This window comes from Myxocyprinus asiaticus, chromosome 38 (assembly GCF_019703515.2).
Source record: "Myxocyprinus asiaticus isolate MX2 ecotype Aquarium Trade chromosome 38, UBuf_Myxa_2, whole genome shotgun sequence".
Lineage (NCBI taxonomy): Eukaryota > Metazoa > Chordata > Actinopteri > Cypriniformes > Catostomidae > Myxocyprinus > Myxocyprinus asiaticus.
The window spans coordinates 42,048,126-42,192,304 of NC_059381.1; the positions used below are offsets into that span (position 1 = coordinate 42,048,126).

The window sequence follows — 144,179 nt, forward strand, 5'->3', positions numbered from 1 at the left end:
CTTAAAATGGTGGAGATGATTGTGAACTTTAGGAGGAACACCCCAACACTGACCCCCCTCACCATTTTAAACAGCACTGCCATTACATTCCCTTGCTTCTGTATATAACAAATTTGTATTTGTATATTGTACATACGTGTGTGTGTATATGTATATGTATATATATATATATATATATAAATTTCAATATATACTTTCTATTCATTTTTTATTTTAATTTTATTTTTTTATATATATATTTTATTATTATCTCTGTCTTGTTGCTGTATTGTTTGTACACTGGAAGCTCCTGTCACCAAGACAAATTCCTTGTATGTGTAAGCATACTTGGCAATAAAGCTGATTCTGATTCTTATTAAAAATCAAAGATGGCGCTAGCATGAATAAGGTTTTGCTCCTTTGCTCCCCTAATGTAACCGTTCTACCTCTGGGCCTGTGATTTCCCTTATGATTTCCTCTCTTAAGGCATAAGCCTTATGCCTTAGTTTCTGCCTTTCAGTATTGTACTGTACATGCCATTTTGGATGTAAGATTTTGTATTTAAATTTAAATAATTTTATATATATATATATATATATATATATATATATATATATATATATATATATATATATATATATAAACAATGAAAAAAGAAAACAAATGCTGTTGCCACTTTAAATGTACTTGAGCACTAAAACGTACAAAACTGTTTAATTTTGGAGTGGGTTGCTTTATTTTAATGGATTCAACCAAATTTCTTTGGTCAAACTACAATAAAAACTAAGTCACTGATTTAATGGTTGTTTTAAATGAGCCATTTTGGAACTTCTACGAGACTGACCTGTTGAATTAGACATATCCCCTCTTTCCAAAACTCCTCCCTCCAAACAGGGGCGCAACTACCCATTTTCGAGGATGTATGGGATACCTACATTGGCACCCCCCTCAGACTCCCGGACTCAATTGCACCCCCTTGGTGTGCTTCCAGCGCCCCCTTAATATGGTGCCCCAATGCATTGCATACCGTATATGGTTTTTGCGCCTCCAAAGATAGTGTTGAGACCGTCACCGAACAGAAGAGCAGCAGTGCGTCTTACAGTTATCAAACACAACTAGGGCCAAACTTGGGCTGCAGCCCCAAACAGTGTATATGAGAACTGCGGAGTGAAAGCAGAGTGGAGTGGGAGTTTGATTTTGCCTGGAGGCAAATTACATTGCCTTTTTATTTTTAAGTCTGAGCGTCAGACTGTTTTCTCTCCCTCGAAAGCTGTTCTGATATCGCTCCATTATGAGCGGTATGTCAACCTAATTGAACGGTCAGAAATAATGATGGATTTATTATAAGAAAGAGACCAATCACAAATTCGCACTGAAAATGACAGATGGTGAGGATGAACGTGTGCGGGGAAGTAATTACCACAAGCAAAGATTCATTGTGGAAGTTAAAAAGACGTGACCTGTTGGAAACGCTTAGGGTATTTGTGGTGTTGTTTACCCGCTGTGTTTTCCTTTTGCAAGGATGCTGCTGCAACCCTTACTTTTGCTCTAACATCAGAATATCTTTCCCAGGTTGCCAATCTGCAAGTTAATTCATAAAGTCTCAGACCATGTGAGATCTAACAAAGGTAGTGCATTTCTATATTCTGATAAAAGGCCATCAAACCAGATAGAGGACACTTATTATCTAGAACCTTCTCAGGAGTGTCAGCTATACCACTGTAAGCTGTAGCTGCTTGACAAAATCTTTCAGTATACTCACTCACACTCTCAGATTTCCTCTGTACACAATTAGTGACTTTTGACCAGTCCAACTTTGGCCCAATAATGTTCTTTAGTATTCTCAGAACTCCCTCTCGCAAGTCATCTTTACTGGCATGCTAAAACTCAGATGTATCAACAGCAGTTTCAAAATCATTGAACTCTGACTGTGTCGAGATTTGTGACATTAGCAGGGCGATTTCAACTAGAGACATGTCATAGAGCTGCAATTTTCTGGATAGCACTCTCCTAAACCCAGAAAAATGTCCATGTGCTGATGGCAAACTTTGAGCAAGTCTCTCTATTTTCTCAGGACCTAAAGCTCTATTTACTGTTTGTATTTGCACTATGGGAGTTGCAAATGGAACACTGTTACCCTTGTCTACTCTAATTTGATCATTTCTTCTTGCTCCACACACTTCAACAGCACTAACTGTTTTATCAATCAATCCAGCAGTGTCATTAATAGACACATCATCACCCTTATGTCTAAACAGAGACTGTAAGTCAGGATAAATATTATCTGACTGCAGATGTTTTCTCACATCACCTTTAGTTGAGGATTCGTTATGGCCCAACTTCTTAGATTGTGAGGGCATTGTAGCACACAGTTCTTTATTTTGCTCTTCTAATTCTGCAATACGCTGAGTCTGCTCTACAGCTATAGCTTAACAAAATTCATGATGACAACAGATAATGCCTTTTATGTTTCCCCTCCCGAATACAAGCACCAAGTACTTTTTGCATTCTTCTATGGACCATACTTTATCTGGATGAATACCAAATTTCTGTCAAATTCTGTCTGACTGACTCTGTCACTATTGAGTCCATGTGGTCTTAGGGAGGCATACATTGTATTTTATAGGTATTCATGGGGCAGTACTTCCATGTGGTTACAAAGCATTCAGGTGAAACCAAAGCATCCAATGGGTGAAGACTCTGAATTCTACTAGCCCTAATCCAATTAACATAACAGAATAATTCAAATGTTTTGAGAGGTTCACACCTAGGCATTAGGGGCAGTGGTTGTTCAGCAGTTAAGGCTCTGGGTTGCTGATCAGAAGGTCAGGGGTTCAAGCCCCAGCACTGCCAAGATGCCACTGTTGGGCCCTTGACCCTATCTGTTCCAGGGGCACTGTAACATGGCTGACCCTGCACTCTGACACCAGCTTGGCTGGGATATGTGGGAAAAAAAAGAATTTCACTGTATATGTGCAAATGTGTGATGTATAAACATTAATTAAATTTAATTTTATAATATAAAAAATAAACTAGACTCAGAAAGTGATTGAATCAAAACCAGTGGTCACCAACCCGGAGCACGCGCCCTCACAGCTCTCCCCTCACAGACACGTGCTGCACTCTTCTATCGCCCTTCACGGGGTCGCGCCTACTCTCTGTTCCATTTGAAACTCTCACTGAAACTTTCTGAGCAGCTTTCAGAGTCTTTCAAGCACCTTGTGTCTGATATCTCCTCCGGATGGCCATTATCTCACGAGCAAATGACAGCTCACAATAGCGCTCGTCACGAGTCAAACGGGCTCAAACCTTTTGATACAGCTGCCAACTCGCTGCCTCTACATGGTCTGAAATTAAGAGGAGCTTAAAGGAAAAAATGGCATTAAAAACCTCCTGAAATTTAAAATGTGGGGACAAAAAATGCCCTCCACAAAAAGGAGGTAGATCCTTTTCCTATTTGGCTAATATGGAAAAGTCTCCCTAACACTGTTCAGGATGCAGACACACTCACTCAGTTTAAGTCTAGACTAAAGACTCATCTATTTAGCCAGACATACACCTAATTTATCCATCAACTCACAATTAGGCTGCTTTAGTTAGGTCTGCCCGAACAATAAACATTAATCTTAATCTATAGCTCTGCAATAAATTTAATGGCATCTACGCTAATATTATTCTATTCGTTTCCCTGTCTCAACCTCGGGATTCATAGCCAGCCAGATCCAGCTCATTTCCTGCTTGGTATCGGACTCCACTGCTATGTGTCACTGAGTGATAACGACAAAATGCAGCCGGTGCTAGCCAGACATTACTTCAGTCTATTACGATGGACTTCAGAGGAAGAACTGATGCCAACTCCAACCATAAGACATGAGATACTTCATATGCCACTGCCTGAACCTTGGATTTAGGATAGACCTCACCGAAATTTGAACTGTGATGCACCTCATTGATCTCTGCCTGATTCACCTTGGTCTAATGATGGATTACACTCTTGAAATGGAATACATAGACTATCATTTAATTGCCAACAAATGCCTTCATCTGCCAACTAACAAAGGTCAATGCATCTATATGAACTTCTGCAGTTAATCCAGGATGAACTTCAAAGACATTAGTCATTAATCTTACAGTTCATAAGAAATATTTTTTTTAAACACTGGACCTTAACACTTACTTAGTTTACTAATCTAAAACAAAGACTTGCACTGTACATAAATAACTAATATTTTCATTATATTCATGTTGTTTAGGCAGAGGGGAACTGGCCCCTACAGTGAGCCTGGTTTCTCCCAAGGTTATTTTTCTCCTTGGAATAGTACTGGAATAGTTTGCCTATTCACATTAGATCCAGTGGTATAATTGAGTATTTTAAATCTCAGTTGAAGGCTCATATTTTCTCTATTGCCTTTAACTGTGTCTAGATGCTTTGTATTTAGACTTGGGTTTATGTTCTATATTGTCCATGAGTGTATTTTAAATCTTTCTTTTTTATTAATGTAAAGCACTTTGGTCAACATGTGTTGTTTTTAAATGTGCTATAGAAATAAATGTGATTGATTGATTGATTGATTGATTGATTGATTGATTGATTAACCAATATCTTATGAAGTTTTGTGTTCCTTGCCACAGTTGCCTTTAGCCAGCTCATTGGAGGTCTAAATACAATTATTATTTTATTATTTATTTTTATTTAAAAAATTACAATCATATTTAATCAAACTACACAATGATGACTCTAAGATTTTATAGATATTGCAGTTTCGTTTTCTGTTAATGCATGATTTTCTGTAAAGCTGCTTTGAAACAATGTGTGTTGTGAAAAGCACTATACAAATAAATATGACGACTTGAATATGGAATACTTTACTAGCTATGTTCAGCTCTGAAATATTTTATTGGCATATTGTACTCTTGTACTATTATTGTATTCCAAGTATTTAATGTTTTTTCTTTCAAGTTACTTTTGGTGGAATAAACAATCTTAAGTAGTTTGTCTTTCTTTTACTTGCTTAAGACACATTAGGGGAAGTATTTAAAAAATACTATAAATGCATTTTAAAAAAATGCAGAATTTAATCATTAATCAAATTTCATTGTGAATCGAATTGAATCTTTTGAATTTGCAAAAATGGTTTCTGAATCGATTCAAAAACTTGTGAATTGATTTGATTCGCTTTCAACCCAAAGATTCACACCCCTATCACCAACCAAATAATGGGACTGAAACATCAAGAACAATCACAGACAAAAAGGGGCTAGACCTAGTTTGCATGGGAAACATGTCTTCATTCACATACACTCTGTCAGGCAGACAAACAGGATGCGGCCACTGGTAGACGATCTCACAGAATCACGATACTAAATACCTTGAAAGCCCAATACAATGTGCATCACTTTAGTTTTTCATGTGATGTTATATGAAAGGCAAGACCACCTGATCTTATAGTTTCACTTAAATTTGCAATACCACAGGCCAAAACCATGACAAAGAAAATAAAACTAAAGGTGGGTTATGTCTCCACTCTCTCTCGCTCTCTCTCTCTCTCTATGTCTGTCTGTCTGAGTTGTCAGGTAAGTGTTTAAAATGAAATAGGGGGTGTGGGTGAATGACATATAGGGGATGGTAGTGCTACAAAGAATTATTATCCATTACTCAAACTGACCGAGTTTCTCGATAACATTGCAACTAACACTTTTATGGTCATAGCGTTGTTCCTTATTTCGGGATGGAGTAACGCTTGTTTCCCCCACCAGTGCGTAGATTGCTCATTATTCCATTATCCGTTCTTCATACAAGTTCTTCAATACGGGAGCTGTCTGGTCCAAAGATGCTGACCTAAGCCCAGAACTTTGTCAGTATGTCAAGGAGTTTATTTTCTTAACATTAATATACACTATATGGACAAAAGTATTGGGACACCCCACTTAATCATTGAATTCAGGTGTTTCATTCAGTCCCATTGCCACAGGTATATAAAATCAAACACCTAGCCATGCAGTCTGCCTTTACAAACATTTGTGAAAGAATGGGTCGTTCTAAAGAGCTCGAGCGTGGTACTGTAATAGGATGCCACCGTTGCAACAAGTCAGTTCGTGAAATTTCTTCCCTCCTAGATATTCCACGATCAACTGTAAGTGGTATTATTGCAAAGTGGAAGCATTTAGGAACCACAGCAACTCAGCCACGAAGTGGCAGACCACATAAAGTTACAGAGCAGGGTTGCCGAGTGCTGAGGCGCATAGTGCGTAAAAGTCGCCAACGCTCTGCTGACTCAATAACTGCAGAGTTCCAAACCTCCTCTGGCATTAACATCAGCACAAAAACTGTGCGCCGGGAGCTTCATGGCATGGGTTTCCATGGTCAAGCAGCTGTATGCAAGCCTTACATCACCAAGCACAATGCCAAGCATCGGATGGAGTGGTGTAAAGCACGCCGCCACTGGACTCGAATCACGCTTCTCTATCTGGCAGTCTGATGGACGAGTCTAGGTTTGGCGAATGCCAGGAGAACCTTTCCTGCCTGACTGCATTGTGCCAACTGTAAAGTTTGGTGGAGGAGGGATAATGCTATGGGGCTGTTTTTCTGGGGTTGGCCTAGGCCCCTTAGTTCCACTGAAGGGAAATGTTAATGCCTCAGCTTACCAAGACATTTTGGAAAATTCTATGCTTCCAGCTTTATGGAAACAGTTTGGGGAAGGCCCTTTTCTGTTCCAGCATGACTGTGCCCCAGTGCACAAAGCAAGGTCCACAAAGGCATGGCTGGATGAGTTTGGTGTGGAAAAAACTTGACTGGCCCGCACAGAGCCCTGACCTCAACCCATATCAAACACCTATGGGATGGACTAGAACGGAGATTACGAGCCAGGCCCTCTCGTCCAACGTCAGTGTCTGACTTCACAAATGGTCTTCTGGAAGAATGGGCAAAAATTCCAACAGACACACCCCAAAATCTTGTAGAAAGCCTTCCCAGAAGAGTGGAAGCTGTTATAGCTGCAAAGGGGGGACCAACTCGACATTAATGCCTATGGATTTAGAATAGGATGTCATAAAAGCTCCTGTAGGTGTAATGTGTAGGTGTCCCAATACTTTTGTCCATATAGTGTAGTATGGAAACACTGCCATAAATGGAGATAGTATGTAATCTTGTCAAGGCGCAAAATGTATTAAATATTAATGGGTTTCAGATATAGCCAGCACACGTATACATCTCTGAGACATCTGTTTTTCATCTTTTCATCTGGTAAGCATCACAATCTAATCTACTAAACATCAGATTTACAAACATTCTGAATCATAAATGTCTCAAAAACATGTGCTAAATGTCTTATTGACATCCGAGACATACTTATTGATACAGACGTTTTATAGATGTATTGCAGATGAGCAAACAATGTTAACAAATATGTCTTCCAGATGTAAACACAGGGTTATGAATTGTGAAAGATGTTACTTATGCGAGAAAGATAGTGGCACATTATGGATTTACAAGTGGTCCAAGGCTCTCTTGGTGATTTACCAAAATTTTTACGTGCCATGGTCTTTTTTTTCTTTTTTTTTATCAATTATGTCTATTTTTTAATATTTTCCTAATAATTATAAAGAGGTATGCCACTCCATTCATGTATGTACATTTAATAATAGTGAGGTGCAGGATATGAAAAACCCAGAGTGAAGTTCAAGAGGAGCGATTACAGAATGCTTTGAGCGGAAGGGGAAATCCAATCCACTCACATACACTTCTTCTGTACTTTCTGTTTGTAGGGTCTGAAGCACTTAGTGCTACTCCCATATGGTTCTCCCTTTTTTATTCCTGAAATTGTAGCACAATATTTTATGCTATAGGTCGGGCCCCAACAATGAATCCAGCCCAGGGGCCGCCATCCCCCCGAAGTCCGGCCCTAAAAAAAGTAGCAAAATAGCGCCCTCAGCTGACAACTGTTATGAATCTGAATATGACATTAAATCTGAATGTTCGAGATATATCCAGCTGCAGACCGTTGCTTCAGAGCAGCAGCGCCAGAACCACAGCCACAGAATGGAAGTGAGGGGCGGAGCATATGTTCTTAACGGAGTCGTGCCACCTACTGTTTTAGAGCGTAATTTTCTTTTATTATATGCGAAACGTCATACTTTTAAATAAGGCCACTTTTCAGTTCGTACATGTATAAGTTATAATGATACAGTAAGGTACAGTACAATAAGCATTTTAAAACATTAATCTTGTGTAATATTATTGTATAATGTTATCCGTTCCATTGTATTATGTGAGTATTATTTCCTGTTCGTGATGTTAGAAATAATGCTTAAATTTAACTTATGGGCATTTAATATGAAACATACTTTAATCACAACATTCAAAATAAAAGTTTATTCCAAAGCCAAGAACATGTGCAGCATGCACTTTTCTATATGAAAACTAAAACATTTCAATAAAAATATAACTACAATACAACTAGATATTATTATAAAAAAATAAAAACAAACCGCAACATAATTTTAAAAGAAACAATCAAACTTTATACAACAAATAATTAAATCAAAATTCCTCAAATGAACAATTCACTCATAGGCCCATTTTGTCATGACATTCCTGCAAAAATTACTCCATGTCATCCCTGAACACAAAATGAAATGTAAAGGGCTCTTTGGAAGCTTCTGATTTTTCCAGGAGATTGTTGAGGGCCTTTTCCTTGTCCTCTTCATCCATTGTAAGGAAAAGAGGCTCTTCCACTGGGCCCCTGAGCAGACGTCTGTTGGAATGGAGCCATTTCATAGCTTCTGTCATGTATCGGATTACTGGGAGCTCCTTCATTAGAGAACGTTAAAGAATGTAATTTTAATATTTATTAAAAATGTAATATTTGCAAAGATATATACACTGATATATATGTGTGTCTATATTTGAGACATACCTCATTGCTGCCAAGCGAGCTTGTTCTCCACTTTGAAGGGTTTCTCTACTGTAACATACATTTCTTGGTTAATTTAGAATTGGTCGGAAGGGGGTGCAGATGTAATGGTGGGCTGGAGGCAATGTCCAGTATCTACCTTTCAGAGAAAATCCCAAAGTTCTTCAAAAGAATAAGAGTCCACCATATCCGTATGTTTGGAACATCGCACTGGAAGACAAAAATATAGAGAAACTTGAACTGTAATTACTTACAGATGTAAAATCAAAGGGTGCTCCCAAAACAAGATGTAGAGCATACTGAAAAACAACAAAAATCAAGAAAATTCTCTGTGTAAATGTCATAAATAAAAAATTGCTTCTTTGTACCTTCTTTAACTACTACTTAAGAAGCACACCAATCATTGGTTTATTTACAGTTGAGCTCAAAAGTTTGCATACCCTGGCAGAAATTGTGAAATTTTGCCATTGATTTTGAAAATATGACTGATCATGCAAAAAAAAAAAAAACTGTCTTTTATTTAAGGATAGTGATCATATGAAGCCATTTATTATCACAAAGTTGTTTGGCTCCTTTTTAAATCATAATGGTAACAGAAATCACCTAAGTGGCCCTGATCAAAAAAGTGTACATACCCTTGAATGTTTGGCCTCCTTGAAACAACCACACCGTCTTTTTCCAGAGCAGCCTGTATTTCTCCTGAGGTTACCTGTGGGTTTTTATTTGTATCCTGAACAATTCTTCTGGCAGTTGTGGCTGAAATCTTTCTTGGTCTACCTGACCTTGGCTTTGTATCAAGAGATCCCTGAATTTTCCACTTCTTAATAAGTGATTGAACAGTACTGACTGGCATTTTCAAGGCTTTGGATATATTTTTATATCCTTTTCCATCTTTATAAAGTTCCATTACCTTGTTACGCAGGTCTTTTGACAGTTCTTTTCTGCTCCCCATGGCTCAGTATCTAGCCTGCTCAGTGCATCCACGTGAGAGCTAACAAACTCATTGACTATTTATACACAGACACTGATTGCAATTTAAAAAGCCACAGGTGTGGGAAATTAACCTTTAATTGCCATTTAAACCTGTGTGTGTCACCTTGTGTGTCTGTAACAAGGCCAAACATTCAAGGGTATGTAAACTTTTGATCAGGGCCATTTGGGTGATTTCTGTTATCATTATGATTTAAAAAGGAGCCAAACAACTATGTGATGATAAATGGCTTCATATGATCACTATCCTTAAATAAAAGATTTTTTTTTAATTTAATACAGCACAACTGTATATCAAAACATAATTTGTCTCACCATCAACATGAAGACTCCACAGTCCACACCACCAATTTGTTGGGGGACATCCTAAAAAAAGGAGAAGCATGAGGTTAAATGTAAGGGTTTGACACTTGTCCCAACTTTAGCAGACTTCTTTATAACCAATCTTGTTTTTCAGTAGCATCCATGTGCCAGGAGCAATTTTGGCTGTCATCTTACTGCAATAAAAATACACAAATAATAAAAAAAGATTTCTTAATATGCAAAGTTACATTGTGCGGCACAAACAGTTTGAAGCTCTGAATCCATGCAAAATCACAGCAGTCACCAGTATTTGGGTCTTTCTTGTAACAACTGTCACAGCATGCAAAATCAGAACATCATGCAAGTAACCATTAACCAAGCTTCTTAAACTCTTGAACGACACACCCTGAATGGCAAAGCTTGAATGCAATATTACGCAATATTAATATTTTTACACTGGTAAAATATTATGCTATAATATATTGTGACTACGTATATTAAACAAATAACTCAAGATATTCATCCCTCCATGGACAACTGCCTTGTTGAAGTGACTTTGAAGATGACTTTTTAATTTGACCAGTTTGGCTGGCTTAAAAACACACTGGCTGAGCAAAAAGGGCAGTGGTGGGGGCCTGGGTAGCTCAGTGGTACAATACGCTGGCTACTACCCCTAGAGCTCGCTAGTTCGAATCCCAGGGTGTGCTGAGTGACTCCAGCCAGGTCTCCTAAGCAACCAAATTGACCCGGTTGCTAGGGAGGGTAGAATCACATGGGGTAACCTCCTTGTGGTCGCTATAATGTGGTTCGTTCTCGTTGGGGCACGTGGTGAGTTGAGTGCAGATGCCGCGGTGGATGGCATGAAGCCTCCACACGCGCTATGTCTCCATGGCAACGCGCTCAACAAGCCACGTGATAGGATGTGCGGATTGATGGTCTCAGACACGGAGGAAACTGGGATTTGTCCTCCGCCATCCAGACTGAGGCGAATCATTACGCGACCATGAGGACTTAAAAGCACATTGGGAATTGGGCATTCCAAATTTAAAAAAAAAAAAAAAAAAGGGCAGTGGTAATTGCTGCAACACTTGTTGCACTGTTGCAGCTGAGGTAATGCGTCTCCTCTCTGAATCATTATATGTCTCTACAAGAGATTACAAAAAGCACCACACAATTATCTCAACTTTGACAAATGTGATTATAAAACTCAATGGTAAGGTAACATTAACTCACAAACAATGCATATAACAGAAGAAATTGGAAGAAACTATTTATAAATAATAAATGTCTTCAAAACTTCATCGCAAGGCCCATTTACAACACGCAATCCGAAAAGTAACCGAACAGTCCGCAGAAAAAATGTTCTGTGCAATAAAGCATGACAACAAATTCAAGCTTCAATAAGATGATAAAGCCATGCACAGGTTCAGTATGTAGCAGATAAACGCTTAATTTAATATATACGATAATTATTCACCACATAATGGCAAAAACATTACAAACAACTCACCGTGCTCTCCGCCATGCTTATCTCATTGTCAATAACTCTGCCCCTCACTTCCGTTCCATGGCTGCGGTTCTGGCGCTGCTGTTCTGAAACTGCTGGTGCTGCAGGTCTGCAGCTGGATACTATTGGAATGTTCCGCTAAATCCACTATCGCTCCATCCGAAAATGTAGGCAAATGACTTGCTGCCTAATCAGTTAATGGCTTAACTGACAGCATTTTTGAATGAATGGAACTCTCAGGCAAACTGTAAACATACCATATTTTCATCCTACCTCATTATACAGCCTCCAAAGGCAGCATTTTCCAGTTTTCAGGTGCAACATACGAGAAAGCGAAAAATGATTGACTGGCAGAAAGCACATCAAAAGTCTTCTGACTGGCTGATTAAAGAATGTGTCCGCGGACCACAGTCACAGTTATGTTTGCTGTTGTTTACACAGTCTAGTTCTGTCACAGAGACCAGTAGGATATATCTTAGGACACTTACAGTAATTTTTCAGTGATATATTTCAGGGTGAAGGAACATTTAGTGCATAAAATTCAATAATAAAAAAAAAAAATGGCTAACAGCACCTCAAACAATGAGCGGAAAACTCCCAAACAACATGTAGCCTATCACGGGATTCAACGAGATATGTCAATCTGCAGAGCCGCAGAGCCATATGTCACAACAGTCTCAGACCGGAAGTTAGGGGCAGAGCTAATGGAGCCACAGCAGTTTCCAGACTGATGCTTGCGCCACCTACAGTTTTGAAGCGTAATTTCTTACATTTGTTTTCTTTATTAGATTTCAAACGTGCTATTTTCACATCGATTACAATTTTATGACTTTCATAAACATTTAATGGTAACACTTTTTTAATAAGGTTCCATTTTGTTAATATTAGATTATGCAGTATCATGAATGAACAATGAACAGTATTTTTAACCATTATTTATTAATCTTGGTAATGTAAATGGATAACACACAATTGTTCTATTTTAGTTCATAGTGCATGAACTATGTTAACATATACAGCTTTTAATTTTTACAATATTTTAGTAAATGTTAAAAACAACATTTACCAAGATTAACAAATGCTGAAAAGGTAATTGCTCAATGGTATTCATGTTAACAATTGGAACCTTATTAGGGCTCAAGCACTGAAAGTGCAGAGGCCCTGTTGTTCATCTAAGGATTATTATTATTAGGGCCCATGCACTGGAGTTGCAGAGGTGCTAAAGCCCTTTTGTTTTTAGAATGTTTTTTTCACAATTATTATTATTAGGGTCTGAGCACCAGAGGTGCTAAAGCCCTATTGTTTTTGGAATGTTTTTTCACAATTATTATTAGGGCCCAAGCACTGAAAGTGCAAGGCCCTATTGTTCTTCTAAGGATTATTTTTATCAGGGCCCAAGCACTGAAAGTGCGGAGACCCTATTGTTCTTATTATTATTATTATGGCCAAAGCACTGAAAGTGCAGAGGCCCTATTATTCTTCTAAGGATTATTATTATTATTATTATTCATTTCAGGTTTTTGGTACTTTTGGGATACATAACATGCGTGAAAACTCTTGAAAGTTTGCACACACATCAGAGTTGTTGGCCACTATGGCTTGGGGGGGCTATGAAGTGCCACCTTGAAGATGGGCATGTTCGGGGTGCTCTGTAGCACATCCCTTTTGAGCTACAGTCACCAAACTTTGTACACATATAGATCTCATCAAGCCAGACAACTTTCACGCTGACAGTCTTAAGCTCTGCCCAAGAGGAAGTTGGCCATTATGGATTGTTTGAATCAAATGCATGCTCTGCAATTTGAAATGCTCCTCCTAGGGATTTCATGTTACAGGTACCAAATGTGGGCGATATCATGCCAAGACACTGACGATGCTAAATTGCAAACTGATTTTTTATATATCGAACAGTGTTGCCATGGCAATAAATTAAGGACAAAAATGTGAAACTTCCTTAGAAGTTCCTTATAACTTCTGTGTGCATTGTATGATTTTGATGAAAATTCAGCTGTATGTTTTGTAATGGGGGCTGATCATATTTATGCAGCTATTATGGGTCACAGGTATAGCACCACCAACTGACAGCAGGAAGGCAATTTTAACAGACTTTGAAATAGCTCTCGTGTTTATGTGAATTGTTTCAAAATAAATTTGAATAATATCAAGACACTGCTAATACAAAACTGTAAAGGGATATTTTTGATATCTTAAATACGGTTCCATTGCAATTTATTGTGAGTGAGTTTTTAAAGTGAAATAAAAAGCTATAGAAATTAAATTTATTTTAATGAAAATGTAATGCACAAAATTCTTTTTTATATAAAAATAAAAATATTAACTGAAATGTAAAAATACTAGAAATTCAAAGCCATAAATCCAACCCAGTTATGAGTGACAATTATCTCTAATCAAATGCAGTACCACAAATGTCCACTACAGGGCAGCCAAACTTCATATATGAAGTATGTGTAACTACAGTTAACTTCAGTTAACTATATTTCTAATTTTATGTGTTAAACATCTCCAGTTCTTGAGTTGGAGTTTCTATTTCATCTGATCGGTGTATGTTTTGATTGCAGAGCCGGTGCTGGAATGTGTTTTGAATTTTATGATAAATGTTCATTGTGGCTGTTATCAGTGTTGTTTAGTGTCAGTTTTTTCTGCAGCTCACGTTCTTTTCCAGGAAATAGAAAAGAGAAATTTCCCCCATTGTGATTGCCATCTTGGCCGTATTGTTTTTGTGTATGTAGAGTCTGTTTTGTCTTTATCTCTCTTTAATCACTCTCAGGTGTGGGGTATCCAGGTGAGCTGTTTGTTAATGGGGAGCACCGGCACGCAGCGCGTTTCCTTCCTATATAAACCGAGTGTTCCATGGCTGGGTTGCGCGATGGGTGTTTGTGAGCTGTGCCATACTTGGTCACCGATGCCCTCATGCAGATTCCCGCTGCTGGAGCGGAGAGTTTGTGGTTGTCGCTGTCTGAACTTCGGAGTTCGCTAATTTTTTTTCAAATACAGAACGGTCAATAAATGGGTCTGTTTCCGCTACTCTTGTCCCCCCGCATCTCTTATAGCATTTTATTTTTAAAGTCCATCCACTGACATACAGATACAACCTTGGTTTATTACAATAAAAACTTTATATTTGGGTGAATAAGAAAACAGAACCTCTAAAAACTAGATGCAAAAAATAACCACTAGACCAATTCTTGATTAAATTGCTGATCTAGGTGTTCATCTACAGATTAACAGAATCCAAGACTGATAGTGGCAGATGTAGAGATAAAATTATCATATAATGTGAAATATCTGAGCGACTGAATAGGTCATTAAGAACGACAGTCACGACACAACACAGACACAGATGACAGGTTGAACCCAGTAGAGGGAGCTTTATTGAAGATGGTAACTTTTCAGGTAAATCAACAGTTGGAGGAATTGGTAACTTAGCATGTAATGACAGTGTTCATGTTTCCATGGGGGTTGAGTATTTATAGAGGGAATGTGATTGCATGATGGATTGGGATCAGGTGTGAGTGATTAGTAGTCCAAGGAGAGAGAACGGAGTGTGGGATGCCAGGGGGAGTCTGAGAGTTTATTTTATATTTAGAACTAACTTTGTGTTAATGTTCCCTTTCAAATGGTTTATTCCAGCTGTTACAAAGTTGATAGGCCTACAGGATTTTATTAGCAGAATAACATTGGATATGCATGCACTCTCCATCCATGGGTTCACTTAAAACAATTTTCCTGCATAATGTGAAGTTTATTCCAGACTGCCAGTTTGTCAAGCTAAGAAACATTTAGAATTTGTTGATGTGTTTAATAGACAATGTATTGGTACTCTGGAGATTTTTTTTTATGTTGGCAGATCAGTAGCAAAACTGTTACTATGTGGTTCCTGTGGAAATGCAGTTATATCGCAAATTCATGGATATTTATAATTTGATTGTGACTCCAATTAATGAACTAGAACTTGTTGCAATGAAGCTTGGTACCTTAATCCATAAGAACTACACATGGGCACTTGCTTTAGTGTTGCCACCCCTCATAGTATATAGTACATAATACAAATATATGAACTCTAATTGTATTTGTTCATATATGGCCATATACCAGATTTAAATTTCAGATAATGTAAATATTGCAACAGGCCTAATTACTGAATCCTCATTTGTGTTTTTAGTTTACAGATTTATTGTACATCTATTTTAACCTTAGATAAGTTTTCTTGCATTACCTAACTGAACCGTAATTTGATGACCAAACTTTATAATTGTAACTGATTACATTGTGACAACAAGAAAAGTGAAATTTCTATATTCGTAGCCACAACATTACTTTGGAATGGTGCCAGTCTGTCATTACGATGTTGTTGCAACATCAAGGAACAGTAGTTCTTTGTTGGTTACCAGTTGGTATTTTTGCTTTTAATGATTATTCTATGGGTGGACATGCAGTAATGTAACCTAATTTATGTCCTTATTTTCCCAACATAATTTAAAGGTGTAACACTTAAAGATGGGAAAGGAGGAAGCTGGGACCGGCTTGATAAACACATAAACATTTAATAACACTTTTCAGTGTCCAAAGAAACAAAAACACACACTGCTTTTCAGCCAGCTGCGCCAAATCCTAAAGACACGCGGACAAGTTTCGTACATCTCTCTCCAGTCTGCCGCTGTCTCTTCTCCTTAAATACTCCCTCGCTGGAACTCTGCCCAGACGCCGCTCGGCTCCACCCTGCTCACCACAAAAAGCTATTTAAACAGTTGCTCATGAATAACAAATGCAGACTAAAAGTTCATGTATTTCATTTTTTTTTAAAGAGAACAGAGAAAAAAAATGCAACAATAAAAGAAACTGAGACCAATTGCCACATAATTGCAACAAAATTACAAGGTTAAATGATTTCTGCTCATATTTAACTTTACCTAGACCAACTTAACACCTAATGCATTGAATTACATTTGTTAATTTAATTTAAAGCAATTTTAGGGATATATATATCCCTAAAATTGCTGAATTATATATATATATATATATATATATATATATATATATATATATATATATATATATATATATATATATATATATGGTAAATGACTTCATTAAAATATAATCTTCAGATCTACATATTTTTTCAATAAATAATTATATTAAATTATAGCAAAAATGTAAAATTAATCAGTTAGCAATAAAAGAAAATACTGTGTGTGTGTGTATATATATATATATATATATATATATATATATATATATATATATATATATATATATCATTATATATTCAACAACACTCAACAGCCTTGCTTTTCAGCAGTCACTCACAGATCCGTGCGTCTGTCTCTCCCCATCTGCTGCTGTCTTCTCTCCTTAAATACTCCCGCCGCTCCTCCCTGGAACTTAAGTCATTAAGTGATAGTGGGGAACTCTTGCTACGTGTACGCAATCTAATCAATATTTCCGCAAAAGCTGAGTCTTTTTGTCTAACAATGATTGTTAATTCTGTTCCACAAACCAATGGAGCATTTTGCACATACAGTGGTTTTCCTCTCACAGGTGGCAATTGGAAAAAATCTCCCACAGCATTTATACTAACTTTACCAAATGGAGAGTAGTCACCTGTCTGATTTATTTGCCTAAGCCTACCATGGACATAGGCTAGTAGGCTGTGGTTTACCATAGAAATTTCATCTATAATCAGTATATGCAAGTCACTAAATACCACACGCATTGAATTTATTTTTCTTCACCTAAAGGTGTGTAAGGCAATTTTACATCTGTCCCGATTGAAAATTTACTATGGATGGTCTTGGCACCCAAGTTGAAAGCAGCAATTCCAGTAGGTGCTGTCAATAGAACAGAAACTTTGTCTGGTGCAGTTGCAATTTGGGATAATAATCTGGTTGCTTCATAATGAATAGCTCTGATTAAATGTGACTTTCCTGTTCCTGTAACAAACACATGGAAAGGCTCTGGCTTTTTATCTCTAGCTTTCTCTAAGCACCACTGTCTTACTTGACAGAAAATATATTTTTGTTTGGAGTTCAGAGACCTAAGTAGATTGAGAGCATCTGATCTACACAAGACATTCAAACTAGATTCAAATCGATTGCTGCTTTCATTTTGAATGGATATATCAGGAATTATATCAACATGCTCATCAAGTTCTTTTGATGAATCTCTAATTTCTTGTTGACATTCCAAGCGCTCTGACTCCTGCTCAGGACACATCTCAAATGTTTGTCAGTTTGCTCTGGCTACATTTTGCGAGGGCCCTATGTCCCCCTGTAACGGGGACCCCTCGTTAGGGCCCAAGCACTGAAAGTGTGAAGACCCTATTGTTCTTCTAAGGATTATTTTTATTTTTATTATTATTATTATTTTCAAGGTTTTCGGTACTTTTGGGGTACATAACATGTGTGAAAACTCTTGAAAGTTTGCACACACATCAGAGTCGCTGGCTATTAGGGCTTGTCAAAGTTGCCGTGGGGGTCATGCAGGGAGGGGCTCTGCAGCACCACCTAGAACATGGGCCTGTTTGGGGGGCTCTGTAGCACATCCCTTTTGAGCTACAGTCATCAACATTTTTACACATATAGATCTCATCAAGCTGGACAACTTTCATGCTGACAGTCATAAGCACTGCCCAAAAGGAAGTTGGCCATTATGGATTGTTTGAAAAATGCATGCTCAGGAATTTGATATACTCCTCCCAGGTATTTTGTTACAGGTACCAAATGTGGGCAACATCATGCCAAGACATTGACAATGCTAAATTGCGAAGGGATTTTTTATATATCGAACGTTGTTGCCATTGCGAAGCGATAAAATAATGTAAAAAAAAATGGAATAAGGAAATGTCTCATATATTCTGCATGCATGGCATGATTTTACATAAAAATTTAGCCAAATATTTGTCCTTGCAGGCTGATCACATTGATGTGGCTATTGTGGGTCATGGCCATAGCATAACCAACTGGCAGAAGGAAGTGTGTCACTTTTAACAGACTTTGAAATATCCCTATTATGTTAACCTGAATTGCTTCAAAAGATTTTAGACTAATGTCAAGACAGTGCGGATTTAAAATTCTGAAGGGATTCTTGATATCTTAAATACTGTTGCCATGGCAATGCATTAAATGTCATCATTCCTTTTTGTGCATATTCACATGTTTTGAGGTATTTGGTAAGCTTGGTTTTTAAAGTTTATTGTTAATAAACATATGTCTTAATTTTTATATAAATAAAATATAATACAAATATCAACTGAAATGTAAAAATAATAGAAAACTGTCATAATGTGTATATGTAATGAGTGGCAATTACAAGAAATGATCAATAGAGGGCATCCAAGCTCCATGAATGATTCCCAAAATGTGTCCTGTTTAGAAGGGATCCCTGTTTCGTACATTATGTATATAAAGTATGTGTAACTACGTTCTTCAGTTAATTATATTTCTGATTTCCTGTGTTAAACATCTCCAGTTCTTGAGATGGAGTTTGACTCATTTTATCTGTGTATGTTTTGATTGTCGATCCGGCGCTGGAATGTGTTATTTTGAATTTATGATAAATGTTTGTTTTGGCTGTAATCAATGTCGTTTAGTGTCAGCAGTTTTTTCTGCAGCTCACGCCCTTTTCCAGGAATAGCAAAGTGAAATATGTCCCCCATTGTGATTGCCTTCTCGGCCATATTGATTGTGTGTGTTGAGCGTGTGATTTGTCTTTATCTCTCTCTCTCTCTCTTAATCGCTTTCAGGTGTGGGGTAACCAGGTGATCTAATTGTTAATGTGCCGCACAGACATGCAGTGTGTTTTCTTCCTATATAAATTGAGTGTTTCATGGCTCTGTTGTGCCATGGGGGTTCGTGAGTTGTGCCATCTTGGTCACCGGTGCTCTCGCGCAAATTCCCGCTGTTGGAGTGGATTTTCACGCCATGTTTTATTTTTTTAAATCTACGCAGTGTTGATATGGCAACAAGTAAACAAATGAAGTTTCGTCTTACCAGCATGTGACAACTAACCCTGCGTTTGAGTTTGAGCTCTTTTCCAGTCGAATCCCATAGAAAAATGCAAACAAATGTGTCCCCACTCATTATATACATCAACTGAGGTGTGGATGCAATCTTTGTTAATAAAAATTTATATTTTTATATGGATGGATTAGAACCTTTAACCTCTTAATTAAAGGTGCTTGAATGTGTTTGTTTTTGCACTAAAATTACACGCAGCGCCACAAAAGAGCAAAACGTATGTGTCTTGACTCGAGACGTTTCACAGTTTAAGTTCTTTTTAACTTGACATGGCGTCTAAAAATACAAACAAGCCGTCAAAGACGTCTATCTCGCACACGTTTACATTGAAATCATTTTTAAAACAGTGCAGACAGATAGCTTAATGCGCTAACATGCGCTTAATGTGAACAGCCCCTCAGTGTAAGACTAGAACTCTGTAGAAAAGTTTGATCACACTTGCCTATTCTTTATTATTTGTTACTGCACATTTTCACTTCAAGTAAATTGGTAAGTGCTTTTTGTATTGTTATAGCAACATCAGGAGTTTTCTAAGTGTAAATTGGGCTGCTGAAGCATTCAGTGTCGATCAAGTTTTGAAAAGTAACAGTGTACCCTGACGAAACAAACTTTATTGCAAACAAATATTATTAGAGAGCTTTTTCTTTGTATTAGAGCTCCTTGGTTCTGGCTTTCGTGCGTGGACGTGTTTTTAAAATGTCAATTGGTATTATTAGTTGACTGCCACGTAATGTATGATGGGCATACGGTGTCTTATTCATTGTGAAACTGTGTTTTCTTAATGGCATGAATCGCACTGAAGGCCTAGACACGTTTTATTGCATTCTCTGAGGAGAAAATTGACACGAGGGAGAGAGAAAAACAAACAACAGTATGAGCCAGCACAAATGCCGGAACCGTGACAAATAGTTGTTTGTTGGTAACCAGTTGGTAATTTATGCTTTGAATAATTATTCTATGGGCGAACATGTAGTATTCTAAACTAATTTATGTCCTCATTTGCCCTAAATTAATTTAGAGGCTATTTAAACAGTTGTGCATATGAATAATGAATGCAGACTCAAAGTTAATGTACTTCATTTATTTTGACAGTACACAGAGAAAAAAAATGCAACAACAGAATTGTAACGAAATTACAAACCAAAATGACTTCTGTGCTCATATTAAAATCTATTTAACACTTAGTGCCATGAATTACGTTTGTTAATTTAATTTAAAGCCGGTTTATGGATAAATAAAAATGGTAAATAATATCATTACAATATAATCTTTAGATCTACATATTTTTTTCCAATAAAGAATTTAATATAATATTAAATTATAGCAAAAATGTTAAATTAATCAGTTAGCAAAAATAGATAGATTCTCTGAATGGTGATTCATGAGACTGTCACCACATTTAGACAACATTATGCCAAGACATCGAAGATGAAAAATTGCAAACAGATTTTTAAATATCGAACGGTGTTGCCATGGCAATTCACTAAATTAATGGCAAAAATTGTCTAATTTCTTCCGCGTGCATTGTGTGATTTAGATTAAAATGTAGTTGTATGTTTTTTCTTGGGGGCTAATCACATGGATGTGGCTATTGATGGTCACGGTCATAGCGCCACCAACTGGCAGCAGGAAGTGTGGCACTTACAACAGACTTTGAAAAAGTTCTCTTACCCAAATTGCTTAAATTGTTTAAACACTGCTGATGGAACATTTTGTGAAGTTGTAGTCAAACTGGAATGATGGCATATATCTATTACTCATTGTATGATTAGGATCCAAGTTTACATTAATGTTGAATTGTTGCTGTGTCCATCATGCATTGTTTTCCAAAAGCCACCGAGTGGAAATGGACCCATGGTGCTTGGGCCCGTCATCGCTGCTTGCAGCTATATTTATTTTTATTATTTTTATTATTACGCTTCTTTTCAAGGTTTATGGTACTTTTGGGGTACATAACATGCGTGAAAACTCTTTTGCACACACATCAGAGTCGCTTGGCAAAGTTGAGGGGGGGGTCATGCAGGAGGGGGCACTGCAGCACCACCTAGAACATGGGCCTTTTCGGGGGGCTCTGTAGCACATTTCTTTTGAGCTACAGTCACCAAACTTTGTACACATGTAGATCTCATCAAGCCGGACAACTTTCGTGCTGACAGGCGTAAACTCTGCCCAAAAGGAAGTTGGCCATTTTGGATTGTTTGTAAAATGCATGCTCTGGAATTTGATATACTTCTCAGAGGGATTTCATGTTACAGGTACCAAATGTGGGCAACATCATGCAAGACATTGACGATGCTAAATTGTGAAGGGATTTTTGATATATCGAACAGTGTTGCCATGGCGAAGCAATAAAATAATGTCAAAAAAAATGAAATAAGGAAATGTCAAAATTGAGCCAAATGTTTGTCCTTGCAGGCCGATCATATTGATGTGACTATTGTGGGTCACGGTCGTAGTGCCACAAACTGGTTGAAGGAAGTGTGTCACTTTTAACAGACTTTGAAATATCCCTATTATGTTAACCTGATTAGCTTTAAAAAAATTTGAATAATGTCAAGAAATTGAAAAGAAATTTAAAATTCTGAAGGGATTCTTGATATCTTAAATACTGTTGCCATGGCAATGCATTAAATGTCATCATTCCTTTTTGTGCATATTCACATGTTTTGAGGTATTTGGCATGCTTGGATTATAAAGTTTATTGATAATAAACATATTTCTTAATTTTATATAAATAAAATATAATAAAAATATCAACTGAAATGTAAAAATAATAAACCCAGGCTGTCTAACCCAGTGTGTTTTAATTACCACTCTTAGTGGCAATTACAAGAAATGTCCAATAGAGGGCATCCAAGCTCCATTGTTGAATGATTCGCAAAATAACACTGAGGAGATTTTTCCTGTTGTCTCTAAAAGGGATCCCTCTTTCGTACGTCATATGAAGTATGTGTAACTACGTTCTTCAGTTAATTATATGTCTCATTTCATGTGTTAAACATCTCCAGTTCTTGAGTTGGAGTTTCTGATCTGTGTATGTTTTGATTGCCGATCCGACACTGGAATGTGTTATTTTGAATTTATGATAAATGTTTGTTCTGGCTGTTATGAGTAGTTTAGTGTCAGCAGTTTTTTCTGCAGCTTGCGCTCTTTTCCTGGAAATAGAAAAGTGAAATATGTCCCCCATTGTGATTGTGTTCCCAGCTGTATTGTTTGTGTGTATGTAGAGCGCGTGTTTTGTCTTTATCTCGCTCTCTTAATCGCTCTCAGGTGTGGGGTAACCAGGTGATCTGATTGTTAATGTGCAGCGCCGGCACGCAGTGTGTGTCTTTGCACACACACATCACATCTGTGATTTTTTTTTTTTTTTTATCTACACAGTGTTGATATGGCAACAAGTAAACAAATGAAGTTTCGTCTCACCAGCATGTGCGGAAATGTTTAAACATAAATGCTCAAATATATGAACTCTAATTGTATTTGTTCATATATGGCCAGTGGCGATTTCACAGGGCCAGAAAAGCCTTTTCTGCTGCATAACATGCCTAATAAATTTTTTTTCATCCTTTCATTCTCGTTGACCTTTTTGCCAATGTATTTTCAATCGCTTTCCACTCATAATTCATCTACAAATGAATAACAAAAATTAAAAATGTATCCAATCAGAATTTATTCCTTGATGCTTACAAGCAAATGTGACAACTGTTTCACAAATCGCATGCCCGAAGCAGCGCGTGAGTTTGAGCTCCACCCCATCAGGCCTTCAGAATTCCACAGAATCCCTCAACAGTGCAAATGAATGAGCAACTAAAGTCAGACTGTCAGATTCATCAGCCAATCAGATTGATTTATTTGTTCTTGTGGGTGTGGTCTTTAGGATATGTTCTGGTCCACTTGCCCTCTGGCTCACCTTGAGTGACGCAATCACGCTTTAAGTGATGTAGGTAATTTGAAATCGAAGAGCGCGAGATCTTGCTGATGAGTCTGTCACTCACTGCTGGTATTGTCCTTGAGAAAGAGATCCTTATGGATTTACAAACCTGAGATGTTCTGCATGATCGTGCGTATTTAAATAGGAAAGGAGGGCTGCTTTTCACTTCAAGCAAATTGGTAAGTACTTTTTGCATTATTATAGCAACATCAGGAGTTTTCTAAGTGTAAATTAGGCTGCTGGAGCATTCAGTGTCGGATCAAGTTTTGAAAAGTAACCGTGTACCCTGACGAAACAATTTATTGCACAGGCTGCAGCTGTATTTGTACATATTTATTGTACGTATATTTTAAACTTATATACGTTTATTTCATTCTCTGAGGCAAAAAAATTACAATACAAAAATAATTAAGGGTCTTTCAATACCCACAGCTTTAAAGGTATATAATGGTAAGTTTTCACTGCAAAACAACCCCCAAAAATGTGGCTACTGAAAATGTAACATTTTAATTTAATTCTGCTCAAATGAATGAAATGACTTGAATAAAGATTAGTTCATTTTGCTGAATGAGACTCAAAGATCCATGTCAATATAATGATCCAATCTTCCCATCACTACTGGCGCTGTCTCTTCTCCTTAAATACTCCTGCCTTCCCTCGCTGGAACGTGAGGCCGGTCTGGCGCGCAGGTGGAAGTCATTCACCACTTATCTTCCCGGCCTCGCTCTGCCCAGACGTCACTCGGCTCCGCACTGCTCACCACAAAATGCTATTTAAACAGTTGCATATGAATAACGAATGCAGACTAAAAGTTCATGTACTTCATTCATTTTGAAAGAGAATAGAGAAAAAAAATGCAACAATAAAATAAACTGAGACCTATTGCCACATAATTGCAACAAAATTACAAGGCTAAATGACTTCTGTGCTCATTAAACTCTACCTAGACCAACTTAACACCTAATGCATTGAATTACATTTGTTAATTTAATTTAAAGCAATTTTAGAGATATATAAAAATGGTAAATGTCTTCATTACAATATAATCTTCAGATCTACATATTTTTTCAATAAATAATTATATTAAATTATAGCAAAAATGTAAAATTAATCAGTTAGCAATAAAATAAAAATTAACAATTAAAAATGAATATATATATATATATATATATATATATATATATATATATATATATATATATATATATATATATACACTGTGGTTGAGTGTGTGTGAGATATATATGGCAGACCTCTGCCTGTCCTATGGAGGGAGCGGGAGCCAGGTGAACAGTCCACATAAGACTGTAATGACACACCAAATGTACATCAAAACATAAACGTGCTTTTCTGCACAATAAACAAACACATTCAACAACACTCAACAGCCTTGCTTTTCAGCAGTCACTGTGGCACAGTCACACACAGCTCCATGCGTCTGTCTTCTCTCCTTAAATACTCCCTCCGCTCCTCCCGGGAACGCCTGTACAAACAGGTGGAAATCGTTTACCACTTATCTTTCCGGCCTTGCTCTGCCCTGACACTGCTCGGCCATGCCCTGCTTGCAACAATATATATAGATAGATAGTAGAGGTTCAAATTTCTCACGCTTCTGTTTGTATCATGGTTTTAGTGTCACTGTTTCGGTACGGTTCGGTATTTGTTATGTACAGAAAAAGAAATATTACTGCCAAACCCAAGATAAATATATTATATTTGGTAACAGACACTTCCAAGAGATTTGCCCTCACTACAAATCACTATGGTTTTACAGCAGTAAATGGTATTTGTAGTAAAATCATAGTAACCACAAAATTAACATAGTTACTGTCATGGTTACAATACTATAGTAAAATCAAAGTTACTATATGGAAATTACAGTTACTATTGTAAAACAATGGTTAATTGTATCAAAACTATGATTTCTGCCAAGAAAACAATGGTGACAGCAGTCATTGTTACTTCAGTCATGGCTACTACAGTATTACTGAATAAAACCATGGTTAATATTCGTTAGTGTCCTTAACTAACCAAAAATGCTCTAATTACTAACTCAACATTTAACTTAATACCTGCATTTATGCATCAACATAATGTGCATTTCATATTCAACTCAACATACATTCAGAAGTTGTACATCACTATAGAATGAATAACCGCGCTGTAAAAATGTATGCTAGAAGAGATGTCATAATGCAACATGAGTGTTTTAATCATACGTGGAAATCCCACATCTTCATCAACGGAGTAAGGGCGACATAACTTTGGCAATGAACACCCCGAGCACTTTAGTTTTTGTTTCATGTCTGTCCAAACTAGCAGTGAGTGCCTGTTTAAAGACGGAAGAGATTGTGTCTGTGTGCAGTTTCGGGCTCACCTGCGGCTCTGTGCGCACAGCATGCCATATACTCCCAGGTGATGTCAGCGTAAATAAATAATCAAACATCGATGTATTACCAGTATACGGCACTCGCATCAAGCAATGTCTGCAGACAGTGCCTGTTTTGTAAAGGCTTTTTGACCATCGCTGTTTTGATTGACCGCAAAATTAAAAAGTTCCCAGACAGGAGACTTGAATGACGCAGGGGCTCCTATCTTGTGGCTTGTTTTCCCAGCTTGCCATTTTCAAATTCACACTAATGTATGCAGAACTGTGAATCATCAACTGATTTAACAAACTTACAGTTAATAGGACAACTTCTCTCTGTAGAAAGTTAACCCACGTGAAACACAGGCGAATCTACAGAGCCATACAGGTGCATTAGTGGAGGTTACAACTGCGCATGCCTATTTGGCGCTTTATTTTCTTTGCCAAAGTGTATGATCCAGATGCGTTATTAAACTAGAGATGAACCACAGAGCAAATGCTTACCAAACCATGGGTGGTGAACTGTGCGGTTTGTTTTTTTACCGAGAACCGTTACACCCCTGATAGATAGATAGATAGGTAGATAGATAGATTCACATGTATATTATGTATAAATGTATTTTAACAAATAGCATCAAACATATTTACATACATAAAAGCTTATCCTGTATAGTAAACTTCCGTTAAAAAAAATTGGCATAATATTAGTGGACATTTCAGGTGAATAAAGCTGCTAAATCACAGATACAAAAATATTAACAGAATTTAAACTAGAAGGTAATAATGTTACTTAACCAATCTGATGTGGTTGTTGCATTTTCATCAGTGGACCCTCACAATGAAATGCATGCTGTTTTTCTTCAATCATTGGATTGGATCATAAGCAGAGAACATGAAACATAAGGACTGTTGCTCACGTCGCATGTTTTAAAAATACTCAAAAAAGTTGCGTTTTTAAGATTTAATTTGATACCAAGTTTGTGAACATTGATGGAGTTTTTGATATAAAACAAAGCATTTGTTGCCCACCTGTTGGCCAGTGACAGTTAACAGGTTTAAACTGGGCATGTAAGACGGCCTGTAGCACCCCCATTTTCACCTACAGTCACCAAAATTAGTACATATATAGTTCTCATCAAGCTGGACAACTTTCAGTTTGCCCAACAGGAAGTTATCCATTTTGGATTTTTGGAATATTGCATTTTCTGAACTTTTAAATACTCCTCCTAGGTGATTCATGAGACTGTCACCACATTTAGACAACATTATGCCACGATATTGAAGATGTTAAATTGTGAACAGATTTTGAAATATCGAATGGTGTTGCCATAGCAAGGCATTAAATTTAATTTCAAAAAATGGGAAACAGCAGTGTCTCACATCTTTTGTGTGCAATGTGTGATTTAGATCAAAATTGAGATGTATGTTGGGGCTAATCACATGGATTTGACTATTATGGGTTACGGACATAGCGCCACCACTGGGCAGCAGGAAGCGTGGCTCTTAAAAGAGACTTAAAATAGCTCTCTTATATTTACCCAAGTTGCTTCAAAATTGTCTAGAATAATGTCAAATGCTTAATGCATGTGTCCACCTTGCATTGTTTTCCGAAAGCCAACATGTAGAAATGGACTCATGGTGCTTGGGCCCGTCATTGCTGCTCGCAGCTATATTTATTATTCATATTATAAATTTTATTTTTAACTTATTCACCCATTTATAAGGCATGCATCATGCTTGAAAACTCAAGAAACTTGGCACACACATCAGACCTGCATAAAATCAAAATGTTATGTAGTGTTTAGGCTTGGGTGTGGTCGAGGAGATCTACAGCACCTCCAAACGCAGGCAATGGTTGGGATGAAGTTGCTCAGATGCACACAAGGTTTGGTATGGTTACTGCTCTCTTCATGTTAGACAAAGTTCACTTGGTTGTATTTGACTACAGTGGCATGCAAAAGATTGGGCACCCCTGATCAAAATTTCTGTTGCTGTGAATAGCTAAACGAGCAAAAGATGGCCTGATTTCCAAAAGGTTTAAAGTTAAAAATGACACATTTCTTTAATATTTTAAGCAATTATACTTTTCATATTCATCTTTTACAGTTTCAAAAATAACAAAAAAGGAAAAGGGCCCGAAGCAAAAGTTTGGGCACACTGCATGGTCAGTACTTTTTAACACCCCCTGGCAAGTATCACAGCTTGTAAAAGCTTTTTGTAGCCAGCTAAGTGTCTTTCAATTTTTGTTTTGGGGATTTTCACCCATTCTTCCTTACAAAAGGCTTCTAGTTCTGTGAGATTCTTGGGCTGTCTTGCATGCACTGCTCTTTTCCGGTCTATCCACAAATTTTCGATGATGTTTAGGTTGGGGGACTGTGAGGGCCATGGCAAAACCTTCAGCTTGCGCCTCTTGAGGTAGTCCATTGTGGATTTTGAGGTGTGTTTAGGATCATTATCCTGTTGTAGAAGCAATCCTCTTTTCATCTTCAGCTTTTTTACAGATGGTGTGATGTTTGCTTCCAGAATTTGCTGGTATTTAATTTAATCCATTCTTTCCTCTACCAGTGAAATGTTCCCCTGTGCCACTGGCATCAACACAAGCCCAAAGCATAATCGATCCACCCCCATGCTTAACAGTTGGAGAGGTGTTCTTTTCATGAAATTCTGCACCCTTTTTTCTCCAAACATACCTTTGCTCATTGCAGCCAAAAAGTTAAATTTGAACTTCATTAGTCTGCAGGACTTGTTTCCAAAATGCATCAGGCTTGTTTAGATGTTCATTTGCAAACTTTTGATGCTGAAATTTGTGGTGAGGATGTAGGAAAGGTTTTCTTCTCATGACACTTCCATGAAGGTCATATTTGTGCAGGTGTCGCTGCACAGTAGAACAGTGCACCACTACTCCAGAGTCTGCTAAATCTTCCTTAAGGTCTTTTGCAGTCAAACAGGGGTTTTGATTTGCATTTCTAGCAATCCTATGAGGAGTTCCTTCTGAAAGTTTTCTTGGTCTTCCAGACCTCAACTTGAACGCCACCATTCCTGTTAACTGCCATTTTCTTAATTACATTATGAACTGAGAAAACGGCTACCTGAAAACGCTTTGCTATCTTCTTATAGCCTTCTCCTGCTTTGTGGGCATCAATTATTTTAATTTTCAGAGTGCTAGGCAGCTGCTTAGAGGAGCCCATGGCTGCTGATTGTTGGGACAAGATTTGAGGAGTCAGAGTATATATAAAGAAATTTGCATCACCTGACCTTTCCAAATGATGATTGTGAACAAGCCATAGCCCTAACAAGTTAATTAAGGTCTGAGACCTTGGTAAAAGTTATCTGAGAGCTCAAATCTCTTGGGGTGCCCAGACTTTTGCATGGTGCTCCTTTCCCTTTTTTCACTCTAAAATTGTACAAAATAAAAATAATACACTAATATTGCTTAAAATGTTGAAAAGAATGTTTTAACTTTAACTTTATGCCTTTTGGAGGTCAGTTCATCTTCTACTCTATTAACTATTCACAGCAACAGAACCAGGGGTGCCCAAACTTTTGCATGCCACTGTATGCCCAACAGGAAGTCAGCCATGTTGGATGCAATGTGGGATTTTCACATTTTCCCACAGTGTTTTGAGGGGCTTATGATGGCTGAATTCTTATGAAAGTTTACACATATGTTTGTCTTAGGTCATCTTTTGATTTGATATTGCAATTCAGCATAGACGTGCCTCATCGGTTCCACAGCGCCCTCTAGTTCCTAAATGCTTATTACTTATTTTGAAACTTGACATACTCATGACTTGACTTTTATCATTTGTCTTGGGTGTGGCCAGTGGACTCCATAGTGCCCCCTAACATTTTGAATGAGTTTATTGCTGTGGTTGACACAGAGTTAGTCTGATATTCACAAGTTTTGGTGAGGACATTGTTCTCACCATGACAGACATATCTCCATTTGGCTTGTATTAGCTCCACCCAACAGGAAGTTGGCCATTTTGGTTTGTTTGTAAAATGCATGATCTGGAATTTCAAACACTCCTCCTAGTGGATTTACGTGACAGGCACCAAACATGGCCAACATCATACCAAGACATTGAAGATGCTAAATTGCGAATGTATTTTTGATATATCGAACGGTGTTGCCATGGCGAGGCGACACATTTATGGTGAAAAATGAGAAAGAGGAAGTGCTCATATCTTCGGCATGCATTGTGTGATTTAGATCAATATAGAGATTTATATTTGGTATTGGGGCTGATTACATGGATGTGACTATTGTGGGGCATGGTCATAGTGCCACCAACTGGCAGCAGGAAGTGTGGCACTTTTTACAGACTTTGGAATAGCACTCTCATTTTTACCTGAATTGCTTCAAACTTGTTTAAAATAATGTCAGGACAACATTGATGTGAAATTGGTAAGGATTTATTGATATCTTTTATAATGTTTCCATGGCAACACATTGACTGTTATTATTCCTTTCTTTATACACTATATTGCCAAAAGTATTCGCTCACCCATCCAAATAATTGAATTCAGGTGTTCCAATCACTTCCATGGCCACAGGTGTATAAAATGAAGCACCTAGGCATGCAGACTGCTTCTACAAACATTTGTGAAAGAATGGGCCGCTCTCAGGAGCTCAGTGAATTCCAATGTGGTACTGTGATAGGATGCCACCTGTGCAACAAGTCCAGTCGTGAAATTTCCTCGCTACTAAATATTCCACAGTCAACTGTCAGTGGTATTATAACAAAGTGGAAGCGATTGGGAATGACAGCAACTCAGCCACGAAGTGGTAGGCCATGTAAAATGACAGAGCGGGGTCAGCGGATGCTGAGGCGCATAGTGCGCAGAGGTCACCATCTTTCTGCAGAGTCAATCGCTACAGACCTCCAAAGTTCATGTGGCCTTCAGATTAGCTCAAGAACAGTGCGTAGAGAGCTTCATGGAATGGGTTTCCATGGCCGAGCAGCTGCATCCAAGCCATACATCACCAAGTGCAATGCAAAGCGTCAGATGCAGTGGTGTAAAGCACACCGCCACTGGACTCTAGAGCAGTGGAGATGCGTTCTCTGGAGTGATGAATCACGCTTCTCCAATCTGATGGACGAGTCTGGGTATGTCGGTTGCCAGGAGAACGGTACTTGTCTGACTGCATTGTGCCAACTGTGAAGTTTGGTGGAGGGGGGATTATGGTGTGGGGTTGTTTTTCAGGAGCTGGGCTTGGCCCCTTAGTTCCAGTGAAAGGAACTCTGAATGCTTCAGCATACCAAGAGATTTTGGACAATTCCATGCTCCCAACTTTGTGGGAACAGTTTGGGGATGGCCCCTTCCTGTTCCAACATGACTGCGCACCAGTGCACAAAGCAAGGTCCATAAAGACATGGATGAGTGAGATTGGTGTGGAAGAACTTGACTGGCCTGCACAGAGTCCTGACCTCAACCCGATAGAGCACCTTTGGGATGAATTAGAGCGAAGACTGCGAGCCAGGCCTTCTCGTCCAACATCAGTGTCTGACCTCACAAATGCGCTTCTGGAAGAATGGTCAAAAATTCCCATAAACACACTCCTAAACCTTGTGGAAAGCTTTCCCAGAAGAGTTGAAGCTGTTATAGCTGCAAAGGGTGGGCCGACGTCATATTAAACCCTATGGATTAAGAATGGGATGTCACTTAAGTTCATATGCGTCTAAAGGCAGATGAGCGAATACTTTTGGCAATATAGTGTATATTAGGTGTGTTTTGAGGCACTTGGAATGCTTAAATTTACATGACATTTGGCACACACATCAGAGTTGTTAACCATTAGGGCTGGTCAAATGTTCACATGGGGGGGTTGTCGGGGGGCTCTGTTTTGCCCCCTGTACAACGTGCATTTTGGGATGATCTGTAGCACACCTTTTTTCAGCTACAGTCTCTAAACTCGGCACATATATAGATCTCATCAAGCCGGACAAATTCGCGCTGAAAGTCTTAAGTTCCGCCCAACAGGAAGTCGGCCAGGAAGTGGGTATAACTTGGTCATGCTTGATCTGATCAGTTTCAAATTGTGCATGATTACCAATGGGCCATTCCTGATTACACCAACATGGCAGTTACGAGGCAGACGCTGTATTCAGTTGCACAGTTTCATATGTTATAGATACACGGTTATGTTTGTGAAAATGTACAATGAATTGCTTCATGTGTACTGAAATATACTGGCATAACTTGTGCAATGGTAGTATATTTAGATGTCATTTTCTTGTACACATCATCAATCAATGTTCCATTTTCAGTGGTAGGTTCTTTGACACACTAAACATAGCCTAGGTTTGCCATCAATGTAGACATTGTGTGTGTTGTCAATTCATCATGGTTCCAATCACCAATTCAAAAGATATTATCTGACGTATTGTTTAATGTATTGCAGAGTTTGGTAATATATTTTTGAAACAAAGATAAGTGATATTGTGGTGGCCTGTAAATAACAACTATGATTATATAGTTTGTTGAGTTGACATAGTATGCACTCTATGTTAACATTAGGAATGTCCAAAATATGGTAATCATTATTAGTTCTACAGTATATGCCAAAACCACCATGTTTTTGGTGTTGAACTGAGTTTACAGAGGGTTGTCTGTTCTGTAAGCAAAACAACGTGGAGCACTGTGAAAGTGGTAGCCTTCAATGCAAGTGGATTCACTTGATATGTTGAAATATTTGTGGTGAAATATTATAATGTTCAAACTGTGGCATTGTGTTGATACATTCTTGAATGTTGTTTTTGCAATAAATTGCTTTATCAGCAAAATCTTGAATGATCAACCCACTTAAAGTCTTGATTCGACTATCGATGCCTGTCCAGTTGCAAAAATCTTTTTTAGTGATATGACTGCTTATGACAGTTAATCCATGCACTTTATGTACAATGCAAGCACATGTAGGGTTCCAGACTAAGAAAATGACTTAGGAGCCATTGGCTCCTAAACTGAAACATTAAGGATCCAAATGGCTGTTTTTAGTCACCAAATCACAGAGTTGCTCGATATAGATTGCTGTTCAGAAACAAGATAGACAGCCAAAGAAAACTAAGACAGCTGATAACCCATTAATCGAAGGTTTAATAAACAGGATATATAGCTGAGAAGATAAGTTTGCATTCCCTTTTGTCTCATAAATGTTCACACCCCTTTCATAATTTATACAAATATAAGAGATAAAAAATTTTTTATTTAGTACTGCTCTTCAGAATCTACATTACAGATATTTACATATAGTATGCATATAGTAGTGTGTTGTCTTGAACTTCAATGAATGTTTTCACCTTGTGTAATAGTTGTGTGCAAATCCCTCAATTGTCGTAAGTGTCAAAAGCTTGATTTTATATATACACAGATCAGTCACAACATTAAAACCACCTTCCTAATACTGTGTAGGTCCCTAACCCTAACCCTGCCCCCAAAACTGCACCAACCTGCATCTCAGAATAGCATTCTGAAATGATATTCTTCTCACCACAATTGTACAGAGCTGTCATCTGAGTTACCGTATACTTTGTCAGTTCGAACCATAAATACAATAAACTTTAGAGACTGTTATGCGTGAAAATCCTAGGAGAGCAACAGTTACAGAAATATTCAAACCAGCCCATCTGGCATCAACAATCATGCTACGGTCCAAATCACTGAGATCACATTTTTTCACCATTCTGATGATTGATGTGAACATTAACTGAAGCTCCTGACCCGTATCTGCATGATTTTATGCACTGCACTACTGCCACACAATTGGCTGATTAGATAATCGCATGGATGATTGTTGGTGCCATACGGGCTGGTTTGAGTATTTCTGTAACTGCTGATTTCCTGGGATTTTCACATACAACAGTCTCTAGAATTTACTCTGAATGGTGCCAAAAACAAAAAACATCCAGTGAGCAGCAGTTCTGTGGATGGAAATGCCTTGTTGATGAGAGAGGTCAACAGAGAATGGGTTAGGCTTAGCGTAGACAAAGTCTACGGTAACTCAAATAACTGCTCTGTACATATAATCTCAGAATGCTATTCTGTGGTGCTGTTTTGGGGGCACGAGGGGGACCTACACAATATTAGGCAGGTGGTTTTAGTGTTGTGGCTGATCTGTGTGTGTGTATGTATGCATATATATAATATATATATATATATATATATATATATATATATATATATATATAAATTGTTTTTAAATATTGCCTTCGTCTTTCTGTACTGTTACCAGATGGCCCAGACACAGACAAAAAGAGTGCAAATTGAATGAAATCCCAGATGCAGTTAACTGTGCTACTCCAATCCCAATCAATAATTACCAGAAGGAAAAAAGTGGTACATAATACAGGACTGTGAGGGAATGAGGTCACTGGGACAGGAAGGTTCAGGTGTCAGGTGAGCTTTTAATCACAAACTTAACACAGTCACAACTGGCACAGTAACTTCTTCAGCTTCACAAACTATTTAGTGTTACAGGCTCCTAGTCACAGCCTCTTAATCATCCTCTTAATCATCACAAAGTCTTTATCACAACTCTGTAGTGTCACAAACTCAGTAACTTCACCGTGAGACTCTCGTGCCAAACTCTCTCTCCCTTCTGGCGGTGGCATGGCTGTTTATATGCCGCTCTCCCCAAGAGGAATTAGAGACAGGTTTACACATAATTTAGCTCAGGTGTAAACGCCCTTACTGCTCTCTCTCTCTCTGGACGGGCACTCGAACATGCCCCCGCTGCCACATATCCCCCCCCCCATTTCTGGAAAGGAAGTCGGCGACAGCCATCTGCGCTCCCGGTCTGTGGACCACCATGAACTTAAACGGCTGAAGAGCCGGATAGCAACGGGTGATCCGCGTGTTGGTATCTTTCATGTGGTGGAGCCATTGGAGTGGGGCATGATCTGAGCAGAGGGTGAAGGCCTGCCCCAGCAGGTAGTACCGGAGAGTGAGGACTGCCCACTTGATGGCAAGACACTACTTTTCTACAGTGCTGTACTTAGTCTCCCTCAGCGAGAGCTTGCGGCTAACATACAGCACCGGGCGCTCCTCCCCCTCCACCACCTGCGAGAGTACGGCCCCCAGCCCTCTGTCTGAAGCATCCATCTGCAAGACAAAAGGGTGAGAGAAATCGGGTGAATGTAAAAGCGGCCCCCTGCAAAGTGTGGCTTTAACCTGCGTGAACGACTGTTGACACAGCTCCGTCCACTGGACTGGGTCTGGAGCTCCCTTTTTAGTGAGATCAGTCAGTGGGCTGGTGATATCCGAATAATTAGGCATGAATCTCCTATAATAGCCAGCCAGCCCCAGGAACTGTCTCACCCCCTTTTTGGTCTTGGGCCTCGGGCGGGTTGTAATCGCCGCAGTCTTGTCAATTTGGGGACGCACCTGCCCATGGCCCAAGTGGAACCCCAGATACCGCACATCCACCCGCCCAATCGCGCACTTCTTGGGGTTTACTGTGAGTCCCGCTTGTCTCAGCGATCTCAGAACCTCCCTCAGATGCTGCATGTGCCGCTGCCAATCATCACTGTAAATGATGATGTCATCTAAATAGGCAGTGGCGTAAGCCGAATGCGGTCTGAGGATTCAGTCCATGAGAAGCTGAAATGTAGCCGGGGCTCCAAACAAACCGAATGGAAGCATCACAAATTGGTGTAATCCAAACGGTGTGGAGAAGGCTGTTTTTTCATGAAAAATTGGTGTCAAGGGGATCTGCCAATAACCCTTTGTCAAATCCAGTGTCGAATAAAATCAAGCAGTGCCCAACCGATCGAGCAACTCATCAACACGAGGCATTGGGTATGCGTCAAATTTAGACACCGCGTTGACTTTTCTATAATCCACACAGAACCGTACAGACCCGTCACTCTTAGGAACTCGAGTCCGTGACATAAAGGTTGTGCCCTGATCGGTGAGGATTTCTTTCGCAATCCCCACCCGGGAGATTATTTTGAAGTGTGCCTCTGCAACACTACGTGCTGAGATGCTGCGTAGAGGCACGGCTTCCGGATATCGCATTGCATAGTCCACTAGGACCAACACAAAGCAATGTCCACGTGCTGACCGCTCTAAAGGCCTGACGAGGTCCATTCCAATTCTCTCGAAGGGGACCTCGATCAGCGGAAGGGGGCGCAATGGCGCTTTTGGGGTAGCCGGTGGATTCACCAGCTGACATTCGGGGCACGCCGCACACAACCTGTGGACATCGCCGCCAATGCCCGGCCAATAAAAACGGGCTATTAGAGGGTTCAGTGTTTTCCTTTCCCCTAGATGACCCGCCATGGAATTATAGTGAGTCGCCTGGAGCACCATTTCCCGATGGCTCCGCAGTATTAAGAGCTGGGTTGTATTTTCCTTTGTTTGAGCATCCTGCTTCACTCTATACAACCGCTCACTTATAACTGCGAAATAAGGATATGAAAGTGCGACACCTGGCTGGAGTTGTTGACCATCGATCACTCTCACTTGGTCAAAGGCATGCTTGAGGGTTCCGTCTCACAACTGCTCCAAAGGGAAATCCCCTTCGGGAAATCCCCTGAGGACGGGAGGGGCTGCAGCCTCCCCCCCACATCATCATGATGTGGAGCAGACGAAGACAGCCCTGGCTCTGCCTCCCCTGCCTGAGCATCGCACATTTCACATCTCATCACTTTTGTGCAGGACCCATCACCAGGCATTGATCCCGGGAATGTGCCCCAGATCCCCGCAACCCCAGCAGACTGGCTCAGATGTCATGCCCACACATGCGTCAGCGGGCACTTCCACCTGAGGGGGAGAGCGACAGGGCACTGTAGAGGTAGGGGGCGTTGTCGACCTCCTCAGGTGAGGAACTGGCCTTGGTGGCGGAGCTCCCTGCCTCCACGGGGAAGGAATGTCTCCCTTCTTCCAGTGATGCCGGGCGGTGGCACTGGACCCACTCCGCTGTCCCCTGCAGCAGTCGATGAATCAGCTGTTCCAGTACCACCTGGTTGATCACTCCCCCAACGTCACGATTCCCCGCCAGCAGCCATTTCCGGCATGCGTCTCAGAGCCGTTGGGAAAAGGCAAACGGACGGTTGGTCTTCCACAGCTTCAAGGTCCGGAACAGTTGGCGATACTGTTCCGGGCTACGGCCCACCCACTGCAAGATGGACTTTTTGAGGTTGTCATAGGCCAGGAGATTAGCCGCCAGCAACTGTTGGGCCACAAGCTGGGCTTCCCCGGACAGTAGTGGGAGGAGCCTGGCCGCCCACTGGTCACGCGGCCAGGCCCAGATCACCGCGGTCCTCTCAAATAAATTAAGGAAGGCCTCGGCATCATCCTCCGTGCCCATCTTCAGGAGTGTGGGGGGAAGTAGTTGGCTGCAGTGGTCCGGGGTCGCCACTTGCTCTCTCTCCTGGCTGAGGAGGCTCCGGATCGTGAGCCAGTCTTCTGCTTGAGCTCACAGGATTTCAAAAAAACGTCGTTCCTGGTCTTGGCCTAGCTCAAGCAGGGATTGCTGGTTGGACTGATGCAGGCTGGCAAGGGACTGGAGGATCTCGGCCACCAGGGAGGACTCCATGGGGCATACTTCGATTCCTGGGTTTCGGCACCAGTGTGAGGGAATGAGGTCACTGGGACAGGAAGGTTCAGGTCTTAGGTGAGCTTTTAATCACAAACTTGGATAACACAGTCACAACTGGCACAGTAACTTCTTCAGCTTCACAAACTCTTTAGTGTTACAGGCTCCTAGTCAAGCCTCTTAATCATCACAAAGTCTTTTCACAACTCTGTAGTGTCACAAACTCAGTAGCTTCAACGTGAGACTCTCGTGCCAAACACTCTCTCCCTTCTGGCGGTGGCGTGGCTGTTTATATGCCGCTCTTCCCAAGCTCACTGGAATTAGAGACAGGTGTTAGACATAATTTAGCCCAGGTGTAAGCGCCCTTATCGCTTTCTCTCTCTCCGGACGGGCGCTTGACCATGCCCCCGCTGCCACAGGGACTTTTAATTATCAAGAAGCCCCAAATACACATGGGACTCTTATTTTGAAATGTCTGCACTCCCAGATGTAAGCTCACAGCTGATTCACGGAGAAAGTGAATCTGATTCAAACTGCTAACCTGTGCTCCTGAGTTCAAACCTTCAGTTCTTTTTGGGTGATTCATGAAAAAATCCGGTTTAAAAGAGTCATTTGCTCACGACTCTCTTGCGCTGGGTTTGTTGTTGCGTGCGGTGCAGTACGCTTGCACAACAGAATGGGTGAAAAGCGGCGCGAGACACACTGGCGAAACCGCACATGAGCGCACACACAACCCGACTGTCGCCAATGGCAACTAGAATTTAAATGATTGTCGCAATAAATTATTTTTGGTCGCATTTGAAACCATTTATTTGCAGTCTGGAGTCCTGACATGCCAACTTTAATGGGAACTGCTTACACAACACACCCTTGCTGTTAACTCGCTCTTCCTCTATAGTAATTGGAGTGGAATTCATGATGTTTCTACGTGGTGGTGTACACTTTCAAGTGGTATTCCCAACTTTATCATTACCAAACTGAACAAATACTACATTCACAATTGAATCGCATCTATGCTAATATTATTTTATTTGTTTCCCTGTCTCAACCTTGGGACTCCTATCCTGAGGTCACCAGAACTGGCCAGATCCAGCTCCGTTCCTGCTTGGTGTTGGACTCCACTGCTATGTGTTGCTGTGTGATGATGACTAATAGCAGCCAGTGCTAGCCAGACATCACTTCAGTCTATTATGATGGACTTCAGAGGATGAACTGATGCCAACTCCAACCATAGACATGGGATACTTCATATGCCATAGCCTGAACCATGGACTTAGGATAGACCTAACCGAAATTACTGGCCAGGTTGAGCTGCGATGCACCTAACTGATCTCTGCCTACATCACCTTGGTCTAATGATGGATTACACTCTTGAAATGGAATACATAGACTATCATTTAATTGTCAATAAAACCCTTCATCAGCCAACTAACAAGGAAAATTGCATCTATGTAAACTTCTGCAGTTATTCCAGGATGAACTTCAAAGACATTAGTCATTAATCTTCATACAAAATCTTTGTTATAAACACTGGCCCTTAACACTTACATAGTTTAATCATTTTAAACGATGACTTGCACTATACATAAGTAATATTGGCATTATATTCATGATGTTAGCCAGAGGGGAACTGGCCCCCACAGCGAGTCTGGTTTCTCCCAAGGTTATTTTTCTCCATTAACCAATATTTTATGGAGTTTTGTGTTCCTTGCCACAGTCGCCTTCGGCTTGCTCACTGGGGTTATAAATACAATTATTATTTAATTCCTTATTTTTAAACAATTAACAATCGTATTTTATCAAACTACACAATGATGACTCTAAGACATTATAGATATTACAGTTTTATCTTCTGTTAATGCCTGATCTTCTGTAAAGCTGCTTTGAAATGATGTGTTGTGAAAGGTGCTATACAAATAAAAATGACATGACTTGTTGTTTATATTAAGGGCCACTTACAGTACCACAGACACCATTTATAAGCCCATCAGTGATGTCAATATTTTTAATTCACATGATTCGCGCACCTTTACCTAATAGAAACGTATCCGGTAAACAGGAATTAAATACTGTGTCCCTTTTGAAGTTGCATTTGTTCAGTTGGCTGATTTTTCTAAAAATCCTGAGCTTCTACACAAATATGGTCTGAGCAATATGCAATTATCTGTTTGATGTTATGCTCTTCCACTTGCATATTTGTTGGGAAAATGTGTAAAGTGGAAAAGGTTTGCCCAGTTTCCCTATTTTTGAGCATATTTAAGTCATTAATTGATAGTTGGGAACGTGACAAAAGCTGAGTCTTTTTGTCTAACAATGATTGTTAATTCTGACAGTGCAAATGTGCTGTTCCACAAATCCAATGGAGCATTTTGCAAATACAACGGTTTTCCTCTCACAGGTGGCAATTGGAAAAAATCTCCCACAGCATTTATACTAACTTTACCAAATGGAGAGTAGTCACCTGTCTGCTTTAGTTGTCTAAGCCTACCATGGCTTTGGTAGGCTGTTGTTTTCCATAGAAATTTCATCTATAATCAGTATATGCAAGTCACTAAATACCACACACATTGTATTTATTTTTCTTCTCCTAAAGGTGTGTAAGGCAATTTTACATCTGTCCCAATTGAAAATGTACTATGGATGGTCTTGGCACCCAAGTTGTAAGCAGCAATTCCAATAGGTGCTGTTAATAGAACAGAAACTTTGTCTGGTACAGTTGCAATTTGGGATAATAATCTGGTCGCTTCATAATAGAAAGCTCTGATTAAATGTGACTTTCCTGTTCCTGCACCTCCAGTAACAAATCCAAGGAAAGGCTCTGGCTTTTTACATCTAACTTTCTCCAAGCACCACTGTCTTGATAGAAAATATATTTTTGTTTGGAGTTCAGAGACCTAAGTAGATTGAGAGCATCTGATCTACACAAGACATTCAAACTAGATTCAAATCGATTGCTGCTTTCATTTTGAATGGATAGATCAGGAATTATATCAATATGCTCATCAAGTTCTTTTGATGAATCTCTAATTTTTTGTTGACATTCCAAGCGCTCTGACTCCTGCTCAGGACACATCTCACACGTTTGCCAGTTTGCCCTGGCTACATTTTGCGAGGGCCCTACGTCCCCCTGTGACAGGGGGACCCCTCGTTATTATTAGGGCCTGAGCACCAAAGGTGCTAAAGCCCTATTGTTTTTGGAATGTTTTTTTCACAATTATTATTATTATTAATTTTATTTTTAACGCATTCACCCATTTATAAGGCATTCATCATGTAGGAAAACTCAAGAAACTTGGTATACACATCAGACCTGCATAAAATCAAAAAGTTATGTAGTGTTTAGGCTTGGGTGTGGTCGAGGAGCTCTACAGCGCCTCTAAATGCAGGCCATGGTTGGGATGAAGTTGCTCAGATGTGCACAAGACTTGGTATGGTTACTGCTCTCATCATGTTAGACAAAGTTCACTTGGTTGTATTTGACTCCGCCCAACAGGAAGTCAGCCATATTGGATGGAATGTGGGATTTTCACATTTTCCCGCGATGTTTTGAGGAGCTTACGATCTTATGAAAGTTTACACATACATTTGTCTTAGGACATCTTTTGATTTGATATTGCAATTCAGCATAGACGTGCCTCATCGGTTCCACAGCGCCCCCTAGTTCGTAAATGCTTAAATTTGGCATGCCCATCAAAGTTTGGCAAGATTTTAGAATTCTTTTTTCATTTGTCTTGGGTGTGGCTAGTGGACTCCATAGTGCCCCCTAACATTTTGAGTGAGTTTATCGCTGTGGTTGCCACAGAGTTTGTCTGATATTCACAAGTTTTGGTGAGGACATTGTTCTTACCACGAAAGACATATTTCCCATTGGCTTGTTTTAGCTCTGCCCAACAGGAAGTCGGCCATTTTGGTTTGTTTGAAAAATTCATGCTCTCGAATTCGAAACAGTCCTCCTAATGATTTCATGTTACAGGTACCAAATGTGCACGACATCATGCCAAGACATTGACGATGCTAAATTGCAAAAGGATTTTTGATATAGTGAATGGTGTTGCCATGGCGATGCAATAAAATAACGTAAAAAAAATTGGGAAGTGTCTCATATTTCTGTGTGCATAGTGTGATTTACATCAAAATTGAGCCAAATGTTTGTCCTTGTGGGCTGATCACATTGATGTGGCTATTGTGGGTCACAGTCATAGCACCACCAACTGGTGGAAAGAAGTGTGGCACTTTTAACAGACTATATATCTATGTCCCTCATTTCATCTGTTGTTATTTGCTCAATTGGAAACATTTTAGTCTCAGATCACACCCTGGTGAGTTTAGAGGTGTTGCCACATATGGAGAAAAGGAAATCACATAGTTAGCACTTTAATATATCCCTTTTGCAAAATCCTGAATTCCAACAAATGCTAAAGGCTGAAATCAATGTCTATGTGGAGCAACTGGTCCTCGGTATCCTCTGTGGACATGGCTTGGGAGGCACTTAAGGCAGTTCTTAGGGGTCGGATCATAGAGTATGCCTCATTCATCAAAAAATCCAAAGCACGAGAACTCGTGGAGTTGGGAGGGAATATTAAAAGTGCCAAGGCAGAGCTGAAGCACCGAATGTAGTCTAATGGCCTCAGAGAATTGACCTGATTGAAATAAAGATATAATACTATTTTGTCACGGAAGGTGGAATTTTGCCTATTCAGGGCAAGACAGTCATACTTTGAATTGGCTAGATATATTAAGCTGAGAGAATCTTTTTCTACCATTCCCTCAGTGAAATATGGTGGTGGTGAAATTTTTACCTCGGCCATTGAAATTAATAATGCTTTTAAAGAATTCTATCTTGATCTCTATAGTTCCACATCTTCGTCTACTGATGAAGATATTAGAAACTTTGTGGAACCATTAGAACTCCCTAAATTGACGAATTAACAAAAAAAATCTCTTGATTCTGAGATAACCTTAGAGGAGCTTGGCAAGGTAATTAAGGCCTTGCCTACAGGGCCAGACTAAATTTTTTAGATCTCATGCTACAGAATTGGCTCCACTTTTGTATGGAATCATTAAAGAATGGAAAGCTGCCGCCAACCATGACACAAGCCCGGATAAGTCTGATTCTTAAAAAGGACAAAGATCCAAGCGAGTGTAAGAGTTATCATCCTATTTCCCTGATCCAGCTAGACGAATAAATATTGCCAAAAATTCTTGCCAACCGAAGTTATGACATCCCTTATACATATAGATCAGGTGGGGTTTATTCAGGGCCACAGCTCTTCTGATAACATTAGGCGTTTCATTAATATTATGTGGTCAGTGATCTCACTTCATGCCGAAAATGCGTTTGATACGGTAGAATGGAATTATCTTTTTAAGATTTTGGAAATATACGGGTTCGGGAATACTTTTATTGGATGGATTAAGTTACTTTATAGACACCCGGTAGCGGCGGTACAAACACATGGATTAATTTCAGATTATTTTACTCTGGATAGGGGCACCCGGCAGGGTTGCCCTCTTTCCCCATTATTGTTCCATCTTGCCATGGAACCATTAGCAGCCACGATAAGAAAGGAATATGATTTTCCAGGGGTGGTGGCAGGAGGTGTGGCGCATAAGCTTTTGCTTTATGCAGATGATATTTTATTATTCATCTCTGACCCTATTAGATCTATGCCTTGCCGCCGTAGAATTATCAATTCCTTTTCTAAATTCTTGGGATACAGAGCCAATTGGTCTAAATCCGAAGCTTTGGCTCTGAGAGCGTACTTCCCAGTAACGGCTTTCCAGGCGGGTGCCTTCCAGTGGCCCAAACAGGGCATTAAGTATTTGGGCATTTTATTCCCATTTAATTTGTCTGATTATTTAGAGTTAATTTTGACCACTCAATAAAAAGGTTTTCGAGCGATGTGGGCAGGTGGGCTTCATTACATTTATCTATGATTGGGAAGGTTAATTTTATTAAAATGAATCATATTCCAAAATGTAACTACCTGTTAAAATCTCTCCCTGTAGATGTCCCCCTCTCTTATTTCAAGCAATTTGATAGCATAGCGAAGTCCTTCATGTGGAATGGTAAGCATCCTAGTTTACATTTTAATAAGTTACATAGGCAGATTGACAATGGTGGGCTAGGCCTACCCAAGATTTTGTTTTATTATTATGCATTCGGTCTCAGACATTTGGCTCATTGGTCACTTCCACCTGAGAGAGCCCCTCCCTTTTTATCAAACTAACAAGAGAAGTTAAGTTGCACCCTGTTATCTCGCATTTGCACTCAATATGAACAAAAGTGTCCAGAGTGTTTAATTCGGACATTTAGTCAAATGTGGCCTCGAGCATATGGATGAACCCAAAATTCCATATTAATAAGTCCCCTTTCTGCTGGTCATTGTGAGAGAGGTTAATACGCTTGATGACCTATATGAGAGTCGAGTGTTGAGATGCTTTAAAAATATGGTTCAACATTTTAGGATTCCCAGATCGCAGTTCTTTAGGCATTTACAGCTGCGCCATCTGCTCTGTAGTATTTTTGGAAGTAGCTTACACCCCACTAAAGCGGAAGATACTCTGGAAGTGGTGATTACTGCTCTTGGAAAAGGTCTTGCGGCATCAGTGTATTACTGGTATTGGAGGAGGGAGTGTGGACTAGGATTCTAAAAAACGTCAAGTCTACATCTAGAGATGCAAGGGTGCGTCTGATGCAATTTAAGATTTTACAACGAGTCTATTGGACCCCCCTCTAGATTGTATAGTCTTGGTCTTAAAGACACACCTACCTGCTGGCGATGCCAATCAGAAGACGGGGACATAACCCATGTTTTTTGGGATGTGTTAAGATCCAAGAATTTAGGTTGAGGGTTCAAAGATTTATATGCGACGTATTGAACACTCAATTTTCATTTTGCCCCAGACTCTGTATTTTGGGTAATGGAGAGGTCATTAGTATAGGGGATAAATACATAAGAAATTGGGTCCTAGCCAGTGTCATGGTCAGTGGACAGACCATTCTGAGGGGATGAAGGTTGGCTGGTGTGCCCTCATTTCGGGAGTGGTACACGGAGATGGGCAGGGTGGCGGAGATGTTGGATAGAAGGCTAGGCAACATGGTTTTGTTTGACAAGAAATGGGGCAGTTATTTAGCCTTTTTAGAAGGCTCTCAGGGAGGGGAAGCGGAGAGAGACATGTCGTTTTTAATGTAAAGGTTGCAACCTTATTTTTGTTTTGTTTTTGAAGGTATACTTTTTATGTTTCTAAATAATTTCACTTGATTTATTGTCTATTGTGTGTCATTTTCAATTAATAATTGACCACTGGGGTGTTTGTTAATATGATTGTTTGGCGGGAAGGGTTATAATCCCATATAAATTGATTCCGTAAATTCTGTCATGTCTATTTAATTTGCCATTTTTTATCATTAAAAACTGTTAATAACAAAAGTCTCCAAATATCTGTAAGACCAAGATTTGTACACATTCTGTGAAGCGTCAGTGTTGCTCTAGGGGGCTTGCACACTTTTGCTTCACTATAATCAAGGACTGAGTCCATCAAAAGATTAAAGTCTCCTCCCAATATTATATCATGAGGGGTGCCAGCAGCTTGCAACATCCCTTCAAGATCTATAAAAAAGCCCTGATCATCAATGTTAGGTGCGTAAATATTAGCCAAAATAAGACTTTGCCCCTGAATTTCTGCTAAAAATAATGACTCTTCCTAATTTATTTTTAACATTTGAATTGTAGATGCTTACTTATCAGTGTAATGACTCCCCTGCTCTTACATGAGCCAGCACTAAAGAAAACATGTCCACCCCATATCTTCCCAAATTTTTCAGCTTCCTGCGGGGAAAGATGTGTTTCTTGAAGAAACACTATATTATATTTCTTACGCTTAAGAAGAGAAATAAGCTTCCTTCTTTTTATGGGGTGCCCCAACCCGTTTACGTTCCACGTGGAGTGAGACAATCCATTCATATTAACATTTGACATTTTGACATATGAGAAAAAAGATTGTGTGTCAAAAACAAAATAATGACCACATTCCAACATTAGTGCAACAATCAAACCCCAAGCTTCTCCCAGAACCAAACATCAGAAAAAGAAAAACATGCGCATTAACCCCACGCACGACAGCGCCAACTGGCGTCCAAACTCAAACAGTCCATGCACGCCTACGAGAACCCCTGCGACAACTTTGCCATCGGATTGCTCAAGTCCGGTTTCAATAAACATTTTGTGAGACAGAATTACACAACAAATGATAATCTATAAAACAAACTCCAGCCAATTGGAGGAATAAACACAAAGAATGTGTAGATTCATCCACATAGCTGTCCCGAAGGTGTGTTACTCCACACAACAAACTCCAGCCTCTAGGCAGAACCAGCACAAAAAGAAACAAAAAAGGCGCTCAGTTTCCTCGGACAGTCAAGTGAATGTTCAGTGAGACGGTCCACTCGGCTGCAATGTGAGTACCACAAAATAACGTACTCGCTCCATTGACTTTATGAAGGACATCGCTTGCTGTGGGCATGTGAATGTTTTACGGCCATCTATTCTCAATTTGGCCGGGAACATCAGTGCAAAAGAGACCTTCTGCTGATGTAAGAGTTTCTTGCATTCCTTGAATCAATCACGTTTCTCTCTTGTTGAATTCGCAAAGTCTGGGAACAAGAAAATGCCTTCATTTACTCCAGAATTGATCGGGGCCTGTCTCCCTCAGCGGATCGCTGAGCCAGAACTCTGCGAGCTTGCTCGATTTCCAGCTTATGGCCTGTTATATCAAGCAGATTCGGAAAGAGCCCATCCAGGAATTTCACCATATCCTGACCCTCTTCGGCCTCAAGAATTCAGACGATTCGGACGTTATTCCGCTGGCTACGGTTCTCCATGTCCTCCAACGTTTTCCAGACATGCTCCAAATCCACCTTGGTCGCTAGCAGATTAGCAGATAATTCCCTCTCCAAAGACTCCAGATAATCAGTCCATTTCTCGACATCCCCCACTCTTGTAACCACCTCAGAGAATTTCGTCTCCATGGCAGTGATCCATCGACGTATTACAACAAGATCCTCCAAGTCAGCAACGACCTTCATCAGCATTGCCGACATGTTCAACATCTCTCGCCAAATTTCCTTCATATCTCCGACCAAATCGTCTCCCTAACTCGGGGCCTTCTCTGGGGTGTCAGCTTGAGCACGTAAGTGTCTTTTAATGTCTCCAGAGCCCAAGGATTTTGAATTCTTTGACATATTATCCTCCTGGAACAGTTATGGAACAGAATGTATCGAATCTCACCGGTTTATGACATTAACAGCGTTAAAACTAGCAAAGTGCCATTCACACGTCCGAACCTCGCATGGCGTCACCTTCTGTCCTGTAAAGTGTGGTAATTTTTGCTTTTAGTAATTATCCTATGAGCGGACGTGCAGTATTCTAACCTAATTTATGTCCTCATTTGCCCAACATTTAGAGGCTATTTAAGCAGTTGTGCGTATGAATAACAAATGCAGACTAAAAGTTAATTATACTTCATTTATTTTGACAGTGAACAGAGAAAAAAATGCAACAATAAAAGAAATTGAAACCTATTGCCACAGAATTGCAACAATATTACAAGCCAAAATGACTTCTGTGCTCATATTAAAATCTACTTGGACTATCTTAACACCTAATGCCTTGAAATACATTTGTTAATTTAAAGCCATTTTAAGGATAAATAAAAATGGTAAATAACTTCATTACAATATAATCTTTAGATCTAAATTTTTTTTCAATAAATAATTATATTAACTTGTGGCAAAAATGTAAAATTAATCAGTTAGTAAATTTTTTTTAATTACAATTAAAGATTTTAAGTTCGATTTTTAAATATCGAACGGTGTTGCCATGGTGAATCACTAAATTAATGGCAAAAATAGGGAAACAGGAATTGTCTCATATCTTCTGCGTTCATAGTGTGATTTAGATCAAAATTTAGTTGTATGTTTTTTCTTGGGGGCAAATCACATGGATGTGGCTATTGTGGGTCACTGTCATAGCGCCAGCAACTGGCAGCAGGAAGTGTGGCTCTTACAACAGACTTTGAAATAGTCCTCTTACATTTACCCAAATTGCTTGAAAATTGATTAGACATTGCTGATGGAAAATTTTGAAGGATGCTTGATAGCTTTAATAGTGTTGTCATGGCAACGGATTCAATGTAATCAAACTGGAATGGTGGCATATATCTATTATACATTGTATGATTGGGGTCCAAGTTTAGATTAATGTTGAGTTGTTGCTGTGTCCATCATGCATTGTTTACTGAAAGCCACTGAGTGGAAATGGACCCATGGTGCTTGGGCCTGTCATCGCTGCTTGCAGCTATATTTATTAGTGGTGCTTGTGGAGGAAAGCATCACTATTATAATCTCACATACTTATTAGTGGTGCTTGCGGAACAAGAATCACTATTATAATCTCGCATACTTAATATTAGTGGTGCTTGCGGAGCATCACTATTGTAATCTCACATACACTATATTGCCAAAAGTATTCGCTCACCCATCCAAATAATTGAATTCAGGTGTTCCAATCACTTCCATGGCCACAGGTGTATAAAATGAAGCACCTAGGCATGCAGACTGCTTCTGCAAACATTTGTGAAAGAATGGGCCACTCTCAGGAGCTCAGTGAATTCCAGCATGGTACTGTGATAGGATGCCATCTGTGCAACAAGTCCAGTCGTGAAATTTCCTCGCTACTAAATATTCCACAGTCAACTGTCAGTGGTATTATAACAAAGTGGAAGCGATTGGGAATGACAGCAACTCAGCCACGAAGTGGTAGGCCACGTAAAATGACAGAGCGGGGTCAACGGATGCTGAGGTGCATAGTGCGCAGAGGTCACCAACTTTCTGCAGAGTCAATCGCTACAGACCACCAAAGTTCATGTGGCCTTCAGATTAGCTCGAGAACAGTGCGTAGAGAGCTTCATGGAATGGGTTTCCATGTCCGAGCAGCTGCATCCAAGCCATACATCACCAAGTGCAATGCAAAGCGTCGGATGCAGTGGTGTAAAGCACGCTGCCACTGGACTCTAGAGCAGTGGAGACGCGTTCTCTGGAGTGACGAATCACGCTTCTCCACCTGGTAATCTGTTGGACAAGTCTGGGTTTGGCGGTTGCCAGGAGAACGGTACTTGTCTGACTGCATTGTGCCAACTGTGAAGTTTGGTGGAGGGGGTATTATGGTGTGGGGTTGTTTTTCAGGAGCTGGGCTTGGCCCCTTAGTTCCAGTGAAAGGAACTCTGAATGCTTCAGCATACCAAGAGATTTTGGACAATTCCATGCTCCCAACTTTGTGGGAACAGTTTGGGGATGGCCCCTTCCTGTTCCAACATGACTGCGCACCAGTGCACAAAGCAAGGTCCATAAAGACATGGATGAGCGAGTTTGGTGTGGAAGAACTTGACTGGCCTGCACAGAGTCCTGACCTCAACCCGATAGAGCACCTTTGGGATGAATTAGAGCGAAGACTGCGAGCCAGGCCTTCTCGTCCAACATCAGTGTCTGACCTCACAAATGCGCTTCTGGAAGAATGGTCAAAAATTCCCATAAACACACTCCTAAACCTTGTGGAAAGCCTTCCCAGAAGAGTTGAAGCTGTTATTGCTGCAAAGGGTGGGTCGACGTCATATTAAACCCTATGGATTAAGAATGGGATGTCACTTAAGTTCATAAGCGTCTAAAGGCAGATGAGCGAATACTTTTGGCAATATAGTGTATGTAGGGCTTTACATTGTTTAGATCAGTGTTACTATCAGAAATAATAATTGATTTATTTAGTTATTAATATTTAAATTAATTGAATCTAACTCAAAACCTCATAAGGGGCTCCAGTAAATGTAGTGCGCTACGTTTAGGAGTGGGTTTGGTTATCAGCAATAATTAATAATTAACAAAGATAATTATTAATTATTAAAATCAATAGAACATTGATGAGAATCAATGTTAGCTTTTCCTAATCCTTTAAATCAACAATTATCAAAGATAATCATTAATTGTTAACATCGATGAAACATTAAAATTAACACTAGCTTATTGACCATTCAAATTCAACAATCATCAAAGATAATTATCAATTATCAAAAATTAATAAGGATTAACATTGACGGGGCACCACCCTGGAATCAGGGACTAATAACCAGATAGTATATCAGTCTCAATATTAGATTGTTTTCTTAGGAAAATCGACATCCGAAGAATATTGATTTTCGGGAAATAAAACAATGAATGAAGGCTTGAATCCGAGCACTGACATCCTGTCAGCATGACACAGGCATATGCAAAACAAACCAAAACACTTCTCTTTGTAATATAACAAAATTTATTTATGCAGTAATATCAATTAATAATTAATACAATGTAGTCAATAAACTTCCGACTTACAACTACAAACTAAACAGTGATATGATTAGATATGGAAACTAAAGTAATCCTATAACACATAAGGTGTGTGTGTGAGAGTGTGTGTGTAAGGAGGGACGCGCACAAAATGGCGGACGTGACTCTCGTGGAGATTATGTCACGTGAGATTTCCGGCCAGGGAATATGGCCGTGAATGTGGGTGGAGAGAAACCAGTCAATGGTAGCTTAGGGACAAAGCTGAGCTTGATCACGAAGCTATCTACTAGCCAAAAATGTGTGCCAGAATGTTTGTGAGGGGTCGCGTGAGTGCGTGCATGTGTGTGGTTAGTACGAGAGAGAGATAGAGAATTAAGTGACGGCCCCAAAGCCGATTCTGCGATCGTGGGAGAGAAAGCAGCTGTTAGTTTATCACTCAGAAACGCTGTGGATGGCTCGTAAACCATTCCTTGTTCTTTGATTCTTTAATGGATAAACTCAGTTTGCTGGTCTCACCCACGATGGCGGAAATGCACAACAGCCCAATGTGGTTGGACCACAATACAGCAAATCAAATTCGTGATAATTAATACCCTAAGTATTAATAATGAGCGGACATAGCGGTTCGTAAACTGTACAAGCAAAAACCTTGGTACACAAGAATAACACACTATAATATTCTATCTCTGCCCAGACGTAAACCTCTTACTTGAATCGCATGAGGATGCAGAATGTGTGTTCATCCGTCCTTTAACTCAGACTCGGTTCCTCGAGGCTCAGGTGATGACAGGAGGCCGTTTCCTCGCTCTGTCAGCGGGCGGTACGGCTGCTGATTCTCGGCGGGCTGGCGGAGAAATTAGCGATGTTGACTTGATTGAAGATGGAAGAGAAATCTTTAATCTCTTCACTTCTGCAGGCAAACGGATGAAGATGCGGATTGCTCGGCAGTCTCCCTTGGATCCGTTAGAGTGTTCGGTGGAACACAGAGTAATCTCAACTCGTCCAGCGAGATGGAGATTGTATGGCCACAGTTTCAAGTCGGATGTTACTTCCTTGTGCCACAAGGCTACACCTGAGAGCAGCATTTCAGAGGTATTTCTACTCCTGATGATGTCATGGTTGAGATGCGTTTTGTCGTTTGCCTCATCCAATAGGAGTTGAGAGTTCGATCCTTTAGTGAGCAAGGCTTCATGGGATTTGTAGTCTGTTTTGGACTCCCTTTGTTTGATTTTGGCGTGATTTTTATCAGTATAATTTATGACCTGGTATGTGGGGGCCTGAGTTAGGTTTTACGACTGTGTTAGGCCTGCCTTTGTCTTCTATCTGAATACATGAGACCCAACACATACGTATTAGTGGTGCTTGCGGAGCAAAGCATCACTATTGTAGTCTCACATATTTATTAGTGGTGCTTGAGGAGCAAAGCATCACTATTGTAATCTCACATACTTATCATTATTCTTCTTTTTATTAGTGGTGCTTGTGGAGCAAAGCATCACTATTGTAATCTCACATACTTATTAGTGGTGCTTGCGGAGCATAATAATCACTATTGTAATCTTACTACAATCCCACGAATGAGGTGTCAGATTGACCGGCCTATTTACGACACCTGTGCTATGACTTTTCTAAGGGGTGGGGGATACGGTGCACTCCTGGGGGCCACAAAACCGTCCCAAAACGTCCCATTGATTTAACATTGAAAAAAATGTGTCGGATCATATCTCAGGATAAGAATTTCATAGAGACATGTAGGTGCTCTCATTTGATTCGGGCTGGCAAGCCGTCATCGAACATACCCTGTGTTTGGGGGTAAAATGTACCCCAGGGGGTAAAAAGGGGGGCAAAATAACGTCCCAATAAGTCCCATAGGGTACTATGGGAAGAGATTTTTTTCCCTACTATGGCAGTCAATGCAAGAAAGTTGTCAGGTCATATCTCCCAAGCAGAATGACATAAAGATATGGGGGTGGGCTTATTTCAATCGAGATACCAATCACTCTTTAAGAATCACCTTGGAAATGGCATAGCCACGCCCTAACAACCATTTATGGGACCCTAGCAACCACCCCCCATTAACTTCCATTCAAAATCTTCAGAACAGAATGTTGCAGACATTTGGGGATTGGCTCTTTTGAGTCAGGTTAGTAAGCAGCCAATAAGAATCACTCTGTTCACTGGCTAGCCACGCCCTGGCCACCATTTAGACCACCCTAGCAACCAACTCTATTGCTTTTAGTTAGAGTGTGATCTCTTCGGATCAGAATGTCCTAGAGACATGAGAGTTGGGTTGTTTTAATTGGGTGAGCAATCAGTCTTCAAGTATCATCATGGAATCTACTTAGCCATGCCCTAGCAACCATTTAGAGCACCCTAGCAACTATAACCCATTGGCTTCCATTCAAAACCACTAAGAAGGGTATCTCAGGATCAGAATGTCGTAGAGACTTCCGGGTTGACTTATTTCAATCAGGATAGCAAAGAGCCATGTTAAGTATCACCTTGGTAACTGCCTAGCAACCACATGGGCTTACCCTAGCAACCAAGTAACAAAACACATATCTCTGCACCAGAAAATCATAGAGACTTCAGGGACTTATTTCCCTCAGGATGGCAAGTAGCCTTGATAAGTATCACCCTGGTAACTGCCTAGCAACCAGATGGGGTTATCCTAGCAACCAAGTAACAAATCACATATCTCTGCACCAAAAAATCGTAGAGACTTCCGGTTTGACATATTTCACTCAGGATAGCAAGGAGCCTCATTAAGTATCACTCTGGTAACTGCCTAGCAACCAAGTAACAAATCACATATCTCTGCACCACAACATCGTAGAGACTTCCGGGTTGACTTATTTCACTCAGGATAGGAAGGAGCCTTGTTAAGTATCACCCTGGTAACTGCATAGCAACCAGATGGGGTTACCCTAGCAACCAAGTAACAAATCACATATCTCTGCAACAAAACATCGTAGAGACTTCCGGGTTGACTTATTTCACTCAGGACGGCAAGTAGCCTTGAAAAGTATCACACTGGTAACTGCCTAGCAACCAGATGGGGTTACCCTAGCAACCATTGAACAACACCAATATCTCTGCACCAGAATATCCTACTGTCATGGGGGTGGCCCCTTTCAACTTGGGGCAGTTGGTGGGACATCGTGGTGATGAATTTTGCCACGGCAAGCACCACTTACATTTTCTTCAGGAAATGTAAAAAATCTAGTTATTAGTGGTGCTTGCAAAGCAAAGCATCACTATTGTAATCTCACATACTTATTATTATTCTTCTTCTTATTCCATACAAAACTTTGGCACCTAACTCGTCCCGCACCATTTGTAGTAGACCCATGAATTAGGTGTCAAATCGACCGGCCTATTGACGACACCTGTGCTATGACTTTTCTATGTGTTTGGGGGTATGGTGCAACCCTGGGGGGCAAAAAACGTCCCAAACATTTTCCATAGACATACTATGGCAAGGGTCTCGCCCATAAAAACAATTTGTTTTCCCTACTATGGCAGTCAATGCAAGAAAGTTGTCAAATCATATCTCCCAATCAGAATGACAGAGACATGGAGGCGGCTCATTTCAATCGGGCTACCAATCAGTCTTTAAGGACCATCTTGGAAATGGTGTAGCCACGCCCTAGCAACCATTTACAGCACCCTAGCAACCGCCCCATAGACTTCCATTCAAAATGGCTCAGAAGGATATCTTCCGAACAGAATGTCGTAGACACTTGGGGATTGGCTCTTTTCAGTCAGATTAGTAATCAGCCAATAAGAATCTCTCTGGTCACTGGCTAGCCACACCCTAGCAACAATTTAGAGCACCCTAGCAACCAGCCCTATTGACTTCCATTAAAAATGGCTGAGAGGGATATCTTTGGATCAGAACATACTACAGACATGGCAGTTGGCTTATTTCACGTGGGTGAGCAATGAGTCTTCAGGCATCCATTTGAAAACTACTTAACCACACCCTAACAACCATTTAGAGCACTTCTGAGCAGAATGTCTTAGACACATGTGGGTGCTCTCATTTGATTCGTGCTGGCAAGTTGTGTTCGAACATACCCTGTGTTTGGGGGTAAAATGTATCCTGGGGGTAAAAAGGGGGGCAAAAAACTGTCCCAAAAAGTCCCATAGGGTACTATGGGCAGACATTTTTGTTCCTACTCAATGCAAGAAAGTTGTCAGATCATATCTCCCAATCAGAGTGACAGAGACATGGGGGTGGGCTCATTTCAATCAGGATACCAATCACTCCAAGTATCACCTTGGAAATGGCATAGCTATGCCCTAACAACCATTAATGGGACCCTAGCAACCACCCCCCATTAACTTCCATTCAAAATGTCTCAGAAGGATATCTTCAGAACAGAATGTCTTAGACACTTGGGGATTGGTTCTTTTGAGTCAGGTTAGTAAGCAGCCAATAAGAATCACTATTAGCCACTAATAAGTAGCTAGCCACGCCATGGCAACCATTTAGAGCACCCTAGCAACCAACTCTATTGCTTTCAAATAGAGTGTGATATCTTCGGATCAGAATGTCCTTCTGACATGAGAGTTGGCTTGTTTTAATTGGGTGAGCAATCAGTCTTCAAGTATCATCATGGTAACTACTTAGCCACACAACCATTTAGAGCACCATAGTAACCAAACACCATTGACTTCCATTCAAAATCACTAAGATGTGTATCTCAGGATCATAATGGGTTGACTTATTTCAATCAGGACAGCAAGGAGCCTTATTAAGTATCACTCTGGTAACTGCCTAGCAACCAGATGGGGTCATCATAGCAACCAAGTAACAAATCTCATATATCTGCACCAGAAAATCGTAGAGACTTCCGGTTTGACTTATTTCACTCAGGATAGCAAGGAGCTTTGTTAAGTATCACCCTGGTAACTGCATAGCAACCGTATGGGGTTACCTTGCAACCAAGTTACAAATCACATATCTCTGCAACAGAACATCGTAAAGACTTCCGGGTTGACTTATTTCACTCAGGATAGCAAGGAGCCTTGTTAAGTATCACCCTAGTAACTGCATAGCAACCAGATGGGGTTACCTTAGCAACCAAGTAACAAATCACATCTCTGCACCCGAAAATCGTAGAGACTTCCGGGTTGACTTTTTTCACTCAGGATAGCAAGGAGCCTTGTTGAGTATCACCTTGGTATAAGCCTAGCAACCAGATGGGATCACCCTAGCAACTGAGTAGCAAAACATATCTCTGCAGCAGAAACTCGTATAGACTTCCGGGTTAGCTCATTTGACTCAGACTAGCAATGAGCCTTGTTTGTATCATCCTGGTAACTGCCTAGCAACCAAATGGGATTACCCTAGCAACCGAGTAGTCTGTCTGTCCATCTATCTTAAACTTTCAGACCAGGCTTTTTCAAGCCATCCTAAAGTTTGTCCACAAACTTTATCTAGTTAATATTATGCCCTTACCCAAACCCCTAATCTAAACCTAAATTATCAGTAGAGTGTGTAAACATGATAGTAATCTGTTGTGTGTGACAGAAGCAAGTAATTGTCATGTATTAGATGGAAATGATGTCCAGCGACATCATTGGCTGTAGTGAAATTCATACAGATTCAAACGAATTAGCCAAATTTAGAAAAGTCATATGAATCCTTACAATTTCGCCATGAGTGTAGCAACATCCCAAAATGTACATACAAATATGTGAATGAAAACTCAGCTTCTCTGATCTCCAAAAATTAACAGAGTAACATTCTTGCAAGAAGCCAAAGTCTGAATGAAAATGTTTGAGATTTAGAAAAATTGATTTACGTTTAGTAAGGATTCCTAGTCCTCTAACATTAAGGGAAATAGTAGAGACAAAAGAATGATAATAATAAAAAAAATTTACAATAACATTTAAGGCAACAAATAAAAGGCAGAAAAGCCCTTTATTTTGTAAGGCAAATTCAAAGCAAACATATAGGCTATTAAACTGATTCCAAATGCTATAAATGTACATACAGTGATGAGTAAGAGATTTTACAACATAACTTTTCAGTCCCTAGGAAATGGTAGCAGGTTAACTGCATTGCTCAGTGAGCAAGAACACAACCATAAATGTGTCAGGTCGGTTCATTTTCCAAGGAATAATTTTATGGAGAGGCAAGGAGCTGTATCAGGTCCAGGATATTAAAAAGTATGTAGAGTCCTACTACTTGCAAGCAGGAAAAGCATTTCATGGTGGTGGGAATATTTCAGTTCCATCCACAAATCCTTCAACAAACGAAGCCTGTTTGTTTTCTTGCCTTTCCTTTTTCATGAAAGGCCACAATTTGCTTCATTTGCTGGAGACAGATCCTCAGATATCCTCGTAATCCATTCCTGCATGCCAGACAGCATCCCTGTAGAAACGGGAGGTAAATTGGAAGATGATTCCTTTAGGTTTGTCGTTAATGGTGTCTGGAAGTTTCATCGACATGAATATCCTTCGGGTTGGGAAAATCATCTCTCTTGCTCGACGGAATTCAGCTCAATTTTTTTTTTACTCGTGATTTATCCACACCAAATTGCATTTTAAGTTGTTAACTTCGGCACTCACAAATTCAACAGCTTCCTTCACATCAGTAATCTGTTTAGTGTTTTCACTTATTACCTTTCATCCTTGCAATTCCTTGTGTATTGTCCCCTACCATGTTTTCCAAAGCGTTACGAGCGAAAGCTCCTTGAGTTGTGAGAGTATAGTTTCAGTATCAGGGCTCTCGGTCTTCTGTTGTTTGACGGCAGGAAGATGAGGGAATTCTTCCTCACAGAGAATGATGCCTGGCTTGAGGTAATCACGCAGGTTCTAAGTCAAGTTTGTTTGGGTCTTGCTGCGTTTTATTAGCAGAGTTAACATTAGCTTGTGTAGACTCATTCTTTTTCAGGTCTTCCCATTTTTTTTAATTGAAATGGATGTAGCGTTCAACTAAAGTTAATTAGACATTAAATGAGAGATGAATAGTCCTTCTGACTGCACTATAAATCAAATTAAATACCTGAGATTGCAGAACTCACCAAATCAACTGAGATTACAGTGCCATCTTGAACTTTCCAATTTTACGAATTAGCCTTCCAGTTTTGCCTACAAATTGACATCATAGCTGAATAGCTCAATACCACCCGAATTTAGCTGCATCACCACCTACAGGCCAGGCCGATGTCTTGGGGGGACAACTGGGAACATTGTGATGAGGGGGGCTCAATCAGGTCCTCTGTGGTACAGCCTACTCAAGAGGAGATGGTGTCCTCTAATTGCCACAGGCCCCGTGAATTTAGGCGGCGACACTGCCTTCTGGTAAAAGGTTATAAATGTAACTAGTAAAATTATAAACGATGATTGCCTTTCAGGTACTTTAACTAAAAATCACCACTGGAAGTGCTACGACCAAACAAATTCCACCTCACAACATAACACCATTTGTGTGCTTGACCCCATTATTGCTTCTTGCAGCTATTTTAATACAATTTTCCCTCTTTTTTTTAACCAAAGCTCTTAAGAATCCTTTTTCATTGTGTTCAATAAAAGCAGCTAAACTGTTGCAGTTGTGTCACTCAAACACAGATACCAGGGAACTAGAGGTTGTAAGAGTTCAACAGCTGAGTTGTGTTTTTTTGACCATTTTGTAAATGTTTTTGTTTATTAAGGAAAAGCATATTTACTACAAATTACAAATCACACTAATAGCAAATCACATCCACCTATAATTCAGATATTATGAATATTAAGTGTTATGATACAAGATTTTCTTCAAGTATTTTACAGTTGTTCTCCCCCCACCCCACCCCCCACCCCCACCCCCACCAGGGATATTTGTCATGGTGATACAGCATTTTATAACAACTTTAATAAACCATATACAGCTATTTATATGGCTTAATGGATTATTTTGTCCTTTCCCAGTCATTCTAGCCCCTAAACCTCTGAAGATCCTCTTGAATAATGACATCAGTCCACACGTACAGATGACACTAATGTCTAATGCAGTAAACACTGCACAAGCTCACACAATGGATGATAGCGTTTTTCCATCTTTTCTGAGTTAAATAATTTTTTGTAATGATCTTAGTGATCACAAGATTTTCCTCATCAAGATTTGAGCACAACCACCTTGAAGTCCCCCAATAGAAAAGCTAAATGTTTCTTGCAAGTTATTATAAAATAAACCCTGATATTAACATAGCGCTTGAGAGCAAAGCAATAACTTGAGACATTTTAAGTAACAAATGGGCATAAAGTTCAAATGCAAGCCAAATTCAATGCGAAATTGAATACATTAGACAGGAAATTAGTTCAGTGATTATATTGCCTATGATCCAAATTCTGTTGGCAATTTGTGTCATAAATGATCATAAACAGAACGTTTGTTTTTTTCACAGGATTCCAGTTGATACCAATTTCCCTTTCATTCAGACCATCATCCTGTTTGTGGCGCCCACAACACGAGTGTGAAAGAAAATAAGCGATACTAAAACATACCATGACAGCGGCGTTAAAACACCATAAAAATTAAAATGCATTAGACTAAAAAAAAAAAAAGGTGAAGATGTAAGGCAAATATATCATCTGATCTATAAACAATAAATGACACGTACAGCCAGGTGCAAATGTCTCTTAATTTCTTGAATTCATATTTACACGGTGATAAACACTTTCATTTGGAATTGATTCACGTTTGGCTGCTTGCACAATTCTCATTAGATCTTCTAAATGTGCCGCTGAATGAGGGATGAACAGAACTAACATCAGCGTTCCTCTAATGTTCATTACAAGTTCATATGAAGAGTTGACTGCAGTGCTCATCTGTTGAACGCCTCCTCCTGTAACAGATTCCAGAAGTCAATCAGCTTGATCATGCTGATTTTGGCAGGCTGGTATGTCACAGTGACGCAGATGTTATGTTACAGCCCTGCCACTTTATAGTATTATTTGCCATCAAATTTAGCGACGACGACCCCCCCCCCAAAAAAACGCAACAAAATCATGTGGCTCGCACAGCGGCTCTGTGAGCATTTGCATGTCTCCTCATTATCTACTCTAGTCAAGAGCAAACATTTCAGTTAACACAATCTTTATGCACTAGAAAAAGAAAAAATTAAATGAGGGTGGAATCACATCGTGACTCTCCTGAAGATATAAAGTAGCACTAGCGTAAAGTTGCCTTAAAAGTCTCAAAAGCAATAAAACTAATTCAAAGTCTTGAATAAAACAAAGAATGGAAGAATCTCTCATGTGCTCTGCTGTCTCTGATTCAGAAATGTTTGCAGGTGGTCATGGAAGAGCCATGATATGACAGTCGTGAGCAGTTTGTTGGCGAGTCGCCGTGTCATGCGGCAGAGGCTGATGATCACTTGACGTCATGCGCAGACGCTCGCTGGCTTGAGTTTTTGGCATCATCTCTGGTGGGCGGGGCGGAGCCTGCAGCGACCGGTGTCTGGTTTCGGCTCGCCAGCTGAGAAGGATGCCGTCGCCGACCGTCACTACTGGAAGAGTGTCTCTTCCGACCACCGTCCTCCATGGGTGGCTACAGGACACAAATAACATCTTTATCACATAGTTTGCAAGTTTGACTTGATTAAGCATTATCTCAACATCCATTAGGATGGACTCTAGGGCTCCATAATTTGGTCAAATATTATTTGAATCATTGACAAATGTTGCATTTTCAAGTGTTTTATGATAAACATCTAACATCTAGTATTGTTGCTATTTAGAAATGAAGGCTAAAAGAACCATAAGTAAACTATCATCTTGTGTCTGAAAAATACTATAACCTGGCAAGTGATGCCTTTTATTTCCAAATAAAGTTAAGTTTTGCTCATGCTCTTGCTTTAGGAGTTATTACTTGCTCTCTTTAAAAGAGTCAAGCTCCGATCAGAGGAGTCAAACGTGAACAGAGTGGAAAAAGAACCCAATTCACTTTGTACTCACATCCACTCTGAAGTCCTCTAGACGTTTGAACTTGCTTAAATGCTCCTGAAGTTTGGACTCAATTTCCATGTTTTTTGTTTTAGAATATTTCAGAAATGCCCAAAACTTCTCCAGTCCATATAGCTGGCCTGTCAGGAAAGAAAATATATAAATGTATATAAATAATCAAGTGGTACAAATTTGAAAACAAATGAATGACGTGTTTGCACAAACAGACCTGCTTCATAGTCTTTGATGGTCTCCTCTTGAAAGTCTTTAAATATGTCTGGTCTGAACTTCCTCTCCAGTCCATAACTGTAAAACCTGAAGAGGCACTCAAGCCCATACCTGACAAACACAACATCATGACTGTCACTTCATCCTTCACTATTATTTTATGGGTGTTCAGACCCATGAAAAAAAAACATCATACAGAATATGAATGTGACAAAAAACATTTCCATTCATGAATTACATTTTATATATATATATATATATATATATATATATACATACACACACACACACACACACACACACACACATATACATACATACATACACACAGTCAGAAGTTTACATACACCTTAGCCAAATACATTTAAACTCAGTTTTTCACAATTCCTGACATTTAATCATAGAAAACATTCCCTATCTTAGGTCAGTTAGGATCATTACTTTATTTTAAGAATGTGAAATGTCAGAATAATAGTAGAGAGAATTATGTATTTCAGCTTTTATTTATTTCATCACATTCCCAGTGGGTCAGAAGTTTACATACACTTTGTTAGTATTTGTTAGCATTGCCTTTAAATTGTTTAACTTGGGTCAAATGTTTTGGGTAGCCTTCCACAAGCTTCTCACAATAAGTTGCTGGAATTTTGGCCCATTCCTCCAGACAGAACTCGTGTAACTGAGTCTGGTTTGTAGGCCTCCTTGCTCGCACATGCTTTTTCAGTTCTGCTCACAAATTTTCTATCGGATTGAGGTCAGGGCTTTGTGATGGCCACTCCAATACCTTGACTTTGCTGTGCTTAAGCCATTTTGCCATGACTTTGGCGGTATGCTTGGTGTCATTGTCCTTTTGGAAGACCCATTTGCGACCGAACTTTAACTTCCTGGCTGATGTCTTGAGATGTTGCTTCAATATATCCACATAATTTTCCTTCCTCATGATGCCATCTATTTTGTGAAGTGCACCAGTCCCTCCTGCAGCAAAGCACCCCCACAACATGATGCTGCCACCCTCATGCTTCATGTTTGGGATGGTGTTCTTCAGCTTGCAAGCCTCACCTTTTTCCTCAAAACATAACGATGGTCATTATGGCCAAACAGTTCAATATTTGTTTCATCAGACCAGAGGACATTTCTCCAAAAAGATCTTTGTCTTCATGTGCACTTGCAAACTGTAGTCTGGCTTTTTTATGGCGGTTTTGGAGCAGTGGCTTCTTCCTTGCTGAACAGCCTTTCAGGTTATGTCGATATAGGACTTGTTTTACTGTGGATATAGATACTTGTCTACCTGTTTTCTCCAGCATCTTCACAAGGTCCTTTGCTGTTGTTCTGGGATTGATTTGCACTTTTTGCACCAAACTACGTTCATCTCTAGGTGACAGAACGCGTCTCCTTCCTGAGTGGTATGATGGCTGCATGGTCCCATGGTGTTTATACTTGCATACTATTGTTTATACAGATGAGTGTGGTAACTTCAGGTGTTTGGAAATTGCTCCCAAGGATGAACCAGACTTGAAGGTCCACAATTTTTTTTCTGAGGTCTTGGCTGATTTATTTTGATTTTCCCATGATGTCAAGCAAAGAGGCACAGAGTTTTAAGGTAGACCTTAAATACATCCACATGTACACTTCAGGAGATCAGCAGTTACAGAAATACTCAAACCAGCCCATCTGGCACCAACAATCATGCCACGGTCCAAATCACTGTGATCAAATTTTTTCCCCCCATTCTGATGGTTGATGTGAACATTAACTGAAGCTCCTGAAATGTATCTGCATGATTTTATGCACTGCAGCCACACGATTGACTGATTAGATAATCACATGGATGATTGTTGGTGCCAGATTGGCGGGTTTGAGTATTTCTGTAACTGCTGATCTGGGATTTTCACGCACAACAGTCTCTATAATTTGCCAAAAACAAAAAACATCCAGTGAGGGGCAATTCTGTGGATGGAAATATCTTTTTTTTTAAAACATTTTTTATTTTATCCTTTTTCTCCCAATTTTGAATGCCCAATTCCCACTACTTAGTAGGTCCTCATGGTGGCGCAGTTACTCACCTCAATCCGGGTGGCGGAGGACAAGTCTCAGTTGCCTCTGCTTCTGAGATGGTCAATCCACGCATATTATCACGTGGCTCGTTGTGCATGACATTGCGGAGAATCGCAGCATGGGAGGCTCATGCTATTCTCCGCGATCCACACACAAATTACCACCCGCCCCATTGAGAGCGAGAACCACTCATTGCGACCACGAGGAGATTACCCCATGTGACTCTACCCTCCCTAGCAACCGGGCCAATTTGGTTGCTTAGGAGACCTGGCTGGAGTCACTCAGCACACCCTGGATTCGAACTCATGACTCCAGCGGTGGTAGTCAGCATCAATACTCGCTGAGCTACCCAGGCCACCGGAAATGCCTTGTTGATGAGAGAGGTCAACAGAGAATGGCCAGATTGGTTCGAACTGACAAAGTCTACGGTAACGCCGATAACCGCTCAGTACCATTTTGGTGAGAAGTATAGCATCTCAGATGAAGGTTGGCGCTGTTTTGGTGGCACAAAGGGGACCTACACAATATTAGGCAGGTGGTTTTAATGTTGTGGCTGATAGGTGTGTGTGTGTGTGTGTGTGTGTGTATCTATATATATATATATATATTATTTTTTTTTAAATGTCAAGCTGGTATAAGAGTTCTGAGATAGGACTGAAGGTAAAAGAAAAGATAAACCTTCAGTAGTATTATTTCTTAAAAGTGAAGGAATTGTGTTTTGAAATATAAAATATACGCTTTAAAAAATATTGAAATACAATTACGGTTTTTAAAACAGTTAAAATGAATAGTATAACAATATTTATGTTGTCTTGATAAAGCCAACATACTGATATTCTATTTAAAGATGCAGTAAGATTCAAAAACCCTTGTTATTATTGACACCTGTGGCCGTTAATTGAACTGCATCCAGCTACCCGTTGCTCGTGCACACACTCCATAGGGACGCGAGCATCGGCTAAGACAATGACGTAACGTACAAAGAGACTACGTGATTCACCGGCATCATGCTGACAGATGAGGTAGCATAATTAAAATTACACAGTTATGATTGTTTAACTACGAACTTTGAGACTGTATATTATATTTGACTCTCCAGCGCTGGAACAGGGCTAAAACAAAGTGTGGATATAGGTCTGACTATGCGAGTCTGTAGTTTGAAGTAATCACTTTTCTTTGCATGATACATTGACTGCATTTATACGATAGCCTATGTCGGCATTAGCTAGCTAGCCAGCTTTATCAATAGCTGTTAGCTAAATTTGGTGGATGATGACAGTAGCTGTTTATAAAATAGAATGTACATTATAAATATTTTGACAATTCAGTATTGATGTGATTCCATCACAACTGTCATTTTGATATATTGATGCGCTATTGCTTTATAATACTAGAATGTATATATTTTCTGTATAACCAAGTTACATTACACTAATGAATGGGTCTTTTTGCATTATCTTGAACTTTGTCTAGCAATCATTTCATGTGTTATTGTAGTTAGGTAAAATGACACAGATCAATCCTTATGGCACTATATTTCACATGCTTTGCAGTTTTGTAAGCTTACCTGTCCAATAAGAAGAACACCAATTCAGGGTCAGTTTTGATCCCCAAAACCAAACGAAGGTCCCTCCAGGAATCAAATGCCCTGCCGATGTTCACTCTAGCTTTCGCTCGATCACGTTCCCGCTTAGCCAGATGAGATTCAGTAGATAAATGTTTTTTGTTTTTTTGGCTAACTCAGAGTTTGTGTAGGAGTCAGTGTTGTGCTGGGAGCCGGACGTTTGCTGGATTCCATCTCTAAGATAACGTTACCTAGTGTTGCAGTTTGTTGTCGCTGTTGAATAGCGGAAGAAAAGCACCGAGGCAAGGCTCTCGGGAGCGCGCATAAACGTCACATCCTTTGGATTTCCCCGGCAAAAGCGACCCGCTCCCTTCGCATGAAAATCAGTCTACAGGCTTTAATAGGCAACCTAGGAAGTCTGGGAAGGGCTAATTTTTTAAGTTGTGTTACAAGCCGTTCACACATTGGCAAAAAAAAGGCAAATATTACATGAAAATTGTTACATATTGCACCTTTAAACTTATATTTCTTTCTGTCTGTCTGTCGATCTGTTTGTCTTACTGTAAGACCTTCAAACCCCAAGCCTTCAAACTTTTTTTAAACTTTAAGGCCAGGCTTTGTCAAGCCAAGATCAACATTCAGATTCTTGATCAAGTCCAAGTGCCAATCATGATCAAATGAACAATATCTGATATATTTCATGATTTTTCATGGTCTATATAAAGAGGGCATCATACCTGTATCCTTCCTTTCCGTCTTCCACTACGAGCTGTCTGAATTCCTCGTACATCTTTCTGTTGAAATGATCTCGCAAGAAGAATGACCAGAAGCGGAAGAGTGTGTTCATCTCCTGAGACTGGCCGATGCCTAGCCGCTTGCGCTCTGCAGGAGACACAAATCAGCCATGAGAAGACGTCGTGATTCTCACATCTGATTACACCTGCTGATGAGAGTTATTCTGGAACTCACCGTTGAGGCAGCGCCGCCGGTACTTGTGATAAACATGTTGCGTGAATCCGTTCTCTTTGAGCAGCTCGTGTGAGGGGTGCTGGAACTTGGGCAGCGACTGTGGCGTGCAGCCGTAATTCCCTGTCCCAGCGGGGCCTTCAGAGGGAGATGCATTTGAACTACAAAGAGAAAAGAGCCAATGAGTAATCAGCCTCAACTTGGAAAGGAATATTTGGGCATTTTGGCATTAACATCGCCTAGAACAATCACTAATGTACAACAGACAACCTACATGACCTTAAAGCACCACTGAAGATTTGTTGATAATACTGAGGTGTTCTCACCTGACCGAGGCTGTTCGTGAACGATGATGCTCTCTCGAGTCCATCACCCAGCCAACATGACACTCCATGGGTGGATTGGAGCTGTGTCGCGTCTTTCTTTTCCGGGGTGTCTGAAAAAAGGACAAACTAAATTTGCACGGACCAAATCTGCCCTAAATACATATAGGCACGGAATACACTCTACACAAGTACATGAACCATAGTTTCTGCTCAGAAAACTAGGGTTGCTCCGATAACAATATTTTGGCTTTGGTAAGATACCAGCCCTGGTACCTCAGATTTCTGATGAAATTACACAAAATGACTTGATTAAAAAAAACTGCATAAAGTCTTGCAGTTACATATTTCATGTTTTATGTTTCAATTACATGTTATCACCAAAACAGTTTTTAATGAAATAAATATATAATTGTCAACAAATATTGCCATTGTATTTTTTTTATATGAAAATTCCCATAATTTACCTAATTTTTTTAAATAGAAAACATTGGATTAATTCCAAATGAATTGGCAAAAAAAAAAATAAATAAATAAATAATCCTTCAGGAGCAGGACTGGCTACCCCTGGTGTAAATTATTCTATGTACACTGGCGACCAAAAGTTTGGAATAATGTACAGATTTTGCTCTTATGGAAAGAAACTGGTACTTTTATTCACCAAAGTGGAATTCAAATGATCACAATGTATAGTCAGGTCATTAATAACATGAAAAATTACTATTACAATTTGAATTTTTTTTTTCAGAATTTCTTAAACTACTTCAAAGAGTTCTCATCAAAAAATCCTCCACGTGCAGCAATGACAGCTTTGAAGATCCTTGGCATTCTAGCTGTCAGTTTGTCTAGATACTCAGGTGACATCTCACGCTTCCTATAGCACTTGTCATAGATGTGGCTGTCTTGTCGGGCACTTCTCACGCACCTTACAGTCTAGCTGATCCCACAAAAGCTCAATGGGGTGAAGATCCATAACACTCTTTTCCAATTATCTGTTGTCCAATGTCTGTGTTTCTTTACATACTCTAACCTTTTCTTTTTGTTTTTCTGTTCCAAAATTGCCCTTTTCTTTGCAATTCTTCCCATAAAGCCTGCACCCCTGAGTCTTCTCTTTACTGTTGTACATGAAACTGGTGTTGAGCGGGTAGAATTCAATGAAGCTGTCAGCTGAGGATATTTCTCAAACTAGAGACTCTGATGTACTTATCCACTTGTTTGGTTGTACATCTGGCCTTCCACATCTCTTTCTGTCCTTGTTAGAGCCAGTTGTCCTTTGTCTTTGAAGACTGCAGTATACACCTTTGTATGAAATCTTCAGGTTTTTTTGGCAATTTCAAGCATTGTATAGCCTTCATTCCTCAAAACAATGATTGACTGATGTGTTTCTATAGAAAGCGGTTTCTTTTTTGCCATTTGTGACCTACAGTGTATCCGGAAAGTATTCACAGCATTTCACTTTTTCCACATTTTGTTATTTTATAGCCTTATTCCAAAATGGATTAAAATTCATTATTTTCCTCAAAATTCTACAAACAATACCCCGTAATGACAACGTGAAAGAAGTTTGTTTGAAATCTTTGCAAATTTATTAAAAAAAAAAAAAAAAAAAAAAAAAAAATCACATGTACACAAGTATTCACAGCCTTTGCTCAATACTTTGTTGAAGCACCTTTGGCACCAATTACAGCCTCAAGTCTTTTTGAGTATGATGCTACAAGCTTGGCACACCTATTTTTGGGCAGTTTCTCCCATTCTTCTTTGCAGGACCTCTCAAGCTCCATCAGGTCGGATGGGGAGCATCAGTGCACAGCCATTTTCAGATCTCTCCAGAGATGTTCAATCGGGTTCAAGTCTGGGCTCTGGCTGGGCCACTCAAGGACATTCACAGAGTTGTCCTGTAGCCACTCCTTTGTTATCTTGGCTGTGTGCTTAGGGTCGTTGTCCTGTTGGAAGATGAACCTTCGCCCCAGTCTGAGGTCCAGAGCGCTCTGGAGCAGGTTTTCATCAAGGATGTCTCTGTACATTGCTGCATTCATCTTTCCCTCAATCCTGACTAGTCTCCCAGTTCCTGTCGCTGAAAAAAATCCCCACAGCATGATGCTGCCACCACCATGCTTTACTGTAGGGATGGTATTGGCCAGGTGATGAGCGGTGCCTGGTTTCCTCCAGACATGACGCTTGCCATTCAGGCCAAAGTGTTCATTCTTTGTTTCATCAGACCAGAGAATTTTGTTTCTCATGGTCTGAGAGTCCTTCAGGTGCCTTTTGGCAAACTCCAGGCGGGCTGTCATGTGCCTTTTACTGAGGAGTGGCTTCCGTCTGGCCACTCTACCATACAGGCCTGATTGGTGGAGTGCTGCAGAGATGGTTGTTCTTCTGGAAGGTTCTCCTCTCTCCACAGAGAAATGCTGGAGCTCTGTCAGAGTGACCATCGGGCTCTTGGTCACCTCCCTGATTAAGGCCCTTCTCCCCCGATCGCTCAGTTTGGCCGGGCGGCCAGCTCTAGGAGGAGTCCCGGTGGTTCCAAACTTCTTCCATTTACGGATGGAGGCCACTGTGCTCATTGGGACCTTCAATGCTGCAGAAATTTTTCTGTACCCTTCCCCAGATCTGTGCCTCGATAGAATCCTGTCTCGGAGGTCTATAGACAATTCCTTGGACTTCATGGCTTGGTTTGTGCTCTGACATGCACTGTTAACTGTGGGACCTTATATAGACAGGTGTGTGCCTTTCCAAATCATGTCCAATCAACTGAATTTACCACAGGTGGATGCCAATCAAGTTTTAGAAACATCAAGGATGATCAGTGGAAACAGGATGCACCTGAGCTCAATTTTGAGTGTCATGGCAAAGGCTGTGAATACTTATGTACATGTGATTTTTGTTTTGTTTTTTATTTTTAATAAATTTGCAAAGATTAAGCAAACTTCTTTCATGTTGTCATTATGGGGTATTGTTTATAGAATTTTGAGGAAAAAAATTAATTTAATCCATTTTGGAATAAGGCTGTAACATAACAAAATGTGGAAAAAGTGAAGCGCTGTGAATACTTTCCGGATGCACTGTAATATTGACCTGAAGACATGCCAGTCTATTGCATACTGTGGCAACTCAAAAACAAACACAAAGACAATGTTAAGCTTCATTTAACGAACCAAACAGCTTTCAACTGTGTTTGATATAATGGCAAGTGATTTTCTAGTACCAAATTAGCACTTTATCATGATTACTCAAGGATAAGGTGTTGGAGTGATGGCTGCTGGAAATGGGGCCTGTCTAGATTTGATCAAAAATGACTTTTTTTCAAATAGTGATGGTGCTGTTTTTTTTACATCAGTAATGTCCTGACTATACTTTGTGATCAGCTGAATGCCACTTTGGTGAATTAAAGTACCAATTTCCTTCCAAAACAGCAAAATCTATACATTATTCCAAACTTTTGGCCGCCAGTGTAATTTTTGTCTTTCCGAAAAAGTTTTTTTTTCTAGCTACAAAAATAACATCACATCCAGTTTATGGCACACACATTTGAGGGTAACTATCATCCTCTCAAGTACACAGTATTTCAATAACACACGTTACGTACAACAGGACTGCATACTGGCAATGTGTTGGCGTACTTGCGTAGAGTTCCTGTTCTAAAAGAGTAACAGTGCTGTAAGTTCATACACTTACTTTGGTATCTAGTGGTCGGCATTCTTTTACCACAGGATAGAAACGAGGTGTTTGTGTGGGGTCCTTCAGCCGAGGGGTACGAGGTGTTCGAGGCGTGCGTGCACTGCGGTAGTTGGGCGAGTCAGGCACTGTAGTTGGAAGTGAGCGAGCGATTGCGGAGGGTTCCGGGGCACCAAACAGTTTGTTAGCGAGGGCTTCTGTGGGGACTACAGAATGAGAAACAAACACCCGTCATACAGCAACACAGCATCTCTGAATATATGAACAAGAACACATACATTCTGAAGGCCACTCAACAAAACACAATACTCACTCTGCTGGGGCTGCGGTGGTCCAGGAGGAACTTCCTGGTTTGGGTCAACAGGCGGTTCAGGGGTCAAACAGTCAAACTCCTCTCGGCTGATCAGATGAACTTTCTTGAAGTTCTCCACTTCTTGCTGTAGTTCAGACAGAGCAAAAACCTAAGATATTACTTACAAGATATTATAAACAGTACAAGTCAATGGGGTAGGCGGTATAACCAAAAACTTATCACAGTAACAGTATATATAACACATTTTTATTTATTTAATATCCATGTAGAGGGTTCCCATATTTTTTGACCATTGAATTTCAGTTGTTTGTGAATACAGAATAAAGATTGTTAATCGGTAATAATTGAGATTATTTTGCTAATGAATCATTCAGACTGATTTGTGAACTGGTTTGACTAATTCATTAAAAAAAACCTTCTCAAAAATAATGATTCACTCACAAATCAAACATCATTATTAGGGTTGGAAACTGAAAACCTGAATCAGTTTCGTGACTTTCAGTTCCATTTAACGGTTTATTCATGTGCATTCTTCTTCCAAAGCAGAAACCGGAACAGCATATTTTAAGTGTTTCTAAATATTTTAATATTTAAAATAGTATTTATGTCATTCTACCCTATGCAATTTTCTAAAGCCATAAAGTAAATCATATACAGTGTCAAGAAAAAGTATGTGAACACTTTGGAATTACCTGCAGTTATGTATAAATTTGTCTTAAAATCTGGTTTGATCTTCATCCGAGTTAGAATAATGAACGTACACAATCTGTTTTAACTAATAACACAGATTATTGTATTGTTCTTGTACATACTGAATACATAATTCAAACATTCACAGTGTAGGTTGGAAAAGGTATGTGAACCCCTATGCTAATGACGTCAACAAAAGCTAATTAGAGTCAGGAGTTGGCAAACCTGGGATCCAATTAATGAAACGAGATTGGAGGTATGAGTTAGAGCTACTTTGACTTATAAAAAGCACTCAAACATTTTGTGTTTACTATTTACAAGAAGCATCTTCTGACGTGGACCATGCCTTGTTAATAAGAGATCTCAGAAGACCTACGATCAAGAATTATTGCTTTGCATAAAGCTGGAAAGGGTTACGAAGTTATCTCGAAGAGCTCAGATATTCATCTGTCCACAGTTATTCATAGACCACAAATTGCCTATAAATGGAGACGATTTAGTACTGTAGCTACTCTCACTAGAAGTGGCCGTCCAGCCAAGGTGACTCAAAGGGCACAATGCAGAATGCTCAATGAGGTAAAAAGAACCCTAGAGTGACAGCTAAAGACTTGAAGGAATCAATGGAACTGGTTAACATCTCTATTCATGAGTCTACTATACAGAAAACATTAAACAAGCATGGTGTCCATGGCAGGACACCAAAGGAAGCTGCTGCTTTCCAGCAAAAACATTGCTGCACGCCTGAAGTTTGCCAAAATAAACATTGACACTCCACAATGCTACAGGGAAAATGCTTTGTTGACTGATGAAACTAAGGTTGAATTGTTTGGGAAGAACATGCAGCACTACTTATGGCATAAAAAGGGCACCGTATACCAACATGAAAACATCATCCCAACGGTGAAGTATGGTGGAGAGAGCATCATGATTTGGGGCTGCTTTGCTGCTTTGTGGACTGGACTGCTTGCCATCACTGAGGGAAAAAAATACTTCACAAGTGTATCAAGATATCCTACAGGATAAAGTCAGGGTGGCTGTTTGCCAGCTGAAGCTCAGTAGAAGTTAGGTGATGCAGCAGGACAATAACCCTAAACATAGGGTTACAAAGTAAATCCACTACCAAATGACTTAGAAAAAATAAAATCCACCTTTTGGAGTGGCCCATTCAGAGCCCAGATCCAATAGAGATGCTGCTGAATGATCTCAATAGAGCCGTTCACACCAGACATCCTAAGAATATGGCTGAGCTGAAGCAACTCAAAGGAAGAATGGTCCAAAATACCTTCTGAACGTTGCGCAGGTCTAATCTGCAGCTACCGGAAATGCTTGGTTGAGGTTATTGCTGCCAAAGATGGATTGACCAGTTATAAATCAAATCAAATCACTTTGTCACACAGCCATATACACAAGTGCAATGCTGTGTGAAATTCTTGGGTGTAGTTCCGATCAACATAGCAGTGGTGACAGTGATGAGACATATACCAATTTACAATAACATCAAATTAACACAACGCAATTTAAACATACAACATCTTGAGTTGAATCCAAGGGTTCACTTATTTTTCAACAGTATTGTGAATGTTTAATGGGATGTGTTCAATAAATACATGAAATATTATAACTGTTTGTGTGTTGTTAGCTTAAGCACATGAAGATGAGATCACATTTTATGAACAATTAATGCAGAAAATTAGAAAGGGTTCACATACTTCTTGACACTGTATCACTATTTATCATATGAAACTATGTAAATTATGTATAAATGACTTCTGAAAATATTAGCCTAAACTTGAACTATAAGTGAGAAACACAATCACAATAGTAACTGCCATCACTTTTAAGATTTTATTGATTTCCATGACTTTTCCAGGTATGGACTTTTCCAGTAATGTTTCAAGGTTTTGCATGAGAGTGGGAACACTGCATGTGGTCATGCTTATTTTTGGATAATCCAGTCAATTAAATACTTAACGAATGAATGGTATTTCATCCCAGTTGATTATTGTCTTTTTACTTTGGACACAAACCAAAAAATAACTCAAAACGTGATTAATGAATGACAAGTCTGACTTGTAACATTTCAGTCTAAAACAAAACAGTAAAACTAATGTTCCTGAGCTAAGGATGAGCCATGTTTGAAGCTGTTGTACAATAGCCGATATACATACGCAGATGACCACTTCCACCTGTAAGCATATCAATATATTTGATCATAAAATAGTGAGTGTAAGACACAAAGGAAGCAGTCAGAGTCACAAGAACAAACCACAACCAATACACAGTGAAATAATATTGATTTTCCCATCAGTTCATGTGTTAAAGATCATACCTCTGAGCTTACTGGATCCATGACCCCCACACCTGCTTGTCAGACTGAAGCTAAGTGTAGTGTTTCTAGCAGCATGGCTAACACTGCTGCCGTTACTGCATGCACACATGAACAGCACAAAGAGCACCACACAAAGAGCACAACAAACACAAGAGCATTTTGTGTTGCCATTTCCAGAAACACACACCAGAATGGACACACACCTAGAATCTGGCAGAAGAACCACTGAAATTAAACTCAAATACAAGCACACATCTGGATAAACGAATGAATGGACCACACAATCAGCCCAATGTCACTTTAATACATCCTACATCTGCTGGAACTACTATAGCAAAAACTAGTCATTCACTGCAAACAAAAACATTTGTTTTCCGCAAATGCTTGTCAGACGTTTGCATCTCCTATACCTCGGCAGCAAAATTTTTGCAATAATGGACAGTTTAACACTATATGCAAACACTAATATCTGCCACTGTGACAACAGCAACAATGGACAATCCATCACTTCTGACAAAATTTACACTGAAGTGAAATGTGATTCTATTCCGATTTCAATTTTTTCAATAAAAAAAAAAATCTCTAGTCTATTTATGCCTCAATGTACCAGAGAACTATTCAAGAATCATCAGTAATCAACATACTAATTGACGGCAAATCCACACACCGATCCTGCCAGAGCTCTGCTTGAACAAAATCACAATGACATTAATGAGCAACTCACCTTGATCGTGGCATATTCAGGCTCATACGTGTCATCCCAGAGGTCTTGCTCATAGTAGTAAAGTCCATCATTAATGATTTTGACTAGTTCACTGGTTAGTTTGGAGCGTGACGTGTGATTTCCCGTGCGATCTCCTCCCGGATGTTTGCGCAGGTAAGGTGGCGTTTGAGTAACTATTAGAATCTTGTTGACGTCTCGATCGTCGATTTCACAGTCCGAATCCTCGTCCGACCAATCGGTGAAGGTGTTGCGTCTCCCGTCGATCTGCTCCATCTCCTCATCAAACATGAAGTCCAGTTCCTCAGGCTCCTCCTGGTCTTCAGCTGACACTAGACTGGACCGCACTGGTGTGTGTGCCTCTTCCGCTTTCTGCAACGAGCGTTTTAACATCAGTGCAACACTTGCTTCACACACGGACAGCTAGAAATTAGTAAAAATGTGATTGATTATCTGATGCATCGCGATCTTCATTTGAACAATCTCAATATTAGGAGTGGGCGATATGACCAAAATTCCATATCACAGTATAAGTCATTTTATATCACGATATAGTTATGTTTTTGTTCTGAAAAATTAACCAATTTTTTTTTTTTTTTATCCCCTTTTCTCCCAATTTGGAAAGCCCAATTCCCACTACTTAGTAGGTCCTCGTGGTGGCACGGTTACTCACCTCAATCCGGGTGGTGGAGGACAAGTCTCTGTTGCCTCCGCATCTGAGACAGTCAATCCGCACATCTTATCATGTGACTCGTTGTGCATGACACCGCGGAGACTCACAGCATGTGGAGGCTCATGCTACTCTCCACAATCCACACACAACTTACCACGTGCCTCATTGAGAGCGAGAACCACTAATCGCGACCACGAGGAGGTTACCCCATGTGACTCTACCCTCCCTAGCAACCGGGCCAATTTGGTTGCTTAGAAGACCTGGCTGTCTCACTGACAATACTCACTGACCTATCCAGGCCCCCTGGATATTGATATTCTTAAAAGTTTTGGTTGATAAAGATATACATGAAGATATAGGCATAAGCCTACTTTTACATCTATTTTGACGTAAAGTGATTCAAAACATTCTGAAAAAAATTATGTTTCTTTATTTAAAAAGATGTCCAAAGTAGCCTAATGGTAACCTGTCATGTCCATTGCAATGAATAAAAATGTTCTCAATCAATAAATTAATAAAATAATATTTGATCGGTTTATTTTCTACGCAACATTTTTCAATCCAAGCAAAAAAATAAGGCTTTTTATTAATAACATTTTTATTTTTATTCTGGAGCAAACACCTCCATCAGGTATTTGTTTTGAATTTAGCCTTCCACTGGACACTGCAAAACTTTTTGGCAACTATATAGCCTACTAGATATAAATGCACAGTTGACTAAGGTGTCATTTATGTAATAATTCCTGAGGGAATAAACTCAGTGTGATCGCTTCTCTGTGTTTGCGGAGGTAGAGACGCAGGTAGGAAAACTTGAGGGCATCAGCAACACTAAAGAACAGCGGGGCTTTTAGCGGAGAGGGTCCATTTCACACCACAGAGACGCAGTGTTTTATTAATCAGCTCTTCCTCATTTTCTCTCAGAATGTTAAGTGATTCGAACCCGAGGCACTCTCTCTCCTCCCACAAACGCTGTGCACGTGCAGCAGAAAGACCGCTTTCATCAATGAACGGGAGAAAACGGTTCCTTTAAATGCAAAAAATTTATTTCTTCTGAGTTTGACTTGATTTGGAGTCATCCTGCGTTCTGTGTTCATCTTTCTCCATGTTTGTCTCTCGCTATCAGTTTAATGTGCAGCAAGGAGGAGCATCGTGCACACAAATATTTACATACCGGAATATAGACAGTACTGAAAAATCTCAACTGGCTGACATTTTATTCTATACGATATATATCACCATACTGCCCAGCCCTACTCGATATCGATTCTTAAATCCCAAGATTGATCTTTTACTCTATACTCTCTACAATGCGAGTAAATCACACGTATATGTGACAAAATTTTGCACTATGCGACAAAAAATGTCTATGATTATCTACTGGCTGCTAAATGTTCAGATTTCACTCAGCAGTGATTGTGTAGTATAGTGAAGAAGTTCAGCAGTGAGATCCTTTCACTGCATGTTGAGTAAAAGTTTGGTTTGGAGATCCATGCAATCTATATGTCATTGCGTAATGCCTTTTTTAACACCCTTTCTGTTTTTTATAGTCAGTTGTTGATCAACAACAACAAACATAAGCATCTAATTCCAATCTGATGCGGTCTCGTTAGGTGCGCTCGTTCAATCAAAACAGTACAGCACTGCCGCCATTCTTAAAGAGACCGTACAGTTTTAGCTGCTATTTGTGTTGACTACAAATCAATATAAATAATTGTAAATAGTACAAAGTATGCATGTAAACAATAAACATTTGGGATAGGATGATATGGTTCTCACGATTCAATTTGATGTAGGATATAAGGTTCACAATTCAAAATAATCTCAATTCAATAATAACACTTAAATGACAAAATATTTCCGAAAATTTTCTGAAAAAATATTTGAACAAAATAAACATTATAATTTATAATCAAAATAAGGTTCTTTAATACACAATTCTCAAAGTTTAAAAAATAAGAGTTGCTCATATACCTTTTTCTGTAAGAAAAGATCACAAACAAATAAGCTTTCAACAATAGTGAGCTACCTTCAGGCTGATCAGCTGCAAAACAAGCAATAGAACTATATATATATTACATATGGGAATATATGTATATTTATACTTTAATAATTTGTTTGTCATCATTATTTTAATAAAAATTTAACTTTGTAAAAATACAAAAATTCTACATTATATTAATATTATATAATGAAATTGTATACACTGTATAATAATGATATGAGCAATCACTGTATGAAATAATGTGTACAATTTACAAGTAAAAACATTGAGTTTACTTTCATTTGTATAAGAAACGCTAAAAAGTGTACGGTCACTTTAAGAGTTCAGCGAACATCAACGACAATCTCTTGGTTTCTTTAGCGCATCCATGCTGTGTGAGATAAACTTTCTTATTTCTTTCTACTTTATCTGACTGTAAAGAACAAAGGGTATTAAGACACATAATTCAATGAAAGTGGAGTCGTCTCATCTTTGGGGACACATTACACGGAGGAAACGATCCACTTTAATCTCAAGCACTTTTTATCAAAACAAGGCGGTTTTCCAGGTATTCCAGTATTTTTACTTATTTTATTTTTTTTCTCCCCAATTTGGCATGCCCAATTCCCAATGCGCTCCAAGTCCTCGTTGTGGCGTAGTGACTCACCTCAATCTGGGTGGCGGAGGACAAATATCAGTTGACTCCACGTCTGAGACAGTCAATCCGTGCATCTTATCACGTGGCTTGCTGAGCGCGTTACCGCGGAGACTTAGCGCTTATGGAGGCTCACGCTATTCTCTGCGGCATCCACGCACAACTCACCACACGCCCCACCAAGAGCGAGAACCATATTATAGCGACCACGAGGAGGTTAACCCAACATGACTCTACCCACCCTAGCAACCGGGCCAATTAGTTGCTTAGGAGGCCTGACTGGAGTCACTCAGCATGCCCTGGATTCGAACTTGCGACTCCAGGTGTGGTACTCAGTGTCTTTACTTGAGTTAAGAGCTAACCAGACCCTCTCAGGTATTCCAGTACTTACGTTTCTAAAAGCTAAATTCAAGCACTTTAAGGACCTTGTGTGAACCCTGTAAATATTGTAGAAAAGAAGCGCAGTAGTGGTAAAATCAAGCGATAGAGAGATTATTATGTTTGTCGGGTTATTTCATTTATGATCACATGGACAGAAAACAATGTTGCAAATTTAGAAATATCAAGTTATGCCACAATATGGTTCGTAAATTTTGTGGTTCGTGATATAACGAAATTCGATATCCCTAATAAACATGTAACAATATATTATAACAAATGACCACATACGTACTGGGAAAAAGGTGTGATGCAATTGATGGTGTGAGTGTCAAACTGCCACTTGGATCTGGATGAGAGAGAGAGCTTCTCTGTACCTTGGGTCGAGCTGGTGAGGGTCTGGGCCTCTTCTTCACTTCAATCCACGACTCCGAGTCCAGATCAGGCAGACTGGCTGATAAACCCTTCGGCATGCTCTTCAGATTACTAACTTCCTCTGGCTTTGGCTGTACCGGCGTGGATGCTCTTGGAGAACCTGCACAGTATCAGTCCTTCTGTTATTAGGCCAACATATAGAAAACATGCTTTTAGTCATGGACGATTGTATGTCAAGTCTGCAGTCACCTGTCTGATCGTCCACAACAGTCCTGGGCACAAACTCTGGGCAGTTGATGAACTGAGAAAAATCAGTCTGGGATTGATCCTGTAAAGACAACCCAGGCAGTGGCCATTTTTCAGGATCCTCCTTGCAGCGAATTTTCATATCCGTAATCTCCACTTCATTACTGTCCTTAAGCGCCTGAATATACAGCAAAATATCAGGGCTGATAAATGCCAGTGCATCTCTTATACAGTAAAAACAAAAAAATTTGATGAAAAAACTAGAGGTAGACCGATTTAAAGTTTTTGCCAATTAATCTGCGGTGATAGTTGCTTCTGGAACTGTTATAACCCTTCATCTGGTAAATATACAGGCTATGAAAAACCAAAACTAATTTAGTAAGGATAGATTGAGAAAAGGTTTAACATTCAATATATCGATTTTAAAAATTTGGGTGATAAATCAGTTATCGGCTTTCTTCCAACAATCTATCGGTCGACCATTAGAACAAACCTCTAAAATGAGGTTGATGTCTGTCGTCAGAGCCTGCACGCGGTGAAAGCTGCTGATCAGAGCAATGGGCAAGAAGCCCTCTTGATCCATCTTTCTACGCAAGAAGAAATCTCGCTCCAGATTATCAACACTGAAGTAATACTCGCTGCAGAAACAAACAAAAAAACAGATCAACAACAATGTCATGCACACTGCAGAAATAAAATAATGACTTAAACTTTGATCTGTTTATCACACAAAGCTATTGTATGGTTACACAAGACATGGAATATAGTACGAGTCATATCGCCAACATTAAGTGGTTTTACTGTGTTTTTTGTCCTTTTTTGGACAAGGTAGAGTGCCATACAGGCTTAAAGCGTCTTTAGAGAGACATTAATTGCCAGAGACTGTGTGACACTACTGACCTCACAGCTGGTGAAATATGGGAAGACTGACTTTAATGCTGCCTGATTTTTAAAATGTTTTCATAAATACCTGAAGGTGTTGACAAAAAAAAAAAAAAGGGACACCACTTTGAAACCTTATAAGACAGGCATATTTTTAGAACCAACCTCTTCCTCAATAGTAATGCTTCTGGGTGAGTGCTAATATAATGTCATAATTTTAATAAAGAGAAAATCTAATGCTAATGATCATCTCCAATTAATTTCAATGGGGAAATGTTTCTACTTTAAAAACAAATGGTTGGAAGCGATGAAGGGTCATGTGTTGTCTAATGTCTCAAGAATCACTGAGGACTTCAGTGTTTGTTTTTGTGTGCAGCGGGCACTACGCAACAGAAATATGCTCAATAACAGCACAGGACACACTGGCACACACTACGCACATTTATTAATTAACAAAAAACCTTCAACAGATGAAATCTGATAAAAGTGCATATTGACAAACGGTGACTAGATTTTTAATTAGGAGGCACTTTTTTGTCCCATTTGCAACAATTGTAGTTGCAGTCTGGAGCCCTGGTGTGTGTGTGCTTTCACATGTACATCAAACAATCTAACAGACAGTGCAAAAAAACATGATTACTGGTGATTGACTCACATTTGTCTCTTGATATAGTCCTTCAGCAGTTCCTGGTCCACTGTATTATACAGGTCAGTGCTGCTCATGTTGTCATAGTAATACGTCACTGTGCTGTTGAACTTCTGCCCGTATGCACCATCCTTCCCATCAAAGCCTTTATAGCCATGGTAGTATTCATATTGACCTGATGAGACCAGAACACGAGTACTGTAGTTGTAGATTCAACAGAGCAGCTCTCAAATGTGCTCTTTTATCCTCCTTGTAACCAGAAAAAGAAATGAACACCTGCCACCAACCAAATGCAGGCACTTCTCAATCAGTGCTGGCTCCATGAGCAGAAAAGCAGAGGGTGAACGGTGCCTCTTACTGAAGTGAACCAAAAACACATTCAATTTCAAAGCCAGTCTGAAGGCAAAGAGAACGGGATTCTTACACTTTAAGATGTTGTTGCACATCTCTTAAATTTGATGTACATGTAGTGAGTTATTGTATAGATTTAAATTGGAAAAATAAAAATGTCTGATCAAATTGGGCACTGCAAAGTTACAAATCTTTTCTACAATGTTTGTTCTTTCCTCCTCTGCTGTCTGGTAGTATACAGGCCTCATGTGGACGCACTGCATTTAGTCCTTTTATCACAATGACGATGATATCACTCGCGCTCTGTGAGCCACCCTGCTGTCTGCTGTCCCGACTTAAGTATCGGATTTGAAATGCACTTTACAGGCATCAACTCTTGCACCTCATGTGAAGCACATGTCAGATTTAACTTAGTTGATTTCAATGGAGTTTAAAATGAGCTAATGATGTGATACTCTAATAAGCATTAAAATACACAGCACTAAAATTTTTGCACATTTTAATTAGACAAAACAATTTTTATCAAAACATTTTGTTCCTGAAAAAAATTGGAAGTATTTTTCAAATCAACATTTATCTTCACTCATCTGCCATCTTGGATTTATTTTTCACTGAGCACATCACAGCTCTACTCAGTGGTGGGGATTTGTTCAGTTTGTTTATTGATTCATTTATTGATCATTTATATGACCATTTCTGCAAGTTACACCTTTGTGCCAGTAAATGGCAACAAATGAGTGTCTTTTAAGATTTGAACGAGTCATTGCATTGAAACAAATTCAGAACAAGGCTAATTATCCTTTATTAAAAAGTGTCTGAATATCTATCATATTCTTAACTGCTGAGCACAACTTTTTAATTAAGCTCCACAAAAAAACATAATACTAGCCCAAAAAATAATTATGAGTTTCAATAATGTCCATATGTCATTGTAATGTGTGGTCAACACTCACTTAAATTCATATTTCATCCGGCCCCTTTTCCTGTTGTACGAGATTGACGAACTGAACGAATGACAGGCAGCTCCTCCTCTTGTTCAGAATGACTGACTGATTCAGTGAAGCGTCTTCGTTCAGTGGGTCAAACCAATGATATGATCCTTCACAATCTGAACTCGAATGCTACTGGCTCACGCTTTAGTCAATCTTCGCAGGCTTGAAAAGCCACCAAAGCAGTCTCGTGCTTCAAACTAGAGCTCAGCTCATTGTCTTCAAAAGGGAGAGAAGTCAGTGTGTGGAAGTGAACGAGAACGATTTGTTCACTTAAAAGATTTTTTAAAAAGACTGATTCGTTCAAGAATGAAACATCACTAGTGCTACAGTTTGGAACAGTACAGTTGAAGTCAGAAGTTTACATATACCTTGAGCCAAATACATCTAAACTCAGTTTTTCACAATTCCTGTCATTTAATCATAAAAAAATATTCCCTGTCAGGTCAGTTAGAATCACTACTTTATTTTAAGAATGTGAAATGTCGGGAGTCACATGCGAGGTTCGGATATGTGAATGGCGAGCTCTGCGCACTTTGCTAGTTTTAATACTTATGTCAAACCGGTGAGATTCGATACACCCTGATCCTTAACTGTTCTAGGAAGACAATATGTAAAAGAATTCAAAATCCTCGGGCTCTGTGAAGTGCACCAGTCCCTCCTGCAGCAAAGCACCCCAATAACATGATGCTGTCACCCCCATGCTTCACAGGTGGGACGGTGTTCTTCGGCTTGCAAGCCTCACCCTTATTCCTCCAAAACATAATGATGGTCATTATGGCCAAACAGTTCAATTTTTTTTTTCATCAGACCAGAGGACATTTCTCCAAAAAGTGAGATCTTTGCCCCCATGTGCACTTGCAAACTGTAGTCTGGCTTTTTTATGGTGGTTTTGGAGCAGTGGCTTCTTCCATGCTGAGCATTAAATTCATTACTTTCCTAAAAATTCTACAAACAATACCCCATAATGACAATGTGAAAGAAGTTTGTTTGAAATCTTTGCAAATTTATTAAAAAAAAAAAAAAAAAAAAAATCACATGTACATAAGTATTCACAGCCTTTGAGCTCAGGTGCATCCTGTTTCCACTGATCATCCTTGAGATGTTTCTACAACTTGATTGGAGTCCACCTATGGTAAATTCAGTTGATTGGACATGATTTGGAAAGGCACACACCTGTCTATATAAGGTCCCACAGTTAACAGTGCATGTCAGAGCACAAACCAAGCCATGAAGTCCAAGGAATTGTCTGTAGACCTCTGAGACAGGATTGTATCGAGGCACAGATCTGGGGAAGGGTACAGAACAATTTCTGCAGCATTGAAGGTCCCAATGAGCACAGTGGCCTCCATCCGTAAATGGAAGAAGTTTGGAACCACCAGGACTCCTCCTAGAGCTGGCCGCCCGGCCAAACTGAGCGATCGGGGGAGAAGGGCCTTAGTCAGGGAGGTGACCAAGAACCCGATGGTCACTCTGACAGAGCTCCAGCGTTTCTCTGTGGAGAGAGGAGAACCTTCCAGAAGAACAACCATCTCTGCAGTACTCCACCAATCAGGCCGGTATAGTGGCCAGACGGAAGCCACTCCTCAGTAAAAGGCACATGACAGCCCGTCTGGAGTTTGCCAAAAGGCACCTGAAGGACTCTCAGACCATGAGAAACAAAATTCTCTGGTCTGATGAAACAAAGATTGAACACTTTGGCCTGAATGGCAAGCGTCATGTCTGGAGGAAACCAGGCACCGCTCATCACCTGGCCAATACCATCCCTACAGTGAAGCATGGTGGTGGCAGCATCATGCTGTGGGGATGTTTTTCAGCGACAGGAACTAGGAGACTAGTCAGGATCGAGGGAAATATGAATGCAGCAATGTACAGAGACATCCTTGATGAAAACTTGCTCCATAGCGCTCTGGACCTCAGACTGGGATGAAGGTTCATCTTCCAACAGGACAACGACCCTAAGCACACAGCCAAGATAACAAAGGAGTGGCTACAGGACAACTCTGTGAATGTCCTTGAGTGGCCCAGCCAGAGCCCAGACTTGAACCCGATTGAACATCTCTGGAGAGATTTGAAAATGGCTATACACCAACGCTCCCCAGCCAACCTGATGGAGCTTGAGAGGTCCTGCAAAGAAGAATGGGAGAAACTGCCCAAAAATAGGTGTGCCAAGCTTTTAGCATCATACTCAAAAAGACTTGAGGCTGTAATTGGTGCCAAAGGTGCTTCAACAAAAGTATTGAGCAAAGGCTGTGAATACTTATGTACATGTGATTTTTGTTTTGTTTTTTACTTTTAATAAATTTGCAAAGATTTCAAACAAACGTCTTTCACGTTGTCTTTACGGGGTATTGTTTGTAGAATTTTGAGGAAAATAATGAATTTAATCAATTTTGGAATAAGGCTGTAACATAAAATGTGGAAAAAGTGTAGCACTGTGAATACTTTCCGGATGCACTGTAGGACTCGTTTTACTGTGGATATAGATACTTGTCTACCTGTTTCCTCCAGCATCTTCACAAGGTCCTTTGCTGTTGTTTTGGGATTGATTTTTACTTTTCGCACCAAACTACATTCATCTCTAGGAGACAGCATGCGTCTCCTTCCTGAGCGGTATGATGGCTGCGTGGTCCCATGGTGTTTATACTTGTGTACTATTGTTTGTACAAATGAACGTGGTACCTTCAGGCGTCCGGAAATTGCTCCCAAGGATGAACCAGACTTGTGGAGGTCCACAATTTTTTTTCCTGAGGAAATTTCTTTTGATTTTCCCATTATGTCAAGCAAAGAGGCACTGAGTTTGAAGGTAGGCCTTAAAATACATCCACAGGAACACCTCCAATTCAGTACACCTCCTATCAGAAGCTAATTGTCTAAAGGCTTGACATCATTTTCTGGAATTTTCCAAGCTGCTTAAAGGCACAGTTAACTTCGTATATGTAAACTTCTGACCCACTGGAATTGTGATAGTCAATTAAAAGTTAAACAATCCGTCTGTAAACAATTGTTGGAAAAATTACTTGTCATGCACAAATTAGATGTCCAAAACGACTTGCCAAAACTATAGTTTGCCAATATTAAATCTGTGTAGTTAAAAAAAAAAACAAAAAAAAAACTTCAACTGTATGTGATGTCTTAAACTACTGTCTATGTAGGCAGCTCACTAGGCTTTGTAACAAAAGGCGACACACACAGATTTAAAAGAGTCACTCTAATACATGACAAGATGAAACACAAATAAACAAAAATATGAAACACACTGAGCAAATGAACTGTCAAAAGGCAGCTGGCTTCAGTAATATAGCAGAACTAAAATGTTATTAAAGATGAATATATTATATTTGACTATATTATTGTACCTCTGTTAGCTCCTCTCCCGCGTCCTCGTCCTCGTCCTCTCCCGCGGCCACGGCCTCTAACAGCGCCTCTGTAGGGCGCACCCTCACTCTTCACACTGGACACTTCATCATGATCATCTTTAAAGTCGTGATCAAACTTTCCACTGTGCCAGTCTGCGAACACACACAAACACAAAATACTGCTTTTGAAGGAAGAAATACAACAGCAAATGATCGAGAACATTCATCCCTTTGAAAATAGAAAAGGGTTGTTGACATCACACTTCAATTTTGTGTGACAAACATATAATACACAACCAGTCCACTTTTATTAAAAATGATTCAACTAGAGTCGCGTGACGCCATGCGCACTTTGATAGTTTTAACACTATAAACCCTGTTCAATACACCCTTTTCCATAACTGTTCTAGGAAGACAATATGTCAGGGAATTCTGGCTCTGGACATATTAAAAGACACTTACGTGCTCAAGCTGACACCCCTGACAAGGCCACGGACAAGGGAGCGGATTTGGCCGGAGAAGTGCGGGAAATTCTGCGAGAATTGTTGAACATGTCGGCAATGCTGACGAAGGTCGTTGCTGACTTGGAGGATCTTGCTGTAATATGTCGATCGATCAATGCCATGGAGACGAAATTCACTGAGGTGGTTACAAGAATGGGGGATGTCAAGAAACGGATCGATTATCTGGAGTCATCGGAGAGTGAATTAGCTGCTAATCCGCTAACGATCAAGGTGGATTTGGAGCTCGTCTGGGAGAAGCTGGAGGATATGGAGAATCGTAGTTGGCGGAAAAACGTCCATATTGTTGGAATTCCTGAGGGAGCAAAGGGTCAGAATATGGTGGAATTCCTGGACGGGCTCTTTCAGAGTCTGCTCAACATAACAGGCCATAAGCTAGAAATTGAGCGAGCTCAGAGGGTTCCAGTTCAGCGATCCGCTGAGTGAGACAGGCCTCGATCAATTCTGGCCAAATTTCTGAGATCATCCGATAAAGATCTCGTGTTACACGCGGCAAGGAGTAAAGGAAGGTTTTCTTGGAAAAACCACAGCATTTTCTTGTTCCCAGACTTTGCAAATTCGACAAGAGAGAAATGTGATCGATTCAAGGAATGCAAGAAAATCTTACATCAATGGAAGGTTGCTTCTGCACTGATGTTCCTGGACAAATTGAGAATAGATACCAAGGATGGCTGTAAAGTATTTACATGTCCCCAGCAAGCAATGTCCTTCATAAAGTCAATGACTAAGTTATCTGTGGTTCTCACGTTGCAGCCAAGTGAGCCTGACTCACTGAACATCCACTTGATCGTCCGAGGAAGCCGAGCACCTTGAGTTTGTTTTCTGCAATAACACTTCTTCAGGACAGTGTTGTGGATGAATCTACACGTTCTTTGTGCTTATGCCTCCTATTGGCTGGAGTTTGTTTTGTGGAGTATTTCTTGCAAGACATTGGAGTGATTGGGTCATTTGTTGCACTCATGTAGCAGTCGAATGGGCTGGCTCACTGAACATTCGTTTGACTGTCCGAGAAAAATGAGCGGCTTTTTTTTTTTTGTGCTGGTTCCGCCTAGCGGCTGGAGTTTGTTTTGTGGAGGAACACACCTTTGGGACAGTTATGTGGATGTACATGTTCCTTTTTTATTCCGCTTATTGGCTGGAGTTTGTTTTATAGATTAGTTTGTTGCGTAATTCTGTCTCACAAAATTTGTATAGAAACACCGGACTTAAGCATTCCGACAGCAAAAGTGTCGCGAGGGCTCTCGTAGGCGTACATGGACTGTTTGAGTTTAGAGGGATGGACGCCAGTTGCCGTTGTCGTGCGCGGGATTAATGCGCATGTTTTTCTTTTTTCTGTTTGTTTGGTTCTGGGGGAAGTTTGGGGTTTGGTTGTTGCTCTAATGTTGGAATGTGGTCTTTATAATTTTGTTTTTGACACAATCTATTTTTTCCTCATATGTCAAAATGTCAAATGTTAATGAGTGGATTGTCTCTCTCCATATGGAATGTGAATGGGTTGGGGCACCCCATAAGAAGAAGGAAGTTTATTTCTTTTATTAAATGTAAGAAATATGATAGTAGTTTCATCAAGAAATGCATTTTTCCCCACAGGAAGCTGAAAAATTTGGGAAGATATGGGGTGGACATTTTTTCTTTAGTGCTGGCTCAAGTAAGAGCAGGGGCGTCATTACATTGGTAAACATCTACAATTCAAATGTCTCAGACTAAAGATAAATTAGGAAGAGTCATTATTGTTTTAGAAGAAATTCAGGGGCTAAGGTTGATTTTGGCTAATATTTACACATCTAAAGCTGATGATCAGGGCTTTTTTATAGATCTTGAAGGGATGTTGCAAGCCGCTGGTACCCCTTATGATATAATATTGAAAGGAGACTTTAATCGATTGATAGTCCTTGATCATAGTGAAGCAAAAGTGTGCAAGCCCCCTAGAGCAACAGTGACGCCTCACAGGACGTGTAAAAATCTTGATTTTACAGATATTTGGAGACTTTTGAACCAATCTGGCAGGGACTATACATTTTTTTCATCAGTCCATAAGATTTATTCTAGAATAGATTTTTTTTTATATCCAAGTCCCTCATTTCACATGTTGTTGTTCAATTGGAAACATTTTAGCCTCAGATCACGCCCTGGTGTGTTTAGAGGTGTTGCAACATACGGAGAAAAAGAAATCGTATAGTTGCTGCTTTGATGTATCCCTTTTGCAAAATCCTGAACTCCAACAAATGCTAAAGGCTGAAATCAATGTCTATATGGAGACCAACTGATCCTCAGTATCCTCTGTGGGCATGGCTTGGGAGGCACTTAAGGAGGATCTTAGGGGTCAGATCATACAGTATTCCTCATTCATCAAAAAATCTAAAGCACAAGAACTCGTGGAGTTGGAAGGGAATTTTAAAAGTGCCGAGGCAGAGCTGAAGTGCCGAATGTTGTCTGATGGCCTCAGAGAATCGACCCAACTGAAATACAGATATCCAACTTTTTGTTGCAGGTGGTGGAGTTTTGGCTATTCAGGGCAAGACAGTCATATTTTGAGTCGGGGAACAAAGCAGGGAAGCTTTTGGCTAGATATACATAAAGCAGAGAGAGTCTTTTTCTACCATTCCCTAAAATCTGCTGGTGGTGAAATATTTACCTCAGCCATTGATATTAATAATGCTGTTATATATAATCTCTATAGCTCCACATCTTCGTCTACTGATGAAGATATTAGAAAACTTGTGAAACCATTAGAAATTCTTAAACTGACAACTGAGCAAAAAATATCTCTTGATTCTGAGATAACCTTGGCGGAGCTTGGCGAGGTAATTAAGACCTCGCCTACAGGCAAGGCTCCAGGGCCAGACGGCTTTGCCGCTGAATTATTTAGATCTTATTCTACAGAACTGGCTCCGCTTTTGTTAGAAGTTTATACGGAATCATTAAAGAATGGAAAGCTTCCGCCACCCATGACACAAGCCAGGATCATTCTGATTCTTAAAAAGGACAAAGATACAAGTGAGTGTAAGAGTTACCGTCCAGCTTCCCTGTTCAAAGCTAGACGTTAAAATATTGTAAAAAATTCTGGCTAACCGATTAAGTTATGACATCTCTTATACATATAGATCAGGGGGGGTTTATTCGGGGCCGCAACTCTTTTGATAACATTAGGCATTTCATCAATATTAGTGGTCAGTGGCGAATTATCAGACTCCGGTCACTGCCATCTCACTTCACTTCCGAAAAGCCGTTTGATATTGTAGAATGGGATTATCTTTTTAAGCTTTTGGAAATATATGGGTTCGGGAATACTTTTATTGGATGGATTAAGTTACTTTATAGACACCTGGTAGTGGCGGTACAAACAAATGGATTAATTTCAGAATATTTCACTCTGGATAGGGGCAACCGGCAGGGTTGCACTCTTTCCCCATTATTGTTCTGTCTTGCCCTGGAACCATTAGCAGCCACGACAAGGAAGGAAGATGATTTTCCAGGGGTGGTGCCGGGAGGTGTGGCGCATAAGCTTTTGCTTTACGCAGATGATATTTTATTATTTGTCTCCGACCCCATTAGATCTATGCCTTGCCTCCATAGTATTATTAATTCCTTTTCCAAGTTCTCAGGATACAGAGTCAATTGGTCCAAATCCAAAGCTTTGGCTCTGACAGCGTACTGCCCAGTAACGGCTTTCCAGCCGGGCACCATCCAGTGGCCCAAACAGGGCATTAAGTATTTGGGCATTTTATTCCCAGCAAATGTGTGCGATTTAGTTAAGAGTTCATTTTGACCCTTTAATAAAAAGGTTTTCGAACGATGTGGGCAGGTGGGCTTCATTACATTTATCTATGATTGGGAAGGTTAATGTTATTAAAATGAATTGGATTCCAAAATGTAACTACCTGTTACAATCTCTCCCTGTAGATGTCCCCCTCTCTTATTTCAAGCAATTTGATAGCATAGCGAAGTCCTTCAATTGGAATGGTAAGCATCCTAGATTACATCTTAATAAGTTACATAGGCCGATTGACAAAGGTGGGCTAGGCCTACCCAAGATTTTGTTTTATTATTATGCATTCGGTCTCAGACATTTGGCTCATTGGTTGCTTCCACCTGAGAGAGCCCCTCACTGGTTTTGTATTGAACAGGAAGTTCTTGCCCCATTTCGCCATTGCAAAGCTTATCAAACTAATCGGAAAAGTTACACCCCGTTACCTCTTAAATTTGCATTCAATATGGACGAAAGTGTCCAGAGTGTTTAATTCAGACATTTAAATAAATGTTCCCTCGAGCATATGGCTGAACCCCAAATTATGTATTAATAAGTCCTCTTTCTGCTGGTCAGAGTGGATTGTGAAGGAGGTTAATACACTCGTGACCTATACGAGAGTGGAGTGTTGAGATCCTTTGAAAATTTGGTCCAACATATTGGGATTCCCAGATCTCAGTTCTTCAGGTATTTACAGCTGTGCCACCTGCTATGTACTATTTTTGGGAGCAGCATACACCCCCTAAAGCAGCAGATACTCTGGGAGTGGTGATTACTGCCTTTGGAAAAGGTCATGAGGCATCAGTGTATTACTCATTGCTAATTCAGAGTCTGGGGGACGGCGCTTCAACTTCTATCAAGAGATTATGGGAGAAACATTTAAACTTTGTATTGGAGGAGGGAGAGTGGGCTAGGATTCTTATGCCAATCAGAAGATGGACACATTTTGGCTGAAGGTTCAGAGATTTATGTGTGATGTATTGGGCACTCAAATTTCATTTAGCCCCAGACTCTGTATTTTAGGAGATGGGGTGTTCATCAATATAGGAGATAAACACATAAAAAAATTGGGTTGATCAGCAGACAAATTGTTTTAAGGGGATGGAAGTCAGCTGGAGCGCCCTCATTTCAAGAATGGTGTATGTAGATGGGGAGGGTGGTGGCTTTCGAGGAAGCGTCATATAGCTGGGAGTTGGAATTAATTGGATGGGAAATGGAGCAGCTATTTGGCGTTTTTGGAGGGCTCTCGGGGAGGGGCAGTGGAGAGAGTAGTTTAGTTTTAAATCTGTGATTATTATTTTTTATTTTTTGTGTTTATAATCATTTGTGACCACAGGGATGTTGAGGGTCAGGGTGGGGTAATAGTGGGGTTAAATGTTGATTCTGTGTGTATATATGTTTTGATTTTCTTTATAATTAACATATTTTATTGATTCCTACAGTAAATAAAGAAAAGCAAAACATGTATACACAGAATCTTCTAAATTACATTTACTCAAAAGCCACCACCCTCCCCATCTCCGTGCGCCATTTCTGAAATGGGGGTGCCCCAGCCGACCTCCATCCCTTAAAATAATTTGCCTGGCGATCATTACACTGGTCAGAACCCAATTTTTTTATTTGTTTATACCTCACATCGATGACCACCCCATCGCCCAAAACACAATGTCTGGGCAAAACGAAATCTGAGTGCCAAACACGTCACAAACAAAAAACTCTGAACCTTCAACCAAAATTCCTTGATCTCAACACACCACTAAAAAACAAGGGCCGTGTCTCCATTCTCCGATTGGCATCGCCAGCAGGTGGGTGTGTCTTTAAGACCAAGCCTATACAATCTAGAGGGGGTCCAACAGAATCTATGTAAAATCTTGAATTGCATAAGGCGCACCCTTGAATCTCTAGATGCAGTCTTGACGGTATTTTTTAGAATCCTAGCCTACACTCCCTCCTCCAATACCAAGTTTAAATCTTTCACCCATAATCTCTTGATAGAAGTTAAAGCTCCGTCCCCCATACTCTGAATTAGCAGGGAGTAATACACTGCTGCCTCATGACCTTTTCCAAAAGCAGTAATCACCACTTCCAGAGTATCTGCTGCTTTAGGGGTGTGTATGCTACTCCCAAAAATAGTACAGAGCAGGTGGTGCAGCTGTAAATACCTATAAAACTGAGATCTGGGAATCCCAAACTGTTGAACTGAATTTCCAAAAGATCGCAACACTCCACTCTCATATTAGGTCACCAAGTGTATTAACCTCCCTCACAATCCACTCTGACCAGCAGAAAGGGGACTTATTAATACGTAATTTGGGGTTCAGCCATATGCTTGAGGCAACATTTAAATAAATGTCCGAATTAAACACTCTGGACACTTTTGTCCATACCGTGTGCTAATGCAAGATAATGCAAGATAATGGGGTGTAACTTAACTTCTCCAGTTAGTTTCATAGAAAGGCTTTGCAATGGCGAATAAGGGCATGAACTTCCTGTTCAATACAGAACCAGGGAGGGGCTCTCTCAGGTGGAAGCGACAAATGAGAAATGTCTGAGGCCTTGGGTAAGCTTGGGTAAGCCTAGCCAACCTTTGTCAATCGGCCTATGTAACTTAATGAAATGTAATCTGGGACGCTTACTATTCCAAATGAAGGACTTCGCTATGCCATCAAATTGCTTGAAATAAGAGAGGGGGACATCTACAGGGAGAGATTGTAGCAGGTAGTTGAATTTTGGAATACAATTCATTTTAATAACATTAACCTTCCCAGTCATAGACAAATGTGATGAAGCCCACTTGCCCACATTGCTCGAAAATCTTTTTAATAAGGGGTCAAGTGAATGTTCAGTGAGTCAGGCCCACTCGCAACAAGATGACTTACTCACTCCATTGACTTTATGAAGGACAATGTTGCTGGGGGAATGTGAATGTTTTACGGCCATCCTTAGCATCTATTCTCAATTTGGCCAGGAATATCAGTGCAAAAGCGACCTTCCATTGATGTAAGAGTTTCTTGCATTCCTTGAATCGATCACATTTCTCTCGTTGAATTCGCAAAGTCTGGAAACAAGAAAATGCTGTGATTCTTCCAAAAAAGCCTTCCTTTACTCCTCGCCTCACGTAACACAAGATCTTTATCAGATGATCTCAGAAATTTGGCCAGAATTGATCGGGGCCTGTCTCTTTATTAGCATTAGCAACTAATTCCCTCTCCGATGACTCCAGATAATTGATCTGTTTCTCGACATCCGCCACTCTTGTAACCATCTCAGTGAATTTTGTCTCCATGGCAGTGATCGATCGACATATTACAACAAGCTCCTCCAAGTCAGCAATGACCTTTGTCAGCACTGTCGACACTTTCATCAATTGTCAGCGAATTTCCTTCACCTCACCGGCTAAATCAACTCCCGTCTTGCGGCCTGCTACTCGGGGGCTTTAGCTTGAGCAAGTAAGTGTCTTTTAATGTATTCAGAGCACAAGGATTTTGAATTCTTTGACATATTGTCTTCCTAGAACAGTTAAGAATCAGGGTGTATCGAATCTCACCGGTTTATGACACAAGTATTAAAACTAGCAAAGTGCGCAGAGCTCGCCATAACACGTCGGAACCTCGCATGGTGCCACGCGACCCCCCGTTTTGCTTTTCTCTGTTATCTATATAAATCAATAAAAAAAAAAAATTAAAAAAAAATTATTCAACTGTTAATCTCATGAAATTTTTTATTAAATGTTACTCATATTTTGCCTGAATTATGATCATTGTCCACTGGTGTGACTGTCTGGGGTAACATTTCTTAAAGAGATAGTTCACCCAAAAATTACTCACCCTCATGCCATCCCAGATGTGTATGATTTTCAGCAGAACACAAAGATTTGTATAAGAATATCTCAGCTCTGTAGGTCCATACAAAGCAAGTAAAAGGGCAACCAACATTTTTAAGCTCCAAAAAGCACATAAAGCCATCATGTAAGTAATCTATCAGACTCCAGTGGTTTAATCCTTCTTCTGAAGAGATCCAGTTGGTTTTGGGTGATAAACAGACCAAAATATAACTCCATTTTCACAGTACATCTTGTAATTGCAGTCTCCTTGGCGATCATAATTTCAAACTTGATTAAAATTCCTATAGTGCCATCTAGCGCTCTGCACGAGTCAATCACTAGGAAGTGTAATCTATCTTGAAATCATGATTGTGTCTAGACTGCAGTGATGTACAGTGAAAAGGGAGTTAAATTTTGTTCTAGCCCAAAACCAACTGGATCACTTCAGAAGACATGGATTAAACCACTGGAGTTGTATGAATTACTTTTAATACTGACTTGATCTTTTGAGCTTTTGGAGTTCTAGTCACCATTCACTTGCATTGTATGGACCTACTAGGGCTGCTTGATTATGGCAAAAATCATAATCACGATTTTTTGGTCAATACTGAGATCACGATTATTTAACACAATTACTCGTTGACTTTGGAAACATCATGCATTTATTGAACTTATTATTTATTTTTCTCCCCAATTTAGAATGCCCAATTCCCAATGCGCTCTAAGTCCTCGTGGTGGCGTAGTGACTCGTCTCAATCCGGGTGGCAGAGGACTTTTCTCAGTTGCCTCCATGTCTGAGAACGTCAATCTGCGCATCTTATCACGTGGCTTGTTGAGCGCGTTACCGCTCATGCTATTCTCCGCGGCATCCACGCACAACTCACCACGTGCCCCACCGAGAGCGAGAGCAACACATTATAGTGACCATGAGGAGGTTACCCCGTGTGACTCTACCCTCCCTAGCAACCGGGTCAATCTGGTTGCTTAGGAGACCTGGCTGGAGTCACTCAGAATAAAAATAATAGAACAAAAAAAATACAAATTAACAAAATTCTGTGCTTTTTTTAACAGCTTTAAAAGCTTTTAACAGCAGTAAGCTATCAAGTATTCAAGTAAAACATTCAGAATTAAATGCAACATAAAACTACTACTGGTCTTCATTGTATGATTATAATACAATAATATTTTTTAAAGCTACTAAAGTTACTCAGATAAGAGCAGTGAGTGTTTTTCTCATTTTCTTGTTTTGGATGTTTGATTATTATTAATGACATACTAGACAGCAGCAGGTCTATTAGCTTACATTTATACTTACAAGTCTGACATTTTAATAAAAATCCACTTTTTTCTCCGCTGTTTACATTCAATTTAGACATCACTCTCTGTGTTTAAATGAATAACTCACCAAGACGGGCATTTTGGTGGAATTTTGAAATCTATTTGACCATTCAGGTGTGCATTAACGGGAGCATTTTCAGAACACATGTGCACGTTCAGCACGCACACATACGCCGCCTGTCAATCAAACAGGGCGCAGCCGTTACTAGATCGCTAGTGAATTATAAAATTACGTGCTCTGGATTACTTTCAACAGCAGAATAAAAATATTAACTTTTTAATAAGTGACACAGGCCAAGGCCATCACAAATATAGGTGGTTATTTTTTCGTTATTGATGTTTTAATCAGTCTGATTGTCCAGTCGGGCAAGTAAAATTTACTTTCACTTGCCCCTTCAAAAATCCACTTGTCCCGGACAAGCGTTAATGTCGAGCCCTGATTAAATATTGTATTCAACATTCTCTGATAACAATTTTTACTTCTGCAGTATAGCTCCTAAAGAAAATGTGTGTAGAATTTTGGAAAACAAGCAAGCACGTATTTTGTTCCAGCGTATAATGGGCTAAGACTACACTTGCTCACCTTTATGTTCACTTCGATCCATATTTAACTCACAAAAAACAAACTTTCTCTTCTTAATAGAGCTGCGTATCACCGATTTTCATCATCTACACACAGTGAACGTGACACATATATTATGATTCACTACGTTATAATCTTGCTGCAGCAAATGCATGCAGGTGCCGAGCGTCCCCCGTGTCAGAGTACGTATCAGCTGGGAGAAGATTCAATCACTTCCCCGGTCACTTCACGCAACTCATAGATGCAGCGCTGACCGCACAGAGAAATACCAGTTTCTGAGTTAATTTTCATAACCCGCTTCCTTATTTGAACTTTAATAAAGGATGCTTTAAAGATATAACGCCAGGGTGTTTCATTGTGAAACTGAATGCTGCACAATACTCGTATCTCGACAATCTTTTTTTCATAATCGTTGCAAGCCAAAATCGTTACTGAAAATAAAATGATTAATCACCCAGCCCTAGGACCTACAGAGCTGAAATATTCTTCTAAAAATCTTCATTTGTATTTGGCAGAAGTCTGTTAGTCTGAACAAATCTGGGATCGCATGAGGGTGAGTAAGTGATGAGAATTTTCATTTTTGGGTGAACTTATCCTAACCCTCTCCACTATAATTTTTTGGAACCCAATAATAAATTATTACTAAAAAAATATTATGGAAAAATATATGTAATATTCTACTTCTACTACTATGAATAATAATAATAATTATTATTATTATAAAACAGTAGCATATTTATGTAATATTTTATGTACATATTTAATGATGTACTAATCTACACTTGCTTTGCGGAATTGCTATGCAGTCCGGTTAAACCCTTGAGCCTTTATTTTGGTGGAGCTTTTATTTTGACAAAACATTAAGACCGTTTGTTTGTAGTTGTTCACAATAGCCATTTACATAACAGGAATATTCCAATCACGTAAACATGCTTGATCATTTATTAATAAATTCAGTCAGTCACTGACTTGTATTTGCATCAATAAAAATAAGTCAGCGCACACTGGTACACCAGAGCATCAGCACAAAAAAAAAAGGTTTGTACGCATGCTTGTCAGCTGACGTACACATAACATTGTCACGTCAGTTTTTGCCTTCATGACTCCTCATTTGTTTCTACTTTTGACATATGGAATTTAGGATCAAACCTGATTGTACATACCTTTTATAAATGAGGCCCCTGGAGTGTAACCCCAGTGTCCGGGCCAAATGTGCCCATTGGCCTCTATCCATCATGGATTCCTAATAATCCCCAATTTATAAACTGGCTACATCACTGTACTCTCCACTGATAGCGTGTGTAGTGGGCGTTCTAGCGCACTATGGCTGCAGTCGCATCATTCCGATGGATCTTGCACACTGGTGGTTGAGATTCCCCCACTATGTATGTAAAGCACTTCCAGTGTCTAGAAAAGCGCTACATAAATTTAAGGGATTATTATTATCATCTGTTATCAGCAAGTTAAAATCATAGTGAAATTCTCTGCCACCAGAAGTCCGTGGGGCAAAATGTACAGATCTCACGGATTCGCTTTGACGTTGTATTTCATTGTGTTAAGGTGAATGCGACCGTGCCTTAAACGCTGATGGCTTAGTTAAGTAAGAGCACACCTCTCCTCAACAAGACACAGATTTGAGGCATCTATGTAGCACAAATGCAGCAGAACTAATGGGAGCACAAATCAGTATTGAGCAAGAGCTGACATAGCAAACACCACCAAAACGTAAATAATTATTTGACATTTTTACCTTTGATATTTAACTTTACATTTCTGACTTCACATCCATACACAATTTGAAAAAAGTAAAAAGTAAACATGTCACAGCGACGTAACTGGCAACTAAAGTTGTCAAGTGTTCAGCGGCACCTGAGGACCTGATCTGATGTGCATAGTTTGAAAACCATTCGATGAAAGCAAAAAATACATCAGTAAATAATTGTGAAATACCTCTCAAGTCATTCCTGCTGTTGGGGGGGATTCTATGGCCATCATATTGACGCGTGTTATTCCTGGACGCAGAGCGCTCACGAGGACCCTCCGACTTCACCTCAATCATGAGAGGAACCCACCTGTGCTTATTCCCTAAAACACACACCTCAATGAGTTTTATATGAATGTTTACTTCATACCACTTTAGAATACATTGTAAAAATATGTTTGTAAATGTATAAAATAACACTGCAATTCTCAAACATTTTCTTGTTTTTTAGCACGAACAATTGAAATAACTAGGGCTGCACAATATATCAAAACCATATTGGCTGGTATTTAGGTTAATAAATCATTAGACAATGGATGTTAACCTCTTCGCACGTGCAATCATACCGGTGTGCTCTGCATTTCGCGGGACTGAAGCGGTTGTCATAATGAAACAGCTGCTCAAACATCACAATATCTTTATTTTCTAATGTTGCAAAAATTCAAGTAATCAGAGAATAAGAGTTGTTGTTTTGATGCAGCGATGAAGAATGTATAAACTAGTTAGTTCACTTGAACTGTTTTGCATTCTGTTAGTCACTCATTCTCACCACTTCTGGGGCAACAAGTTGAAGGGCTAGTTTTGTTTTAGAGCCATATTTGCTATGACAAACTCATAATTCCATGCAGCGTTGCAATGTAAACAACATGGTGCCGCACAAACCGGTAATTGCGTTCGCAATCGCATCTATTAGCTTATATATCGTAATCAGTCATTGTAAACATCTTAAAATCAAATTATACGTTTGATAATATACAATCCGTCTCCCAGTACATCCACTGTGAAGCATAAGGTAACACGTATTAGATCAGTCAGTACTGTAAAAACTCATGGGCGAAGAGGTTAATCAACCAAAATTGTTCGTGTCATTTTCTGTCTATTCAAAATAATTGAAAACATTATCATAGATGTTATCAAAGTATAGGCATTATAGAGGCCACTCTGCTCTCTAAATATCAACCCACATCTGTTGCTTTAAATCTCTATTTTTTTTGACAATGTAGTATAGCTTTTATTATAACAGCAATCAGCCATTTCTCTGAAATTGCCTATAGCATGAAAATAATTACTGGCTTATTGGAATTGATCAGAATTTCATTATCTGTGCATCCCAAGAAACAACACACAATCCGTGTGAAGACTCTTTCCACCTCTCTTCTTCTGTCCGTTCCTCTGGCTGTCTTCATCCGGGCTCTTCTCTTCTCCAGACTCGTCTGATTTAGATTTCAGGTTTTCTTTACTCTCTTCATTCTCTCTCCTTCCTTTAGACTCTCGTTTGATTGTTGACTTCACCACCTGAGGTGTCATTCGTATGACATTAAATAACAGCAGCAATAAGGACTTTTTACACATTTAACAATCACTGGGCTGGGTGATGCAATCCATTTAGCAATGGCATTATTTTTAAGTACTGTTGTAACTTATTCAGAAGCACAATATTTACAACAAACAAAACTGTTAATCTTGTTGCTCTCTAAAAGAAACAATTCTTTGACTAATCCTCCATCATACTTTGCAATAAACATCAAGTCATGTTCTGTAAAGAGCTACAAAATGATTCTTCCCAAATTTCTGCTTTTATGTTTTGAAAAAAAAAAAAAACGTTTTTTGTTGAAAACCGCTGTCAGTGTGAACACCCTTTAATCTAGAGTGCAGCCACAGTATTACTGCATGTGAACTAGGTGTTTAATAAGAGTCAAGACAATGACCAAAGGATAATAGTTATGTTGTTGAGGTCAGTTTATGTCTAGGGATGGACCTTTTGTAATTTTATTTTACATATAAAAAAACAAGTCATTGATTACTTGAACTTTAAAATAAAAGTTAGTAAACAAAAGGTCATGTCACACTTACAGTGGTTTAAAAATAAGATAACTTCAACCTTTAAACCAGTTTTTCATATGGAAAAAATGAGAACTATGCATGAACGATGCACGAAAATAAAAAACACACTCACACAAAGAAACATACATTCCAAATCTTCTGAAGCGATAAATGTACTTTAAATGGCAGAATTTTCATTTTTGTGTGATCTGTTTCTTTAACAACATCATGTATCCACTGCACCACCCAATGGATTAAGTTGTAACGGCAAGATTTGCTATGCACTGAATATATGGATCACTCTCTGAATGTTTTTACTATGAGTGTCATGAAACGTTATTTTGTGGGCATGTGAGGAGTTGCATTTACAGCGGTCTAGAGTTGTTAGGACAATAATCTAGTCACTTTGCAGGACCTTTCAGATGATGAAAATTTTTTGATTTATAATCCAGAAAATATGGAAACTACTTGCTTGACTAACACAATGTGAGTGTTGATTTATAGTATAGAAGCTGGACTTTACAGTGTATGTAGCCAATAACTCTTAACAGCTATTTTTTTTATTTGCTGAAAAATTAGAAGTGTTCGGTTTTCATATCGTATGAAATATTATTTACTTCAGGCTACAACGGAGGTTTGGCGCAGAAGTATAAACTGGCCTAATGACCAAGAGTTAGCTAGTCTTGAAGATGTTTGTTGTTGTTTCATTTGGATGCGTCTCGAGAGTCCCAGTCATTGAGCTGCAAGGATGGAGAAGTTTCAGGACAAGAGAACCAATCATATGAAGAGGGGCAGAAGATGACTGCAGAAGCATATCTGGAGACGCACGGTTCTGAAGGACTTGAGAAGGCCTGAGTGATCTTGTACGGATGAAGATTTTTGGAGTAGGGATGTGCGAGACTAGTCAACGAAACGGTTCTGATGCTGCTAGTGGACACTGGAATTACTAGTCGGTTAATATTTCCCCCTATTAAACTGATAATAATTTTTACACATTTACATTTGGCTTTATATTTTTACAGAGGCTGCGCTTAAATTACTGTCATATTAATGTTGTATATTTTAAATAGAATGAATAATACAAACATTAATTCAAAGAGAGGATATCAAGGAGCAGACACCAAGTTTCATTTCACCTCATGCTGCGCGTGCTTCTTCCCTCTCTCACTCACGGCGCGCGCAGGAAAATGTCCTCTCGCTAGACAAGCAAACTCAGCAAAGTAGTTATGAAATCACTTCGGTGATGCGGGAATCGGCTTTCCAAATGTTTGAAAGTCCCTAAGGATGTTTTCACATTGAATCTTCTTTACATCTGTGCATGCTGGGATGTTATTTTTCTGCTGTGCAGGCTATTTCAAGCGCAGGATAGATGCCTCAGGTGAGTCAAGTCCCGTCTTTCACCGGACCATGTCGACGTGTTAATTTTACTCATCAAAAAATTATGCTTTTGAGTAAGTAGCCTAGAAATGAACTGTTTTAGACTAGGTATGCCATTTTTTTAATCTGCTGATTAAGAAGGCTATTTTCAATTATTTGCCAACTGCTTAACGGGTTAAACTATCTTTTATTCTGTGTGCACGTCATGTATAGAATACATTAGGTTAATTGTATGCTACATCAAAGGCCTATATTTTCTATCCTATAGCTACTTATTTTTTTTTTTTACATCATAACTATTTTTGGTTAACGTTCTTTACGAACAGCTGTCATATTGGATCAGTGGTTAATGTACGACTGCACATCCTGAAATACGCGCAACTTTTCAGTGCATATTTTTATCTTATAGATTTGGCTTAGTCTACCTGTTAATTATGTTCAACAATGTCCTGACTGTTTTACTATGTTAAGTAACTTTTACGTGGTGAATTCCATTTAGAACAGGCAGGGTTGCTCTACTGGTCCTGCACTATTCATTCAATTGTTTTCAATAAATATGCCTGTTAAATATTTGCTAACGTTGATTCAGTGAATGCGTGTCATGTTCTATATTTAATGTACAATGATCAGAATGCAAGGTGAGCACGTCGCAGATAAATGCACTTTTCAGTGGAATTTAGCATCAGATTTGGAATAGATTAAGTATTTTAAATAGGTCATATAAACACTTTTGTTTTTTTGTGGTTTTCTGAAGGTTGGTTTCTTTTTAGACTAGTTGACTTCAAAGTTTTCATTTAAACGTCAGTGAAATTAGTTGTTCCACACATCCCTACTTTGGAGGTCCCGGCACTGAACCCTAAGGAACCCCAGTGGTGAGAGGGCCTTTACAGAGCCCAACAAAGGTGTACTTGAATTTAGACAGGAAATAATTTTCAGGCAGCGAAGCTTTGAAGATCGGACTTTCCCTTACCTGAACTTCTTTTGTAGCAATCTCTCCTGGTGTCGGCCAATTGTTAGCATCTCCGAAGTCCCCAACCTTCAAAACCAGTTGAAATGTTATCCTACCAATGGCTTTTCTCCAAAAATTATGTCACTAGTCTGCTAATAAGAATGACGCAGTAACACAGCTCAAATGAGAGGAACATACCTTTCCTCCTCGTCTCGCTCTTGCATTTCCTGCCCTCACAACCTTGGTGGGCCCAGAATGATCTAGAGACAAAACAATTACAAAAAGCTTTATGCATATTACCAAAAGGGTTGAATACCAAAATGACAGTAGGCAATTATACCAATTGTAGATACATTGGCAGATTTTTAATAATCGGCATTGGCCAATACATTTTCCAATTTGGCTGATTAGTTTCTCAAACCGTGAGGGCACCAATAATCACCTTCTTGCATGTGGAGCCGTCTAAAACATGTTAACGACCAATCACAGTCTGTTGTTCCATGACATTGTGTTGCTACAATAATAGACAGGTGTGCAATATCTCATTTAAGCCTATACAATCTAGAGGGGGTCCAATAGAATCTATGTAAAATCTTGAATTGCATAAGGTGCATCCTTGCATCTCTAGATACAGACTTGACATTTTTTAGAATCCTAGCCCACAATCCCTCCTCCAATAACAAGTTTAAATCTTTCTCACATAATCTCTTGATAGAAGTTGAAGCTCCGTCCCCCAGACTCTGAATTAGCAGGGAGTAATAAACTGATGCCTCATGACCTTTTCCAAAAGCAGTAATCACCACTCCCAGAGTATCTGCCGTTTAGGGGGTGTATGCTACTCCCAAAAATAGTACAGAGCAGGTGGCACAGCTGTAAATACCTAAACAAATGAGATCTGGGAATCCCAAAATGTTGAACCAAATTTTCAAAGGATCTCAACACTCCACTCTCATATAGGTCACCGAGCGTATTAACCTCCCTCACAATCCACTCTGATGAGCAGAAAGCGGACTTATTAATACATAATTTTGGCTACCACCCCTGGAGTCGTGAGTTTGAATCCAGGGCGTGCTGAGTGACTCCAGCCAGGTCTCCTAAGCAACCAAATTGGCCCAGTTGCTAGGGAGGGTAGAGTCACATGGCGTAACCTCTTCGTGGTCGCTATAATGTGGTTCGCGTGGCAAGTTGTGCACGGATGCTGCAGAGGATAGCGTGAAGCCTCCACACAAGCTGTCTCCGCGGTAACGTGCTCAACAAGACGTGATAAGACGCGCGGGTTGACTGTCTCAGACATGGGAGGAAACTGAGATTCGTCCTCCGCCACCCGGACTAAGGCGAGTCACTACGCCACCACGAGGACCTAAAGCGCACAGGGAATTGGGCATTCCAAATTGGGGAGAAAAAGGGAGAAAAAATATATATAAATAATTCTGGGTTCAGCCATATGCTTGAGGAGCAATATTTAAATAAACGTCCGAATTAAACACTCGGGACACTATTGTCCATACCGAGTGCAAATGAGAGATAACGGGGTGTAACTTCTCCGAATAGTTTGAGGCTCTGCAATGGCGAAATATGGGCAAGAACTTCCTGTTCAAAACAGAACCAGTGAGGGGCTCTGTCAGGTGGAAGCGACTAATGAGCCAAATGTCTGAGACCGAATGCATAATAATAAAACAAAATCTTGGGTAGGCCTAGCCCACCTTTGTCAATCGGCCTATGCAATTTACTGAAATGTAATCTGGGATATTCACCATTCCAAATGAAGGTCTTTGCTATGCTATCACATTGCTTGAAATAAGAGAGGGGGACATCTACAGGGAGAGACTGTAGCAGGTAGTTGAATTTTGGAATACAGTTCATTTTAATAACATTAACCTTCCCAATCATAGATAAATGTAATGAAGCCCACCTGCCCAAATTGCTCAAAAACCTTTTTAAAAAAGGGTCAAAATTAACTAAATCACTCAAATTTGCTGGGAATAAAATGCCAAAATACTTAATGCCCTGTTTTGGCCACTGGAAGGCGCCTGGCTGAAAAGATGTTACTGGGCAGTACGCTGTCAGAGCCAAAGCTTCGGATTTAGACCAATTAACTCTGTATCCCGAGAATTTAGAAAAGGAATTAATAATTCTGCGGAGGCAAGGCATAGATCTAGTAGGGTTGGAGACTAATGATAAAATATAATCTGCGTAAAGCAAAAGCTTATGTGCCACACCTCCCACCATCACCCCTGGAAAATCATCTTCCTTTCTTACCGCGGCTGCTAATGGTTCCAGGGCAAGACGGAACAATAATGGGGAAAGAGGGCAACCCTGCCGGGTGCCCCTACCCAGAGTAAAATAATCTGAAATTAATCCATTCGCTGCTACCTGCTGTCTATAAAGCAACTTAATCCAACCACTAAAAGTATTCCCGAACCCATACATTTCCAAAATCTTAAAAAAATAATCCCATTCTACCATATCAAACACATTTTCGGTGTCAAGTGAGATGGCAGCGAACGGAGTCTGATCATTCGCCACTGACCACATGATATTGATGAAACGCCTATTTATCAGAAGAGCTATGGCCCAGAATAAACCCCACCTGATCTATAAGAGATGTCATAACTTTACTTAATCTGTTAGCCAAAATATTTGACAATATTTTAACGTCTAGCTGGATCAGGGAAATTGGATGGCAACTCTTACACTCGCTTGGATCTTTGTCTATAGAGATTGAGATAGAATTCTTTAAAAGCATTATTAATATCAATGGCTGAGGTAAATATTTCACCACCAGCAGATTTCACTGAGGGAATGGTAGTAAAAGACTCTCTCTGTTTTATATATCTAGCCAGAAGTTTTCCTGCCTTGTCCACCCGACTCGAAGTATGACTGTCTTGCCCTGAATAGCCAAAACTGCACCTTCCAGACAAAATAGTATTATATCTGTATTTCAATCGGGTAAATTCTCTGAGGCCATCAGACGACATTCGGCGCTTCAGCTCTGCACTTTTAATATTCCCTTTCAACGCCACGAGTTCTCGTGCTTTGGATTTTTTGGTGAATGAGGCATACTGTATGATCCGGCCCCTAAGAACCACCTTAAGTGCCTCCCAAGCCACGCCCAAAGAGGATTCTGAGGATCAGTTGGTCTCCATATTAACATTGATTTCAGCCTTTAACATTTGTTGGAATTCAGGATTTTGCAAAAGGGATACATTAAAGTGCCAACTACATGATTTCCTTTTCTCCTTGTGGCAACACATATGTGCGTGATCTGAGATTAAAAGGTTTCCAATTGAGCAATCAACAACAGATGAACTGAGGGACTTAGATATAAAAAAAATATATATTCTAGAATAAATCTTACGGATTGATGAAAAAAATGTATAGTCTCTACCAGATGGGTTCAGAAGTCTACAAATATCTGTAAAACCAAGATTTTTACACATCCTGTGAAGTGTCACTGTTGCTCTAGGGGGCTTACACACTTTTGCTTCACTACGATCAAGGACTGAGTCCATCAAAAGATTAAAGTCTCCTCCCAATATTATATCATGAGGGGTGCCAGCGGCTTTCAATATCCCTTCAAGATCTATAAAAAAAGCCCTGATCTTCAATGTTACGTGCGTAAATATTAGCCAAAATAAGACTTTGCCCCTGAATTTCTGCTAAAACAATAATGACTCTTCCTAATTTATCTTTAATTTGTTTGAGACATTTGAACTTTAGATTCTTACTTAGGGTAAGGACTCCCCTGCTCTTACTTGAGCCAGCACTAAAGAAAACATGTCCACCCCATATCTTCCAGCTTCCTGCGGATATTTCTGACGCTTAAGAGAAATAACCTTCCTTCTTTTTATGGGGTGCCCCAACCCATTCACATTCCACGTGGAGAGAGATAATCCACTCATATTAACACTTGACATTTTGACATATTAGAAAAAATTTATTGTGTCAAAAACTAAATTATAAAGACCACATTCAAATATCAGTGCAACAATCAAACCCCGAACTTCCCCCAGAAAAAAAAAGAAAAAAAGAAAAAGTGCACATTAACCCTGCACACGACAGCACCAACTGGTGTCCATCCTTCAAAACTCAAACAGTCCATGTACGCCTACAAGAACCCCCGTGACATCTTTGGCGTCGGATTGCTTAAGTCCGGTGTTTCTATACAAATTTTGTGAGAGAATTATACAGCAAAAGATAATCTACAAAACAAACTCCAGACAATAGGCAGAATAAACACAAAGAACGTGTAGATTCATCCACATAACTGTCCCGAAGGAGTGTTACTCCACAAAACAAACTCCAGCCGTCACTCCATTGACTTTATGAAGGACATCGCTTCCTGAGGACAAGTGAATGTTTTATGGCCTTCCTTAGCATCTATTCTCAATTTGGCTGGGAATATCAGTGCAAAAGCGACCTTCCATTGATGTAAGAGTTTCTTACATTCCTTGAATCGATCATGTTTCTCTCGTCAAATTCGCAAAGTCTGGGAACAAGAAAATGCTGTGGTTCTTCCAAGAAAACTCTTCACCTCGTGTAACACCAGATCTTTATCGGATGATCTCAGAAATTTGGCCAGAATTGATCGGGGCCTGTCTCCCTCCGCAGATCACCAAACCGGAAACCCTGTGAGCTCGCTCGATTTCCAGCTTATGGCCTATTATGTCAAGCAGATTCGGAAAGAGCCCTTCCAAGTTCACCATATGCCGACCTTCTTCGGCTTCAGGAATTCCGACAATTCGGACTTTATTCCGCCGGCTACGGTTAACCAAGTCTTCCAACTTCTCCCAGACTTGCTCCAAATCCACCTTGGTCGCTAGCGGATTAGCAGCTATTTCCCTATCCGATGACTCCAGATAATCGATCCGTTTCTCCACATCCCCCACTCTTATAACCACCTCAGAGAACTTCGTCTCCATGGCAGTGATCGATCGATGTATTACAGCAAGATCCTCCAAGTCAGCACTGACCTTCGTCAGCAATGTAGGCATGTTCAACATTTCTCGCCGAATTTCCCTCATTTCTTTGACCAAATCGAGTCCCTGGCTCGGGGCCTTGTCAGGGGTATCGTAAGTGACTTTTAATGTCTCCAGAACCCAAGGATTTTGAATTTTTTGACATATTATCCTAGAACAGTTATGAAACAGAGTGTATCGAATCTTACTGGTTTATGTCATTAATAGTGATAAAACTAGCAAAGTGTGCAGACCTCGCCGTTCACACGTCTGAACCTCGCATGGCGTCACGTGACTCCCCCGACATTTCACATACTTAAAGTAGTGATCCTAACTGACCTAAGACAGGGAATGTTTTCTACAATTAAATGTCAGGAATTATGAAAAATTGAGTTTAAATGTATTTGGCTAAGGTGTGTATGTAAATTTCAGACATGAAACAAGAACTAAAGTGCTTGGGGTGTTCATAGCCAAAGTTATGTTGCCCTTACTCCGTTGATGAAGATGTGGGATTTCAGGGTTGATGCAGAGTTTTTAAAATCAAATTTAAGACTTTTTAAGACCTGAACAAATAAAATTAATACTGCATCCAGTGGTCGACCAATATGTGTTTTTTTTTTTTTTTTTAATGGCCAATATATCACACAAATTAATATAGTAAATAAACATACAATTGCTAAAAAATAAAAAAAAAATTCATACATTCTTATTTAGCACTAGGGCTGCAACTAACAATTATTTTGATAAATCGACTAATCTAATGATTATTAGAGTGATTATTCAACTCTTCAGGCGATTATTGTGATGATTAATCATTAGCTCTTAATCGACTATTCAGCTTGTGCCCCAACATAAAAGGTTGTAATAAAAGTGTTTACTAATAATGAGGACAAAATCATCTTTTAAAAATACCTCAAAATTACATTCATAAAATTAAAGGGAAAAAAATACTTTTTGTTAAGTTTAATTCAGTAAAAAATAAAATAAATAATAATAATAATATTGTAATCAAGTGTTTTGTCTTGTTTTCCATTTAAAAATATCTAATAATCCTTAAAACAAGATACATTTACCCAAGAAACAACATATTTAGACTTGCTTTAAGAGAACGTATCTTAAATTTGTTCAAAGTGAATTTAGAATACATGTGTATTTTTTCACTTGTTTATTCATCTGCCAGTGCAGTAAAGTCAAAATATACTTATATTCAAGGTCTATCCTCTTAAGTCTAAACATATATGTTGCTTCAGTTAAATGAATCTTGTTTTAAGGATTTTTAGATATTTTAAAATATTTATTATATTCAACATTCTTAGACAACAAATTGGTCTTCTGCAGAATAGCTCCTAAAGTAAATGTACTTTATTTTAAAGGAGTTTTAGATATTTATATTGGAAAACAAGCCAAACCAAAAACAAAAAGACGTATTTAGTTTCAGTGTAGATTATGGGCGATGACCACCTTCTCACCTTTTTGTTCACATCGATCCATCTTTAACTCTCAAAAAAACAAACTCTCTCTTCTTAATAGAACTGCATATCGCCGATTTTCTTCACAATAAGATGCACACCGCAACATGTAATCTCAGCAAAAAAAGAAACGTCCTCTCACTTTCAACTGCTTTTATTTTCAGCAAACTTAACATGTAAATATTTGTATGAACATAAAAAGATTCAACAACTAAGACATAAACTGAACAAGTTTCACAGACATGTGACTAACAGAAAAGGAATAATGTGTCCCTGGACAAAGGGGGGGGTCAAAATCAAAAGTAACAGTCAGTATCTGGTGTGGCCACCAGCTGCATTAAGTACTGCAGTGCAACTCCTCCTCATGGACTGCACCAGATTTACCAGTTCTTGCTGTGAGATGTTATCCCACTCTTCCACCAAGGCACTTGCAAGTTCCTGGACATTTCTGGGGGGAATGGCCCTAGCCCTCACCCTCCGATCCAACAGGTCCCAGACGTGCTCAATGGGATTGAGATCCGGGCTCTTCGCTGGCCATGGCAGAACACTGACATTCCTGTCTTGCAGGAAATCATGCACAGAACGAGCAGTATGGCTGGTGGCATTGTCATGCTGGAGGGTCATGTCAGGATGAGCCTGCAGGAAGGGTACCACATGAGGGAGGAGGATGTCTTCCCTGTAACGCACAGCGTTGAGATTGCCTGCAATGACAACAAGCTCAGTCTGATGATGCTGCGACACACACCCCAGACCATGACGGACCCTCCACCTCCAAATCGATCCCACTCCAGAGTACAGGCCTCGGTGTGACGCTCATTCCTTCGATGATAAACACGAGTCTGACCATCACCCCTGGTGAGACAAAACCATGACTCATCAGTGAAGAGCACTTTTTGCCAGTCCTGTCTGGTCTAGCGAAGGTGGGTTTGTGCCCATAGGCGACGTTGTTGCCGGTGATGTCTCGTAAGGACCTGCCTTACAACAGGCCTACAAGCCCTCAGTCCAGCCTCTCTCAGCCTATTGCGGACAGTCTGAGCACTGATGGGGGGGATTGTGCATTCCTGGTGTAACTCGGGCAGTTGTTGTTGCCATCCTGTACCTGTCCCGCAGGTGTGATATTCGGATGTACCGATCCTGTGCAGGTGTTGTTACACATGGTCTGCCACTGCGAGGACGATCATCTGTCCTTCCTTTCTCCCTGTAGAGCTGTCTTAGGCGTCTCACGGTACGGACATTGCAATTGATTGCCCTGGCCACATCTGCAGTCCTCATGCCTCCATGCAGAATGCTTAAGGCACGTTCACGCAGATGAGCAGGGACCCTGGGCATCTTTCTTTTGATGTTTTTCAGAGTCAGTAGAAAGGTCTCTTTAGTGTCCTAAGTTTTTATAACTGTGACCCTAATTGCCTACCGTCTGTAAGCTGTTAGTGTCTTAACGACCGTTCCACAGGTGCATGTTCATTAATTATTTATGGTTCATTGAACAAGCATGGAAAACATTGTTTAAACCCTTTACAATAGAGATCTGTAAAGTTCTTTGGATTTTTACAGAATTATCTTTAAAATATAATGTCCTGAAAAAGGGACATTTCTTTTTTTGCTGAGTTTATAATGATTCACTTCATGGCAAGCCATCATGTTATAATCTAACTGGAGAAAGTGTGCGTGAGGCATGAACGTATCCGCGACAGCGTGTACAGTGGTGTGAAAAAGTGTTTGCCCCCTTCCTGATTTCTTATTTTTTTTGCATGTTTGTCACACTTAAATGTTTCAGATCATCAAACAAGTTTAAATATTAGTCAAAGATAACACAAGTAAACATAAAATGCAGTTTTTAAATGAAGGTTGTTATTATTAAGGGAAAACAAAATCCAAACCTACATGGCCCTGTGTGAAAAAGTGATTGCCCCCTAAACCTAATAACTGGTTGGGCCACCCTTAGCAGCAACAACTGCAATCAAGCGTTTGCGATAACTTGCAATGAGTCTTTTACAGCGCTGTGGAGGAATTTTGGCCCACTCATCTTTGCAGAATTGTTGTAATTCAGACACATTGGAGGGTTTGAGCATGAACTGCCTTTTTAAGGTCATGCCACAGCATCTCAATAGGATTCAGGTCAGGACTTTGACTAGGCCACTCCAAAGTCTTCATTTTGTTTTTCTTCAGCCATTCAGAGGTGGACTTGCTGGTGTGTTTTGGATCATTGTCCTGCTGCAGAACCCAAGCTCGCTTCAGCTTGAGGTCACGAACAGATGGCCGGACATTCTCCTTCAGGATTTTTTGGTAGACAGCAGAATTCATGGTTCCATTTATCACAGCAAGTCTTCCAGGTCCTGAAGCAGCAAAACAGCCCCAGACCATCACACTACCACCACCATATTTTACTGTTGGTATGATGTTCTTTTTCTGAAATGCGGTGCACCTTCCAAAAAGTTCAACTTTTGTCTCGTCAGTCCACAGAGTATTTTACCAAAAGTCTTGGGGATCATCAAGATGTTTTCTGGCAAAAATGAGACGAGCCTTAATGTTCTTTTTGCTCAGCAGTGGTTTTCGTCTTGGAACTCTGCCATGCAGGCCATTTTTGCCCAGTCTCTTTCTTATGGTGGGGTCATGAACACTGACCTTAATGGAGGCAAGTGAGGCCTGCAGTTCTTTGGATGTTGTTGTGGGGTCTTTTGTGACCTCTTGGATGAGTCGTCGCTGCACTCTTGGGGTAATTTTGGTCGGCCGGCCACTCCTGGGAAGGTTCACCACTGTTCCATGTTTTCGGCATTTGTGGATAATGGCTCTCACTGTGGTTCTCTGGAGTCCCAAAGCTTTAGAAATGGCTTTATAACCTTTTCCAGACTGATAGATCTCAATTACTTTCTTTCTCATTTGTTCCTGAATTTCTTTGGATCTCGGCATGATGTCTAGCTTTTGAAGATCTTTTGGTCTACTTCACTTTGTCAGGCAGGTCCTATTTAAGTGATTTCTTGATTGAGAACAGGTGTGGCAGTAATCAGGCCTGGGTGTGGCTAGAGAAATTGAACTCAGGTGTGATAAACCACAGTTATGTTTTAACAGGTGGGGCAAACACTTTTTCACACAGGGCCATGTAGGTTTGGATTTTGTTTTCCCTTAATAATAACAACCTTCATTTAAAAACTGCATTGTGTTTACTTGTGTTATCTTTGACTAAAATGTAAACTTGATTGATGATCTGAAACATTTAAGTGTGACAAACATGCAAAAAAATAAGAAATCAGGAAGGGGGCAAACACTTTTTCACACCACTGTACATCAGCTGGGTGCAGTTTCAAACTCTCCCCTTCAGATCGGGTCACTTCACGCAACTCGGAAGCGGCGCTGACCACACAGAGACGTGCCAGTTTTGGAGTTTAAACTTATTTATATGGCCTGCTTCCTTATTATTTGAACTTTAATAAAGGATGCATCGAAGATATAACGGTGGAGTGTTTCCTTTAAAGGTGCTCTGACATGCAAGTTTTGCTTCAGTGGAACGGCAGCTCCGGCTCCACTTATTCCACAACGAAAGTGCTTCTGTATTTACTTATTTTGTATTTTTGTATAATTCCCACATACTTTGTGATCTACATCACCTGAAGCTCTTTGGAAAGTTTAGAGTGCATCTGGACTGTGAGCTGTGTAATTCTTCCTCAGTCAGTCGTGAACTGCAGTGCTGCTCTCGCGCATCATCATTATAGTTTCGTATGATCTGATGTTACGTTAAATGAGATCAAACGACTATTCGTCAACGGAAATGTTTGTCGCCAATTTTTTAGTCGACGTTGCTGATAACAAAACTCGATAGCTGCCACGGAGTCAAGGTCGTTGGACAGTTTTAATGTTAATGTGCTTATACGTTGTTGTAAACAGCCTCCATGTCCAATGCCAGTGTTTGCCAGTTGATTATCAAAGCTGTTGATCAATGCATTGGTTGGTCAGTTTTCATCGCATTCCGAAGAAAAACATTTAATTGGACTTCTCTTCGTAAGAAAACAAACAAAAAACTTTGGATTGTCGGTGGATGATTTGTCGGACCGATGTGAACAGAACAATTGGAATCCATTGTTCCAATTCAAAAGCTTTTGAGCAGATTTGGTGTGAATAGGACCTTACTCTAAAATGTGTAATTCAATGCACAAAATATGCAGTATTACTGGTAAATGCATAGGTGCTACCACATTTTTAACCAGCCCTTTGAGGGCACACATAATGCTGATGTGGCATTGGCTGAAATTGAGTTGATCTAAGGACATGAACTAACAACAAATGAACTACAATTGAATGCAATGTATATTTGTATACAGCGAATTTCTGGCATTGAAGAAGAGCTTTTAGATCATGAAAAACAAGAGTGCCACAATGTGTGCGTTACTGACAGTAGCCTTTCAATGTCATTCATTAACTCTGTCTGTGTGTGTGTGTGTGTCAAATTCACAAAAGAGATTCTCTCACATCAGCACATCTGCATTCAGTGTGTAAAACGCAGCACTCTTATTCATCTGCATTTTGAACAGTCAGTCGACTCATTCACTTCAATTCCCCAGTTACATTAGAACGGGCGAAGAGAAGGCCACTGCGATGCAGCAAAGGTTTACATTTTTTTTTTTTTTTTTTAACCACTTCTTCGCAACATCATATCACTTAACTATTTCAATCAGACGCAACAGGAGGCGTGAACACATTACTGGCATGATGAAATACTGTGAGCGATCACATGGCATGAACCACGTTGTCTCACTACAAGGCATTTATGGATTAGATCACAATAGATCCCCAATGAGCCTTAAATTCAATCACTTTTTTATGTTGCTCTAGAAAAGACACCACGTTCACAATATTAATGTGTCGATCTGAGAGAAATCACATTACTTGAGACCGACATAGATTGCTAATGCTAAACAGCTAGCATTAGCACTGATATATTTGGCACATTCAGTGTGCTTTGAACATCATTAGAGACAGATATTCATGATCAGTGTTCATAAATATTAATTCTGATGATGCATTTCAATGATTAAAAACTTTAACGTTAATCCGAGACTGTTTACGACAAAAACGTGGATCTCACACGTGATGTTCCATAACAAATGACAAATATTCAGCAATCACAAGGCCCATTTCAATAATTTCATGAGGTCTGCAAGTGCGATCTGAACGTATCCATTAATCGGCAGTATTATAAGAATAAAACATGAATCAGGTCTGTCAGAAGAGCTCGCGCGATAGGCCGCTAACGCTCGCTGAGCTAACCCGATAGCCATTTGTTCGGAGAAACAATGCTGAAGAGCAAGATGATTTCCATATACTCTTGTGATATTGTTTTCAATAATACACTTTTTGCATCGCCGTGTTATTACATGAACGAATGATCCGCGTGAAAGTCAAATAGAGGCTGAAACAGTAGCGCCAGCTGCAGGCCGCATTTACCGATTTACTGACACAACATGTCCGCCGTGCATCGATTTATCCACTTTATTAAATCACAGAGAACTCAAATCAATGCGCTATCACATAAAACACCACTGGGCTGAACCTACACTGACACAAATGGACAAATTCAGTGGAATAATGCATGGCCATTGCTGCTGTATGTAACATCTCATTTATAGTCGCATTATCCTCCATGAGCGCTTTAAATGACTTGTTATCGGCATGTGACTTGCAGTAATCGTGTAGACAGCACACTTCCTACAGGTCTGGCTTTACATACAACTGCGAACCTTGGCAATTAAAGCAGTGTTTCTTACACACCTTGTTGCGTTTGGCCGTTGACACTGCTGCTCATCGGGTTCATCTTCTTCGTCCACGGGTTCACCTTGGGCGGTGGAGCTTCAGTAAACTCCTTTTTAGCAGCTTTCTCCTGCTCTTCGCACTCTTGGTGTAAGTTCACCTTCACTTGATTGTTGCTCTCATCTTTCGCTCGTTTCAGGCTCGTCTGCTCCTTCATGAGGAATCCAGCCTGTTCTGACGCTCCGTCACGATCGCTCTGCTCGTGATCCTCCTGTGTGAGCAGACGGTTGTTTGGCAGGACAGTCTCCACCTCAGTGGCCATTTCTCCTCGAACACACCTCAAATGTACCGCGATGAGCTGCCCGAAAGATCGCTTCTGTCCCGCCGCTGAACGTCTCCACTCCACCCCTAGACCAAAAAGGCTTCAGTCTAAGACGCAGAGTGGTGAATTTCAATTAAACATGTAAAAACCCTTTAAAAATGACGGACCGATCAGCTCTACTTACAGCAACGTGAGAGAACCACGCGTTGGACGTGAGCGCGCACGTTAACGGGGCGTGGCATCGACAGACAGCGATACCACGTGAGTCGTCCGGGCTCTAGGGATGGGCAATACCACTTTCTTTTCGATCCGATAGCAAGTCCTTTTAGGCCAATATCGCCGATACCTCTATTAGATTGAATTTTTACGAAATCTTTGGATTAAATTAGTAACTTTATTATTGCTTAAATTTTTACTATATTTATGGGCCTAAACAGAAAATTATTAGGCTGCTTTGTTTACCCTTTAAAAATGAGTTAGTATAAGCCACGTATAAAACCTGAAAATGAACCATAGATATTATTATATGGTTACTATTATTAAAACCAAGTTACCATATAGAAACTACAGTGATGCTGTAGTAAAACAATGGTTAATTGCATCAAAACCTTGGTTACTGCCAAAAAGAAAAGAAAAAAAAAACATGGTTACTAGTCATGGTTAATACAATATTACTACAGTAAATCCATGGTATCATTTATTAACGAGTATTAAAGATCATTATCAATGTTTTAACAACTCTGAATTTAAATAAACCTGTAAAAATTGTCAAACAAGCCCATTATAATACATGTCACGTCTAGGTTTGTCATTACTTGGTGTGAATAACTCCAGATGCTGTTTTTCTGTCATTACCTCAGGAAAGCACTGCTACCTCTTTGAACAAGCGCTATGACTGAAAGGGTGGGCGCTGTCTGTGACTGCTAGTGTATTTTAGCATTTCTGCGCGTCAAGATGAGCGGAAGAAAAAATAGTTCCGGTGCCATGCAACTATTTGCTCATATAATTTTTTTTTTCCACTTCGAAGCTTATGAGATGCATTAATATTCATGTTGTCTAAATAATAAGATCACTTGTTTAATAAAAACCTTCAGGATCTATATTTTTATGTGAGGATCGCTATTCTTATCGGAAGTATCTATACTTTAGTATCGATCCGCCCATCCCTACCAGGCTCCTTAAAGTAAGCGAGTGCACTGCAGACCGCTGCTAGTCAGCAAGTTCACGAGGGCGCATGAGTGATCAAAGCGTGCATTTGGAATGTGTTTAAGTCAAGTATTTTTTCTTTTTATAGCGCTTTGTACAACACATCGTTTCAAAGCAGCTTTACAGAAAATCATGTATTAACAGAAAAATTAAACTGTAATATCTATAAAGTCTTAGAGTGATCATTGTGTAGTTTGATTAAATATGACTGTAAATTGTGTATAAAAATAAAATAATAAAATAATAATTGTATTTAGAATCCCTGTGAGCAAGCTGTGGTTAGGACCCAATTTTGTCTGGGGCAAAATGAAACCCGAGTGCCCAAAATGTCACATACAAAACTCTGAACCCTCAACCAAAATTCCTAGGTCTTAACACCCCCCCAAAAAACATGTGTCTCCATCTTCTGATTGGCATCGCCATCAGGTGGGTGTGTCTTTAAAACCAAGCCTATACAATCTAGAGGGGGTTCAATAGAATTTATGTAAAATCTTAAATTGCATAAGGCGAACCCTTGCATCTCTAGATACAGACTTGACGTTTTTTAGAATCCTAGCCCACACTCCAATACCAAGTTTAAATCTTTCTCCCATAATCTCTTGAGAGAAGTTGAAGCTCCGTCCCCCAGACTCTGAATTAGCAGGGAGTGATACACTGATGCCTCATGACCTTTTCCAAAAGCAGTAATCACCACTCCCAGAGTATCTGCTGCTTTAGAGGGGTGTGTGCTACTCCCAAAAACAATACAGAGCAGGTGGCACAGCTGTAAATACCTATAGAACTGAGATCTGGGAATCCCAAAATGTTGAGCCAAATTTTCAAAAGATCTCAACCCTCCACTCTCATATAGGTCACCGAGTGTAGTAACCCCCCTCACAATCCACTCTGACCAGCAGAAAGGGGACTTATCAATACATAATTTTGGGTTCAGTCATATGCTTGAGGCAATATTTAAATAAATGTCCGAATTAAACACTCTGGACACTTTTGTCTATACCGAGTGCAAATGGGAGATAACGGGGTGTAAATTAACTTCTCCAATTAGTTTCATAGAAAGGCTTTGCAATGGCGAAATAGGGGCAAGAACTTCCTGTTCAATACAAAACCAGGAAGGGGCTGTCTCAGGTGGAAGCGACCAATGAGCCAAATGTCTGAGACCAAATGCATAATAATAAAACAAAATCTTGGGTAGGCCTGGCCCACCTTTGTCAATCAGTCTATGTAACTCATTAAAATTTAATCTAGGGTGCTTACCATTCCAAATGAAGGTCTTTGCTATGCTATCAAATTGCTTGAAATAAGAGAGGGGGACATCTACAGGGAGAGATTGTAGCAGGTAGTTACATTTTGGAATCCAGTTCATTTTAATAACATTAACCTTCCCAATCATAGATAAATGTAATGAAGCCCACCTGCCCACATCGCTCGAAAACCTTTTTATTAAGGGGTCAAAATTAACTCTTATTTGACCATATAATATTTTCTGGAAATAAAATGCCCAAATACTTAATGCCCTGTTTGGGCAACTGGAAGGTGCCTGGCTGGAAAGCCGTTACTGGGTAGTACGCTGTCAGAGCTAAAGCTTCGGATTTAGACCAATCGACTCTGTATCCTGAGAACATAGAAAAGGAATTAATAATTCTGTGGAGGAAAGGCATAGATCTAATGGGGTCAGAGACGAATAATAAAATATCATCTGCGTAAAGCAAAATCTTATGCACCACACTTCCTGCCACGACCCCTGGAAAATCATCTTCCTTTCTTATCGCGGCTGCTAATGGTTCCAGGGCAAGACAGAACAATAATGGGGAAAGAAGGCAACCCTGCCGGGTGCCCCTATCCAGAGTAAAATAATCTGAAATTAATCTATTTGTTTGTACCACCGCTACCGGGTGTCTATAAAGTAACTTAATCCATCCAATAAAAGTATTCCCAAACCCGTATATTTCCAAAATCTTAAAAAGATAATCCCATTCTACCATATCAAACGCCTTTTCGGCATCAAGTGAGATGGCAGTGACCAGAGTCTGATCATTCAACACTGACCACATAATATTGATGAGATGCCTAATGTTATCAAAAGAGCTGCGGCCCCGAATAAACCCCACCTGATCTACATGTATAAGAGATGTCATAACTTTAATTAATCGGTTAGCCAAAAGTTTTACAATATTTTAACGTCTAGCTGGATCAGGGAAATTGGACAGTAACTCTTACACCCGCTTGGATCTTTGTCTTTTTTAAGAATCAGATTGATCCGGGCTTGTGTCATGGTTGGCAGAAGCTTTCCATTCTTTAATGATTCCGTATAAACTTCTAACATAAGTGGAGCCAGTTCTGTAGCATAAGATCTAAAAAATTCAGCGGCAAAGCCATCTGGCCCCAGAGCCTTGCCTGTTGGCAGGACTTTAATTACCTTGCCAAGCTCCTCCAAGGTTATCTCAGAAGCAAGAGAATTTTTTTGCTCAGTCGTCAGTTTAGGGAGATCTAATGGTTCCACAAAGTTTCTAATATTTTCATCAGTAGACGAAGACGTGGAGCTATAGAGATCAAGATAGAATTCTTTAAAAGCATTATTAATATCAATGGCCGAGGTAAAAATTTCACCACCAGCAGATTTCACTGAGGGAATGGTAGAAAAAGACCCTCTCTGCTTTATATATCTAGCCAAAAGCTTCCCTGCTTTGTCCCCTGACTCAAAGTATGACTGTCTTGCCCTGAATAACTAAAACTCCACCTTCTGCAACAAAATAGTATTATATCTGTATTTCAATCAGGTAAATATGATTATGTACACAACATCACTGGGACCCATCATTCAGGCACATGGTTTCTCTTACCACTGCTACGCTGATGACACGCAACTCTACTTGTCTTTCCAGCCCAACGACACCACAGTGACTGCTCGAATTTCTGCCTGCCTGGCAGACATCTCGGCCTGGATGAAGGAGCACCACCTGCAACTCAACCCAGCCAACCCTGCTGTTGAACACAACATCACCATGCAGCTGGGTGCAACTACAGTAACGCCTTCCAAATCAGTCAGAAATCTAGGGGTAACCATTGACAACAGACTAAATTTCACAGACCACATCTCAAAGATCTCAAGATCATGTAGATTTACACTCTACAATATCAGGAAGATAAGACCCTTCCTCTCTGAACATGCCACACAACTGCTTGTCCAGTCACTTGTCATAACTAGACTAGACTACTGTAACACTCTCATTGCAGGCCTCCCTGCATGTGCAATTAGACTCCTGCAAATGATCCAGAATGCAGCAGCACATCTGGTCTTTAATGAACCAAAGAGAGCACTCCTTGTCTCTCTCCACTGGCTGCCGGTTGATGCACATATCAAATTCAAGGCTCTGATGCTGGCATACAGAACAGTCACTGGGTCTGCTCCAGCATACCTAAAATCATTTATGCAGAGCTACACGCCCACTAGAAGCCTGCGGTCGGCTAAGGAACGTTGCCTTGTTGTACCAACACAAAGAGGCACCAAAACACTTTTCCGGACTTTCAGCTTCATCATACCACGTTGGTGGAACGACCTTCCCAACTCCATCCGTGAAGCTGACTCACTCTCTGTCTTCAAAAAATGACTAAAAACACATCTTTTCCATGAGCACTTAACCAGTCATTAAAAAATGTTTTTAAAAAAAAAAAATAATAATAATTCCTGTTGCACTTTATTCTCTGTTTTGAATACTATTATGATGCTAGTGAAACTTTGTAATACAGCACTTTTCATACCACTGTCTCCTTAAGATGATTCGCTTATGTTTTCCTCTTTTGTAAGTCGCTTTGGATAAAAGCGTCTGCCAAATGAATAAATATAAATGTAGGCCATCAGAAGACATTTGGTGCTCAGCTCTGCCTCTGCACTTTTAATATTCCCTTCCAACTCCACGAGTTGTCGTGCTTTGGATTTTTGATGAATGAGAAAGATGAATTAAGCGCCTCCCAAGCCATGCACACAGAGGATACTGAGGACCAGTTGGTCTCCATATAAACATTGATTTCAGTCTTTAACATTTGTTGGAAATCAGGATTTTGCAAAAGGGATACATTAAAGCACCAACTATATGATTTATTTTTCTCCATATGTGGCAACACCTCTAAACTCACCAGGGCGTGATCTGAGACTAAGATGTTTCCAATTGAGTAATCAACAACAGATGAAATGAGGGACTTAGATATATATATAAAAAATCTATTCTAGAATAAATCTTATGGACTGATGTAAAAAATGTATAGTCTCCAAAGTCTCCAAATACACTATATTGCCAAAAGTATTCGCTCACCCATCTAAATAATTGAATTCAGGTGTTCCAATCACTTCCATGGCCACAGGTGTATAAAATGAAGCACCTAGGCATGCAGACTTCTTCTACAAACATTTGTGAAAGAATGGGCCGCTCTCAGGAGCTCAGTGAATTCCAGCGTGGTACTGTGATAGGATGCCATCTGTGCAACAAGTCCAGTCGTGAAATTTCCTCGCTACTAAATATTCCACAGTCAACTGTCAGTGGTATTATAACAAAGTGGAAGCGATTGGGAATGACAGCAACTCCAAGGCCATGTAAAATGACAGAGCGGGGTCAGCGATGCTGAGGCGCATAGTGTGCAGAGGTCGCCAACTTTCTGCAGAGTCAATCGCTACAGACCTCCAAAGTTCATGTGGCCTTCAGATTAGCTCAAGAACAGTGCGTAGAGAGCTTCATGGAATGGGTTTCCATGGCCGAGCAGCTGAATCCAAGCCATACATCACCAAGTGCAATGCAAAGCGTCGGATGCAGTGGTGTAAAGCACGCCGCCACTGGACTCTAGAGCAGTGGAGATGCGTTCTCTGGAGTGACGAATCACGCTTCTCCATCTGGCAATCTGATGGATGAGTCTGGGTTCGGCGGTTGCCAGGAGAATGGTACTTGTCTGACTGCATTGTGCCAACTGTGAAGTTTGGTGGAGGGGGATTATGGTGTGGGGTTGTTTTTCAGGAGCTGGGCTTGGCCCTTAGTTCCAGTGAAAGGAACTCTGAATGCTTCAGCATACCAAGAGATTTTGGACAATTCCATGCTCCCAACTTTGTGGGAACAGTTTGGGGATGGCCCCTTCCTGTTCCAACATGACTGCGCACCAGTGCACAAAGCAAGGTCCATAAAGACATGGATGAGCGAGTTTGGTGTGGAAGAACTTGACTGGCCTGCACAGAGTCCTGACCTCAACCCGATAGAACACCTTTGGGATGAATTAGAGCGAAGACTGCGAGACAGGCCTTCTCGTCCAACATCAGTGTTTGACCTCACAAATGCGCTTCTGGAAGAATGGTCAAAAATTCCCATAAACACACTCCTAAACCTTGTGGAAAGCCTTCCCAGAAGAGTTGAAGCTGTTATAGCTACAAAGGGTGGGCCGACGTCATATTAAACCCTATGGATTAAGAATGGGATGTCACTTAAGTTCATATGCGTCTAAAGGCAGATGAGCGAATACTTTTGGCAATATAGTGTATCTGTAAGACCAAGATTTTTACACATCCTGTGAAGCATCAATGTTGCTCTGGGGGGCTTACACATTTTTGCTTCACTATGATCAAGGACGGAGTCCATCAATAGATTAAAGTCTCCTCCCAATATTATATCATGCGGGGTGCCAGCGGCTTGCAACATTCCTTCAAGATCTATAAAAAAGCCCTGACCATCAGCATTAGGTGCGTAAATATTAGCCAAAATCAACTTTTGCCCCTGAATTTCTGCTAAAACAATAATGACTCTTCCTAATTTATTTTTTCTTTGTTTGAGACATTTGAATTGTAGATGTTTACTTATCAATGTAATTGTAATCAAAATGTTTACATTTTGACATATGAGAAAAAATAGATTGTGTGAAAAATAAACATTTAAAGACCACACTCCAACATTAGTGCAACAGTCAAACCCTGAACTTCCCCCGAACCAAACAAAAAGAAAAAAGAAAAACATGAGCATTAACCTCGGGCACGACAGCACCAACCGGCGTCCATCCCTCTAAACTCAAACAGTCCATGTACGCCTACGAGAGCCCCTGCGACAACTTTGCCATCAGATTGCTCAAGTCCGGTGTTTCTACCCACGTTTCGTAAGACAGAATTACATAACAGAAGAAAATCTATAAAACAAACTCCAACCAATAGGCAGAAAAAAACACAACAAATGTGTAGGTTCATCTGCATAACTGTCCCGGAGGCGTGCTCCTCCACAAAACACACTCCAGCCTCTAGCGGAACTAGCACACACACAAAAAAACAACAACGTTCAGTTTCCTCAGACAGTCAAGCAAATGTTCATTGAGCCAGCTGTTCATGAGTGCAGCAGATGACCTAATCCTTCCAATGTCCTGCAAAAAATACTCCACAAAATAAACTCCAACCAATAGGAGGCATAAGCACAAAGAGCGTGCAGATTCATCCACATACTGTCCCGAAGGGGTGTTATTACACAAAACAAACTCCAGCCACTAGGCGGAACCAGCACAAAAAGAAACAAAACAGGTGCCCAGTTTCCTTGGACGGTCAAGTGAATGTTCAGTGAGTCAGGTCCACTAGGCTGCATCGAGAGCACCACACAATGATTTACTCAATGATTGACTTCATGAAGAACAATGCTTGTTTGGGACAAGTAAATACATTGCGGCCAGCCTTAGCATCTATTCTCAACCTGGCCGGTAACTTCAGTGCAAGAGCGACCCTCCGTCGATGCAAAAGCTTCTTGAAGGAGTGTTATTCCACAAAACAAACTCCAGCCGCTAGGCGGAAACCAACGCAAAAAGAAACAAAAAAGGCGCCTAGCTTCCTCGGACGCTCAAGTGAGTCAGGCTCACTTTCCAATGACTTTATGAAGGACAATGCTTGCTGTGGGCATGTAAATATTTTGCGACCATCCTTAGAATCTGTTCTCAATTTGGCCAGGAACATCAGTGCAAAAGCGACCTTCCATTGATGTAAGAGTTTCTTGCATTCCTTGAATCGATCACGTTTCTCTTTTGTTGAATTCGCAAAGTCTGGGAACAAGAAAATGTTGTGGTTCTTCCAAGAAAGCCTTCCTTTACTCCTCACCTCACGTAACACGAGATGTTTATCGGATGATCTCAGAAATTTGGCCAGAATTGATCAGGGCCTGTCTTCCACAGCAGATCTCCAAGCCGAGACTCCGTGAGCTCGTTCGTTTTCCAGCTTATTGCCTGTTATGTCGAGCAGACTTGGGAAGAGCTCGTCTAAGAATTTAACCCTTTAAAGCATGAGCCCAAAATTCTGAAAATTCCATTCTGTGCCAGAATATGATATTCATATCCATATTCATATTACATTCATATTCATATAACATCAAACACCTAAACCGCATATACCATATTGAAGAGAAGAACTAGGGCTTTCAAATTATATAAATATATTTATGATTATTTTTATTTAAGGATAATCATCCTTTATCAATAAGATTTCACACAGCAATTTTTACAAAAATCTTCTCCGGCCACCATACTTCATCAGACGTCTGCATTTTCAACCATTTTGTTTACAAGCTAGAGGGAAACTTAGAGTGTATGAAATATACATAATTTTGTGGGCAATGTAGAATAGCAGACAGATTAGAAATATCATCTATTGTTTAAAAGTTATGACCATTCTAGTGATTAGTGGGAAAACAGAATAAAACAAACATTTAGAATGTTAAGATACATTTCATATGACCAATCCTCAAATACTCCTTTTGAGCACCTGTAATAATACATTGAGATTGCATCTGAAATTGAAGGACACAAAAACTGAAATATACATTTTATGTGTTCAATAAAACACACTTTATTTAAATTGAACATTAGAATTACACATGAATTACACAGCAAAACATACAAAATCAAACTTTCGAACTATCTACAGTAAATACATTTTTAATAAAGAGTGCAGGAACAGAATATATATATAAATTAATAAATACTCAACAATTGCAATACCTGTGGAGAGAAGAGAGGGAGAAAAGAGGGGAGGACAACAACACCAGTAAACACAGCCCAACCTAGGCCTCTTCGCGAAACTGGTCACACTCAGCTGAGTGCCAAGACTGAAAACAGTTTCTATCGCGAACCAAGCAAAGTCTTTTGCCATTACTTTCCAGCGCGCAACAAGATACTTTAGTATTATTTTCAGTCCTACTTTTCCGATAGCATATCCAACATCTCTTAGAGGACTCTTCAAATTTAGGGACATTGTCTGTGTGGAGTGATGGCAAAGGAGGGACTACAGGCTTTAGTGTACGCAAAGGGAAACTTGCGTGAATATCGATACCTCCCAGCTGACGAGCCAGGTTTTCTCTGAAATCTATCTGGGTTAAGTTCACCGGTCTACGCTCATCCCCTGGTGCTGCATGAATATGTTGCCATTCCTTAAACAATATGAAACTATTGACGACGGCAATGTCTATGAAGTGGAAAAAAAGAGTCTTCCACCACTTCTGACCTATCAACACCGCCCATGTTTTTGTTATAATTGCTGATGACAGTGGGCTGGAGGGCTACTTCTTTTGTCCAGTCGCCATAATTTTTTACAAACCTAGTAATTTTGGTTGAGCCATTCGCATTGTGGAAATTGGAGAGGCATGTAACTGCACGTGTGTCCTTCCACTGAATTACAAGTATATTCCCCTCAATCCTATACCACCTCATATCCCCACGAGCTGTCTTGCGTTCCCATCTTTTGATGTCTTTAAATTCTGCAGGAAACAGTTTACGATTCACCCTGCATGTCCCACAGGCATTACTTCCCATTTCTAACAAATTAACCATAAGAGCTGGGGACGTGTAAAAGTTGTCAAACCAAACATTGTGGCCCTGGTCTTTGAATGGCTGCAGTAACAATTCAACTACTTTGGTGGCCAAGTCAGTGACACGCCCATCATGACTACCTGTGTAAACATTAAAGTTGAGAGTATACCCCGAGTCTGATGTTGCAATTACCCATAATTGAAAACCCCACCGAGTAGGCTTGCCCTTCATGTATTGTTTAAATCCTGACCAAGCTTTAGACTTGACCATACGTTCATCTATTTCGAGATTTTGGTTAGGCTGAAAGAGCTGCTGGCATTTTTGTTTGAGGTGGTCCATAAGATAACGCAACTTCCTTAGGTGATCCTGATTATCCTCTGTGGTAGGGTCTACAACATGTAGAGCTGCTAAAAGAGCCTTGTAGCAGTCACATGACATAAATCCCCTCGCCCACGAGCCCTGAAGTGACTTGGTTCCCCAGTGACGATGGGAATCAGGGAGAATTGAAAACCCCATGTACATAAATGAGCTACCCAAGAAATTTGTAAAATTAATTGGGGGTCACCCCCATCCAAGCTCCTTGGTAGCTGGAATATGACGGACAGTTTAGGACGAGCTCCCACCCCTGACGGTTTGTAAAGCTGCATATCTCAGCAACTACAGCCTGAGTAAAAAACACCATGAAAAAGTCAATTTCTCACAACATCATATTGGAGGTTGACTGCACAGCCTGACGCACGCTATCTAAGTCAATACCAAATGGACGGCTAGGCTTAAATGGGAGAGGTTTTGGTGCCTGTGAATCGATGTCAGAGTACAAGGGAAAAGAAACAGTGTTAGGGAAGCGTTTACGCTTTCTAGCTGACTTGGGACCTGTGCGAGAATGGCTAGCCATACCCAAAATAATAACAGTAACAGTGTTAGTGTTACAGTGAGTATCAGTCATATGAGAAATAGAAACAAACAATACATACACATTCATAAATACCCAGTTGATGGTCATGGCTGGGGATCAGGTTCCATCTCATCCTCCATCTCCTCATGGTCCGGGTCTTCCTGCAGTAGTTCCTGGTCCAGCAGATCTTCCTCCTGTGTGCTCATGCCCTCATGAGCCATGTCCTCCTCTGCTATGAACCTAAGCTCATCAGCAGTCTGCTGCCTCCTCCTCTTGAGGGTGCTGAGCAGAGAGCCATAGTCTCTATCCATCTCTACAACAGAAAAAAGTACAACAATTGGTAGCCAGCAGTGTGTTCTTCACAAATCCATACACTGAATAGTCACCAAAAGCTTGCAGACTAAGCAGAATGTCCAGCTGCAGACAGCCCTCTCACACTTTCTTTGTGAACAGGAAGCTACACACAATCTAAAATCATGTCTGTGTGATGGATGGATAAGGCTATCTGCTAAATTATAGAAAGATATCTACCATTTTTTTATTACATGGGAAATTCAACAAGCTAGATAACTTATCTAACTAGCAGGCCAGTTTCCAGGCAGGTCTGAACAGCATAAAAAAAAAAAAAAGAAAAAAAAAAAAGGTCTGAACAGCGTCTGCTCTCTGCCTCACATTACTTCAGGCGGATTTTTCACAAGTGACAAAACTGGCAAAAAAAGTTATTGATATTCAGATATAAAAAGAGGCTCGCGGATGACGGTCACGTACATTTTTCCAGAAAAAAACTAGCTTGTGCTACTCCTACAAATAAATACTTCGTAAATAAAAAGGTTTGACTATCTTCCACAAGTAACAAAATTGGCCAAAAAAGTTATTGATATTTAGCTAAAAATGTACATAGTATTGCTAGCTAATGTTCCACAGAAATTTTCTTAAAAATAGAGGTTAGCTGCCTGTCCGATGAACGCCGACGGTCATGCCATTTTTTCCAGAACAACTAGCGTTACTCCTACACATAAATGCTTCAGAACTAAAACTTTTGACTTGCAATAGACAATATTGACAACACATGTTAAATAACTTGTCTTACCTCAAAAGATCGCCTCAGTTTTCAATTTGAAGCAGTAAATCCAACACTGGAGGTAATCTCCTGACTTATCCTCTGGTTCCGCTCAGGCAAATGGAGGATGACGCTGACAACGATACATTTATTATTCATGCCCAGTAACCCCTTAACCAATCATATGTGCTTTTAGCTTATATTGTCATGAGTATCTGGCACTGTTCAGAAATAATACTGGTGACTGGATGGCAAAGATACTGAGACAGGAACCATGGGAATAATTGTTCCCAAATTTGAACGCTCCGGCTGGTAAGAGTTAACCATATCTCAGCCTTTGTTCTCAGGAATTCCAACAATTCTGATGTTGTTTTGCCGAGTATGATTTTCAAGGTCTTCAAAATTTTCCCAAACACGTTCCAAATCTGTCTCGGTCACTAGCTGGTTAGCAGCTAAATCCCTCTCCGATGACTCCAGATAATCGATCCGTTTCTTGACGTCCCCCATTCATGTAACCAACACAGAGAATTGCACAAAGAACATGCAAAAAATGCGCCTAGCTTCCTTGGACGGTCAAGTGAATGTTCAGTGAGTCAGGCTCACTTGGCCAACGTGAGAATCACACAATAGCTTACTCATTCCAATGACTTTATGAAGGACAATGCTTGCTGTGGGCATGTAAATATTTTGCGGCCATCCTTAGTATCTATTCTCAATTTGGCCAGGAACATCAGTGCAAAATAGAACTTCCATTGATATAAGAGTTTCTTGCATTCCTTGAATCGATCATGTTTCTCTTTTGTCGAATTCGCAAAGTTTGGGAACAAGAAAATGTTGTGGTTCTTCCAAGAAAGCCTTCCTTTACTCCTCGCCTCACGTAACATTCGATTTCCATCTTATTGCCTATATGGGGAAGAGCTCTTCTAGGATTTTAACCATATCTCGGCCTTCTTCGTTCTCAGGAATTCCAACAATTCGGATGTTGTTTCGCCGATTACGATTTTCAAGGTCTTCCAACTTTTCCCAAATGCTTTCCAAATCTATCTTGGTCCCTAGCGGGTTAGCAGCCAAATACTTCTCCGATGACTCCAGATAATCGATCCGTTTCTCTACATCCCCCATTCTTGTAACCAACTCAGAAAATGTTGTGATCGATCGACGTATTACAGCAAGATCCTCCAAGTCTGCAACGACCTTCGCCAGCATTGCCAACATACTCGACAGTTGACGCTGAATCTCTCCCACCTCACTGTACAAACTGAGTCCCTGGTCTGTGGCCCTGTCTGGGGTATCAGCTTGAGCACATATATATATATATATATACATACACAAATAAATAAAATAATAAACATACATGATTAAACTACACTCTCCACATCCCCTCCCCAAGATTCCCCCAAAAAAACTAAATATTTGCCCCATTTTTTAGCAAATAAGTCCCTCAACCCCAGCCTTCTACTTACCGCCTCTTCAAATGCAGCTACCCTCCCCATTTCCATACACCATTCCGAAAAAGAGGGTGCTCCACTTGACTTCCAGCCCCTTAAAATTACTTGCCTGCCGATCATGAGACTGGTCAGAACCCAAGTTTTTATATGATTGTCCCCTAAATGCATGACCGCCCTATCACCCAAAATACAGAGTCTGGGACAAAGCAAAACCTGAGTGTTCAAAACGTTGCACAAATACCTCTGAACCCTCAACCAAAACTCCTGGATCTTAACACACCCCCAAAAGACATGGGTAGTGTCTCCAACTTCTGACTGGCATCGCCAGCAAGTGGGTGTGTCTTTAAGACCAAGCCTATATAATCTAGAGGGGGTCCAATAAAATCTATGTAAAATCTTAAATTGCATAAGGCGAACCCTTGCATCTCTAGATACAGACTTGACATTTTTAAGAATCTTAGTCCACACTCCATCCTCCAATACCAAATTCAAATCTTTTTCCCATACTCTCTTGAGGGAAGTCAAGGCTTCATCCCCCAGACTCTGAATTAGTAGGGAGTAATACACTGATGCTTCATGGCCTTTTCCAAAAGCAGCAATCACCTCTCCCAAAGCACCTGCCGCTTTAGGGGGGTGCATGCCACTCCCAAAAATAGTGCAGAGTAGGTGGCGAAGCTGTAAATACTTATAAAACTGAGATCTGGGAATGCCAAAATGTTGAACCAAATTTTCGAAAGATCTCAATACTCCACCCTCATATAGGTCACCAAGTGCATTAACCCCCCTCACAATCCACTCTGACCAGCAGAAAGGGGACTTATTAATACATAGTTTAGGGTTCTGCCATATGCTCGAGGCAACATTTAAATCAATATCAGAATTAAACACTCTGGACACTTTTGTCCATATCGAGTGCAAATGCAAAATAACGGGATGCGACTTAACCTCTCCGGCTAATTTAATCGAAAGGCTATGCAGTGGCGAGATAGGGGCAAGAACTTCCTTTTCAATACAAAACCAGGGAGGGGCCCTCTCAGGTAGAAGCGACCAATGAGCCAAATGTCTAAGACCGAATGCATAATAATAAAACAAAATCTCGGGTAGGCCTAGCCCTCCTCTGTCAATTGGCCTATGTAACTTTTTGAAATTTAACCTGGGGCGCTTACCATTCCAAATAAAGGACTTCGCTATACTATCAAATTGCTTGAAATAAGAGAGGGGGACATCTACAGGGAGAGACTGAAGCAGGTAGTTGAATTTTGGAATACAATTCATTTTAATAACATTAACCTTCCCAATCATCGATAAATGTAATGAAGCCCACCTGCTGACATCGCTCGAAAAACTTTTTATTAAAGGGTCAAAATTAACTCTAACTAAATCAGACAAATTTGCTGGGAATAAAATCCCCAAATACTTAATGCCCTGTTTGGGCCACTGGAAAGCGCCCAGCTGGAAAGCTGTTTCTGGGCAGTATGCTGTCAGCGCCAAAGCTTCGGATTTAGACCAATTGACTTTGTATCCTGAGATCTTGGAAAAGGAATTAATAATTCTGTGGAGGCAAGGCATAGATCTAGTAGGTTCAGAGACAAATAATAAAATGTCATCTGCATAAAGCAGAAGCTTATGCGCCACATCTCCCGCCACCACCCCTGGAAAATCATCCTCCTTTCTTATCGCAGCTGCTAATGGTTCCAGGGCAAGACAGAACAATAATGGGGAAAGAGGGCAACCCTGTCGAGTGCCCCTATCCAGAGTAAAATAATCTGAAATTAATCCATTTGTTTGTACCGCTGCTACAGGGTGTTTATAAAGTAACTTAATCCAACCAATAAATGTACTCCCGAACCCATACATTTCCAAAATCTTAAAAAGATAATCCCATTCTACCATATCAAACGCCTTTTCGGCGTCAAGTGAGATGGCAGCGACCGGAGATTGATCATTCGCCACTGACCACATGATATTGATGAGACGCCTGATGTTATCAGAAGAGCTACGGCCCCGAATAAATCCCACCTGATCTATATGTATAAGAGATGTCATAACCTTACTTAATCGGTTAGCCAAAATTTTTGACAATATTTTTACATCTAGTTGGATCAGGAAGATTGGACGGTAACTTTTACACTCGCTTGGATCTTTGTCCTTTTTAAGAATCAGACTGATCCGGGCTTGTGTCATGGTTGGCGGAAGCTTTCCATTCTTTAATGATTCCGTATAAACCTCTAACAAAAGTGGGAGCAATTCTGTAGCATAAGATCTAAAAAATTCTGCGGCAAAACCATCTGGCCCCGGAGCCTTGCCAGTAGGTAGGGACTTAATTACCTCGTTAAGCTCCTCCAAGTTTATCTCAGAATCAAGAGAGTTTTTTTGCTCAGTTGTCAGTTTAGGAAGATCTAATGGTTCCACAAAGTTTCTAATATCTTCATCAGTAGATGAAGACGTGGAACTATAAAGATCAACATAGAATTCTTTAAAGGCATTATTAATATCAATGGCTGAGGTAAATATTTCACCACCAGCAGATTTCACTGAGGGAATGGTAGAAAAAGACTCTCTCTGCTTTATATATCTAGCCAAAAGCTTCCCTACTTTGTCCCCCGACTCAAAGTATGACTGTCTTGCCCTGAATAACCAAAACTCCACTTTCCGTGACAAAATAGTATTATATCTATATTTCAATCGGGTTAATTTTCTGAGGCCATCAGATGACATTCGACGCTTCAGCTCTGCCTCGGCACTTTTAATATTTCCTTCCAACTCCACAAGTTCTTGTGCTTTGGATTTTTTGATGAATGAGGCATACTGTATGATCCGGCCCCTAAGAACCGCCTTAAGTGCCTCCCAAGCCACGCCCACAGAGGATACTGAGGACCAGTTGGTCTCCATATAAACATTGATTTCAGTCTTTAACATTTGTTGGAAATCAGGATTTTGTAAAAGGGACACATTAAGGCGCCAACTATATGATTTCTTTTTCTCTATATGTGGCATCACCTCTAAACTCACCAGGGCGTGATCTGAGACTAAAATGTTTCCAATTGAGCAATCAACAACAGATGAAATAAGGGATTTGAATATCAAAAAAAAAATCTATTCTAGGATAAATCTTATGGACTGATGAAAAAAAAGTATAGTCCCTACCGGATGGGTTCAAAAGTCTCCAAATATCCGAAAGACCAAGATTTTTACACATCCTGTGAAGCGTCAATGTTGCTCTAGGAGGTTTACACACTTTAGCGTCACTATGATCAAGGACTGAATCCATCAAAAGATTAAAGTCTCCTCCCAATATTATGCCAGCAGTTATGCCATCAGTTATTATGCCAGCAGTTTGTAACATCCCTTCAAGATCTATAAAAAAGCCCTGATCATCAACGTTAGGCGCGTAAATATTAGCCAAAATCAGACTTTGCCCTTGAATTTCAGCTAAAACAATAATTACTCTTCCTAATTTATCTTTAATCTGTTTGAGAAATTTGAATTGTAAATGTTTATTAATCAATATAATGACTCCCTTGCTCTTACTTGAGCCAACACTAAAGAAAACATGCCCACCCCATATCTTCCCAAATTTTTCAGCTTCCTGCATGGAGAGATGTGTTTCTTGAAGAAACACTATATCATATTTCTTACGTTTAAGAAAAGTAATAACCTTCCTTCTTTTTATGGGGTGCCCCAACCCATTCACATTCCATGTGGAGAGAGACAACTTATTCATATTAACATTTGACATATTGATATAATAAAAATAAAAAATTGTGTGTAAAAAACAAAATTATGAAGACCACATTCCCCATTAGTGAAACAATCAACCCCCGAACATCCCCCGGAACAAAACAAACAGAAAAAAGAAAAATGTGCGCATTAACCCCGCGCACAACAGCGCCAACCGGCGTCAATCTCTCTAAACTCAAAAGGTCCATGAACGCACACGAGTCCCCACAACAACTTTGCCATCGGATTGCTCAATTTTGCCTCACAAATTTGTGAGGCAAAATTACATAACAGAAAATACTTTGTGAAATAAACCCAGTTAATAGGAAGAATGAACACAAAAAATGTGTAGATTCATTCACAGAACTGTCTCAAGGATGTGATCTTCCACAAAACAAATTCCAGCTGATATAAAACCATTCAGATTCCTCGGACAGACAAACGAATGTTCAGTGAGCCAGCTGTTATGAGTTCAGCGGATGACGTAATCATTCAAATGTCCCGTAAAAAAATAAATAAATAAAAACTCAAAACAAACTACAGCCAGCAGGAGGAATAAGCACGAAGAATGAACAGATTAATCCACAGCTGTTCCAAATGAGTTTTATTCAACAGAACATGCTCCAGCCGCTAAGCGGAACCAATACAAAAAGAAACAAAACCGGCATCCCGGTTCCCCGGATGGTCAAGTCAATTCACTCAGAGGCTGCATAAAAGTATATACCATGACTTACATAATCCGTCAGCTTTATAAAAGACATCCTTTGTGTGAGCATGTAAATATTTTGCGGTCATCCATAGTGTCCACTCTCAACTGGCCGGGAACTTCAATGCAAATGTAATCTTCCATCAATGCAAAAGTTTCTTTAAGGAAAAGTGTTATTCACAAAACAAGCTCCAGCCGCACGGCGGAGCCAACGCAAAAAACCCAAAATTTAATTCAGCTTCCTCAAGAGTTAGGTACCACTCACATGAGAAACTTCCAATGGTTTACTCAGTCATTGATTCTATAAAAGATATTGCCAGATTTGGACATGTGAATACTTTGTGACTGACCTTCGTTTCTATTCTCAGTTTGGCCGGAAACATCAGAGCAAACGAGATCTTTTTCTGATGTAAGAGTTTCTTACATTCCTTGAACCGATTGCGTTTCTCTCTTGTCGAACTCGCAAAGTCCGGGAACAAGAAAACATTATGGTTCTTCCAAGAAAGCTTCCCTTTGCTCCTCGCCTGGCGCAACACAAGATCTTTATCGGATGATCTCAGAAATCTGGCCAGAAACGATCTGGGCCTATCTCCCTCAGCAGATCTGTGAGCTGGCACTCTGTGAGCTCGCTCAATTTCCAGCTTGTGGCCTGTTATGTCGAGCAGACTCGGGAAAAGCTCGTCCAGGAATTTCACCATATATCTGCCCTCCTCATGCTCAGGAATTCCAACAATTCGAACGTTATTCCTGCGGTTTCTATTTTCAAGATCTTCAAGCTTTTCAAGGAGATGTTCCAAATCAACTTTGGTTGCGGGCGGATTAGCGGATAATTCCCTCTCTGAAGATTCCAGAAAATCGATTCGTTTTTCAACATCAGACACTCTTGTACCTAACTCAGAGAATTTTATTTCCATCGCCGTGATCGATCGACGTATTACAGCGAGATTCTCCAAGTCAGCAAGAATCTTCGTCAACATCATCGACATGTTGGACAACTGACGCTGGATCTCCTCTCTCACTGCGCCATCCAAATCGAGTCCCCGGTCTGTAGGCCTGTCGGGGCTTTCATCCTGAACACGTAAGTGTCTTTTAATATCTCCAGAGCCCGAGAATTTTGACTTCTTTGCCATGTTTTGCAACAAAGGACAAATGTGTAACTGGGTGTATCAAATTTCACCAGATTATAACATGAGAATAATAAAAAATTCAGCAAAGTGCATAGAGCTCGTTGCTCACACGTCTGCTCCTTGCATGGCGTCCATTTTCCTCCCCTTTTGTGGATTTTGATATTCTAGGAACTATTTACAAGCCAGAATTTTGTGATCGTAATGAACGTGATGGAATATAGCATGTCAGAAGGTCACTTATGTACTGTGGAGCTAGACCATTCAAAGCTTTGTATGTAGTTAACAGAATTTTAAAAATGAATACGAAATTTAACAGGTAGCCAATGTAAGGATGATAAAATGGGGCTAATATGATTATATTTCTTGGTTCTGGCAGCACTCTGGCAGCTACATTTTGAACCAATTAAAGTTTATTTATTGAATTTGCTGGACATCCTCCCAGTAATGCATTACAATAATCTAGTTTTGAGGTCATGAATGCATGACTTAGTTTTTCGGCATCAGCAACAGAGAGCATGAGTGAAGTCAAGTCATTTTATTTGTATAGCGCCTTTCACAACACACATCGTTTCAAAGCAGCTTTACAGAAAATCATGCATTAACAGAAAATGAAACTGTAATATCTATAATGTCTTAGAGTCATCATTGTGTAGTTTGATAAAATACGAGTGTGAATCGTGTTTAAAAATAATTAAATAATAATTAAATTAAGTCATAACTTAGCAATATTTCTGAGGTGGAAGAATGCTGTTCTACAAACATTGGAAATTTTATTTTCAAAGGACAGATTGGTATCAAATATAACACCCAAGTTCTTCACTGTAGAAGATGACGTAACAGCACATCCATCGAGAGTCAAATTATATTTTAGCGGCTTATTTTTAGAGATTTTTGGTCCAATAATTAGTACCTCTGTTTTGTCGGAATTGAGTAGAAAAAATTTCTGGCTATCCAATCTTTGATTTCATTGATACACTCTGCTAATTTGGAGAATTGTGAATTTAAATATAAAGTTGGGTATCGTCGGCATAACAGTGGAAACTTAATCCATGATTCCTGATAATATCTCCCAGGGGAAGCATGTATAAGGAGAAAAGCAGAGGCCCAAAAACTGATCCCTGTGGCACTCCATACTTTACTTTTGTTTGATTTGACAATTCTTCCTTTACACAGATAAAGTGGTAGAGGTCTGATAAATAGGACCTAAACCATGCTAATGCAAGTCCACTAATGCCAACATAATTCTCAGCCTATTCAAAAGTATGTCGTGATCTATCATGTCGAAGGCAGCACTAAGATTTAAAAGCACTAGAAGAGGAATGCAGCCGTGATCAGATGATAAGAGCAAGTCATTTGTACCTTTGATAAGTGCAGTCTCTGTACTGTGATGGGGCCAAAATCCTGACTGAAACTGTTCATACATACCATTTCTCTGTAGAAATGAACATACTGTAGTTGGGAGGACACTTCATTTTCTAGTATTTTCAACATACAGTAAATGGTAGATTTGAAATCGGTATGCAATTAGCCAATTCTCCAGGATCAAACTGTGGCTTCTTAATAAGCGGTTTGATAACTGCCATTTTAAAGTTTCTTGGGACATGTCCTAAGGATAGTGAGGAGTTAATAATATTAAGAAGAGGTTCTGAGATTACAAGGAATACCTCTTTTAAGAGCTTAGTTGGTATTGGATCTAACATACATGTTGTGGCTTTTGATGTTTCAATAAGTTTTGTCAGCACTTCATGACCTATGACAGCGAAGGATTGAAGTTGCACATGAGGAAAATTATGAGAAACTGTTTTCTGAGGTGCTGTGACAGTTGATTGCATAGTTCCAATTTTATTTCTGGTAAATTCATGAAGTCATTACTATTGTGCTGTGATGGAATATCTGGTTCAGTCGATGCTTTATTCCTAACCAATTTAGCCACAGTACTGAATAAACACCTAGGACTGTTGTGGTTATTTTCTATGAGTTTGCTAAAATATGCTGACCTGGCAGCTTTTAGTGCCTGTCTGTAGCTACAGACACTATCCTTCCATAAACCACAAAATACCACCCCATATCTTCCCAAATTGTTCAGCTTCCTGTGGGGAAAGATGCATTTCTTGAAGAAACACTACATCATATTTCTTACGTTTAAGAAGAGAAATAACTTTCCTTCTTTTTATGGGGTGCCCTAACCCATTCACATTCCATGTGGATAGAGACAATCCACTCATATTAACATTTGACATTTTGACATATTAGAAAAAAATAGATTGTGTGTCAAAAATAAAATTATAAAGACCACATTCCACATTAATGCAACAATCAAACCCCGAACCAAACAAACAGAAAAACGTGCGCATGCAAGACAGCGCCAACCGGTGTCCATCCGTCTAAACTCAAACAGTCCATGAATGCCTACGAGAGCCCCCGTGACAATTTTGCCATTGGATTGCTCAAGTCCAGTGTTTCTATACAAATTTTGTAAAACAGAGTTACACAACAGAAGATAATCTATAAAACAATCTCCGGCCAATAGGCAGGATAATTACAAAGAAAGTGTAGATTCATCCACATAACTATCCCGAAGGTGTGTTCCTCCACAAAACAAACTCCAGCCTCAAGCGGAACCAGCACACACACACACACAAAATAATTTTTGTAATAATAATAATAAAAAAATAAAATAAAATAAATTAATAATAAAATAAAAATAAAATAAAATAAATAAATAAAAAAGGCTGTTCAGTTTCCTCAGAAAATCAAATGAATGTTCAGTGAGCCGGCCCATTCAACTGCTACATGAGTGCAACAAATGACCCAATCTCTCCAATGTCCTGCAAGAAATACTCCACAAAACAAACTCCAACCAACAGGAGGTGTGAGCACAAAGTACGTGCAGATTCATCCACAACACTGTCACGAAGGATTGCTGCTACACAAAACAAGTCTAGGCGCTAGGCGGCACCAGCACAAAAAGAAACAAAAAAGGCGCTCAGCTTCCTCGGACGATCAAGTGGATGTTCAGTGAGTCAGGCTCACTTGGCTGTGACATGAGAACCACAAATAACTTAGTCATTGACTTTATGAAGGACATTGCTTGCTGGGGACATGTAAATAATTTACGGCCATTAGTATCTATTCTCAATTTGTCCAGGAACATCAATGCCTTAGGGCAGTGGTGGCTCAGTGGTTAAGGCTCTGGGTTACTGATCAGAAGGTCAGGGGTTCAAGCCCCAGCACTTCCAAGATGCCACTGTTGGGCCCTTGAACAAGGCCTTTGACCCTAACTGCTGTATCATGGCTGACCCTGCACTCTGACCCCAGCTTAGCTGGGATATGTGAAAAAAGGAATTTCACTGTATATGTGCAAACATATAATGTGTGATAAATAAATATAATTAAAAAAAAAAGTTAAAAGCAACCTTCAGATGTAAGAGTTTCTTGCATTCCTTGAATTGATCATGTTCCTCTCTTGTCAAATTCACAAAGTTTGGGAACAAGAAAATGCTGTGGTTCTTCCAAGAAAGCCTTCCTTTACTCTCTCGTGTAACACAAGATCTTTATCGGATGATCTCAGGAATTTGGCCAGAATTGGTTGGGGCCTGTCTCCCTCAGCGGATCGCCAAGCCGGAATTCTGTGAGCTCGCTCGATTTCCAGCTTATGGCCTGTTATGTCAAGCAGATTCAGAAAGAGCCCGTTCAGGAATTCCACCATATTCTGAACCTCTGCTCCCTCAGGAATTCCAACAATTCGGACGTTATTCCACCGGTTACGATTCTCCATATCGTCCAACTTCTCCCAGATGCGCTCCAAATCTGCCTTGGTCACTAGCAGATTAGCAGCTAATTCCCTCTCCGATGACTCCAGATAATCGATCCGTTTCTCGACCTCCACCACTCTTGTAACCACCTCAGTGAATTTCATCTCCAAGGCTGTGATTGATCGACATATTGCAGCAAGATCCTCCAAGTCAGCAACAACCTTCGTCAGCATTGCCGATACATTCAACAATTGTCACCGAATTTCTTTCACCTCTCTGGCCAAATTGACTTCCTGGATCGAGGCCTCCAGAAGGCTGTCAGCTAGAGCACATAAGTGTCTTTTAATGTCTCCAGAGCCCAACGATTTTGAATTCTTTGACATATTGTCTTCCTAGAACAGTTATGGATCAGGATGTATCGAATCTCACCGGTTTATGACACAAAAAGTAACAAAACTCGCAAAGTGCGCAGTGTGCACATTAAAACATCCACTAAATTACCAAAATCCACTACGCAGAGGATTAGATCCACTATGTCTTTGCACTACAGTCTGCAGTGAGGAGTACTTGGGCAAGTAGGTAAAAAACAGAGCTCAGATTAGCGTCTGACAATGGGAGGTTGTTAATCCCTTGACTTCCTGAGTTAATTTCCCCTGAAAACTGGAATAGCAGATCAAAATTGTTAGAAGAAAAATGTCTGTTCCTGGGCCAGGCTATTGAGATCTCAATTGGCCAATGAGTTTCTTTTACTGAAGAACTGACAGGACATTATACTGATCTGAACGTTTTCATCTGCGATCACATTCTCAGCCGCATATCATCACAAATGCCGATTATAATAGTGATTCTGTCATCAGTCGTTTTTCTGGGGTTCTCTTTTACACTAAAATGAGTAATAAAATAAGAAAGCGGAGGCAGAACAGTCTGTTTCTATTGAACATAAATCCTTTACTCCAGGGACGTGCACAGGGGTGTAGCTAGGACCAAGCCACTGCCCTTTTGCTCTCCTGGAATGAGATTTAATTTGCATATATTCATTTTGCAAACACTTTATATCAACAGTGTTAAAGCGATTTATATATGATTAATAATACAACACTGTCTGCATGATTTTTTTTGTTGGTGTATGTAAACATGCGCTTGACGGCCATCTTCGGCCGTTGGGTCACTTCTCTGTTTTGCAGGGCAGTGGGTCAGGAGCAGCAGGGGGAGGAGGAGAGTGCATCCAACGCTTGACCCTTGAACGGGTCCAAATGCATAAAAATGCACAGTAATTAGTATTGACATTGCTTGAGCTGGCCCAAATGTGTTAAAAATGAGTCTACAAAAATGAATACTTTTCTTTCATTTTGTTTCACTAGCCAATGAGTGCTTTCTTGTCACTGTACATGTCACTGTACATGTCACTGGACTTCCTGTTCCTGTTGCTGACTGCACGCTGCACGAGTGTTTGTAGCCTGCTTAGCATTGCTTATTCTTATTCTCATACATTCGTCTTTTTATCCTTTGTCATTTTACCGCGTTTTGGGTTTTTCCGATTTTCTACTGTTTCATCTGTGTGTATTTTTCCTGTTGCTGCTGGCGCCTATCTCAAGTCTGTGTTTGTAGCCTGCTAGCTTTTTTAGCATCGCATATCTATGTTTTCAGCCTTTAATCCTTAACATCTGCCATTTTTCAGCGCGCATCAGGTTTTCCCCCACATTATTCTCTTATCACGATTCAACTGCATGCATTTTCCACGTGAATCCACTTTATATATTTATCGCGATAAAACTGTGTGCATTTTACAGCGCGCACCCGTTTTTTTCTCCTCTGTGTTACACGGATTATTGCATCCATCTCAAAGCACCGCTTATCAAGAACAACCATAACTACAAACAATTGCGTGAGGGATTTACATCGATCTCAAACCCTCACCACTCGGGAACAACCATCAACAACAAAAACAAAGTCATGGCATCCGCTTATGTTATTTCTTCCTGCATTTCATGTCACATGTTTACAATAGCCTCTTCCGTCAGCAGTGAGGGATTCACATGTGAAAAATGTAAGGAATTAGTCAGGCTGATGGAGAAGGTTCATGAGTTAGAGGCACGCATCCGAACGCTAGTGGAGGTCAGTGAGAAAGAGAAGCCAGTAGATACTGTTTCGGATGCGGGCAGTACAGAGAGCAACACATACACTTTTGTTCCGGCTGTAGAGCCCCCGCAGTAGGGCGTTTGGGTGACGTCTTGACAGCATACTCGCTCAGCAAAGCAACACCACTCTCCCGTTCCTGTTAGGGTTTCCAATAGATTCTCCCCACACAGTGATGCACCCACTGAGAATCATGTTGAAAGACCCCTTGTTATTGGTGATTCTATTGTAAGGAACGTGGAAATAGAGACTCCAGCCACTATTGTCAAATGCATTTCGGATGCCAGAGCATCTGACATGAAATCAAATTTACAAGTGCTGGCTAATGCTAAATGTAGATTTTCTAAAATTGTTATTCATGTCGGCACTAATGATGTCTGGCTTCACCAGTCGGAAATCACTAGAGATAATATTAAAGTCAATTTGCAAAAACGATGTCAGACACTGTAATATGCTCTGGCCACCTCTCTGCTCGTCGTGGGGATGAGGTTTATAGTAGATTAGTGTCACTGAATGGCTGGATGTCTGAGTGGTGTCTGGAGAATAGAAAAGGATTTATAGACACTTGGAAGAGTTTTTGGGGTAGACCTGACCTACTAAAGAGAGATGGACTCCATCCCTCCAGGGAAGGTGCCGCTCTCCTCTCTAGTAATTTGGCTCACAGTCTTAATAATGATAGTATCTGACTAACTGGGGCCCAGGTCAGGAAGCAGACAAACTGGTTAATCCGAACGTCTGCTAGCTGCCTTGAGACGTCACACAGGTCACTTAAACTACAACACATAGAGACTGTATCACCTAGATATCATATAGAGACTGTGTCTGTTCCCCGAACTACCAAACACAAAACCCTCACTAAATCATTTAGAAAATTTTTTATTAAGGTCAAACTTGAACAAAACAAACAAATTAAAGATAAACACCATATAAAGATAGGGCTACTAAACATTAGATCTCTTTCTACCAAAGCACTAATTGTAAATGAAATGATTACAGATCATTGTTTGGATGTGCTCTGTTTGACTGAAATCTGGCTTAAACCGGATGAATATATTAGTTTAAATGAATCTTCTCCCCCATGTTGTTGTTATAAACATGAGCCTCATCTGAAGGGTCAAGGAGGAGGTGTTGCTACAATTTACAGTGAAGTTTTTGGTGTTACTCAGAGGACAGGATATAAATTTAAGTCTTTTGAACTAATAATGCTTTATGTGACACTGTCAGATATAGATATAAATAAAAATAAAAAACTCTGTCGTCTTTTACCCATGCTACAGTATATAGATCTCCCTGGCCTTATTCTGATTTCCTTGTTGAATTTGCTAATTTTTTTATCAGATCTTGTAGTTACTGTAGATAGAGCTTTAATTGTTGGTGTCTTCAACATTCACATAGATAATGAAAATGTCACATTGGGATTAGCATTTATCGATATTCTCAACTCTCTTGGAGTCAGACAAAATGTAACAGGACCAACTCATCGCCATAATCATACACTAGATTTAATTCTGTCATATGGATTTGATGTTGATAATATAGAAATTCTGCCGCAGAGCGATGACATCTCAGATCATTACCTCGTCTCTTGTATGCTGCGATCAGCTAATGTTACTCAATTTACACCATGCTATCATTCAGGCAGAACTATTCTTTCGACCACTAAAGACAGCTTCACTAATAATCTTCCAGATCTATCTCATACACTCAGTTAACCCCAAAGCCTAGAAGAACTTGATGAAATAACAGAAAATATAAATACAGTTATCTCTAGCACTCTTGATAGTGTCGCCTCCTGTCGTGTATTTTGTTAATTAATGTTTTTCATGTATTTTATTTTGAAAAGTTTATTTCTAGTTCCTGTTTCATGTCATGTGGTTCCCTTGTCATGTGATCTCATGTTTTCCCTCCATGTTCACATGTCTTGTTTTCATTGGTTTATTGTTTAATTATCTTGTTTAGAGTTCTGGTTGTTCATTGGTTTGTTCTCCCATGTCCATGTATTTAAACCCTCATGTTTTCCATTGTCCTTTGTCAAGTATTGTATGTAATTGGTAACGTTGTCCCGTGTTCATGTTAAGTCAAGTTTATGTCAGGTTTAAGCCAAGTCAAGTTCATGTTTATGTTTCATTCATGTTTATAGTTAGGGTTTATTGGATTTCACTTTTGTAAATAAATTGCACTTGGGTTCTTCATTTCATCATCATAGTCTTCGTCATTGCCAGCAGCCCAGTGTTACAGAAATACTTGACCTAACCATGAACCCAGCAATCCAGCTCCTCTGCCTACGTCAGGGGAATCGTCCCCTGGAGGATTACATTGAGGACTTTTGCACTCTGGCCTGCCAGGTGGGCTTTAATGAGGTTGCCCTCAAAGACTGTTTCCGATTTGGTCTAAATGAACCTATCTCCACTTTTATGCCTGGTGGTCATAGTTCCCTCAGCCTTGCTCAGTATATCGACCTTGCCCTGCAGATCACTGGTTCTACGTTCACTGTGGGGGAGGCGGATGCCGAGCCAGAGTTCCACGACATGGCCGCCGAGCCAGAGTTCCACGACATGGCCGCCAAGCCAGCGTTCCACGACATGGCTGCCGAGCCAGAGTTCCTCATCATGGTCGCTGAGCTAGCACCATAATTTGCCCCAACGCCTCAGCCTGCTCCATGCCATGTCACAGCCACGCCTGAGTCTGTTCCACGTCATGTCATGGCCACATCTGAGCATTTGGACCTGGAGATGGTTCCCGCCCTTGTACCCACCCTTAGTTCTCCTGAGCAGGCAAGGGGAACTTTCAACCCTCCGACCCCACCCGGACCCTTCGAGCCCTGGTCTCTGCCTTGGCCTGTCGGTCCCTCAACATTGCCTCAGCTATGCGTTCCCTTGGCTCCACTGCGGTCCTTCAGCCTGTCGGTTTTGCCGGGGTCCCTTGTCCCTCTGGCTCCTCCTTGGTCTGTCGGTCACCTGGCTCCGCCTTGGCTCTCCAATCCTCTGGCTGCGCCTCGTCCCTTCGATCCATCAGCTCCACCAGGGACCTCCATCCCTACGGCTCCACCTTGGTCCTCAGTCCCACCGGCTCCGCCTCAGTCTTCCGATCCCCCAGCTCCGCCTTGCTCCTCCGAGCCTCCGGCGCCGCCTTGGTCCTCCCTGCCTCCGGCACCACCCTGGCCCTTCGAGTCTTCGACTACTCTCTGTGTATCCAGTTCCTCATGGCTCCGCCCCTCAAGCATCTCATGGCTCCACCCCCCCACGGGCTCCACCCTGATTCCATGCTCCACGCCCTGCCAAGCCATGCCTCAAGACTACCCCCAGCTCCCTATTGAAATTTATGTCATGTTTTATGTGTTTTGTTCATGTGTTGGGGCGTCGGGAGCCGACCCTTAGTGGGGGGATATGTCGTGTATTTTGTTAATTCATGTTTTTCATGTCTTTTATTTTGAAAAGTTTATTTCTAGTTCCTGTTTCATGTCATGTGGTTCCCTTGTCATGTGATTTCATGTTTTCCCTCCATGTTCACGTGTCTTGTTTTCATTGGTTTATTGTTTAATTATCTTGTTTAGACTTCTGGTTGTTCATTGGTTTGTTCTCCAATGTCCATGTATTTAAACTAGGGATGTGCGAGACTAGTCGACTAAATGGTTCTGATGCTGCTAGTTGACACTGGAATTACTAGTCAGTTAATATTTCTCCCCATTAAACTGATCATAGTTTTTACACATTTACTTTTGGCTTTATATTTTTACAGAGGATGCACTTAAATTAGTCATATTAATGTTACATATTTTAAATAGAATTAATAATACACATATTATTTAAAAAAGAGGATTTCTGGAGCAGATACAGAGTTTAATTTCACCTCAGGCTGCGCGTGCTTCTTCCCTCTCTCACTCCTGGTGCGCACAGGAAAATATCCTCTCGCTAGACAAGCAAATTCAGCAAAGTAGTAATGAAATCACTTTGGTGGTGCAGGAATCGGATTTCCAAACGTTTGAAAGTCCCTATTGATGTTTTCACATTTGAGTCTTCTTTAAATCTGTGCATGCTTGTACGTTATTTTTCCACTGAGCAGGCTTTTTCAAGCGCAGGATAGATGCCTCAGGTGAGTCTAGTCCTGTCTTTCACCAGACCATGTCGATGGGTTAATTTTGCTCATCCAAAAAATTATGCTTTTGAGTATGTAGCCTGGAAAATAACTGTTTTAGGTTAGGTATGCCATTTTTTAATCTGCTGATTAAGACGGCTATTTTCAACAAGGTGCCGACTGCTGAATGGGTTAAACTATATTTTATTCTGTGTACAAGTCATGTTTAGAATACTTTAGGTATATTGTAGGCTACATCACAGGCCTATTTTCTTCTATCCTACAGCTCCTTTTTTTTTTTTTTTTTTACATCGTAACTGCTATTGGTTAATTTTCTGTAACGAACAGCTGTCATATTAGATCAATGGTTAATGCACGACTGCACGTCATGAAATACGCGCAACTTTTCAGCGCATTTTTTTAGTCTACCTGTTAATTATTTTCAACAATGTCCTGACTGTTTTAATATATTAAGTAACTTTTACTTGTTGATTTCCATTTAGAACAGACTTTTAATGGTTGTTCCATTGATCCTGCACTATTCATTCAGTTGTTTTCAATAAATATGTCTGTTAAATATTCGCTAACATTGATTCAGTGAATGCGTGTCATGTTCTATATTTAATGTACAATGATCATAATTCAAGGTGAGGACGTCGCAGATAAATGCCCCTTTTCAGTGGAATTTAGCATCGAATTTGGAATAGATTAAGTATTTTAAATGGATCGCATAAACACATTTTTTTAAACTGTTTTCTGAAGGTTGGTTTCTCTTTAGACTAGTCGACTAGTCGGTTACAAAAATTCCATTTAAATGACAGTCAAATTAGTCATAGTGCACAGCCCTAATTTAAACCCTCATGTTTTCCATTGTTCTTTGTAAAGTATTGTATGTGATTGGTAACGTTGTCACGTGTTTATGTTAAGTTAAGTTTATGTCAGGTTTAAGCCAAGTCAAGTTCATGTTTATGTTTCATTCATGTATATAGTTAGGGTTTATTGGATTTCACTTTTATAAATAAATTGCACTTGGGTTCTTCATTCATCTTCATCATTGCCAGCAGCCCAGTGTTACATCCCCCTTTGATTAAAGAAAAAAGCCCCTGCACCATGGTACAATGATCACACTCAGCTCAGAAAATGGAGCGCAAGTGGAAGAATACAAAATTAGAGGTATTTCGCGGTGCATGGAAGGATAGTGTCTGTAGCTACAGACAGGCACTAAAAGTTGCCAGGTCAGAATATTTGAGCAAACTCATAGAAAATAACCACAACAATCCTAGGTATTTATTCAGAACTGTGGCTAAATTGGTTTGGAATAAAGCATCGACTGAACCAGATATTCCGTCACAGCACAATAGTAATGACTTCATGAATTTCTTTACTGATAAAATTAAAATAATCAGAAATAAAACTGGTATTATGCAATCATCTGTCACAGTACCACAGAAAACATTGTCTCAAAATTTTCCTCACGTGCAACTTCAATCCTTTGCTGTCATAGGTCATGAAGAGCTAACAAAACTTATCGAAACATCAAAAGCCACAACATGTTTGTTAGATCCAATACCAACCAAGCTCTTTAAAGAAGTATTCACTGTAATCTCAGAACCTCTTCTTAATATTATTAACTCCTCGCTAACCTTAGGACATGTCCCAAGAAACTTTAAAATGGCAGTTATCAAACCGCTTATTAAGAAGCCACAACTTGATCCTGGAGAATTGGCTAGTTATAGACTGATTTCAAATCTCCCGTTTATGTCGAAAATACTAGAAAAGGTAGTGTCCTCCCAACTCTGTTAATTTCTACAGAGAAATAGTATATATGAACAATTTCAGTCAGGATTTAGGCCTCATCACAGTACAGAGACTGCACTTATCAGAGTTACAAATGACTTGCTCTTATCATCTGATCGCGGCTGCATTTCACTTCTAGTGCTTTTAGATCTTAGTGCTACATTCGACATGATAGATGACAACATTCTCTTGAATAGGCTGGAGAATTATGTTGGAATTTGTGGAGTTGCATTAGCATGGTTTAGGTCCTATTTAGCAGACCGTTACCACTAAATGAGGAATTGTCAAACCAAACAAAAGGAAAGTATGGAGTGCCACAGGGATCAGTTTTAGGGCCTTTGCTTTTCTCCTTGTATATGCTTCCCCTGGGAGATATTATCAGGAATCGTGGAATAAGTTTCCACTGTTATGCCGATGATATCCAACTTTATATTTCTTCAAAACCTGATGAGATTTCACAATTCTCCAAATTAGCAGAGTGTATAAATGAAATCAAAGATTGGATAGCCAGAAATTTCCTTCTACTCAATTCCGACAAAACAGAGGTACTAATTATTGGACCAAAAACCACTAAAAATAAGCCGCTAAAATATAATTTGACTCTCAATGGATGTACTGTTACATCATCTTCTACAGCGAAGAACTTAGGTGTTATATTTGATACCAATCTGTCCTTTGAAAATCAAATTTCAATGTTTGTAGAACAGCATTCTTCCACCTAAGAAATATTGCTAAATTATGACACATGCTCTCTGTTGCTGATGCCGAAAAACTAATTCATGTGTTCATGACCTCAAGATTAGTTTATTGTAATGCATTACTGGGAGGATGTCCAGCAAGATCAATAAATAAACTTCAACTGGTTCAAAATGCAGCAGCCAGAGTGCTGACGAGAACCAAGAAATATGATCATATTAGCCCCATTTTATCATCATTACATTGGCTACTTGTTAAATTTCATATTAATTTTAAAATTTTGTTCACAATGTACAAAGCTTTGAAAGGTCTAGCTCCACAGTACTGAAGTGACCTTCTACCACATTATATTCCATCATGTTCATTACCATCGCAAAATTCTGGCCTGTTAATTGTTCCTAGAATATCAAAATCCTCAAAAGGAGGTAGATCCTTTTCATATTTGGCTCGTAAACTATGGAATAGTCTCCCTAACACTGTTCGAGATGCAGACACACCCACTTCTTTTAAGTCTAGACTAAAGACACATCTATTTAGCCAGGTATACACCTAATGTATCCTTCAACTCACAATTAGGCTGCTTTAGTTAGGTCTGCTGGAGCCAGAAACAGTGATCATGATCTATAACTCTGCAATAAATTGAATGGCATTTATGCTAATATAATTGTATTTATTTCCCTGTCTCAACCTCAGGACTCCTATCCTGAGGTCACCAGAACCGGCCAGATCCAGCTCCATTCCTGCTTGGTGTTGGACTCCACTGCTACGTGTTGCTGTTTGATAATGACTAATAGCAGTCGGTGCCAGCCAAACATCACTTCAGTCTATTACGATGGACTTCAG

At 40.0% G+C, this 144,179-nt stretch overlaps 1 protein-coding gene across 5 annotated transcripts; it reads right to left on the minus strand.

Annotated features, from left to right (window-relative positions):
* Positions 1-58,564: 58,564 nt before the first annotated feature.
* On the minus strand, positions 58,565-112,132 carry LOC127429122 (la-related protein 1-like). 5 transcript variants are annotated; one of them, XM_051677942.1, is made up of 19 exons: positions 111,614-112,132; positions 99,625-99,686; positions 99,448-99,513; positions 96,428-96,572; positions 95,246-95,380; positions 83,283-83,435; positions 78,593-78,758; positions 77,549-77,693; positions 77,059-77,233; positions 76,812-76,969; positions 72,751-73,119; positions 69,008-69,131; positions 68,695-68,900; positions 65,023-65,132; positions 64,700-64,857; positions 64,468-64,612; positions 60,116-60,225; positions 59,899-60,026; positions 58,565-59,491 (listed from the first exon to the last, which is right to left on the minus strand). In XM_051677942.1, exons 1-19 carry the CDS (start codon positions 111,912-111,914, stop codon positions 59,315-59,317), a joined length of 3,033 nt encoding a protein of 1,010 aa, XP_051533902.1. In that variant the 5' UTR covers positions 111,915-112,132; the 3' UTR covers positions 58,565-59,314. The 5 variants fall into 5 exon arrangements, with proteins under 5 accessions (XP_051533902.1, XP_051533901.1, XP_051533903.1 ...); XM_051677941.1 differs by having other exon boundaries at positions 72,751-73,170; XM_051677943.1 differs by lacking the exons at positions 96,428-96,572; positions 99,448-99,513; positions 99,625-99,686; positions 111,614-112,132 and adding an exon at positions 96,347-96,369 and having other exon boundaries at positions 72,751-73,170.
* Between the last annotated feature and the right edge of the window lie 32,047 nt (positions 112,133-144,179).

Excerpts from the sequence above, each read along its gene's own strand:
- LOC127429122 (XM_051677941.1), bottom strand. The coding sequence starts at position 111,914 with ATGGCCACTGAGGTGGAGACTGTCCTGCCAAACAACCGTCTGCTCACA. Across the intron at positions 99,687-111,613 it reads CAACGGCCAAACGCAACAAG|ATCATTCTGGGCCCACCAAG; the intron begins GTGTGTAAGAAA and ends TTTTGTCTCTAG. Across the intron at positions 78,759-83,282 it reads CGGGAGAGGAGCTAACAGAG|GTCAATATGAATACTACCAT; the intron begins GTACAATAATAT and ends TGGTCTCATCAG.